Source organism: Lithobates pipiens, unplaced genomic scaffold (genome assembly GCF_037356315.1).
Source record: "Lithobates pipiens isolate NorthernLeopardFrog02 unplaced genomic scaffold, aLitPip1_a1.2 Scaffold_16, whole genome shotgun sequence".
NCBI classification, from domain to species: domain Eukaryota; kingdom Metazoa; phylum Chordata; class Amphibia; order Anura; family Ranidae; genus Lithobates; species Lithobates pipiens.
Window position 1 is genome coordinate 84,365,109 of NW_027507748.1, and position 109,269 is coordinate 84,474,377.

The following is a 109,269-nucleotide window of genomic DNA, read 5'->3' on the forward strand; positions in this document are numbered from 1 at the left end:
ATATATATATATATGTCTTCATCAGTTTAGGCCAATATTTATTCTTCTACCTATTTCTGCCAATAAGTGTATATTGATTGCTAACGTTTTATAGCGTCTACAAAATAGGGGATAGATTTTGATATTTACATCTAGCACACTAGAGGGCGCTGCACCTGATTACAGGAACTTAGGTTCAGTAGGGGTTAAGCCAAGTGTTTCAGAGTCCAGAAAAGGAAGTCAGCTGCTGGCAGTGAGAGAGTGGGCTGAACAGCTGTGTGAATTTAGGATTTATCAGCAATGGCTGAGCTGTGAAAACGCCATCATTGGACCCCTGGAACCAGCGGGGGACCCCAAAACCATGGCCTGGAACTGGTATGGTGATGGTTTAACTTTAACTAGTTGCAAATTTGGCCCAGAGTAGGAACCAGTTTTTGTGTTATTTGCCTGTTTTTTTTTTCTCTCCTGTTTACTTTTGCCAACACGGCTGGCTGGGCTACCTCCATATCACACACTATAACTAATAACATTCAATCTGGAGTGCACATAGCTTACTAAATTTTGCTTTTTGCCTCCGTTCACACATAACAAGTGTATGTGCAGTTCTTCTGCATGAATAGCTCTTAAATAGTTTTTTTATATACAGCCCTAAGCCCCCCGTTCACATGTGGGTGTTTGTGGGCAGAATCGCTGTGATTCTGCCCGCAAAGCCAAAACGCTCTGCAAAACTGACAACTCACACCATGCTTGCATAAGTACCATTCATTTTCAATAGCACCTAAATGTGGGTGCAGTTCTGCCATGATTGTCGTGTGATAAATTGTGCTGCAAACCACATCGCGCCAAGCTTGTCGCGCAAAAAAGGAGCAGGGGCTTTTTGGATGACAAGCTTAGTGCAATGTGCTTTGCCGCATTTGCATTGTGATTTATCGTTTGACAATCCTGGCAGAACCAAACTAGTATTTAGGTACTAGTGAAAATGGATGTCATCTGAATAAGTGTATTGTGATTTGTCGGTTTTGCTGAACGTAATGGGATCGCGGACAGAATCGCAGCAAATGCTCAGGTGTGAACAGGCCTTAGAGATTTACGTGGTTTCTCTTTGGGGGGGGGGGGAAGCCACACACACACACAAACTCCCTTCTCATCACCCACTGTACTTGCTCAGAGCTGAGACAACTCTACCTGTCCTGGCACACTCCTCCTGACGCACATCCAGCCCATGTGCTTCTATGGGATGAATGTGATGTCGCATACAAGCATCTGGAATGGATGTGCAATGATGTCAGGGGTATTTTCTGAAAGCAGTGGACCTGTGTGCAGGATCATAAGTCAGGTCCCCCCCCCCCCCACAGCTGAGAAGACATTTCTGCGCTGCAGCAAAGGTTGGGTGTGATTTTTTTTTTTTTTTTTCTTCCTCCTTGTGCTGACTACTGGCTGTGGCTTAAAGGGCCACAGCGTGCCGGGGTTCAGCAGTAAGTGACGGACGGGTTCAGGAATAATTTCTACAAAGTTCCCAGCAGCTCACAATAATTCCACAAACTTTCACCTAATTGTGGTTTTCTCAATCACAGTGAAATCTCTTCTTTCTGAGATTGGTAGTGGCAACCAAGTGAGTCCTGATGGTGGATGAGGCTAGCAGGACTGTGATTGGCTTTAGCAATGGCCAATGACAGTTGTCCTCCTCCTGGAAGCGGGGTCCACCCCCCCCCCACCCTAGCAGAACTGCACCCAATCTCTTCCCCCATCACAAAAGCTGACAATCGCAGCTACAGAAAAGTTAGAGAACCAAACAATGTTTCCCATCTTCTACAATGTGTGGGGGCGCAGTGCCCCCCTCAGTGCAGGTGGGGCATGAGGAATTGTGAAATTGGAATGCGTTCGTGTCTCACTGACACTTCCCTGCACTGCGCTGCTGATGGGGAGGGAGTCGAGTGCCGGCAAGAGGCTGTGAGTGCCACTTTCAGCACCCATGCCGGGGGCTGCCTACCCCAGCTTTACACTGTCATGGTTTAGCACTCGGATGTCTGTATGTACTCTGATAACTGTTATGCAGCAGATGGATAATGTAGAGGAGAAGGCTACATGTGGCCTCAATCGTTATGTAAAAAGTGTGAAACACTGGTTTACATCTCTCATATACTGTACCTTAGCTGTTGTTTCAATATAAACCATATGTTACATTATTTCATACTATTTTGTGAGTTTATATTGGCAGTCATGTCATCAATTGGCATCTATCAGGTGGTAAAATTGGTAACCCAATTCTTAATACGCTCATTCTCCCATAATGGAATGATCTTGCAGTCATTAAATAGTAATGACAGTGACTTATATTACCAAAGCTGTAAGTGGCATGAATATGATATCTTAGTTACAGGGTGTTGTTTGTTTACCTAGGTACAGTACTCTCAAAGTATATAAGTTCTCTGGTGGACCTCCATACCTTGCTCTTTGTCATGTCCACACCCAATCGCATGTGTTGCATGCTGACTGACAAGTCCTTACTTCATCAATTTTGTCCGCATGAGTAATGAACCAGGACATCACAGCCTGATCTGTATGCAGACAAATAAAGTGCAGCCAGAAATGGAGACTAACTACAATCAGGAGAAGCCGGGGGGATCTCAGGATGCTCCGAATTCAGAGCTTGTAGCGCCTGGTATAGTATCTCATTCTAATGTTATTACTATATTATACTGTATATTGCATACAAAGCTGTTTATTGGTTTACAGACAAGTGTTATTACATGTACTACAGGCCTAGAAATGTACAGTATAGAAATGTGGTTTAGATTTTCTAATTGCGTACTAGCACATTATGAAATGCATGCCTTGGAAGGAAGCGCTCCAGCAGAGCTTTGTCACCGCTGATAGAGCTTCTATCTTCCCCCGGTCTTGTTTGCGGATTTCCGGCTGTGTGAGTGGCTGGAGCTGCAATGACGTCACTCCCGCGCATGCACTCGGGAGCCCTCAGTTATGGAATGGTGCTCCAAAGGTCCAGCATGGTATACTGGACCTTCAGAGGGCATGCATCGGTGACGTCACCAGCTGCATCCTTATATAATAAATGTAATGTGTATCTGTCACAGGGTGGTTCTGTGGATACACTATAAAACAAAAAACAAAATGTCACGTCCTTTGAATAGATTGAAACAAAAAAAGGGGGGGAGGGGAATGGGGAAAGGGAAAACACAAAAAAACCTCAACAAAAAAATGTTAGTTGTGTTGGACTTTTTAGGCATAATAATAAATTTAAATATAACAAGAGGGGAAAAGAAAAAAATATTTTACATAAAAAAAATATTTATTTATAAAAAAGGAAAAAAGAGAAAGTGTATACAAAACATATCAAGTATTGTTTCATATCCTGTCTAAACTAGTACATTTTAACAAAGTCCACATATGTTCCCATTAGGCATATGAGCCCAAAGACGAAAAAAAAAAAAACGCACACGTTAATACTCAATATAAAAACTGTTTACAATAGACAGGATATTAGTTACAGAACCAATTGGATATATTCTGGTGCTCTACATGTTTCGTGTTTTGATTAACGCTTCCTCAGGAGCTTTACCAATTTTATTTTTTCCATGGGAGTACCCCAAGAAAAATATGCAGGAAAAGGAGAGGAGATATTTCTATATGCAAATAGAGCGATTTTCACATCGACATCACACTGGTGTGTATATATATAGGAGCCTGCGATTAGCATAGAGGCTTCAAATATTTATGGTGTAAGACAGCAACGGAAAATGGTGTTGCACCATAATCTTAGTGTTGAATTAGCAGGTTTCTATATCCTCTCCACCGAGACGAGATATAGGCACACTTGTTGCGATGGTTCAGAGGTATAAGGGGGACCATTCAACCCTTTAGGTGCCTTCCTCTACCGGGAAAAATTTGACCGCTGTGCACCTGCAGCTTATATGTGCTCCTCCACAGGTGGATTTGTTGGCATGAAAAGAAAATGCTCAGCTCCCTTAGTTCTTCTCTCTGCACTGAGACAGTGAATCAATGGGCATAGATGCCCTTGCACATCCCTGGAACTTTCACCTGGGCTATGCCTTCCACACCCCCCCCCCCCTTTTTGGTGAATTCCTCTGGTATTGAGGAAAATACTAAAGGAAAAAGTGTCGGTAATCTTGGTCACTCTGTTCTGGCCAAAGAGGGGCCTGGTTTTCCTCCATCCTACAAATGTTGATCAAACCATTCTGGCAGCTTCCCCTCAGACAGGATTTACTACTTCAAGGCCCAGTGTATCATTCAGATGTAGCCAAACTAAGTCTCACCGCTTGGTATCTGAGGAGCAGCTGTTAAAAAAAACAAAGGTTTGTCAGAGCCTCTAGTGTCTATTTTAGTCGTCAGTAGAAAGTGACTAGAGATATCGACGCTAAAGTTTGGAGCGTTTACGACTTTTGGTGTCGTTCGGCAAACCGAACCTTAGACATTGTGTCGATTCTGTAATTTCTACAAAATGGGGTGCACAAAGGTCTGGCAATTAGCATTCTTAAAGTGCAAGTGGCTGCTGTGGGAGTATACGTGGAACAACCTATTTCCTCAGTTCCCTTGGTTACAAGATTCTTTAGGTCACTTACTAGGTCCAGACCAGTTCCTACTAAACCTTTTCCAAAATGGGACCTGTCAGTAGTTTTACAAGCACTCACAAAAGATCCTTTTGAACCATTACAGACAATCTCATTAAGGTATAAAACTATTACATTTTCTTAGTTGCAGTTACGACTTCGAGAAGAATTGGTGAACTACATGCTCTTTCAGTTAAATAGCCCTTTATGTTGATTTACCCTGACAGGATTGTGCTTAAAACAGATCCTGGGTTTTTTCCAAAGGTGGCGTCGGTTTATAATGGATCGCAGGAAATCGTCCTGCCAACTTTTTGGTCAAATCCTTCAAGAAGTAAGGCAGCATTATTACATAATTTTAGATGCAAGTAGAACTTTATTACATGACTTGGAAATAACAAAGGACTTTAGGTCTTCGGACTCTTTATTCGTTGTTTTTTCTGGCAGCAGACAGGGATGCCAAGCATCAAAGGGATCAATTGCCAGATGGCTAAGATTGGATATTTCAGAAGCTTAATTTCAGATGGGTTTCAGATGGGTTTGTCTTCTCCTCAGGGAATACGAGCACACTAGTAGAGCTCTAGCCACTATATGGGCAGAAAAAGCTGGTGCCACCCTAAATCAAATTTGTAAGGCGGCTACGTGGTCAAGCTATCTAAGGTTTGTCCGTCATTAGACTGGATCTTCTGTAAGCTGGTGATCAGGCATTTGGCAGAAAGGTCTTGCAGGCTGTTGTCCCTCCCTTGCTGTGCAGTTAGTCTGTTTGCCAGCCTAGATGCTATGATTTTAATTACATTTTTGAAATAAAGTTGAATAATTTGGAGTGCGGCTATCCAGCTACATCTTTTCTACTTCAGTCCCTCCCTTGCTGGTAAGTCTCACTTAGTCTCTCATGTGCTGTCCTGAAAGACTCCTGGAAAATAAGTTACCGGTAAGTCTAACTTGAATTTTCAGGGAGGTCATGCTCCGTGCCGACACTTGCCATCAATGCAGCCTCACTGTGCCCATCTGCAGCCTCGCCAGTACCTTGATTACACACAATGGGTGTCTGCAGCTGCATGACACAGCGGGAGTCTTAACTGTTCGGTGGCCATCCACTGTAACAAAGCCCCGCCTCCTCATCCATGATAGACAGTCAACTGAACACTGATACTGTGCTGGGAAATTAATCGGTGTTCTGTCTATCATGGATGAGGAGGCGGGGCTTACAGTGGACGGCTTCTGAATAGTTAAGACTGCAGCTGCATGAGACAGCGGGAGACACCCCCTGTTATTACTCCAGGCTGAGTGGCAGTCCAGGCTCAGCTAGGAGATCATGCCACACTCGTGGGTGTCTGTGAGCCTGCCGTTAAATGCAGGAGTATTCCACGAGTCGCAGGAGACTTGAAATGTTTGTCACTAGCAACCCAAGGGCCAGATAAGGGCACACAAAGGGCCACAGTTTGGAGACCACTGCTCTAAGGGCTCAATCATTTCTCTAATTATATAATATGCTTTGTTTTTCAGGTAGTGAAGGTATCGGCTGTTGTGGTTACGTCCTGATCTTCTTTTCCTTCCTGATGGTTCTTGTGACGTTTCCTATTTCATTATGGGCCTGTATCAAGGTGTGTGTGTGTGTGTGTGCCTTGACATTCTGAATGTGTTTGTACAAGAGAATTTTCAATATTTCAACAATAAACCTTTTTTCTTTAGATTGTGCAAGAATATGAAAGGGCAGTCATCTTTCGCCTGGGAAGAGTCCGGTCCGGAGCTAAAGGACCAGGTATGTATTATCATGTGTATTAGATTAAATGCCATACACAAGCTCAGGGAGACCTTTTCAGTCATCTGGTCCCATGACCCAACTAGTGATCGACAAAAAATTAAAGCAGAGGGCTCTTGTGCTGGATGTTTGAGCCCATGCATAGACTTCTAGATTTTTAATATGCAGCCAAATAAGAACCTCTAGCACAGGGGTCTCTAAACTAAACTATGTAAAGTCTATTGTCCTTAAGACTTTAGGGGGCAAGACTGTGGCCAATGGGAGTAAACCATGACCTATCTTTGGTTTTGGTGACAGGTATAGTGTAAACTGTGTTAGTATCAGTGGAAGGAATAGTGCCCCATTGTTGATATTCAAGGGAGGAATCACTGGCATTAGTGGGAGGAATAGTGGCCCCATCGTTGGTGTCAATGGGAAGCATATTGCCCATCATTGGTGTCATCAGAAGAAATGGTGCCCCATTGTTGGCGTCATTTGGAGTGGTGCCCCACCATTGGTATCGATGTGGGAGCAATGGTTCCCCATCATTCATCCTTGGCATTAGTGGGAGGAATGGTGCCCCATCATTGGTATCAGTTAATGGAATTGTTCCTAAATGGCCAGATAAAGGCAAACAAAGAGCCACATCTGGCATGTGGGCCAATTTGGAGACCACTTCTCTAGCAATACCAGATAAATATTTACTAAAGTGAAACCAGTGCAGCGCTAAGAATCAAATGTTGAGTACTGACATATCAACATACTGTGATATATAAAATAACTTGTGATTAGCATATACAAAAAACTGGTTGTGGCTGCATCAAGTAAAAAAATCCCCTCTGTGATCGCAAAAGCATATAATTGAAAAGGGTGCAATGGCATGGAAAGGACTCATGTGCCCTTTCCATGCTATTGCGCCTTTTTGAATATTATACTTTTGTGATCGGAGGATATTTTTTACTTGCTGCAATACATCTTGGAACCTATCTAAAGCTATTCCAAAAAAACATAACCATATAGTTTTTCACGATGTGGAGGCTTTGTTTTTTATGGATGCTGTTAACCATAAACCTTCCAAACGGTTCTGTGGTGGAAGAAGTTTTTTACTGTCTGGGCCACCCTGATCCATATTCCCACATGCTGGGTTGAGGTTGCCTGAGGTGGCTCAGCGGAGGATGAGGAATTGCACCACTCACTTTTTTCATCTCACTTGCTGTTGTCTCCTTCCGTTTGCAAGTAGGAGATGTTTGTAAATTGGATGTTTGAAAGTAGGGGCCTGCCCTATATACTCTGCAGAAATGGCGGAACAAGGTGTTGGTTTTGCCACAACATTGTAAGCCCTCAAAGTGACTCTTGGTGGGCGCTGGAGCGCCCTGCTGTGAACGATTATATCAAGAATTGGAATTGCATGCCATTGTTGACCAGTGGTAGAAAAATTGACCTTTGGTGGTTGTGGTGCTGGTGCCACAACACTAGAAGTCCTCACCGTTACTCTGGGTGGGCACAGGAAGGGGCCCTCCTGTGAAATATTATATCAAGAATTGTAATTGCATGTCCCTGTTAAACAGGGGCAGAAAAATTTGGCCTTAGGCACTTGTGCTGGTGCCACCACACTGCAACCTCTGCCATATACTCTAGTTTTATTGCAGGAATTAGCCCTGCTGCAAAGCATTGCATCAAAAATTGTACTTAAATGCCCCTGTTAAACAGGGGCAGAAAAATTGGGCTGATGGCATCAACCAGAACCAGAAATGTTCTTCCAAAATATCAGCGGAGGAGGAAGAGGATAGACAATCAACATAACAGGACAGTCACTCAGCATCAGCATAGGCAGTCTTGAAGGGATGTGATATTTCAAAAAAAATTATTCTGTTACATCAGCTTCAGTTGCTTGGTAGCTGTGGGTGATCCAAGACTGATTCATCTTGATGAAGGTCAGTCGATCAACTGATTCGGTGGACAGGCGCACCCTGTGATCGGTAACAAAGCCACCAGCAGCACTGAAGGTGCGTTCCGAAAGAACGCTGGATGCAGGACAGGCCAGTAGCTCAATTGCATACTGTGCAAGCTCTGGCCAGTGATCCATCCTCAAGACCCAGTAAGCCAGAGGATTTTCGGTGGGAAAGGTGTCCAAGTCTGACCTTGCCCCTAGGTATTCCTGCACCATGTAAATCAGACGCTGGCGATGGGTGCTGGAACCGATCATACCTTGGGGCTGCGGACTAAAAAATTGTCTGAAAGCATCAGTCAGACGGCCACCTTCTCCACCGCTCCTTCTGACCGATGCCTCAGCAACACGTTGTCCAGGACCAGGAGTTTGTAACCTCCCAGTCTCTGGGAACGCGTTGCACAGACCTTTCTGCAAGGCCTCCCGGAGATGTCTCATCCTCTGCTCCCTCTGCGATGGCAACATAAGGTCGGCAACCTTACCCTTGTACCGTGGATCAAGGAGAGTGGCCAGCCAGTAATGGTCCCTCTCCTTGATCCGAAGAATACGAGGATCCTTCCGCAGGCTTTGCAGGATCAGGGAGGCCATGCAGCGTAGGTTAGCTGAGGCATTCGGTCCGGAGTCCTCTGGGTCACTAAGAACAACATGATCCGCAGCTACCTCCTCCCAGCCACGTACAAGTCCACGTGTTTCTTGGGACTGTAAATCATCCCTACAAGACTGCTGATGCTGCTGCTGAGTGCCAGCCTCCACCTCCATGCTGACACAATCATCCTCCTCCTCCTCCTCTTCCTCCTCCTCATCCTCTTCCTGTGTGATGGGTGGCACAGCAGGAACACTGTCTGGATAAAGGGGGCCTTGAGAGGCAAGGAAGTCCTCCTCTTCCTGCCTCTGTTCTGCCTCAAGTGCCCTGTCCATTATTCCACGCAGCGTATGCTCCAAGAGGTGGACAAGAGGTACAGTGTCACTGATGCATGCACTGTCACTGCTCACCATCCTTGTGGCCTCCTCAAACGGTGACAGGACAGTGCATGCATCCCTGATCATGCCCCACTGGCGTGGTGAGAAAAAACCAAGCTCCCCTGACCCTGTCCTGGTGCCGTAGTCGCACAGGTACTCATTGATGGCCCTCTGCTGCGTGTGCAGCCGCTGCAGCATGGCCAATGTTGAGTTCCATCTGGTGGGCATGTCACATATAAGGCGGTTCTTGGGCAGGTTCAACTCCTTTTGGAGCTCAGCCAGCCGAGCACAGGCATTAAATGATCGGCGGAAATGCACACGGACTTTCCTGGCCTGCTTCAGGACATCCTGTAAGCCGGGGTACCTGCCCAAGAACCGCTGCACCACCAGGTTAAGGACGTGAGCTACACAGGGCACATGGGTCAGTTGTCCCTGTCGGAGGGCAGAGAGGAGGTTGGTGCCATTGTCACAAACCACCATTCCTGGCTTAAGCTGGCGTGGTGTCAACCACCTCTCGGCCTGCCCCTGCAGAGCTGACAAAACATCCGCCCCAGTGTGGCTCCTGTCCCCCAAACAAACCAGCGCAAGCACGGCATGGCATAGTTTTGCCTGCGTACTTGCGTAGCCCCTGGAACGCCTACGAAGCACCGCTGGTTCTGAGGACAGAGCACTGGAAGAGGCCATGGAGGAGGAAGAAGAGGAGGGGGTGGAGGAGAGAGGTGTGTCACAACCAATAGTAGCATTTTGGAGGCGTGGTGGCGGAACAACCTCCAACACTACTGCACCTTGTCCTGCATCCTTCCCAGCTGCCAGAAAAGTGACCCAATGGGCCGTGAAAGACAGGTAACGTCCCTGTCCATGCCTGCTGGACCATGAGTCAGCGGTAATGTGCACCTTACCGCTGACCGCCCTGTCCAGCGAGGCAAGGACATTGCCTTCCACATGCCGGTAGAGAGCCGGAATCGCCTTCCGTGAGAAAGTGGCATTTGGGGACCTGCCACTGAGGAACCGCACATTGTACAAACTCACGGAAGGGGGCCGAGTATACCAACTGAAAAGGCAGCAGTTGAAGTGCTAGCAATTTAGCAAAGCTAGCATTCAACCGCTGGGCATGTGGATGGCTGGGAGTGAACTTCTTCCGCCGGTCCAGCAGCTGGGGCAGGGACATTTGCCTGCTATAATCGGACGTGGGTGTACCACTAGCAGAGTTCCCGGAAGCACTTGGCTGTGACACACCTAATTCTACACCTTCATTCCTCTCAGAGCAGGTTTCAGAGAGGACTGAAGGTCTAGTGGGGTTGGAGATGCCAGCTGATGAGGAGCAAGGAGAGGTCCGCTTTGTTCTTTGGTGTGGGTCTTTGAGGTACGCTTGCCAACGAGCTGCATGGCAGGTCAACATATGTCTGGTCAAGCATGTGGTGCCCAAGCGGCTGATGTTTTGGCCACGTGAGATACGCTTGAGACATATGTTGCAAATAGCAGCGGTGCGATCTGATGCACTCGTCTCAAAAAAGGCCCACACCAAAGAACTTTTAGAATAACGCGCAGAGGCAGCGCTCCTCCTCCTCCTCCCTCCTTCCAGGCACCCACGTGGAGTCAGTGCCCTCATCATCATCCTCCTCCTCCTCCTCCCTCCTTCCAGGCACCCACGTGGAGTCAGTGCCCTCATCATCATCCTCCTCCTCCTCCTCCCTCCTTCCAGGCACCCACGTGGAGTCAGTGCCCTCATCATCCTCCTCCTCCCTCCTTCCAGGCACCCACGTGGAGTCAGTGCCCTCATCCTCCTCCTCCTCCTCCCTCCTTCCAGGCACCCACGTGGAGTCAGTGCCCTCATCATCCCCTCCCTCCTCCCTCCTTCCAGGCACCCACGTGGAGTCAGTGCCCTCATCATCCCCTCCCTCCTCCCTCCTTCCAGGCACCCACGTGGAGTCAGGGCCCTCATCATCCCCTCCCTCTTCATCGCTGTAGCAAACCTGGCAGTATGCTGCAGCTTGTGGAACATGACTGCCAGATTGCTGTCCTTCTTGAGCATCCCCTCTCTCTGCGCTCACGCTACTGCCTTCCTCTAGCTGAGTGTCATCATCAGAGCCCACAAAACACTGGGCATCCTCCTGGAGCATGTACCCAACACTGTGCTCAAAGAGTTCAGGAGACTCCTCAGGAGGACGTGGTGGGTCTAGGGAAGGAGTCACTGATGACATTGAGAGGAGGGAAGACGATGCGTTGGCAGCTGCTTTGCTAGTACCCTGAGACTGGGTGAGAGAGGATGAGGAGGATGAAGAGGGCTTGGTCATCCACTCTACCAAGTCGTTGGCATGTTGCGGTTCAACATGTCCAGCTGCCGAAAAGGACAAGCGTGTCCCATGGCCACGTGCTGATGACAATGCACCGCGTCCACGACCAGCACTGTTGTCTCTAGACACAGAGCCTGCTTTCCCTCTTTTATCGGCTCGCGCCTGTCTGCCTCTCCTTGCTGGCCTTCCAGACATGGTAATGGCCTGAAGGGAGTTGGGTAAAAAAGCAGTTGGGTAGTGTATATTGTGCTAGAGGCACACAACACCCACTAACTCCTGCAGATGCCTTTATTATAGAACACCAGATATAAAGGGGTATATACAGATGTATACTGTGCTGTGCTGGAGGCACACACAACTTCCAATAACTCCTGCAGATGGCAAGTGGGCTCAAATAGAGAACAGCTATGTAGGTGGATATAGCGGTATGTACTGGGTACAGAGCACGCAGACAGCACGCACTATCTCCTAACACTACTGACTGCAAGCTCTATTATAAAAGATAGATCACTAGCTATATAGGTGAGGTGAATATAGCGGTGTATACTGCGGTCAGGGCACGCAGACAATAACCACTACACAACAGCAAGATCGAAAATCGGCCGAAAACGATCGGTGTGTACTGTGTTGAAGGTACACAGAACACCCACTGCTTCAGACGCCAACACACTACACAAGGCCGCCGCGCTGGCGGCCTTATATAGTGTGGGGCGTGCGCTACACAGCCTGAGCTATGATTGGCCACAGGCATCCTGCCTGTGGCCAATCATGGTTCTCCTCGCTGCTGGCGCTGCGATTGGCCAAGCATGCGGGGTCACAGTGCATGCTTGGCCAATCGTGAGCCAGCAATGCACTGCGCCATCGCAGTGCATTGTGGGCCGTGAGCGCCACACGAATTTGTCGCGAACGGACCAAAATGTTCGGACTTCGCCGAACGGACGAACAGCCAATGTTCGAGTCGAACGTACGTTCGACTCGAACACGAAGCTCATCCCTAGTGTCCAAGCACCGCTCTGTGCTGACACCCTACTTATCCAGAAGGTCCACTGGTATAGGTACTCCGATTGTATCATAAAACACAAGGATAGATGTACATGGCGTAATCCTGTTTATTATAATGCAACATACCCATACAGCAGAAACCCCCCTTAATCCTAGCTGCTTACATTTAAAATATAATCAACAAGCATAAAGAAATACAATAGAGGGCGCTATCACCATCTCCAGCCATCTGCTGGAAGTGTGCTGTTCCTTGCAGACACTGTATTACACTTCCGGGTAGAAGGCAGAGCGTGGTGGAGCGCACAACGTCACTTCCGGCTTCCCTGCTGGTCAGGCCCTGGCCGATGTCGTCGTTCGACTTCAACAGAGGGCAGAAACATATATATATTATATTATATTATATTATATTATATTATATTATATTATATTTAATGTTTTAAACGCCAATGGGACTATACTAGCAATGTTGCTTTACGATTTGCATAGTGCACTTTATTTAGAGACACTGTCTGTGATGATGGTGTTGGAGTTTTTTTGTATATGTTAATCACAATTTATTTTGTACATCACAGTATGTTGGTATGTCAATACTCAACATTTGAGTCTTAGTGCTGCACTGTTCATTTTATTCACACAATTTGTAGTGATGGCTGCTATTGTTTGTGTATGGCACAGTATTTTTATATTAATTCCTTTGTACTTTAACAATATTTACTGACAAAAGACTAATTCAAGTCTCATTAATATGTGGACCTCCTTATAACACAAAGCAGTAGAGCATTCATAGGCAAGAATAACAGACCAACCAAGCAAGAACCAAGAATTTGGATTATTTTTAGGATTCTGTCCTAGCACATACAAAAGGTAAAGGGTCAAAGGAACTCAACGCTCCTACTTTTGGCTTAAGTCTGTTCTAATGAATACATTCTGCTTTGATAAAAATGGACTAAAAGATTAACCACTTGCCGACCACTGCACGCCGATGTACGTCGGCACAATGCCAGTGGTGGGCAAATTGCCGTACCTGTATGTCCCCTTTAATTAGCGGGTGCCCGCTGCGTACAGCGTGACCGCCAGACCCGCGGACTCTGTCTGCCGGTCTCCCAGCGATCGTGTCACGGAGCTGCAGAACGGAGCGATTCCTATATAAATAGGGCATTTGCCCGTTCTGCCTTGTAAAGTGAGATCACTGCTCCCTGTCACCAGAAGCAGTGATCGCTGTCATGTCAGTGGTAGCTCATCTCACTAGGACACACTTAACCCCTTGATTGGTCCCTAGTCTTTAACCCCTTCCCTACTGGTGTCATTTACACAGAAATCTGTGGATTTTTATAGCACTGATCACTGTATAAATGACAATGGTTCCAAAATAGTGTCAAAAGTGTCTGATGCGTCTGCCATAATGTCAGTCACAATAAAAATTGCAGATTGCCGTCTTAACTAATAGAAAAAATGAATACTAAAATGCCATAAAACTATCCCCCATTTTGTAGATGCTATAACTTTTGCACAAACCAATCAATCTATGCTTTTACCAAAAATATGTAGAATACATATTGGCCTAAACTGACCAATTTATTATCTATTTTTGGGAAATATTGGTTACTATAATTATAGCTATTGGCTCACCATAAAATCCTTTGCACCTTTCTATCACCATTTGAGATGACCTTTTTTAAAGGTGTTTTTTTTTATTTTTTTATTTTTTTGTACATTTGTTTTAAGTTTGCCTTCTTGGTCAGCTACTAATTACATTCCTGGTTTCTGCCTGTCGCATCCACCCGGTCATTTTTGGTACCCCAATGAACCCTGGTCTCCCTTATATCAGACCACAGATGAAATACCCATGAGCCCTTTAGTTCTTCCATGCCACACACTGAAGAGTCCCACACTCTAGAGGTAGCCCACTCTTTGTCCATATCTCACTAATCATTCCCTAGAGCAGGCTTTCTCAATTAGGTTCTCAGTTCCTTGGTTCCGAATGACACCATTAATATTTTTAGCTATCTGTAAGGGGGTAATTCTTCCCAATGACCACAAATGTTCTCCCCATAATATAATGTATTACGAGTTGTAGCTATAGTAGTTTTTAGCAGGTGTTCTGAGCCCGGAAAGTTATTGCAAGGGTTCCTCTGTGTTGAAAAAAAAGCTAAGAAAGGTTGCTCTAGACCAGTGATGGCGAACCTTGGCACCCCAGATGTTTTGGAACTACATTTCCCATGATGCTCATGCACTCTGCAGTGTAGTTGAGCATCATGGGAAATGTAGTTCCAAAACATCTGGAGTGCCAAGGTTCGCCATCACTGCTCTAGACTGTTCACACAGCCTCAATGGAGAACCATTAAGATGGCATGTCCATCATAATTATGTTCTAATACCATACCCATGACCAACCAACAATAAAGAGCTACACCATGGCTTATGCGCCAATGTTTTTTTGATGCCCCCAGGTTGTTCTGCAGAGAGGTTTGCCCAGCCATGCCCCTATGTTTACCCCTGAATAAACCAATATTATTGCCTTTTACTTGTTTTAGAAATGACCAATCAAGCCACACTCCAGGCAGACAAAAAACACAAAATAATGCAATTATGTATGCATGGAAAAATAACTTTTTATTTTTTTTTAAGTAACCAAGGTGTCCTTAATATCAGCTTCCTATAATCCACTGACTGAATAGCATAACTGGAAGAAAAACATCCAGCACTATTGACCAATTTGCTTTTGCTAAAGTTGATTAGTATAATGAGCATGGATTATTTATTCGGTGTGCTGCTGCCCTTTCATTGTCCACTTGGAAGGTTGGGGAATATTCTTTACCAACCTTCTTTACTGCTAGTGACAGGATCAATGTTTTGATTGTGCTGTCTGGCAGGGTCTCTACATTACCAAAGGGGCTGCAAAGAATTACAAATACTTTGGCCATCAAAACAGATCATACAGCTGATCAGTTGGGGTTCAATGTGTGTCTCTGTGTTTCTCAAACTTTTGTGTCTTGTGGCGCACCAAAAAGATTAAAAAATTTTTGCGGCGCACCTGAAAAGATTGCATTTTTTTTTTTTGTTTTTTCAGGTAGCGCAAGTTTAATACCTGTTTGGCTAGACTGCCAGGCACAGGTGCCCAATTGGACACCTAGCAGAACGGAAAAACAGGAGGGGAAAGCATAGAGGACACAGGAGCTGTACCACAGTTTGCAGCCATGGGTGTGGTCAGGTCACAGTGGTGGCATATGATGGTTTTGTTTTGTTTGAGCACCAGCTGCCACTGATATATAATATTGGGGATCACACAAGACTGCTGTTTATTGTATATATTATATTTTCCCAAGTTCGTCTTTCAGGACAGCCACCTTAGAGAGACCCTGGCTCCTCCCCTCTCAGGAAACACCGCCTTCAATTTCAAGATTTAAGCCTCGTCCTCCCTCTGTTCCTTAGTTATGGTGTTTCCTCCGGCGGGGAGACACCGCTAAGGAACCTTAGCTAAATCAGTTGGCGAAACTGAGGCTACGTATCTGAAATGGAGCTCTGACTCCGTTCGGCAGTCCGACTCTGTCGTACTGACCGTCTTACATGTACTCTATCTTCGCTTGGTGAAAGCAGGAAGTTTTAGAGGTTCATCCGTTCGTTCACCCAGGCGGGTGTTACGACGGGTTCGGCAGTCTGGGCGGCCAGAGAGCTGGTTTTTGACTGACCGTCTTTTACATGTACCCTAATCTTCGCTTGGGGAAAGCAGGAAGTTTTAGAGGTTCTCCTGTTCGTTCGCCCAGGAGGGTGCTGCAACAGGGTAGGCAGTCCGGTCGGCTGGGGAGCTGGACCCTCGCACTGACCTTTTTTACACGCACTCTAAACTTCGCTTGGGGAAAGCAGGAAGTTTGGGGCGGTCCATCCCTTCGTTCGCCCAGGGGGGCGCTGCAACGAGACGTCCAAGGTCCCCCTGTGTTAGCAGTCGGCTTGGAGCTGGAGGCCGGACTGGATGACGGGCGACGTCAGTTCCGGTGGGGGCGGACCTCTTTGTTGTATCCGCGTCTTCCGGTTCCGGACGCGGCACGTGAAAGGGGACCAAGCGTTCGGCTGGTGCAGCCTCTCTTTCTAAAGTTGTACAGGCAGCTGTAGGAGGCACGTTCGCACCACTCTTCCTCAACAGGAGAATGTCTGAAGCAGAGGCTCCAAGAGCTCCTGGAGATAACAGCACCAGCCACTCAAAGGTAAGGGGAACCCTGGGGAGGTGTTCCCTTACATTATATCCAGTAGCTCCACTGGTGTTTTTTTCCCCCTTGGTGGTCGGGGGGAAGGGCAGTGCGTCTGGGATCCTGGTGGTGGTTGATCCTGGGGGGGGCACTCCCGGTGGTCCTCTATGTAGCGCTGGTGTTTCTTTTTCTCTTTTAATTTTATGCTGCTCTCTCTTTTATTTCTGTCTTTCAGAAAGCCACAAGCAAGTCCCCCCATGGTTCTAGGAAGAAGTGTCCTTCATGTAGAGCCTCTATGGGGGATTCCTGGTCCAAAGCACTTTGCAGAGAGTGTATTGAGGGATTGGTTAGATAGCAGGCAGCAGAACAGGGGGCAGATCTGGCGGCTTCTGTGAAGGAACTCTCTAATACTTTCCAGTCCTTCAAGACACTTTTTTCTAGTTTACAGTGGCCTCAGCCCCAGAGCACTCCTACACCAGCGCAGCAGAGTGTACCATCTAGCCCTGTGGATGTTCCTCCTGCAGGTGGAGAGAATCCAGGGGGTCCCAGAGAGGAAGCTGAGGAAGAGGTTGACAGTGTCGGCTCAGACTCCCAAGGGGAATCTGATGATGAGGGGTTGGATGGGGAATCCAGTAGAACCTCACGGTATAAGCTTTCCCTGGAAGAAGTGGGTGAGCTCTTAGGAGCTATTCATACCACTTTAGGCATACAAGAGGAAAAGAAGGCATTGTCACTCCATGATCAGATGTACAAAGGCATGGGGGAACAGAAAAAACGGGTGTTCCCGGTGCATGACATCTTGATCGATGCCATCAAGAAGGAATGGCAGGATCCTGAGAGGAAACCTTTTCTTTTCTGGGGCATTAAAACGAAGGTTTCCTTTTTCGGAAGAGGAGGCTCTCGTCTGGAATAAATCTCCCAGATTAGATGCTGCTTTTTCCCAGGTGTCCAGACACACTGATCTGGCCTTCGAGGACATGGGGGTGCTTTCAAACCCTATGGATCGAAGGATGGATTCACTCCTAAAGAAAGCCTGGGACTCATCACAGGGGAATCTTAAACCGGCCATGGCAGGCACAGTGGTGGCTCGTAATATGGAGTATTGGCTTACCCAAATTAACGCGCACATTGAAGCAGGGACGGCAAAGGAGACCATTCTATCCTCCTTTCCCATGCTGCTTAAGGGGATAGCATACATTGCGGATGCTTCAGCTGAATCCGTGCGAATGTCTGCAAGGTCCTCGGCTCTGACCAACTCAGCTAGGAGGGCTTTATGGCTGAAGACCTGGCAGGGGGACAATGTGTCAAAAGCAAAGCTTTGTGGGATCCCCTTTACAGGAGACTTGCTGTTTGGGCCAGGTCTTGAAGCAGTGCTTGATCGCACGGCGGATAAGAAAAAGGCCTTTCCTGTTAAGAGGAAAATTGGGGAGCAGTCAAAGAAAAAGACTCTAACTCAGAAGAAGTTTGAAGCCCCTAGAACTAGTCGGCAGAGGAAAAGTTGGGGGCTCAAGGGCAAAGGGCGCGGGGGAGCAATTTTTCGCCCTCCTGAACAGCCCAAAAAGTCTCAGTGACAGGGTCACAGTGGGAGGAAGGTTGGGGGCCTTCCTCCCATAGTGGGAGATGATCACCTCCAATCAGTTCGTGTTGGGGGTCATCAGAAGAGGTTACCGTTTGGAGTTTTCAGAATTCCCCCCTCTGAGACTCCTTGTCACCGAGCTGCCAAAATGTACAGAAAAATCGTCTGCCCTTCTTTCCTCTCTGCAGGAGTTAGAGGAACAAGAAGTGGTAGTACGGGTCCCAGCAGGAGAGACAGGCAGGGGCTTCTATTCCCACGTGTTTGTGGTTCGCAAGCCTTCGGGAAAGTTCAGGCTTATCCTGAACCTGAAGCCTCTGAATGTCTGTCACCTACAAAAGGTTTCGGATGGATTCAGTTTACTCGGTGAAAGCACTTCTTCCACCAAACTGTTTCATGGCATCGATAGATTTAAAAGATGCATACCTGCATATTCCCATCGCAGAGACCCACCAGCGTTTCCTCAGACTGGCAGTAAGAACCTCGGTAGGGGTGCTACACCTACAGTTCAAGGCTCTTCCCTTCGGGCTATCCTCTTCCCCCCGGATCTTCACCAAAGTAATGGCAGAAGTTCTGGCTTATCTGCGTCTCAGGGGAATCTCGGTGATCGCGTATCTCGACGATCTTCTCCTGTTTGCCCCTTCTCCGACACAGTTGACTCGAGATTTACAGACAACAAGAGACCTGTTAGTAAACTTGGGTTGGCTTCTGAACCTGGAGAAGTCCAACTTAGATCCTTCCCAGAGGGTCACCTTCCTGGGATATGTGTTGGACTCAACAGTACAGAAAGTCTTCCTCCCTTCAGAAAAAATTCAAAAGGTAGACAAGGCACTGTTTCTCCAGGGCAGCCACCAGATCTCAGTAAGGAAGGTCATGTCGGCATTGGGTTTGCTGACGTCCACGCTCCCGGCGGTCCAGTGGGCGGGATTACATTACCGTCCCCTGCAATTATTTATACTGAAGGTTTGGGATCACAGCCAGGGGTCCCTGGATTCTTTGGTGTCGGTTCCGGACCAAGTAAAGAGGTCCCTCTGGTGGTGGAGAAAGGGAGCAACTTTGTCCCAGGGCCTAGAGTGGGTTTTACCAATATCCAGGGTGGTCACAACCGATGCAAGCAGCTCAGGTTGGGGTGCACACCTAGACTCCCGCCTGATACAGGGTACCTGGGAGAGGAGGGAGCTGAGGGCAGTAGATCTGGCTCTCAGGACCTTTCAGAGAGAACTCAGGGGGCATCACGTAAAAGTCAGGTCGGACAATTCCTCAGTGGTAGCCTACATCAACAGACAGGGGGGCACCAGGAGCGAATCCTTATGGGCCCTAACAAAAGCCATCCTCGGGTGGGCCGAAGCAAATGTCCTGTCCCTGTCAGCAGTTCACTTGAAGGGGGAGCAAAATCAGGTGGCAGATTTCCTCAGCAGGAGAACATTGAGAGAAGGCAACTGGGTTCTCAAACAGGAGGTTTTCGAAATGATCACCCAGAGGTGGGGGATTCCTTCGATAGACCTCTTTGCCTCGAGGGAAAACGCAAAGGTAGCCAGCTTCTTTTCTATAAACAAGGGGGACGGGGCGTTGGCGGTGGACGCAGTAGCACAGAATTGGGGTTTCTCCAGGTGCTATGCTTTCCCCCCTCCCGTACTGATTCCGGCAGTGTTAAGGAAGTTTCAGGTGGAGAACACTACCCTTATCCTAATCGCACCTCACTGGCCCAGGAGGCCGTGGTTCTCCATTCTGAAGGGCCTGTCTGTAGAACCCCCCTGGATTCTCCCAGTCCAGGAGGATCTCCTTTCTCAGGGTCCAATCTGCTGTCCTCAGGTAGAGCGGTGGAACCTTGCAGCTTGGCTTCTGAGGAAGAACTGTTGAAGGGCAAGGGCTTCTCAGATCGCTTAGTAGCCACGCTCCTAAACTGCAGGAAAAAGGAAACCAGGACCATTTACTTAAAGGTATGGAGGCGGTTCAATAGCTGGTGCTCAGAGAGCTCCTTCAATGTGCACAGCTCTGTAGCCGTTCTAGAGTTCCTACAGGCTGGGGCAGATAAAGGTTTAGCCCTTGGAACTCTGAAGGGTCAGGTATCCGCTTTAAGCGTGTTTTTAGAAAGGCAACTAGCTTCAGACCCTTGGATAATGAGATTCTTCAAAGCCCTAAGTAGGCAGAGACCTGTTTCAAATTCCCCCTTCCCAGTTTGGGATCTTTCTTTAGTTTTACAAGTTCTCACAGGAGAACCTTTTGAGCCATTGGAATGTTGCTCATTAAAACTGATCACTCTCAAAACGGTGTTTTTGGTGGCGATCACTACAGCAAGGAGAGTGAGTGAACTCGAAGCCCTTTCTGTTAGGGCACCTTTTTTTTCAGGCTTTTCCGGACCGTTTGGTTTTTAAGACGGATCCGGCCTTTTTGCCTAAGGTAGCCTCTAGTTTTCATAGAGCCCAGGAGATTGTACTACCTACTTTCTGTTCAAATCCAGTAAGAGAACAGGAACACATCTCTCATAGATTGGATGTTAGAAGATGTGTCCTTCATTATTTAGATTGCACAAGTCAGTTCAGGAAGTCTGATTCACTTTTTGTGCTATTTTCAGGGGCTAGGAAGGGTTCCAGAGCCTCTAGACGTACGATAGCCAGATGGTTAAGGTTAGCCATTGGGCAGGCTTATGTGGCAGGGGGGTTAGAACCCCCAGTTGGGATTAGAGCACACTCAACCAGGGCAGTGGCAACTTCTCAGGCAGAGTGGGCTGGTGCATCTCCTGAACAGATCTGTAGAGCTGCAACGTGGTCCAGTTTTGCTACGTTCGTGAAACACTATAGACTGGATCTTCTGTCAGCCAAAGACCAGGCCTTTGGTTGTAAAGTGCTGCAAGCAGTGGTCCCACCCTAAGGTAATGTGCTCGCTTATCCTCTCTAAGGTGGCTGTCCTGAAAGACGAACTTGGGGAAAAACTGAGTTACGTACCGGTAACATCCTTTTCCGGGAGTCTTTCAGGACAGCCCCGGTTCCCACCCAGGTTTTTGGAGATCGTCGGGAACTCGTCACACGAGACCGTCAGGTAAGATTGAAAGTTTGTTTGACGTGTTCTTGTGTCTCCCCAGTTGGCCGGAGGTACTCTGGAAGAACTGAGGAACAGAGGGAGGACGAGGCTTAAATCTTGAAATTGAAGGCGGTGTTTCCTGAGAGGGGAGGAGCCAGGGTCTCTCTAAGGTGGCTGTCCTGAAAGACTCCCGGAAAAGGATGTTACCGGTACGTAACTCCGTTTTACCTGCTGATAGAATATTGGGAAATGGGGATCACACAAGACTGCTGCTGATATAATCGCACACTGGTCTGTCCGTACCCATCTCTTTCATCTTGACTTCTCAGCTCCACATCATGTGGGACAGGCAAGGACTGCGGGATCCTCTGCTCTGGGTGGGACTGGAGGAGGGAATGACATCACTTTGAGGCGTGCCATGCTCAGCACCTCATTGGCTGGAAGTGCCTGGCACAGCACCTGTCCTGGCATACTGCTGGTAGCCAGGCAGCAGGCTAATGCATTTGCGATCTGGACTGGCAGAGTCCAGTGGCGGCGAACGTCAATCCAATTTATGGCCAGGCTACACAGATGACTCTGTCCATGTGAGGCCTGCACACTTGTTCAGTGAGTGACAGTCATCACTATGCTAACAGGGCTGCGGTGTGGCCACCACCGGTGTTCTGGCAGATGGTGTCCTGCCATCACATAGTGTCCGCCCCGTACTGCGCAGTACAGAGCAGACGAAGCTTCGGAAAATCTCCGAAGATGAACAGCGCTTGCGCCGTGAGTCGAGGTGGTAGCCCCACCATCCAAGCGGACATAGGGTTGGGAAAATTAGAGGGCCCCTCGCGGGCTCGCTTCGCTCACCACGCTTCGGGCTCGGCCTCGCTGCACTCGGCTCTTTTATATTCCAACTCTATGTCCACTTGGATGGTGGGGATAGAACCTGGACTCGCGGCGCAGGCGCCGTTCATCCTCGGCTATTTTCAGAATCTGTGTGTGCTGTGTACTGCGCATGCGCAGTACACAGCGGACACTATCCAATGGGGGACAGTATATGATAGGACGCCGGCTTGGCGAACATGAATTCTAGTGTGCCGCGGAACACAGTTTGAGAAACGCTGATCTATTTCATAATTGCAGAACAGCATATTAGTCTGTGCTCTGGTTGGAACTATTTTATAATATGACAATAAAATATAATCTATTTATTCTGGTCTAGGTCAACCATGACACATCATAAATATAGCTATAGGGCTGAAAGGAATATTTAAAGTTGCTAATTTTGATAGTTACTTCTCTATGGCTGACTTGTAGGTGGATGTGTAATATGAGATTGATGGGATGTTTAAATAGGACCTGCGGTGTCTTTAATTTAAATGTGATACTCTCCTAGGAATCAATTGTTTGTTTACTTGTAACATCATACATTTGCTGTTCAGTTACACTATGCACAGTTTAAAAGGAAACGGTTTTAAAAAGTTTTGGGTATTCTTGTAACAGATACTGCTATTGCAAGTTAATTAACAATAAAAAAAAAAGCATGAATCATTGGGTAATATGAATGTCATGTATCATTGAATTTAATGTGCCTTTTTAGATTCAAAACTAGTTATTGAACTGTCCTTTGTTAATGGGGGGTTTTCTGTGAAACTATAAATGTATCCAATTGTGTGTGTGTGTGTGTGTGTGTACAGAGTATTTCAGAGGTATGTACTGGTCTGTATGTTTGACTCCTTTATGTATGTTGGATTTTATTTTTACAGTTTATGTAATTAGTTCTTTAACAAAATAATCAGTATAGTTTCCTCTTCTTCCTTGTTTTTATTTTTTAAGGGATTTTCTGGATTATGCCTTGCACAGATGACTTTTGCCGACTTGACTTGAGAACTGTGTCATTTGCAGTTCCTCCTCAAGAAGTGAGTAATTCCTAATTATGGCCCAATTAAAGTTTCAGTTTAAAATGGTTGTAAAGGCTAAAGGTTTTTCACCTTCATGCATTCTATGAGCCTTAGCTCTCCAGGGACTCTTCCCTCTTCTTTTGGCTGAGACAGCAGCAGGAGCCATTGGGTCCCACTGCTTTTAATCACGGCCAGCGAGCCAAAGAGGAGAGAAGGGGCGGGGCAGAGCTGCAGCTCTTCCTGCTTGGGTGCCCCCACGGCAAGCTGTTTGCGCTGGATGCACTTGGCCGGAGGGAGGGGCCATTAAACGGAGCTGGTAAGTACAACATGCTTATTCTTTAAAAAAAAAATTGTGCAAACTGCACTGCATGAAGCTTGTCACTCAAATAGGAGCAGTAGCTTCTTTCAGGTGACAAGCTTCGTACGATGCAGTTTGCTGTGATTTATTGCATGATAGAACCCATGTTAGGTACTATTTAAAAATGACTGGCACCTAAAAAAACATGGTGCAATTCCTTAGTTTTGCAGAGCGTCTTGGGAGTGCTGGCAAAATTGCGGCAATTTTGCCTACGATCGTAAACTTCTAGGTGTGAGCTGAGGGTTGTACAGTTCAGCATATTTTTGCATATGACCAAGTCTTCTCAATCAGTCACAGATGGGAAGTCAATAGAAACCAATGGCTAATGGTGCTGCTACTCTTTGCAACTGTTTCCTTGTAATTGTTTATGGCATTATTAAAATAATGTAACCAGCACTAGTGCTCCACAAACTAAGCCGTTAAATTTAACAGCAGCAGTCACTGGTGTCTAAACACATTAAATACAATGTGTTGCCTGTCACTTTAAATGTAAACCCAATCCTAGTGACAAACCATTCCAGATAAATACGTGAAATTAAGCCCTTTTTTTTTCCCTCCCCATCTTTCAGGACGGAGAGAGACCTTGGCGCCTCCTCTTTCAGGACGGAGAGAGACCTTGGCTCCTCCTCTTCCTTGGAAACACTGCGTCAGCCCCCATAAATTTCCACCTCCCCCTGCCAGCCTCAGTTATTTGTTTCCCCCGGTGGGGAGACACTGCACTAGGACCCAGGCCTACACAGTCGGTGAGACTGGGGGCTGTATTTTTTTTTTTTTTTTGTCCCAACTTAAGAGATGGGTTCTCTGGGCAGCAGCAGGTTTCTTACCAGCCACATCTTTGCCCCCTCCCTCCCTTCATTGAGCACTGGTGGAAGTCCAAGGGGCCCTCTATCACAGCCACAGGGCTGTCTGCAGGAGGCATCTCTGTTCCCCCTGTACATCGTACAGGCTGCAGATGGAACCGGGTGGGCCGAACGGCATGTGACATCATTTTTGGAGGGGGGGGGGGCCCGGCTGTGTTTCCTTTGACCCACCACTTCTGGTTCCGGGTCGTGCGGCGCTGATAGGCCAGGCACAAGCTGGAGAGGAGTCGATACGCAGCATAGGCGGTGAGAAGACTCCACAGGCTGCTCCACCAACATGTCGGATGCTAGCACCAGCCATCCTAAGGTAAGGGCACCCTGGGGAAGGGTCCCCCTCTACCTAAGATTTCCCTCCCCCACCATGGTTCCTGTAGTGGGGGGGGGGATCCCCTCTAGGTGGTGGTGGGGGGGGGGGGGAGACCAAGTCCCATATTCTATAGGATTTTGTCATCCTTTCTGACTATTCTGCGAGTGGTAGCATATATAGCGGATGCTTTGGCTCGCTTGTCAGCCAGGACCACTGCACTAGCCAACTCAGCCAGAAGAGCTCTCTGGCTCAAAACATGACCAGACGACAATGCCTCAAAAATCAAACTGGCATTCTGCTGACCGGGGATCTTCTCTCTGGCCCAGGTCTAGACAGTATTAGACCGTACTGCCAATAAAAAGAAGGCGTTCCCAGTGAAGAGTAATCCCCCGACTCATCCCAAGAGGGGGTTTCGCCCACAAAAAAGGGGAAATGAGGACTTGGAGCCAAAGGGGTAAGGGCAAAGGAGGAGCAATTTTTGCCCTCCTGTGCAGCCCCATAAGACCCGTGACTCACGGTCACAGTGGGAGGAAGACTGGGGGCCTTCCTTCCTCAGTGGGAAGTAATTTCCCCCAACCAATTGATCCTGGGGATCATACAAAGGGGGTACTGTCTAGAATTTACAGAGCCCCCTCCACGTTGAAGCTTGGTCATGCTTCTCCCCAGATGTACGGCAGAAGCCCTCTTGGTGGCATTGAAGGAACTAGAGCAGCAAAATGTGGTTTGCAGAGTTCCAAAAGAGGAAGGTACAGGATTTTATTCACACGTCTTTGTGGTGAGAGAGCCCTCAGGAAATTAGAGGTTAATTCAAAATCTGAAACCCCTAAACAGAGTGATTGTCTACAAAAGGTTCTGGATGGAATCTATGTTCAGTCAGGGCTTTACTGCCCCAGAACTGTTACATGGTGTCATTGGATTTGAAAGACGCTTACCTCCACATTCCTATTGCGGAAGCCTTTCAATTGTTCCTGCGCCTGGCGATAAAGGTAGAGGAGGAAACCATTCACCTGCAGTTTCAGGAACTGCCGTTCGGCCTATCTTATTCATCCCGAGTATTTACAAAGGTCATGGCAGAAGCCATGTCTTTTCTGTGAATCGGGGGGTGTTATCAATTATTGCATACCTTTACAATCTGCTCCTTTTTGCAGCATCCTCAGAACAACTAATCGGGGAACTGGAACTAACAAACAACCCTGATAGGGCTAGGATGGCTACTGAACCTGAGAAAATCCAGCCTAATTCCAGCTCAGCAAATTTCCTATCTAGGATACCTGCTGGACTCTACTCAGCTGAGTTTTTTTCCCAGCAGAGAAGATTCTGAAGGTGGACTGAGCAGTAGTGTCCCTTCAAAACAACCAGCAGGTATCAGTACGGTGGGCAGCCATGTCAACCCTCGGCTTACTAACCTCTGCCATCCCGGTGGTCCAGTGGGCAGGCCTACGCTTCCGTCCCCTGCAGGCTTTGGCTATAAAGTTATAGGACCAGTCAGGAGTCTTTAGATGCTCTGATTTCAGTTGCTCCTTGGGTCAAAAGATCCCTCTGGTGGTGGAGGAAGCAGATAAATCTGTCACAAGGGCGTCTGTGGATTATTCCAGTGTCCAGAATGATTAACACAGACGCAAGCGGTAGAGGCTGGGGAGCACACCTGGGAGTTGGAGCAGGGGACGGGAGGGGGGAAGAGGTCCTGTTAAATCTAGCCACAAAGATTCCAAGCTGGATAGAAGCCAATGCTCTTTCAGCAGTGTTCCTAAAAGGAGAAGAGAATGTAGTGGCTGACTTCCTCAGCCGAAGACGGCTCCGAGAGGCCTACTGGGTCCTTAATCGGGAGGTTTTTGACCTCATAGTCAGGAGCTGGGGCCCCCCAGAAGTGGATCTTTTTGCCTCAAGAAGCAATGCAAAGACCCCATGTTTCTGCTCTCAGCAGATGGAAAAATGCGCTAGGCATAGATGCCCTGACACAGGAACCCCGCTGGCTCCTTCCGCCCCGAAAGGATCTCCTATCACAGGGCCCAGTTCTCTGTCCCCAGGTAGGCCGCTGAAACTTGGTGGCCTGGCTTTTGAAGAAATGCTAAAAAGCAAAAGCTTCTCTGAACAACTAGTAGCCACCCTCAACAGTAAGGAGGAAACGTGCCAAATCTACCAAAAGGTTTGGGGGAGCTTTATAGAATGGTGCTTAGAGAACTATTTTGAGGTGCAGAGCCCTATAGCACTCCTGGAGTTTCTGCAATGAGGGGCAGATAAGGGGCTAGCCATCAGTACCCTTAAGAGCCAAGTCTCAGTGCCTCTCTTGAGAAACCCCTGGCCACAAACCCCTGGATGGTCAGATTTTTCAGAGCCCTTTCAAGACAGAGACCAGTGCATGGTCCTTCCTTCCCTAAGTGGGATCTTTTCCTGGTCTTGCGGGTTTTGACAGAACCTCCCTGTGAGCCTTTAGAAGATTGTGCTCTAAGGGACCTAACATATAAGGCTGTGTGTGTATTTTTTTTATTTGTTGGTGCCAGTAACCACTGCCAGGAGGGTCAGTGAAATAGAGGCCCTTTCAGTTAGATCCCCTTTTTGTTTTGTTTTTTTCAGATCAAGTCGTTTTTAAGACTGATACGGCTTTTACCAAAGGTGGCTTCGAAATACCATAGAAGCCAGGAGGTAATTTTGCCAACTTTTTGCCCTAATCCCTCAAACTAAAGGGAATTTAGGTACCATACTTTGGACATTAGGAGATTTATCCTACAACTCCTATTTGAAGCGGTTCTGCCCCCTAGGATTCTATTGTGGATCAGGCATAATGGTGCTAGTCCCGGGGTGTCTAACCAGGGATCCCATGGTTTTTAAAAATTTTGTGGGCTACCCCGGTGCTGGTACGCAAGTTCTTCTCTGATAATAGTCATTCACGGATGCTATCCATTCCGTCTGTGTGGGTGCCGTTGTGGATAGCCATTTCCTAGCAATAAGCTTCCTAGTCAAAAATGGTGCCCTTATAATGGCCATGTGTATAAAAGGCGTGTACTCTTCTTCGTCTAATAATCCCAGTAAGCATAATTTGGGGTCAGTGCTAAATTTGAGATTCCATATGCTGTTAATAGTATTCATCGCCATTTCCCACTATCTTTGTAATTTCGGGCATTTCCACAGCATATGGATCAATGTACCGTTGTCGACAAGGCATCGGGGGAATAGTTGTATAGCTTCTCAGGTGTGTGTGGTATGTACGGTGAATAATGAATAGTTGGGTGAGTTTTTGGGGGGCGGACAGTGACATCTTAAGTACATTATCTAGTATGGTATTCCATTCCTTGTCTGTAATGTGCCCTATGTCCTCTCCCCAACCAGCTCTACAACTCAAAGTCATCACCCTGGAGACATGACCCAGAAGTGAGCTGTATATAGAGGATATTTGTCCCTTCCGGGATGATGTGATCAATTGCGTAAGCACTGCAGGCCTAGTTGGCTCCCTATGTGATATTGTAGCTTGTGCTGCTATCGCGTGCCTGAGCTGAAGGTATTGAAAAAAATAGGTATTTGATAGATTAAATTCTATACGTAGTGATTGGAAATCTTGGAGTACACCTCCACAGTATAATTGTGGAATATAGTTTACTCCGTTCCTTGACCAATTAGAGACGTTTTTCAATTTTGTTCAACTCTAGGTAATTGCGATTTATTCCATATGCGTGCCCAATTCGCGTACCCTGTGTATTGCATGTGGTGTTTGGTATTATTCCATATCTTATCTATGAGAGTTATTGTGGGGTATTGAGTTAGCACTCCAAAATCACCTGCCTCTATGCATTCCACCAGTCCATCACTAGACATCTGCGTACGGACAATGTTCCTAATAGGGTCAGAGGGCTCGGGTTGGAGCCAGCCCATTAAATGCTGTAGCTGAGCAGCTATAAAGTAATAGAATGGGTTTGGTACTGCTTGTCCACCCGAGTCCTTTGCTTCCTGCAAGGTTTCCAATTTGATTCTTGGAACCTGCTTCCTCCATATCAATGCCCGGTAAAGGGTGTTGCATCGCCTAAACACATGTACAGGGATCCACAGAGGGGCATTGTGGAGTGCATATAATACTTGTGGGTTCCAGACCATTTTTATCACGTTGCAGCGACCAATTACAGAAAGTGGTAACTTAATTCAACTGGCCGTTTTTGTTCTGGAGCTTTTTAAACAGTGGGACTATATTTAGCTTTATATATTGAGCTAAGTTGGGGTGTATAATAATTCCCAGGTATTTGAACTTATCTACTATTTTGATCTGTCTAGCTGTTTGAGAGAGAGGCTCTGTCAATGTTTCTAAGGGTAGGATAGTTGACTTGTCCCAGTTTATGGTGAATCCGGAGAAAGCTCCGAATGTCCGTATTAAGTTTAATCAGGGAGGTGGATGTGTCACCCAGGAACAATACTGCGTCGGCATACAATGCCAGTTTATCTTCTGTTTCCCCCCGCATAAAGCCGACTATATCTGGGTTCCCCCTTATGCCTGCTGCCAGGGGCTCAATGGCCAGGGCAAAAAGTAGGGGGGGATAGGGGGCAGCCTTGCCTGGTCCCCCTGAATAAGTCAAAGGAGGGAGATGAGGTATTCTTTATTCTGATGCATGCTTTTGTATATAGTAGTTTAATCCAGGAGATATTTTCTCCCAAATGAAGTCTTTCCAGTACTTTCCATAAGTATTCCCACTCAACACTATCAAACGCCTTAGCAGCATCTAGCGAAAGGATAGCTTTGTCCCTGATTTATCAGTGGGTATTTATTTGGATATTAAGATATAGGCGGCGTAGATTGTTTGCCATAGACCTGTTTGGTATGAAGACGGTTTGGTCGGGTGCACCAATTTGGTTACCACTTTTGAGAGTCTCATAGCTATGGTCTTAGTAAGAAGTTTCAGATCTGTGTTTAGCAATGAAATCTATAGGATTCTGGTTTATCAGAATCTTTCCAATTTTATCATTTAATATTCCGAAAGTGGGCAGTGCATAAAAGATTTACCAAAAAATACAGAAAGTAACACAATTGGCAGTTTTGCTATGAAAATTTAAAAAGGGATAAAAACAGAAATAAACTTTACCAAAGTCTATCCTCTTGTAGAAGCATACTGGAACATGTGGGAACTCCCCAGTTGCGATCTGGCTTCATGGAAGAATGATGTCCATATCTCAGGCTACCCAATTTATTGAAATATGGATGTGGGGGAACTTTAGCCCTTGGCCAATCAACCCTGGGGGTGTTCCTGAGGGCTGAGACAGGATGTTTTGTGTTCTGAAATTACCAGAGTCTGCCCCAGAACAGCACTGATTGCTGGGTCACGATAGTATTTCCGATACCAGCACATCAGTCCGATCCCGACAGTACCGATCACATGCTTGTGCAATGAAGCCAAACTACGTTACTTAAAAAATCTCCATAGGCGACACATTTATAATAAAGGGAATAACATTAGTTGTATCACGCGCAGTGAAAATATCTATATGTAATGTCCAGATGTCTCCAATGCAGTGAAAGTTCATGAAATCTTAAATCATTCACACACTTGAATGTGAAAAATATGTGCCGCCTTCCACCAGGCAAACATCCTACTCTCCAAACGTACATGACACCCATCACAGGTAGTCATAATGGGCATATAGAGCAGAAGTAATCCTCAAAGGGAAAGTTCCCATAGACATGCACACCCACCTGGCAAATATGATATGCCACATATATCAGGAAGAAGATTGTGCAGTTTGACAATTTTATTTCCATTGCACACTATAGAAGGACACTGACAATGTTGAGATCAATGGGGTACCATAAAAACAAGCATGGATGCCGTCCGTGTTCCAAAAGATGGCGGAAGGGATGTGCCATTCACTACCTACCCAATGCGTTTCATCGGCAATGTCTGATGTCATCAGGGGACACCTTTTAATAATGTTAACAGGTTACCAGTTGAGTTAGAGGAAGTCTAGCACTAGAATTATTATTCTTGCTATAACGGTCAAGGCGATACCCAACATGTGGTGTGAACACCATTTACATATGCAGGCGCGACCTATGTTTGCTTCCATGAGGGGACGGGGCACATTAAAAAGTTTTATTTTTACACTTCCGTCTTTTTATTTTCACTTTTATTCCAATCACAAGAAATGTAAACATCCCTTGTGAAAGAAATGAGGCATGACAGGCCTCTTTATGGAGACATCTGGGCAGAGGCAGGTCTAGGCTTTGTGAGGCCTTAGTCAAAACCTAGACATGAGGCCCCACTCACAATGGGAAAAATAATTCAAGCAATAAAAAAATAACTGTATAAATTACATATATTAAGAGCTTTTAAAGTGCTGGTGCCAGCAAAGGCGATGGCAGCTGAGAAGCCAATCGGCAGGCAGTGCCAGTGCATGCAGGACCCCCCCCCCCTCCCCGCAGTGAAGCCTTGCATAGGCGGGGGTAAGGGTAGGGTGGAGGTAGGCGTCAGGGGCTGCCAATCACAGGTGAGCACACTGGGACACTGGCACAGGACTGAGCTGTCCTTACTGTTAGTGACATAATCAGGAGGTAGGGAGTGAAGGGGATGGGACAGGGAAGGGAGTAGATATAAAGACCAGTCTCTGGCTGGTGCTCTCATGCTGGTAGTCGCTGGCTGCAGAAGGGGGTCCCAGCACTGACAGCCCCAGAGAGGGGCGGACCGGACACCCCTTCTCTCCTACCTCCCCTTCTGTTGGCTCCATACAGTGCTCGTGAGGTCTGCTCTGTAGTACCTATCCTCTTCCACTCCTTGCCACTGCATGCCAGATGCCTCCTTCCGGGTGTGCGTGGACCGCTCTGCTGAGCACTCCAGTGGTGGGGGGTGACTGCTGGTGGGGGTGCAATCTGTGTCTCTGGAGCAGCAGGAATTGTGCTCTGGCTGCTGGAATCTCCTTCCCTTCTCCCCGGGCCAAGACACAGCCACATTCCCCTCTCCACTGCCTGCCCATGGTGGAGCTCACAGGCAATGTTAACCTGCTGCTGGCTGAAGCTTAACGATGCAGCTGCATTGTTGTGTCAGCAGAGGCCGACTCTTCAATTACGCTGTCGGGAGGCCACTGAGTGCGAGGCCTTAGACGACCGCTTTATTTCTCTGATTAGAGAGCCACCTCAGCATCTGGAGTCTAGAAGATGCAATCTCTCCTACCCTGAAAAGCATGAGTACAAAACATCCACCTCTGCTTTCCAGGAAAAGGCAGCATTTGCATCTGCCAAAGCCAAACGTCATGATGTAGCTTCCGGCCTCCCAGGATCAGAGATGGCTGGAGACATTCCAGTCTTTGGCCAGCTCTGCGATAACCCAGTGCCACCACTGGATCTCTGGGTCTCTGATTTCATGGGAAAGGTGGTGGGAGGGAGGCAACATCCCCCTCCTGCTGCCTGTGAAAGCCGCCCACTGGCTAGTATGGCTTTTATGTTGGAGGGAATCGCAGGCTGAAAAATATCTGGATGATGCCTGTACCTGCAGGCATCATCCAGATCTCTTCACTTCAAGTCCAGGATGTCAAATAACATCCTACAGGCTGGAAGTGTTTTTTTAGAAACACCCAGGCCATATCTGACACAGTAATATGCTGATACGAGTGATGTACACCCCTAATCGAAGTCTTGGGCTGTAGCTGCTTCAGAGATGAAACAAACTAATTGGAAAGTCCTGCATCCTGACTGCATTTTGCTGAGTAGGAGCCTTACTCTGTTGGAAACGGAGATCTCTCTGCAAAGCCAGAGCTCTCCAATTAGCAGAAAGCAAGAGTTGGAAAGGAAACAAATGGAAATCTATAGTTTTGACTTGGCAAGGAGCATGCTGGGCCTCTACAGAGTCCATTGTATCTGTAGCTACAATGTGTATCCGGTTGGGTAGTAACTGAAGATGAGCAGAGAGGACAACAACTTGGTTGACCTGTTTATGCTTTTACCCGGAGGATTTAGAAGCATCAGTCCACTTAAAGCTATAGGAGAAATGTGGTGGGCTGAGTTGACCCTTACGGCCTACATTCCAATAACAAGATTTATCCTATGTGTCTGTCCATTGGGGAGTTTTGAGTCTACCTATCCACCTCTAAGTGTAGCGCCGGTACTTCTGAAGAGCACATGCTATGTTTTGTAAATTTAGTTGTTCATAAGACCATAGTTGGGTCTTAAATTATGTTAATTGTGATTCTGACATCAGTTTGGCTGGACTGTATTGTGTTCTGCCTGGTCATAGGTGTATGTATCTTCTGACAGGCATTTAGAGCGCAGTCTGGTTGGACGCATTGGGTACTAGTGATGGACGAATTTCCGATGAGACGTAACGTGAATGCGGCCAAAAGTTTGCGAACCGCAAGGTTTGTGGTGAACCCCATTGACTTTAATGGCAGACGAACCTTAAAAACCTCCAGGTCGTATTTTCAGCCACAAAATACTTACTAGCTGTGCGCACACAGTCCCACAACATGGACACTGACATAACAAAAGTATTAAGTGAATCTGGGATCGACAATGACAAGCATTCTTCTTCTTTTTTTTTTTTTTTTTTTTTTATCTGTGAAATTGACAATTCAGGAGTGCATGAAGGCCATGGAGGAGAGGCAAGGTCAGGCCAGGCTATGAAGGGGGTGCAGGAGATGATCAGTGCCAGTCAGGGCAGCACAGTCCTGTCCCAGTGTGCCAACCTGTGCTTGAGCCCCTCCCTCTGCCCCGCCCTTACCCCACCTATGCAGGGCTCCACTGTGGTGGTCCGGAGGTGCCAGTCCAGTACTGATCCTCAGCCATGGTGCTGGCACTGCCTGCTGATTGGCTTCTCCGATGCCATCTCCCTCACTGACACCAGCACCGCGATAGAGAGCACTGAGACCACACCAGCACCGTGATGGCGCTCTCCATCTCGGTGCTGGTGTCGGTGCTCTCTGACACCAGCAGTACCTACACTGATAAGACAGCTGCAGAATCGGTCAGCACTCAGCAGCACAGCAGTCAGCAGTGCACCATAATATACTTTCTATATTTGAGAAAGTATATTATACGTGTACAACCCTATATACAGTACACCTATACCAGTCCTTAAAAGGACCTTTGTGGACCTAATAGTAATAGCTAGTAATTACACTGGCTGTCCCTGCTCCACACGGCGTCCTGTCCCTACACTGACAAAAGACAATGTAAAATGGCCACCAGATCAGGTCTATTTATAAGGTAGGGGGTATGTCCAATTGTCAATGTGCTGAAATGTCTCAATTGGCTGTCCTGTACCCCATGATGGATGTGTCATCATGGGTCAAAGTTCTTCACAATGCAAACGCATATGTCTGCCGTGTGAACAGCGCCAGAAGTCCACCGGTTTGAGCACAATTTGGCGCAAACCGGCCGCCGGGCGAAACGCAAGGCCATCCCTATTGGGTACCAATCTCTCTCTCAGCCAATCGGTGGGTGTGTTGTCTCGCTGTGTTTTTTCCGGGAGAGGGTACTTAAGGTGCTGAAGTCACGTGGTTCTGGGTTCCAGTCCAGAAGTATGTTCTGACTCCATGGTCCTGGTCCTCTTGACCAGGTCCCAGAGACCCTCATGGCCTGGGGTACGGATCCATCTGTTTCCAAGTCTCAGGTCTGGCTAGTCCAAGGCACAGTAACTGGAAAGAGGATTTCAAGGTGGTCCGGTGCCGTCTCGGGTTTGCAGAGGCCCAGCAACTCAAAACGCAGCCAGGAGAGGACTCTTCAGAAGACTGTCACGCATGAGGCTGGCTGCTCGGTAAGAGCCTGGAAGCTGAGCTGAAAGGTCACCAAGTAAATCCACATTCTTATGGTATCGCTGGACCGGCTGCAAGATATCCTTCAGTTACACTTAAGTATTGAGCTAATTTAAAGTGCTACAATCAAGTCTGTGGCAGAGACTTTGTTAAGCTTAGATTACCTGTCGGCTGCTAAATCCACAAACAGGGATTCATCCGGTAGTTTAAATATCCAGTTGCGAATGGCTATTCCCTGGATCATCTAGAGAGACATTTCAAGTGTCAGCAGTTTTCCAAAAAGTACCTGAGCTTTACTACCCATACCCTCTATTCCCAACTGAGACTGTTATGGTCAACGTTTTATGCAAATAAAAATTCCGAAAAGGATTCAAGTGTCGGTCTCTGCAGTTATTGGGCCATCAACCTTGGGAACCCCTAGAAAAGAATGAGTTGCAGAGGTTAAATGGTAAGCCCAGCAAAACCAGCTGCTCCTACGGGGGTCAGTGCTACATACGTTTCAGGCTTCCCTGTTAAATTCCCCATTATTTAAAACAAATATCCAACAAGAGCAGAATCTGTCAGAATGACCACAGTTAGCCCTTGTACACACGGTCGGAGATTCCGACAACCAAATCCGTCGGATTTTGTCCATCAGATCTTGTCCGAAACTGTTGCATACACACGGTCGGACAAAGTTGTTGAAAAATCTGATCTTTCAGAACGTGATGACGTAATTTTGTTACGATGGGACTACGTTCAGGCTAGTAGCCAATAGCTTTGATGTAGGAATTTGATCTGAGCATGCGTGGCACTTTGTCCGATCGGAATTCTCTACACATTATCGGAGTATGTCCTATCGGACCAGTTTGTCAGAAAATATTTACAGCAAGTTGGAAAATTTGGTCCGACGGATATTCCGACGGAAACAGTCCGATGCAGACCACACACAGTCGGATTATCCGACAACGCGGTCCGATAGGACACATTCCGACTGATTCTCCAACCGTGTGTACAAGGGCTAAGTGTACAGAACCAATGACCCATGGTCTGATATCTCACTAAATGGGTCCTCAGGCATCTAGGGACACCTGATCTATAAGTGCTGGGTGGATTTACCCTTTAAGAAATTGCTTTTGTGAACCTATTGCTTTTATATGGCAGAGATGAATATTCCGGTAATGGCAAAAGGCATTAGAGATTTTAAATGAACGTTTTCTTCTTTTGAAGCAAACATTTTAATCATGCTAAGTGTAATTGCAGTGCCAACAGAAAATATAGGAAATTTAAATTATACCACAATGTGTCATTTATAACAATACATTTTGCTTGGCTGTCCAGGCAGATAATACATATCCTTTCTATGTGAATTTGTGAAGCATTGCATGCTGGCATTGTAATCCTTGCCTGCCATCTAGTGGTCATATTGCTTAGTACAACTCTGCAAATACAACTTGTTTTAAAATCTCCAGGAGAGTCTTTATTTTTATTGCAAAAAAAAATGTTGAGTCATACTACTGTTTGCAAAACAATGCATGCACTACTTCATGTCCCCTAGTAATCTTTTATTTAACTGTACAAAGGTGTGTTTTATAAAAAAAAAAAAAAAAAAACCTCAAGCCTGCAAACAGCTTGATAACAGTTGGTGAGGATTCTGAGTGTGAGCATTGTTTGCAGTTACTGGCCCATTTTAGGTATGCTGGAGGATGATGAGCATCTCGGACAGAAGTTCTCAATATCATATGAGGAAAATTAACATTGCTGAAGTGGTAAATGCAAGTACTTCAAGTCGGTTATACATCTGCAAGGAAGTTCAGGATCCTGGGCCAATGCTAAAAATTGCAGTGTTGAGATTGAGCTCCACTCCCCTCCCATACTATGCTCTGCCCATTCATTTATCTGCCAATGCTTGCAAGATGTGACCCAAGCTTAAAGTTGTACTGCAGTTATGATCTAAATTCCACACATGTAATAACCTGCCTTTGACCAATGTAAGTATGCATAGCTCATACCCGAGGGGCCTCTGGAGGAAGCCGACAACCACTGTAGTAGTTGGTGATATTATAGTGTTTGCAGTAATCTTCTAGGTGCTGTGTAGAGTGGCTGACTCCCTGCTCACTGGCTTGGAGGGGGGGGGGGGGGGGGGTTCACTGGCTTGGCACTGCTGCAATTCATAGAATGCCTTCTATTTTCATCAATGAAGGAGAGATGGGGCAGTGACTTTACACTCTCAATCTCATTCAATCCGAAAACACTTGTCAATTATTCAGGGGATGCAACATATTCTCAGATAGTGCCTAGTGTCCGACCGCCGGTGTTCAGAATGCAACAGAGTAGCTGCTGGATTTCCGTGTGTGTGTGTGTGTGTGTGTATGTATATATTTTATCTTGTGCTCATACATTTACATGCCCTGGCAGAATTTTAGGCTTTCTTTCCCGTTTTTCAGAGAATATGAATAACACAAACTTTTTTTTTTTTTTTTCTTTCACTCATGGTTAATGCTTGGCTGAAGCCATTTATTATCAGTCAACTGTGTTTACCCTTTTTAAATCATAATTGCAACAGAAAGTACCCAAATGACCCTGATCAAAAGTTTACATACCCTTGTCATTTTGGCCTGATAACATGCATACAAGTTGAAACTGTGTTTTGAATGGCTATTAAAGGCAACCATCCTCACCTGTGATTGTTTGCTTGTAATTAGTGTGTGTGTGTGTGTGTGTGTGTGTGTGTGTGTGTATAAAAGGTCAATGAGTTTCTGGACTCCTGACAGACCTTTGCATCTGTTCATCCAGTGCTGCACTGATGTTTCTGGATTCTGAGTATAGCACCCTCTACCTGGTAGGTGCTAGAGGTGTTGTAGGTTCTGTCAGTACATGTAAATTGAAGCAGGTCTATGCTGTGAGCTAGCCTGGTTTGTTTTTGATCTGGGGGCAGGGAGTGGTTAGTGTAGCAGTGGATGTGACTGACATTTACTTCAGCTTTTGGGTTCCTCCGCTGCTTTCAGTGAGAATGTTCTGAAAGAGGGGCAGGGCTGAGTTGGCGTGGCATGGAGTACATCTGAGGAGCCCTGACCAATCCCCAACTAGAAGTGGCAGGTCTCCCAGATACTCATGGTCAGCCTACTGGGGGAGGAGTTGTTGGCCAGATGAACTGAAGAATGGCGTGCTAGGCTGTGTGCAGGAGGAGCACCCCGGGGGGGGGGGGTGCAACTCTGGCGGAGGAGCTCGGGAGCCTCTCCTTTCATGGTCATGGGGAGGTGTCCTGGAACAGGAGCTGGAGGAGCATGGTCAAGGAAAATCCTGCAGGAGTCGGCGAGTGAGGCACAGAGATCTGGAAGAGGCATGCCAGGGGATCTGGGTGCAGAGGAGAGACTTGGGGTTTTGTGCCAAATTTTTGCAGCCGGATGCAGGATTTGCCAGTTGGACTTGCTGGGATCAGTAGTCCAACATAAAGTATCTTTTTCAATTAAATGTTCAGGGCTGCCAAGAAGGGGTATTGCAGGCTCCTGGCCTATTAAGGATCATTAAGTGAAACTGATCCTAAGACTTATTCAGAGGGAGGCCAAGTCATTAAACGTTATATCATTTTAAATACCAATTTGTTCCTTTGGGCATCCCACATGCCTTTACCCCCAACCAAGTTCAATTCCCTAAATAAAACAAAACAAAAGACTATTCATTGTCTACATGGATGTCTGGCAGCAGGGTGAATATGCATGGATGTTAGTAACTAGTGGCAACACTACATGAGTCATGGGGAAAGCGAAAGAATTGTCAAAGGAACTGCGGGAAAAGGTACTTGAACTGTATAAAACAGGAAAGGGATATAAAAGGATATCCAAGGAAGTGAGACTGGCAATCGGCAGTGTTCAAACTAATCAAGAAAATGAGGGGTTCTGTTGAAACCAAACCACGTTCTGGTAGACCAACTAAAATGTCAGCCACAACTGTCAGGAAAACTTTTTTTCGGATGCAAAGAAAAACCCACAAATAACTTCAGGTGAAATACAGGACTCTCTGAAAACATGTGGCGTGGCTGTTTCAAGATGCGCAATAAGGAGGTACTTAAGAAAGATGGGCTGCATGGTCAAGTCACCAGAAGAAAGCCATTACTACACAAATGCCACAAAGTATCCCGCTTACATAATGCCAAACAGCACCGAAACAAGCCTCAAACCTTGTGGCACAAAGTCCTTTGGAGTGATGAGACCAAAATTGAGCTTTTTGGCCAAAACCATAAACGCTACGTTAGGAGGAGTCAACAAGGCCTTTGACAGGTACACCATTCCTACTGTGAAACAGCGGTGGATCGCTGATGTTTTGGGGATGTGTGAGCTACAATGGCACAAGAGATTTGGTCAAAATTGATGGCAAGATAATTGCATGTTATCAAAAAAATACCAGAGGAGCATTCATCAGCCAGGAAGCTGCGCATGGGACGTACTTGGATATTCCAACTAGGGTGCCCACGTGTCCCGGATTTTCCCTTCATTCAGATTTTTGTCCCGTGTCCTAGGCACCTTCATTCCGGGACAATACAGTGTCCCGGAATGAAAAAAACAAAACACCGCCAGTCCGCCACCCTGATATAATTTGCCAAACTGGTTGCTAGGCTAGGGCTGCCCCATGTCTAGCAACCAGTGACATCGGTTGACACGTGGGCAATGCACCCTATGGCTGAGCAGCGCACATCCGAGATGAGTCCACCCACCTCCTCCCTCCTTCTCCTCCTCCAGCCGCAGCAGCAGAGAGAGAGCAGCCAGCTGCACCAGAGCAACAAGTGTCTTCATTGAACATTTTCAGCCCTGACTGGTAGTGGCCTTGCTGGTAAGCCAGGATCCAGCCTGTGCCCACTGCCCAGTCAGTGTCAGTCCCAGGGCTGCCACCGCCTACTCCCGCAGCTGCTGCAGGGCAGCACATTGCCAGCAGCCGAACTTCTCCAGTTCTCCTCCTGAGCCTCTTCCTGCCCACAAAGGCCGCGAGTTTTGATCCGCCACTGTGCCAAACTTCCAGGACCAGGTTAGCATTTGTTGTGGCAGCAAATATCATTCATGATGTGATACAGCAACTTGCTGGAAAATACGACCCGAGTCTTTACACTTCCCTTCATTCTTGTTTAGTCACTATTCAATTATTAACCATTTAAGCCCCGGGAACATTTTGCTGGCCAAAGACCAGAGCACATTTTGCGATTTGGCACTGCATCGCTTTAACTGACAATTGTGCGGTCGTGCGACGTGGCTCACAAACAAAATAGATTTCCCCCCCCCCCCCCCACAAATAGAGCTTTCTTTTGGTGGTATTTGATCACCTCTGCGGTTTTTATTTTTTGCGCTATAAACAAAAATAGTGAAAATTTTGAGAAAAAAAGCATTTTTTTTTGCTATAATACCCCCCAAAAAATGTATAAAAACTATTTTTTTTTTTTTTTCCTCAGTTTAGGCCGATATGTATTCTACATATTTTTGGTAAAAAAATCGTAATAAGCGTATATGGATTGGTTTGAGCAGAAGTTATAGCGTCTACAAAATAGGGGATAGTTTTATGGCATTTTTATTAGTAATGGTGGCGATCTGCGATTTTTTTTTTTTTTTTTTTTTTTTTTATCGGGACTGCGACATTATGGCGGACATGTCAGACAATTTTGATACCTTTTTGGGACCACTGTAATCTTTACAGCAATCGGTGCTATAAAATTACACTGTTTACTGTAAAAATTACTGGCAGGAAAGGGGTTAAATGTGTCCTAGGGAGTGATTTTAACTGTTAGGGGGAGGGGCTGTGTGTGACACGTCACTGATCTCTGCTCCCGGTCACAGGGAGCTATGATCAGTGACACTGTCACTAGGCAGAACGGGGAGCTCCTTGAGGTGATCACAGGTATCCCTCACTTGCCAGAGTAAGTGATGTACAAAGTACGCCATTGTCACTAAGTGACTTAGTTAAAGCAGGTGCACGTTGCATACCACCTGTCTAAACTGGTTCCCACTGTTTTTCTCTCCCCAAAAATTACCAAATGTATTTATTTTTATTTTTTTGGGGGCGGCGGGGGGAGATTTGGGGGGATTGTCCCTAAATGGCAGTTTGGAAATGTGGTCACCCTAATTCCAACATGACAATGATTCAAAACACAAGGCCAAGTCAACCTGTCATGGAATATGGCAGCTTTACCATCTGAGAAGATAAAGGGCCTCATCCACAAATACCACAAAAGACTTCAAACTGTCGTTGATGTTAAAGGGGGCAATACATGGTAATAAGAACTGGGGTATGTAAACCTTCTTCTTTTTTTTTTTTTTCTTTTTTATCAGGGTCCTTTGGGTAGTTTTTTTTCATTATGATTTAAAGGGTAAACTCAGTTGATTAGTGTTTGGCTGAAGCCATTTCTCATCAGTGAAAAAAGTTTATTTATATTCTCCGAAAAATGTCCAAGAAATCATAAATTCTGCCAGGGTGTATAAACTCATGAGCACAATTGTATGTATGTGTGCATGTATATATTATATCTTTAAATATTTGTGTGTGTGTGTGTGTGTGTGTGTGTATACACACCTGGAATTCCTCTCTAACCACATGCCAACCGGGCCATACCCGAAGGATGGCTACAGCGTGGTTGGCTTATTTTGGGAGGGCATCCATGGACGACCTCACAGAATTGCACTCCTACGCGCCCCCTGAAAGATCCGTGAACGTCTGGTCTTTGCCACAGAATGGGGAAAAGGGCCAATGTCGGCGCCCCTTTACCACTTGATTGCTCCGTCATAGTCAACAAACCGAAGCTTGTCCGGTGCAGTTCCTTCCCTCTCCTCACCCCGATCAGTATAGTGTGCAAGGAGGGAGCCGGGTGCAGCAGCTCTGTGGGTTGTCTCAGGAGTGCCCACAGTGCTGATCTCTGCCCATTTATGCTCCATATGCGTCCATCTATACGTCATCCATTCCTGGCTTATCCGTGCTCCATCCGTTGCTCATTCATGCCACAGCAGTGCTTATCTGTGCCACATCCTTGCCACTACATTGCCCATCAGTGTCTCAATTGTAATGGGTAGTCAAATTAGATCTGAAATGTACTGTATGTCCCTGATGGTGCTCCCTGCATGTTGGGCCTCTGTATGTGGGAAGGCTGTGGAAAAGTCTCCCACGTGTGATTTCGCCATGCTCAGGAGGAATAGCCGAATATATTTTGGGGTGCCATAATATATTGATATAGCATGTACATCACAAAAATAAGTGGACAACGTTCTGCAAAAAAAAAGCGTTTTTAATTTTTTCTTTCCACTATTTCCAAAAACTTGTGGAAAAAATGACATGTTCAAAAGACTCATTATGCCTTATAGAATATACGTTAGGGTGTTTACTTTCCAAAATGGGGTCATTTTTGTGGACGTTTCCATTGTCCAGGTGCTCCAGGGCCTTTAAAAGTGTAAGAGGTAGTGAAAAAATGAAATGTGTAATTTATGTCTTTAGAATGCCTGATGTTACCCTTCTGGATTTTGGGCCTCTATGTGGCCAGGCTGTGTAAAAGTCTCACGTGTGGTATTGTCATACTCAGGAGTAGTAGAATGTGTTATGGGCTGAACTACCCTTCCCCAATATTCTCAGTAGAAAAGGAAATAGAAAGGAGAAACAGAATGATTGAGCTATATATGCCTCTATTAGATATACACTTAACTTAAGGAATCGAATCCCAGTGCGATGGTACCCCTCCCCCCCCCCCCCTTGACTTCCATCCCCCTTTACCTTGTACCCTCTTTCACCCTCCTTCTAATACACGATCTATCCAGTGGTATCTTTAGTTTTCACTTTAGCTATTGGATCTTACTTTATCTTTTGTTCTAATTGAGATACTTGGTTACAACACAAATGCTACCTATCTGTATCAATGTGTGTATACATACCACTGTTGACGACATTTATAATCTTATGTTAATTGTAAACCCGACTATACTCTCAATAAAACCTTTGATTGTGAAAAAAAAAAAAAAAGAATGTGGGGGTATGATTTGTGGTGTGAGAGAAATAACCTGTTAATATAATTCATGTTGCAAAGAATTGTGGGAAAAAATTACAACTTTAAAAAACTCAGAATGCCTCCTAACTACCTTTTTTGAAATGTCTACCTTCCAAAAAGTGCTAATTTGGGGGCTATTTGTACTTTCCTGGCTTGTGAGTTTCAAGAAATGAGAGGCCATCAGTACACAAAGTGTGATCAGGTGAGATCAATTTTCAGTGATTGGCATCATAGCTTGTAGACTCTAACTGTCACACAGACCAAATAATATACACGGATTTGGGTTATTTTTACTAAGGCCCCTTTCACACTGGGGCGTTTTTTCAGGTGCTAAAAATAGCACCTGTGTAGCGCCTGAAAAAAATCTGGCCCCTTTCACTCCAGTGTGAAAGCCGGAGGGCTTTCACACTGGAGCAGTGCGCTAGCAGGACAGTGAAAAAAGTCCTGCTAGCCGCATCTTAGGAGCGGTGTATTCACCGCTCCTAAACTGCTCCTACCCATTGAAATCAATGGGGCAGCGCAGCTATACTGCAGCACTTTTCGGGCAGTTTTAACCCTTTTTCAGTCGCTAGCGGGGGTTACAACCTCCCCGCTAGCGGCTGCATACCGCTGGTAAAACGGCGCTAAAAATATCGCCACTTTACCTCCGACGCCGCTCCCGCCCCAGTGTGAAAGGGGCCTAAAGATATGTGGCAGTATAAATTTTGGCCAAAATTTATGAAGAAAAATTACCTAATTTGCTAAAGTTTATAACTGAAACAAAGAAGAATGCTTGTGTTTTTTTTTTTTTTTTTTTATAGCACAAAAAAAAAAACAGTGGTGATCAAATACCACCAAAATAAAGCTCTATTTGTGTGGGGAAAAAAAAGACACAGCTCATATGGGTAGCATGTGGCCTGACTAATTGTCATTTAAAATGTAAGAGCACTGAAAACGGAAAATTGCTCTGGTTAGGAAGGAGATTTAAGTGCCCAGTGGTCAAGTGGTTAAGCCGCTATGATTCTACAGTAAGACATTATTATTATCATTATTATTAATTATTATTATTTTTTTAAGTGTAAATTTTATTCATATTTAATCCCCCCCCCCCCCCCCCCCCCTTTTCAGGTTCTCACTAAAGATTCAGTGACCATCATGGTTGATGCCGTTGTCTTTTATCGTATATTCAATCCAATTATTACAGTAGTCAAAGTGGACAATGCCAATCAAGCAACTCAATTGCTGGCCCAGACCACCCTAAGAAACATGCTGGGCACTAAGAGTCTCACAGAAATTCTCATTGACCGCGAGGAGATGGCTGACCACATGGGTGTAAGTATAATGGCTTTTAATATGTTAAAGTGTTTTATTCAAATTTGCTTATTTTTTCTGTTTGGTCAAAGGTAATAGCATTAGTCGGCCAAATGAATCCAGGTGGATCAAAACAGAAATGTGCAAAGCTTTACAGTTCATTTTCTTTAGAGAAGAGCCACAGCAGAGTAGATGAGCCAGTCCCCTGCCAGCATGCTGCAGAGAATAACTGTTGCTCACTGTGTGGAAGCAATAGTTTCTCTGCCAGAACCCAGTGCTGTCCTGCATCTTCTGCAGTCTTTAAACAATATCAACCTGTTGCTCTTCCACGGGCTACCTTATTCCTTGGTAAAGTTGTTCCTTGATGGGTTGTCGTCTTATGCCTTGGGTTATACTACCTTTATCTCCCGGGACTGATGATCACCCCAGCTGGCCCTCGTCGCATACCCAGATTCCGACTTGGTCATTACAGGGTGAGTTTCTTTCCATTACTTTTTTTTTTTTTTTGTACCCCCTCTCCCATGCTGATACCCATTGATGGTTAGGATTATCTTTTACCAATTTTAGAGTTTTAAAATGCATCTGCTCCTGATGAGTGGAGCTATTCCATGAAACGCGTTGAGAAATTGAATGCTGCCCACGTGTTTTTTATCTCGTAACCTATATTGTATTATGTTATATATGGCTCTACAATTTATGCCCATGGATGACATGTGTGTTATTTTATGTATTACCATTTTTATTATGCTTGTATGTATTACATGTTATGGAATAAACCTATTTATTTTATACACCAATCATTCCTTGTTTACACTGATGTATAGCAGTTATAATATTATAAAATACAGCCATGCTTGATGTCCATGTTTACCACATTCTTGATATAAAGTCCTACATGTTTCCTTCTTAGTCTTGTCAATTCAGGGATGGAGGTTATGGACTGTCCTGTTCTATGCCTCATACAAAGTCCCAAATGTTTTTAATCCTTTTCAATCAACCTGTTCCTATTCTTTGTGGACTACAGAACATCCCCTCCCTATGTTATTAAATCAGAAGTCAAGTACCAGATTATGTGATGTACATCGGGTAGGGAACCAAACCTGGTTATAAATGTATGGGTTTGTAGGTTATTAGATGTGCGCTTCATACTAGGACTACTTATTAGGAAATGGCGGTAAAGCAAAAGGAATCATCGATCAAATATCATTCCAGAATAGAGCCGTAAATGCAACTTCTCTGAATGGGTTATTTAAGGATTTTTTTTTTTCATTGGGAGCTTTTAAAGGAAACCTGTACTAAGACTAGCATGGAGAATGCCATTGCTGGCTTCTCATTCTGAAAATGTTAGTTGCCTTGTGGTCATGCTGATCCATTGGCTTCAATACTTTGAGTTGCTGACCTGGAGCAGCATGCAAATTTTTTTATTTATTTTTTGTTCTGGCCTCTGTTCTTAGCACAGTATATGTGAACTCGAGCATTAAAATCTCGTAAAGCTTTTCAAGTCATTTTTTGAATTTGCAGCTTCAATAAATACCTGATGATCCTACCATGAAAGTACTTGTTCAGCATTCTGTTTTTATAGAGTGACCACTCTGTCTCTTCCATCTGTGTTTCTGTGTTGTCGCCCTGTCACATGGGCTTCTGGTACAAGTGACCATTTAGACATGCGTTGCACAGGCATCGTCTGCTGTTGTCACGATTAGGAAACCTTGTGTGAAATGGCAATGCAACCATTGTTGCGGTGCATAGGAAGTGTCTGCAAAAGAGGCTGCAAGAGATCACTAAAACTGCAATACAACAAAGGTGAAAATCTTAAAATATAATATCCAGCATGGTTGAACAGTGAGTCTAATACAGATCAGACTGGGGTTCTCGGTCCCCCTGTGCCCCTATTAGAGACACAGGGTAACTTAGACATAGGCAGTGCATGGGGAGCTGAAACAAGGGTTTACCAACCTCCCCAAGGGATTCTGGGTCCCACAAGCCCCCCCACCCAAAGTGACTCCCATCACAGTATGACTTACCTTTGAAACAGAGTCCTCCACTGGCACGCTGTTACCACTTCTGGTGTTTGTTTCCATCTTCACCTGGTCTTCTGAGTTTGTGCTCTTTGGCCTGTTTGAATGGCCAAGCCACCATGATGTCACTTCCACACACGTGTACTAAGTCATGATCACAGGGCTGCACTCTCTGCATTCACAGCACATTGGGGTTGATTTCTTAAAACTGGAGAGCGCAAAATCTGTTGCAGTTCTGCATAGAAACCAATCAACATCCAGGTTTTTTTTTGTTTTTTTTTTGTCAAAGCTTACTTGAACAGGCTGGAGTTAAATGATTATATTTGTTATATATTATACAATTCCACCCCCCCCCCCCCCACCCCATAACTACCCTTTGCAGCACAGAGCACATGGAAGGGCAACACCTACAAAACCGGAGAAATTCCCAGCCCAACTCACTGACTAGGCTGCTAACCAACTGAGTATACTGGGGTGCCATGATGGGCACTGTAGCTTAAGCATATATTTGCAAATATGTGTAAACTAGACCCCTGTTTTTAACCACTTGCTTACTGGGCACTTAAACCCCCCTCAGTCCCAGACCAATTTTCAGCTTTCAGCGCTGATGCACTTTGAATGACAATTGCGCGGGCATACAACACTGTACCCAAATGAAATTTCTATCATTTTTTTCCCACAAATAGAGCTTTCTTTTGGTGGTATTTAGTTACAGCTCGGTAAACAAACAAAAAAAGATGCAAAAAAAAAAAATCATGTTTTAATAGTTTGTTATAAAATTTTGCAAACGGGTCATTTTTCTCCTTCATTGAAGTGCGCTGATAAGGCGGCACTGATAGGCTGCATTGGTGGGCACTGATGGGCTGCATTGGTGGGCACTGATGGGCTGCATTGGTGGGCACTGATGGGCTGCATTGGTGGGCACTGATGGGCTGCATTGGTGGGCACTGATGGGCTGCATTGGTGGGCACTGATGGGCTGCATTGGTGGGCACTGATGGGCTGCATTGGTGGGCACTGATGGGCTGCATTGGTGGGCACTGATGGGCTGCATTGGTGGGCACTGATGGGCTGCATTGGTGGGCACTGATGGGCTGCATTGGTGGGCACTGATAGGCATAGTTAAGGCGGCACCGATGGGCACAGATAAGGCGGCACTGATGGGCAAAGATGGGCACAGATAAGATGGCACGGATGGGTGGCACGGATAAGTGGCACGGATGGGTGGCACGGATGGGCACTGATAGGTGGCACTGATAGGTGGCACTGATGGGCGGCACTGCTGGGCACTGATGGGCGGCACTGGGGTGCAGCACCTTTGAGGCAGATTGGGTGGCACTGTGGGTGGCACTGTGGGTGGCACTGTGGGTGGCACTGTGGGTGGCACTGTGGGGTGGCACTGTGGGCATTATGGGCACAGACGGGGGGCACTTACTTTTACTTTGTTATTTTTCAGGATGGCACTGCGGGAGGCAGGTGGGCACTGGCAGGTGGCATGTGGTGCCTTTCATTGATGTCCCGATCACGGCCGCCGGTGATCGGCTTTTTTTTTTTCTCCTCGCGCTGTCAGCGCGAGGAGGAATAATAGCCGATTACCGGCTCCGTTCTATCACATGATCAGCTGTCATTGGCTGACAGCTGATCACGTGATAAGGGGTCGGGATCGACCCCTTACACGGATCGGTGATCAGGCGAGTCTCACGGACTCGCCGATCACAGAGCGCGCCGCGCGCGCCCCTCAGGGGGCGCGCAGGCCGCTCGTAACCAGGACGACGTCAATAGACGTAGTCCTGGAAATCTAGGTCCGCGCTAATGCCGTCATTCGGCAATAGCGTGGTACCCAAGTGGTTAATGTATAATTTTAGACAGGACAATTTGGTTGCAGGATGGTCAGTAAGTAAATAAGCCAGGAATTTCTTTGGTTTGTTTTGCAAGCATTGCATAGTTACACAGGAAGTGAGGTAAAAAAAAAGACACAAGCCCATTAAGTCCAACCTATATGTGTGATTATGTCAGTATTTACATTGTAGATCCCTCTGTTGTGGGCGTTCAGGTGCTCATCTAATAGTTTCTTGAAACTATCGATGCTCCCCCTGCTGAGACCAACGCCTGTGAAAGGGAATTCCACATCCTTGCTGCTAGTTTAAGGTTAAACCTCTTTTCTTCTAACTTTTAATGAGTGGCCACAAGTCTTGTTAAACTCCCTTCCACAAAAAAAGTTTTATCCCTGTTGTGGGGTCACCAGTACGGTATTTGTATATTAAAATTCAAATCCCCTCTCAAGCGTCTCTTCTTTTAGAGAGAACAAGTTCAGTGCTCGCAATCTTTTCTCATAACTAATATCCTCCAGACCCTTTTATTAGCTTTGTTGCCCTTCTTTGTACTCGCTCCATTTCCAGTATATCCTTCCTAAGGACTGGTACCCAGAATTGGACAGCATACTCCAGGTGCGGTCAGACCAAAGTCTTGTAGAGCGGGAGAATTATCGTTTCTATCTCTGGAATTCAACCCCTTTTTAATGCATGTCATTATTCTATTTGCTTTGTTAGACTCAGCAATGGCATGCAATGCCAAGCTGCTGCTATCATCTACTAGGACCCCCAGGTCCCTTTCCATCCTAGATTATTGTTAAAGTGGAGGTCCACCCAAAAATGGAACTTCCGCTTCAAGAGAAGGTGAGCCCCTGACATGTCACATTTGGCATGTCATAATTTTTTTTATTTTTTTCCAGCTCCCACTCCCTTCTGGCGCACACTCGGTGCTGGAAGGAAGATCACCTCCCCCCCCCCCCCCGCTCTAGGCAATCATCTGGGACATGTCACAGGTCCTAGATTGTGCAGCCACGGCGCATGCACAGTGGGCGCCCAGCTGTGGAGCCACAGCCGGGCGCCCACAGTTGCGATGCTGATGAGCAGAGGTTGAGACAAGTGGGGCTTTCAATCCCCTGCATCGCTGGACCCTGGGACAGGAAAGTGTCCAATTTTTATTAAGTCAGCAGCTGCAGTGTTTGTAGGTGCTGCCTTCTCTTTTTTTTTTTTTTTTTCTTTTCTGCTAAAAAAAACTGCTTTGTTTCCCAAGTCTAATTTTACTTCTGTCCTCTGTTAGCAATGAGGATGCTTCCTGTGATGTGTCGTGAGGATAAACACTGCAGTTTTGGTTACTGAAGTCCCTCATGAAGACTGAGGAGAAGAATAAATTCAATACCTTCGCCATCTCCCCATCCTTTGTACCCAGATGTCCTTCCTCCTTGTTTATGGGGCCAATATGGTCTGTCCTTTTTTTTTTTTTTTTTTAATACTATTTACATAAAGAATTTCTTGGGATATTTTTTTTCCTCTCCTCCACTGTGTCTTTCATGTTCTATCTTAGCCGACCTTATTGCACCCTTACAATTCTTGTTGCATTCTTTATAAAGTCTGAATGCTGATGATGATCCCTCAACATCAAGCCATTTGTTGTTCGCTTTTATTAGACATGTGCAAAAGGAAAAAATTTGTTTAGTTTCGTTTTAATTCGTTAATTCATTAATTTCGTTTAGTTATATTCGTTAACTTCCTTAAATTCGTTTTCAACCGAATTCGAAAAATCGCCCACATTCGAAAATATTTCAACCAAATTCGAAAATATTTCTACTGGATTCGAAATGATTTCAACATGATTCGACATTATTTTAACCGCATTTGAAAATATTTTGTGACCCGACTTTAGGGTCATGTATCTCGGGGTCACTTGGTGCTAGAAACTCCAAATTTAGATATGTTGTAGTACTATTTTGTTTGCATATCACATTTGGGGTTTCTAGCTATAAGTGACCCCAAGATTTGTGGCCCCAAATATTGGGTCGCAAAATGTCATTCTCTGCTCTAATAACATTTTGCGACCCGAATTTGGGGCCACATATCTCGGGGTCTTATAGCTAGAAACCCCAAATTTGATATACAAACACAATAGTACTAGCACTACAACATATCCAAATTTGGAGTTTCTAGCACTAAGTGACCCCGAGATACATGACCCTAAAGTCGGATCACAAAATATTTTCCAATGCGGTTGAAATAATGTCGAATCATGTTGAAATCATTTAGTACGTCGGCTCAAATACAATACAACACCCTTCTAACTCAGTTTTCAGGAATGCACTTTGCCAGTAATCCATCCTCCAGCAAAAAATTAATTAGCTGATTGGACTATAAGATTTACTTTGAGCTCACCTTTTGTTTCATTAGATCTTTAAAAATTACCGAATCATGTCGAATTCATTCGTTATATTTCTTTCGTATTCGTTGTAATTCGTTATTTATTTATTCGGACATTCGGATGCATCCGAATGACCGAAAGATGCAAAATTCGGACGAATTTCGATTCGTTACGAAACGAATTGCACAAGCCTAGCTTTTATTACTCAATGTGATGCATTGGCTAATGCCCTTATTTAATATGCTCTTAAAGCAAACCCATCTCTCCTCCTGTTGTTTGTTCCTAAGAATTTATCTCTATTTATGCCTTCTAGCGTGGGTCGTAGTTTAGGGACGTTTGGCTCTTTTGAAATTCGGTGTCTTTGTATTCCCCTTATATTTCCTATTTGTGTGATTTTTATACTGAAGCCAATTGACCTGTGATCATGGCTACCTAAATTGCCCCATATTTCCACATCCTTGATCAGGTCTGCATTGTTGGTAATCAGTAGATCAAGTAACGCTTTATTTCTAGTTGGTGCATCTACCATCTGATCCATAAAATTCTCCTGCAAGACATTTAGGAACTGACGAGCCCTAGATGAATGTGTGGTTCCCTCCGCCCAGTCTGTCTGGATAATTAAAATCCCCCATTATGAAAACACTCCCCATCCTTGCTAATCCAAATTGTGATAGGAGGTCCACCTCTCCCTCCTCCCTCAGGTTGGGGGGGCCTATAGAATACTCCCAGTATTACTTTACCCTTAGCGTCATCCCTTTGGAGCTCTACCCAAAAGTATTTCACCTCCTCCCTAGCTCCCTTATTGATGTCATCTCACATTCACTTGTATATTCTTGATATATAGGCATACCCCTCACCCTTTTTTTTTTCCCCTCTATCCTTGCGATAAAGGGTATACCCTTGAATGGTTGCCAGCCAATCATGAGCTGTTGAACCAGGTGAAATTCCTCCAAAATCCAAATCCTCCTCGCAGTGGCGTAACTAGAACCTTCAGGGCCCCGGTGCAGGAAACCATGGCGGGGCCCCCCCCCCCCCCAACCTCCGGACAGGGCTCTTTTCTCCGAGCCCGATGGTGGAACACCAGGGCCCAGTCCCAAGTGGGTGGCTGCATATAAAGGAGCCGATTTAAAAAAACATCAATTACAGCCACTGTGCCCATCAAATGCTGCCACTGTGCCCATCAAATGCTGCCACTGTGCCCATCAAATGCTGCCACTGTGCCCATCAAATGCTGCCACTGTGCCCATCAAATGCTGCCGGTGTGCCCATCAAATGCTGCCGGTGTGCCCATCAAATGCTGCCGGTGTGCCCATCAAATGCTGTTGGTGTGCCCATCAAATACTGTTGGTGTGCCCATCAAATGCTGCCACTGTGAATCCCCACCACCCGCTCACTGTCTGCCCGCCACTTACCCTGTCTTGGTGGGGCAGCGGGTAACGGCCATGAGCGGGGTCCTCCATGCAGCTACTGCCATCCTCATCTCCCGTCCTCTCCTCCTGATGGGCGTCCAATAGCTGTGTCTATCGTTTCAGCCAATCGGGTGATGGGTAAAAGACCCGCACACCTGATTGGTGGAGAGGCCATTCAGTGTTGGGAAAGTGAATATTAATTGGTCATAGAGGGGGTGGAACCTGTGCACCCTTTTGGATGCACCGCCACTGATAAACACATGCATGCATACACATACATATATGAACACACACACACACACATACATGCATGCTCTCACACACACAAACATACATTAATGCTCACACACATGCATGCTCACACACACACACACACACACACACACACACACACACATATACAAGCATGCTCACACACACACATACAAGCATGCTCACACACACACATACAAGCATGCTCACACACACACATACAAGCATGCTCACACACACACATACAAGCATGCTCACACACACACATACAAGCATGCTCACACACACACATACAAGCATGCTCACACACACACATACAAGCATGCTCACACACACACATACAAGCATGCTCACACACACACACACAAGCATGCTCACACACACACACACACACACACACACAAGCATGCTCACACACACACACACACACACACACACAAGCATGCTCACACACACACACAAGCATGCTCACACACACACATACATACATACATACATGCATGCTCACACACACATACATACATGCATGCTCACACACACATACATACATGCATGCTCACACACACATACATACATGCATGCTCACACACACATACATACATGCATGCTCACACACACATACATACATGCATGCTCACACACACATACATACATGCTCACACACACACACATACATGCTCACACACACACACACACACACACACACACACAAGCATGCTCACACACACACAAGCATGCTCACACACACACAAGCATGCTCACACACACACACAAGCATGCTCACACACACACACAAGCATGCTCACACACACACACAAGCATGCTCACACACACACACAAGCATGCTCACACACACACACAAGCATGCTCACACACACACACAAGCATGCTCACACACACACACAAGCATGCTCACACACACACACAAGCATGCTCACACACACACACAAGCATGCTCACACACACACATGCATGCTCACATACATACATGCATGCTCACACACACACGCACGCACATACAAGCATGCTCACACACACATGCACATACAAGCATGCTCACATGCACATACAAGCATGTTCACTCATACAAACATGCTCACACACAGAAATACAGTAGATAGTCTTATTAAAAAAAACCGGCAGACATTTACCTTCCTGGCTTTTCCTGCTGGGTACTGCACTCTAGGGGGAGACAAAGAGCACACACTGTGCTTTCACTACTAAGCCTAATGTGAGGAGCTCCCGCACAGTGCCGATTTCAGTTCGGCTGATGATCGGGGAGCTCCTCTCAGCCTTCCCTCCTATCGAAGAGTGCAGGGGGCCCTTGGGCCCCCCCGCAGCAAGGGGCCCGGTCGCCATGGCGATCTTGGCGACCCCTATAATTCCGCCACTGCCTCCTCGTACAACAGTATCTGGGTGTTCTGAGATTGTGACTAGGACTTAATATACATGCTTTGGTCAACCTACCACTAATTCCACCAATGCTACCCTCTAGAATATGTTCTGTGCTGACCATATATTCCTCTGGACCCCCCCCCCCCCCCTTTATCACCTAGTTTAGAAACCCCTCTAACTTTTTGGCCATTTTCATTCCCAGCTGATCTGGACCCTTCTCATTTAGGTGCAGTCCATCCCTTCTATAGTACTGGTTATCCACTGAGAAGTCGGCCCAGTCCTCCAGGAACCCAAACCCATCTTTCCATTCCTCCTTCCCAAACACCAGCTCTTCCATGTGTCCTTGCTGCAGAGGCCAGTTATAGATGAGGGCAGTGATGGCCTGCCAATAGGGGGTGCATGGGCGCTGCCCCCCCCCCAAGCTTTTCACAAAAAAGTGGTCACTTTAACCGCTTCTGGACCAGCCGCAGCAGTTTTATTGTGGCAGTCTGTCTCCCCTGTGCAAAATCGCATTATTGTATGTGATCTTGAAGGGTCCGGATAGTAGGTGTGCCCGCTGCACAGCTGGGATGCCGATGCTTGTGGCCGATTGGTCGTGATTAGGGTTGAGCGAACCCGAACTGTAAAGTTCGGGTTCGTACTGGACTTTTGGGTCCCGGACCAGAACAATTTACTGTATGTTCGGTAATGTAATGGCACTTTTTTAACAGCTGCAGGGCAGCCAATTAACATTAACTCGTGTCCCCTTAGAAGCCAACACAGCCATGCCTACTAATGGCATGGCTGTGATTGGCCATTGCAGCATGTGACCCAGCCTCTATATAAGCTAGAGGCACACAGAACAGCACGTCACTCTGCTTTAGATAGTGTAGGGAAAGGTTGCTGCTGCTGCTTTGAGGGAGAGAATTGGATAGGAGAACTGCTTCAGAAATCTTAATTACTGAGCGATCTACCTCGATTTAGTTGTGTGAGTGCAGTGCACATTATTTTTACACTGCCCTGAGCCCTGTGCCAGAGAAAATATAACTTTTATCCGTCTGTTAGGTTGGCATCGGGAGGCATTTTATGCAAGCTCAGTGCACCAGCACTGCATATGTTACTGTGAGATACACCTTTTAGATACTGTTGCTATATTCTGATATTCTAAAAAAACATTTAGGGCAAAAAAATTTACAGTGTTTTCTGCATATCTGTACGTGTGAGATACACACTTTAGATACTGTTCTTCTATTGTGCTATTCAAAAATTTTTTTAGGGAAAAACATTTTTTAAATAGCATTTTCTGCATATCTGTTTGTGTGAGAGATACTGTTGCTCTATTCTGCTATTATAAAAACACCCATATAGGGCAAAAACAGATATTTTGCAGTGTTTCCTGCATATCTGTATGTGTGAGACACTTTAGATACTGTTCTATTCTGCTATTCCAAAAAATTTGGGGCAAATTTTTTTCGGAATAGCATTTACTTCATATCTGTACGTGTGAGGTACTCTTTACATACGGTTCTTCTATTCTGCCATTTAGGGCAAGATCCTAAATTTGAGAAATATGAGGAGCACATCAAATAAGGGACGTGGCCCGGTCGTGGTGCTGCTGGTGGAGCTCCTGTTTCAGGGAGAAGACGTGGTTGATCTGTGCCAGCTACACGCACAAGTGAAACGCCTTCCTCAGGTGCGAGTAGGTGACAGAGCCTGCAGCAGTATTTGGTCGGACCTAATGCGGCTCTACGAATGTTGAGGCCAGGATAAGTACAGGCAATAGTAGATTGGGTTGCTGACGGTGCCTCCAGTTCCTCCACATTGTCTCCCACCCAGTCTACTTCTGAAAGATCAGAGTTGGCACCTGTAGCCGATGTCCATCAGTCTTTCACCTCACCCCCTTGCAAATCAGCCAAGCAGTCTGAGCCCCAAATCATGCAGCAGTCTCTTCTGCTTTTTGATGACTGTTAGCAGGGTTTCCCAGGGCCATCCACCTAGCCCTGCCCCAGAAGTGGAAGAGATTGAGTGCACTGATACCCAACCACTTATGTTTGAAGATGAGTACATGGGAGGACCATCGCAGCACGTCTCAGATGATGAAGAAACACAGGTGCCAACTGCTGCTGCTTTTGCAATTGTGAGGGCAGGGGTGAAGACTGGATGGAAAGTGATGTGGAGGACGATGAGGTCCTCGACCCCACATGGAATCAATGTGATGCAGGTGACCTGTGTGGTTCGGAGGAAGAGGCAGTGGTCGCACAGATCCACCAGCACAGCAGAAGAGGGAGCAGGGTGCAAAAGCGGAGCGTCCGTCCCCTAGACAGTATGCCTGCTACTGTCCAATGCAGCAAGGGAATGAGCACTCCAAAGCCAGGTCCAAGGAGTTCCCTAGCGTGGTAGTTCTTCAGACAATGTGCTGATGACAAGACATGAGTAGTTTGCACTCTGTGAAATCAGAGCCTGAAGTGAGGCATAAACATTCTCAACCTGAGCACAACCTGCATGACCAGACATCTAAGTGCAAAGCACGAGCTGCAGTGGAGTAGACTCCTCAAAAACCAAGAAAGGTCTCTGGCTCTTCCTGCTTCCTCTTCTGCTGCAGTCTCAGCCTCTTCATCCACCTCTGTAGTGACAGTGGCACCTGCCAACCTGCAAAACAGAGGATCTGCCAGCAACACTACCACCTGGGTCACCAACCATCTCCACATGGTCCCATGGAAGCGTTCAGCTCTCTATTTCCCAAACACTGGTGCGGAAGAGGAAATACCCCCCTACCCACCTGCGATCCCTGGTCCTGAATGCCAGCATGCCAAAATTCCTGGCTTTTGAAATGCTGTCATTCCGTCTGGTGAAGATGCAGAGTTTTAAAAGCCTGATGGCATTGGCTGTCCCACAGTACGTCATGCCCAGCCGCCACTACTTTTCCAAGTGAGCCATCCCTTCCCTTGCACAACCAAGTGGGGGACAAAATCAGGTGTGCACTGCGCAACACCATCTGTGGCAAGGTCCACCTAACTAATACGTGGACCAGTAAGCATGGTCAGGGACGTTATATCTCCCTAACAGCACACTGGGTAAATGCAATGGAGGCTGGGCCTGAGGCAGATAGCAGTTTGGCGCATATCCTTCCACCACCGAGGATTGCAGGGAGCTTCAGTTTGCCTCCTGTTGCTAACTCTGCCTCCTCCTCCTCCGCTTCCTCATTCCCTTCTTCTGCCTCCTCATCCGGTCAGTAACACCTTCACCACCAACTTCAGCACAGCCAGGGCTAAACGACAGCAGGCAGTTTTAAAACTTTCCTGTTTGGGGGGGAAAAACCCCACACCACGCAGGAGTTGTGGAGGGACATGGAACAACAGACCGATGAGTGGTTGGTGGCAGTGAGCCTCAAGCCCGGCCTGGTGGTGTGCGATAATGGGCAAAATCTCTAAGCCTATCCGGTTTGATGCACATCCCTTGCCTGGTGCATGTGCTGAACTTGGTGGTCCGGAGGTTCCTTAAATTACCCCCATATGCCAGAGCTGCTGCAGAAAGTGCCATCTGTGTGCACTTTTGGTGTTCTCACCCTGTTGCTGCTCGCCTGTCAGCTCTGCAGCATAACTTCGGCCTTCCTGCTCACTGCCTCATATGTGACGTGCCCACAAGGTGGAACTCCACCTTGCACATGCTGGCCAGACTGTGCGAGCAGCAGCAGGCGATAGTGGAGTTTCAGCTGCAGCATGGATGCGTGAGTCGCTCTGCAGAACAGCACCACTTCACCACCAATAACTGGGCCTCCATGTGAGACCTGTGTGCCTTGTACTCCACCAACATGGCCAGTGCCAATGACGCCGTTCTCAGCGTTACTATCCCAGTTCTATGCCTTCTTGAAAAAAACGCTTTGGGTGATGATGGAAGAGGATGTGGCACCGGAGGAGGAGGAAGAAGAGGGATAATTTCAAAGGCTTGCAGGGCAGTCATTCACAAGTGGCTCCGAGGGTGGGTTCCTGCACCAACAAACATCAGGTACACAATTGTCCAACGGCACAGTTCTGGAGGATGAGGAGGAAGAGGAACCATGTTCACAGCAGGGTGGCACCCAGACCAGCACATGGCCATCACTGGTGCGTGGCTGGGGGGATACAGAGGACACAGACGATACACCTACCACAGAGGATAGCTTTTCGTTTCCTCTGGGCAGCCTGGCACACATGAGCTGCAGCACGCATGCTGCAGTGTCTCAAAGAACCGCGAGTTGCCCACATTCTAACTGGTGCTGATTACTGGGTGGCCACGCTGCTGGATCCCCATTAGGACAACGTACCATCCTTAATTCCCTCACTGGAGCGTGATCGTAATATGCGTGAGTACAAGCGCACGCTGGTAGACACTCTGCTGGTGGCATTCCCGCCTGACAGCGGGGGCACAGTGGAAGCAGAAGGAAAAGGAGGAGGAAGAGAGCCGGGGCACCGCCAGCACCTCAGAAGGCAGGGTTAGCATGGCCGAAATGTGGAAAAGCGTGGTCAGCACGCCACAAGAACCATCACCACCAGCTGATATGGAATTTGTTAGCAGGAGGCAGCATTTCACCAACTTGGTGGCGCAATATGTGTACACACGCCTACACGTACTGAATGATTGCCCCCTTCAACTTCTGGGTGTTCAAATTGGGCACATGGTCTGAGCTTGCCCTTTATGGCTTGGAGGTGCTGGCCTGCCCTGCAGCCAGTGTATTATCTGAATGTGTATTTAGCACAGCAGGGGGCGTTATCACAGACAAGCGCAGCCGCCTGTCCAGAGCCAATGTGGACAAGCTCACGTTCATTAAAATGAACCAGGCATGGATCCCACAGGACTTGTCCATACCTTGTGCAGAATAGACATGTACAGTGCCTTGCGAAAGTATTCGGCCCCCTTGAACTTTTCAACCTTTTGCCACATTTCAGGCTTCAAACATAAAGATATAAAATTTTATTTTTTTGTGAAGAATCACCAACAAGTGGAACACAATTGTGAAGTGGAACGAAATCTATTGGATATTTTAAACTTTTTTAGCAAATAAAAAACTGAAAAGTGGTGCGTGCCAAATTATTCGGCCCCTTTACTTTCAGTGCAGCAAACTCACTCCAGAAGTTCAGCGAGGATCTCTGAATGATCCAATGTTGTCCTAAATGACTGATGATGATAAATAGAATCCACCTGTGTGTAATCAAGTCTCTGTATAAATGCACCTGCTCTGTGATAGTCTCAGGGTTCTGTTGAAAGCGCAGAGAGCATCATGAAGACCAAGGAACACACCAGGTAGGTCCGTAATACTGTTGTGGAGAAGTCTAAAGCTGGATTTGGATACAAAAGATTTCCCAAGCTTTAAACATCCCAAGGAGCACTGTGCAAACGATCGTTTTGAAATGGAAGGCGTATCAGACCACTGCAAATCTACCAAGACCTGGCCGTCCCTCTAAACTTTCAGCTCAGATAAGAAGACTGATCAGAGATGCAGCCAAGAGGCCCATGATCACTCTGGATGAACTGCAGAGAACTACAGCTGAGGTGGGAGAGTCTGTCCATAGGACAACAATCAGTCGTACACTGCACAAATCTGGCCTTTATGGAAGAGTGGCAAGAAGAAAGCCATTTCTCAAAGATATCCATAAAAAGTCTCGTCTAAAGTTTGCCACAAGCCACCTGGGAGACACATCAAACATGTGGAAGAAGGTGCTCTGCTCAGATGAAACCAAAATCGAACTTTTTGCCCACAATGCAAAACTGTTTGGCGTAAAAGCAACACAGCTCATCACCCTCAACACACCATCCCCACTGTCAAACATGGTGGTGGCAGCATCATGGTTTGGGCCTGCTTTTCTTCAGCAGGGACAGGGAAGATGATTAAAATTGAGGGGAAGATGGATGCAGCCAAATACAGGACCATTCTGGATGAAAACCTGTTGGAGTCTGCAAAAGACCTGAAACTGGGACGGAGATTTATCTTCCAACAAGACAATGATCCCAAACATACAGCAAAATCTACAAAGGAATGGTTCACAAATAAACGTATCCAGGTGTTAGAATGGCCAAGTCAAAGTCCAGACCTGAATCCAATCGAGAATCTGTGGAAAGAGCTGAAAACTGCTGTTCACAAATGCTCTCCATCCAACCTCACTGAGCTCGAGCTGTTTTGCAAGGAAGAATGGGCAAGAATTTCAGTCTCTCGATGTGCAAAACTGATAGAGACATACCCCAAGCGACTTGCAGCTGTAATCGCAGCAAAAGGTGGCTCTACAAAGTATTAACGCAAGGGGGCCGAATAATTTTGCACACCCCACTTTTCATATTTTTATTAGTTAAAAAAGTTTCAAAAATCCAATAGATTTCGTTCCACTTCACAATTGTGTCCCACTTGTTGGTGATTCTTCACAAAAAATAAAAATGTTATATCTTTGTGTTTGAAGCCTGAAATGTGGCAAAAGGTTGAAAAGTTCAAGGGGGCCGAATACTTTCGCAAGGCACTGTATACCGGCCTTACCCAGCCATTGTTGTATTTTTAATCTTTCTCACACTTTTTTTTTTTTTTTTTTTTTTTTTTGGGGGATGTACCCTAACTAAAAAAAAAAATTAAATTAGAAACAAACCAGTGTTAGCTACCTCGTCCACCTACACCGCTGCTTCCACCTACACTGCTATATCCACTGCCATCTCAACCTCCTACTCCATATGGACCTTGTCCTCCTAGGTCAAGAATAATAATAATAATAAAAAAATATATATATATATATATATATATATATATATATATATATATATATATATATATATATATATAATATTTAAAAAAAAAAATTTGTTTTCAAATTATTTATTATGTATCACAACAAGAATACATTTGAAAGTGACATTCAGAATATCGATTCAGTCAAAACATAGAAAGGTTACAGGCAGCACAACAAGATGAATCGAGTGTAACATGTCAGGTATAAAATGTAAAATCATTTTAGACAGACATGGTAGTGTTAGAGTGAAGGGTTGGTATTCCTGTTGATGGTCGGAGGTGTACCTCCTCCCTGGACACCCCCAATGGGAGCTAGCTGTGCCCGAGAGGAGGAACTTAACCACTGACCCCTAGGTATGAATGTAAAGAAGGGGATGGAAATGACCATGTGTCTTTTTCCCTAAGATAGGAATCCATGACCAGGCATCAGTGTTTGTCCTCTGCAAAGAGGCCACATTTGTGAACCTGAGAGCCACATTGAATGCCTTGTATGTTGGGGTCCCAGCGAATGGAGATGGCAGGTGTCTCAATTGCTATTGCAAAGATTAGCGGAGATGGACAGCCTTGTCTGGTGCCTTTTGGCTATATGTATTGGTTTGTAGTAGTGGCCTTGAAGCCTAGTATAGGCTTTAGGATTTGAATAAGGAGCTTGGATCAGGCCCATAAACTTGTTGCCAAAGCCCCAACTTTCAAGGATTGTAAAGATTTATTTCCAGGAGACCGCATCAAAGGCCTTTTGAAGGTCCAGTGATAAAAGCATGCCTGATTGTTTTGGACCTTCTGGCCAGTTTTTCTGGAGGATGGAGACTGTCTATGGCTCTTCGGATCTGATCAGGGCCCTGTCTGCCTGGGATGAACCCCACTTGATCGTTATGAACATATCAGTTAATGAAGGAAGCTAGACTATTTGCAAGGAGTTTGGTAAGGATTTTTAAGTTGCTATTGATGAGGGAGATGGGTTTATAATTACTGACTACTTCTGGGTTTTTATCTGGTTTCGGTATTACTGCAATGTTGGCTGTGTTTAGGTGAGGATCAAGTGAAGTTCCCTGTGTCTTTGCGTTAAATTGTCAAATGTGGAGTCAGGTGGTGGTAAATGTCTTGTAATAGGGGTTAGGGAGACCATCGGGGCCTGGAGCAGAACCTGATTTGAGGTTCTTAATGACTTCCTGTACCTCTTCTTCTGAGAAGGGGGGCCTCCAGCATATTTTTTATTTTTATGTATTTTATGTTATTTTAAGTTCTTTCCCGATCCACATTTGTTTGCAAACCACCTGCCATGCCCTCTAGCCCTTCCCATTACTTTAGAGCTGTTTTAGGCCTCAAAAGTTCGGGTCTCCATTTGACTTCAATGGGGTTCAGGTACCAACTTTTTTGCGAAGTTCGGTCGAACCCGAACATCCAGGTGTCCGCTCAACCCTAGTCGTGGTGATCGCCGGCCACGAGCGATCGTGACCAGGCAACACAGAACAGGGATGAGTGTGTGTAAACACACACTTCCCTGTTCTTTTGTGACAGTGTGTTCCTATCTGCTTCCTGTAGTTGGTACCTCCCCCTTCAGTTAGAATCTCCTCTCAGGGAACATACTGTAGTTAACCCCTTCACGGCCCCCTAGTGTCAACTCCATCACTGCCAGTGACATTTTTTACAGTAATGCATTTTTAATCGCACTGATCGCTGTATTAATGCCAATGGTGTCAAAATTGTCCGATGTGTCCGTCCGCCATAATGTCGCAGTCATGATAAAAAAAATCGCAGATCACTGCCATTACTAGTGTAAAAAAAATAATAATAAAAAAAATGCTATAAATGTATCCCCTAATTTGTAGACTCTACAAGTTTTGCGAAAAACAGTCAAAATATGTAGAAGAATACATATCTGCCTAAACTGAGGAAAAGTTTTTATATATTTTTGGGGGCGATGGTAGCAAAAAGTAAAAATACCGCAGAGGCGATTAAATACCACCAAAAAGCTCTATTTGTGGGAAAAAAAGACGTTGATTTTGTTTTGGTACAATGTTAGCTGACGCTGATTTGCCTGTGGTTTAGGGAGTGTTCGGGGTGCAAGCGATGCGCCCGCAAACACTCCCACGCTACAATGATTTGTCTCTGGCTCCTGTCCTCTTCCTTCCCTTTTTTTTGGCAGCGTTGGGTGGTGCATTTTGCAGCACTGTGATGTCACTTCCGGTTTCTTGGCTGGCTCGCTGTGCTGGGGAGTGGACTCTGACTGTGTGACTGACGCGCGGTGGAAGCTGGCCTGAGCTAAGCGGTAATGGTAAAGTTAATGGTGCCGCGGGCCTCATGCTCAGTCTCTCTCTCCTCTACTTTGAGTCCTAGCTGAGTAAGCTGACAGTCGTGAGCCAGCCCTTCAGTCTGCACACACTTTCCTGAGTCAGTTCTCTGCTCAATAAGATCTTCCCACTCAGCGAGTGCAGACTGGGCCCAGGGCAGATGTCCTGGTAGTGGTCACTGGATCAGCATAGTGATGATGATGATCTCCTCCTCTGGGGCCTTGTACTCCTGACACTACAGTTCAAAGCAAGTAGAATACAGGGGATGGAGTGGGTGGCTTCTTTAAGGGGTGGGGCTTATAATGGGAGGGGTCAATAACGAAGGGCAGGGTCTGGCGCCAGCCCCCTCCATCCTTGCACTCCACCAGTCACCACTGGGCGAGGACAGTGGGCATTGGTTTGTACTGTTGAAATAATGGTGAAGGGACATACTAGACACCTTTGCTGCCATGGTGCTATATGCTAGGTGTCCAGTGCGCCCCTGTGCCTCTAGGGAGGGGTGGGCTACCTCAAGGCTCGCCTGCCCCCTGCCTATCCATTATAATGCATGTGCTTCCACTGTGGAGGCTTTCAAAATCTGAGTTAGGACTGCAGATAATACTGGGGTGCCTTGACGGGGCTCGGTAGCTAGTGCATGTATTTTCAAATGTGTGCAAACTAGACCCTTGTTTTTAACAGACTTTTGGACTGGACAATTTGGTTGGTTAGCAGGCTGGTGAGTAAGTTGAGCCAGGAATTTCTTTTTGGTTTGGTTTTGCTTTACTTGCTTTCAGCATTATTCCCTGCTCACTCCTGGCTGCTGGTTCTCTTCTGGATTAAAACCATATAGTCCTCTGTACAGCACTATATGGTCATAAAGGGACACTTTAGGTCCCCCCCTTTTTTTTTTTTTTTTTTTTCCCCCATGATTACATGAAACGGAGTGCAATGTATCCCTTATGGAGGCTGGATGTAAATGGACATGCAGCCCCTTATATGTAACCACATCTGGGTTCATTAAGGTACATCGGACTGTACAGAAATGGTTTTGAATCCAGTTCTGGTGTAGTGGATGTGGGCAGATAATAAGCAAATGCACATCTGTTTTATATCAGGCACCCCTAGGGGATTACATGAATTGGTGCTGTTTCCATAACAAGAGGAAAACGTTTGAATATGGGTGTGCATTTGCTTTGGAATGGCTATAATTCTCTGCAAAATCTGTGTCGCAGGTATACACTATATGAATTGCTTATTTGTAAATGTAAGAAAAGGCCTAAAACATCAGTTTAAAAACTTTGTTTAGAATATAGATCTAAAAAATGTATATTTAAAATTGTCTCCTTTTTTTTTTTTTTTTTTTTTTTTTTTATTTCAGAGAGTTTTATATGCAGCTACAAAGGAATGGGGGATTAAGGTAGAACGCGTAGAGATAAGGGACGTGAAATTACCATCATCGCTGCAGAGAGCTATGGCTACGGAAGCAGAAGCTGCAAGAGAAGCAAGGGCAAAGGTATCCTTTATTTACCTAATAATAAATGTAATAGACAGGAATTTTTGGGACCTCTGCCATGTAGTTACCACAAGAGAATGATTAGTTAAGAGGTCCATGCAAAAAAATAGTGTATGTGTGTGTGTGTATATATGTGTATATATGTGTGTGTGTGTGTATATATATGTGTGTGTGTGTGTGTGTGTGTGTGTGTGTGTGTGTGTGTATGTATATGTATATGTATATATATATATATATATATATATATATATATATATATATATATATATATATATATATATATATATATATATATATATATATATATTTATATTATTATTATTATTATTATTATTTTCCAGCAAGCAAGTGGAGCTACTGCCTTTTTTATCTTTATTTTTTCACACGCTTCCCAGGCTATACATATTTGCTTTCCTGAAGAAAGTTTGTTTACAGAGCTCAATAGCTCAAGCTGAAAATCACACCCACACAATCAAATTAGTCAGCATTCTCTTAGTGGACCGTGCACCTAAATAGTAAGGTGTGCTGATTTAGTATGCCACATTAACCAGTTGCTGTCCACCCACTGCCTTTCTACTGTGGCAGGGCGACTGCTCTGCGCTAAATCCGGTACATGTACCTGATTTACATTTCCGGGTAGCTGGCGTGCAGACCCGACCTGTGCTGTGATTCGATACAGCACAAGTCGGTCTGCAGGTGCTGGCCAATTATTTTTGCAGCTTCCACAGAGATTGCTCAGGTATGAGTAGTTTGAAAATGTGTAGGCAACTAAACCTCAGAAAAGATGGTGTATACAAACTAAAATAAATGAGTCACAAAAAGCTGCAATTTAACTTGGCAATAGTGCATGGCATTTAAAATACAGAATGAGACAAACTGAGTACGTTTGAAACAAAACACGTGACCTACTGTATAGTTTCAGCAATATTGATCTGCACATCTGCAGCAGTAATCTGTTCAAAGTTTTTATTTTATGTATGTATCCGTAAAAGGAGTATGCACCGTTTACAACGCTATGTATTTTGGCGCATGCTGAGTACTTGGTGGTGTTCTTTAACACAGAATATCGCTGGATTGATTAGTCTGAGGGGGACAGGTCTGTAGATAGGGGGGGAGTACTGCAGCCAGAGCTGCTTTTTAATAGGTTCTGGGAAATTTATTACCCAAGCTGTAAGGTACAATCCCTCTCTGGCGCTTTTTGTTTACAAGTAAAACAATTTTTTGCTAGGAAATTACTCAGAACCCAAATGTATGTATATGTGATTGTATAATATTATAATTTTTTTTTTGTTAAGCGGGGACCCTAGAAATTAAAATGGCAGGCGTTACAATTTGTCACACAGTATTTGCTTGCAGTTTATTTTTTTAACGCAATTTTTGGGGGAAAAATGCACTGAATTTTAATGCAAAAAACACAATATTTAACCAAATTTTTTGATAAAATATATAAAAGATGGTTACGCCAAGTAAATTGATACCTAACATGTCGCACTTTAAAATTGTGCACGTTCATGGAATGGCAAAAAACGAAACTGGTGCTTAAATTTTTTTTTTTTTTTTTTTACAGGTTACCTGTTTAGCGTTTAAAGGAGGCCTAGGGCTAGAATTATTGTCCCTGCTCTGACATTTGGCAATACCTCGTGTGTGTGTGTGTTGCAAACACCGTTTACATATGAATGCGCAACTGTGAACGAGCACGGAGGGATGGGGTGCTTTTAAAAAAATATATATATATTTTTCCACTTCCTTTTTTTATTTAGATTTTTTTAAACACTTTTTTTTTTCTTATTACAATGAATATAAACAGCCCTTGTAATAGAAATACAGGATGCCTGGTCCTCTTTATGGTGATCTGGGGTCTATAAGAACCCAAAATCTCTCCTACATTTTTTGAAAGCATAAATATATATATTTGTTTTTATTTTTGCCCTAGACCAGAGAAGATGTCATGACGTCACTCTGGTCCTCCTAGATCATAGAGGTGATCAGAGATAATCTGGTCTCCTCACCTCTATGGCCGGCCATGCGAACAGTCGGCTTGTTTTCCAGCGGCTAATCAGCCTTTCGGATTACATTTTGATAGAGAATTACTGGCTGAAAAATGTAAGTAAATACCGGGGTTATAGCTTCAGCCATAACCCCAGTAAACCACTTCAAAGCCTCAATGTGTGTATATATGTATTGCGGTCTTGAAGTCATAAGCTGTACTAGATTATTGGGGAAAAATAAAAAGCAGAATATTATTGCATACAGAATGTTATCTGTCACACAGGAGTGGTGCTGGCAGGGGTTGAGGGTGTCCCCTAAAGAATTTGCACCCTTGCATGAAAAGGCTCAGCACTGCTACAATAGTGGAGAAAGTGTACAGATGGGCACCAGGCACTTTAAGATCCAAACAAAAAAGTTTATTTGCTCAAACTCTAGTGAGAGGGTGGTGGGAATACACACACATTGACCGTCATTCGCTAGCAAAACCATACAGAAAAAGGGCCTTTAAAGCGGAGGTCCACCCTAAAATGGACCTTCCGCTCATCGGAATCCTCCCCCCCCCCCCCCTCCGGCGCCACAATTGGCACCTTTCAGGGGGAGGGGGGTGCAGTTACCTGGATAATCCAGGTAAATGCACCCACTTCCGGGATAGCTCTCTGCGGAAAGGGGCGTAGATTACGCCCCTTTCCGCAAGTGCCCACCCCTTTCCGCAAGTGCCCCGCTGCCTGCTGGGAAAACACACAGATCCCAGAGGCAGCGGGGACCGTCCTTATTGCGCAGCGGGGCTCGCGCATGCGCAGTAGGGAACCGGGAAATGAAGCCGCAAGGCTCCATTTCCTGATTCCCATACCCAAGATGGCGGCGGCAGCACCCGAGAAACGATCTACAGATCGGCTTCGGGTGCCGACATCGCGGGCGCGCTGGACAGGTAAGTGTCACTATTTTAAAAGTCAGCAGCTGCAGTATTTGTAGCTGCTGGCTTTTAAAAAAAAAAAACGCGGAGTCCCGGCGGACTCCCGCTTTAAGCAACAACCGGTACCTTCAGTGTAGCAGCATTGTCCAGTAGCAACCATATCTTTGTTGGATCCCTCCCAATGCTTTCCTAGCCTCTGAGTTCCACCTCCGCAGGACTTCAAGTGGCAGTCACCTATGACTTTGTATGAGAATTTGTATCACTTCCTGTTGTATCTATGGAAAGGAAAATAAATCCAAAAAACAAATGGATGATATAGGTTTTAACTAGTACCTACTCTATCCAAAATAAAATGTTGATTTTTAGATATACCGTTCATTTTTATACATCATGGGACAGAGTTAGGCTAATATTCATTACCTGCTGGGTTATAATTCATCTCCAGGTGAATGGACACTGATAGACCAAAGGTCTTAAGACAGGAAGTGATCCCCTATATAACCCCTCCCATACAGGAAGTACTTAGTTTTTTTACCAGTGTCTGCAAGGTTTGTTCTGCCTTTTTTATCTGCCTCCTTACACCCCCTGCTGGAACAGGTGGTGTATGCTGATTAGGAACATCCTGACAGGATTTTATTCCTTTTAAGAGGTTTTCCTTTTTATTTTTTTTTTATTTTTTTTATATATATCACATGGATGGAAGTTCATTAAAGGGAGCATGCCAGCCATAGATGCAGCAGTCTCTTCCTTAAACAAGAGCTTAACTTGTCCGATAGATAACGCACAGGGCTTGAAAGACCCTGTTAAGAAATTGGAGTCATTAAGGGCTTCCTTTTCTGTTGCCAGTTCAGCTATTCAGCCAGCTGTTGCAGAAATTGGTATCTGCCAGTTTGTAAAGTATCAGGTCAAATGGCCTGATAGGAATAACCAGGAGGATGATCTGCCTGAAAATAAGACAGATATTCCTGAGCGCTGTTTTGCTATTGACACCTTAAAAGGAATCAATAGAGCAGGTTTCTCGTTTTTGGTTCTTGCCTGTACATATGCTCAGACTTTTTGTGGTGTAAGAACTGGTCAGCCAAGCTTCCTTGTGAAAAGTTATTGGCAGGTTTCCCCTTTCATGGAGAACGTTTTTTATTTGGTGATCATTTGGACAATAATATCCAAAAGGTTTCTAACTGGAAGAGTTCTCTACTTCCTATGAAGAAAAGCACCAGGCTTCCCTCGTTAAAAACTTCAGGGACTGCTTCCTCAAATCTGTCAGTACCAAGGCAGTTCCGCTGCCAAAAGGGCGCTAGGGCCAGGGACAAGCTGAAAGGCCAGGGCCAGAAAAATCCCTGGGTCCAAAATTCTTCTAAACCCAGCACCAAGCCCTCCTCTTGAGGGGATGCCCCACTCCATCAGGTGGGGGAAGGCTGCTGCACTTTGCAGACATTTGGAGAACAAAAATTCTGGACGTGTGGGTCACTTCAGTTATATCCCACGGGTACAAGCTGGAGTTGCGGGGGGTTCCCCCTCAGAGGTTTGTAAGTATCAGCATTCTCTTGGATCCACCAAAAATACTTATTGCTACTACTACTTCATTTAGCGCATCAAGGAGTGATTGTACAGGTTCCTGTATCTGAAAGAGCGAACCTGTTTTATGGTTTAAAAACCAAACTGGGTCACAAGGCCCATTTTTGGACCAAAGATCCCTGAACCAGTATCTACTAATCCAGTCCTTTCGGATGGAGTCTGTCTGCTCTGTTGTAGCCTCGCTGCAGTTGGAAGACTTTTTTTGTTAGCTTCCATTGATCTAAAGGACATTTACATGTACCTATCTTTCAGCCTCATCAGGTTCCTGCGATTTGCAGTAGAGGAATGTAATTTGTCTGTTTGTGGCTCTACCCTTCTGGCTTGCTACACCTCCCCATGTGTTCACAAAAGGTCCCAGCACCAATACTGGATCTTTTAAGGGCCCAAGGGATCCTCGTGCTTGGGTATCTGGACAACCTCCTGCTCAAAGATCACTCTTTACAGATTCTAGAACAGAGCATAACAGAGCAGCCCAAAGCTTGGGCTGGATCAGAGATACTGAAAAGTCAGCCTTGAAACCAGCTCAAGGTCTAAAGTATTTAGGTCTGATCCTAGATGTGGTCCAAGCAAGAGTATTCTTGCCACCTGCAGGGATCTATGCCCTGAATAATCAGGTGCATCAGAAAAGGGGCACCAGACAACCTTCCATTCAGCTCTGTCTTTTGGGAGGATGGTATCCTCCAAGGTGGTGCCCTGTGCCCAGTTCCATTCCAGGCCTCGACAAGAAAACATCTTGTTGGCTTGGAACATGATAGGACAAGCACCAGATTATCCAATGTTCTTTTCTTGGGCATGCTTAAGCCTAAAATGGTCAAGGACAGAACCGATTCTGCCCATCAACTTCCTAGAATTACTGGCAGGAAGACTGGCCCTGCGGTCCTGGACGGTGGAGCTTCAGGACTACCCTATTGGGGTTCATTCCAACAATGCCACTGCAGTGGCCTATATAAACCACTGTGGCAGAACCAGGAGTTGTTCAGCTTTGAAGGAGGTGAACCACATACTAGCCTGGGCAGAGAGACATGTGCCGATTCTATCGGCAGTCCATATCCTGGGAGTAGAGAACTGGCAAGCAGATCATTTCAGCTGCCAGCAGATCTGCCTGGGGGAAGGGTCCCTACACCCAGTGGTGTTCCAGGAAATTTTCCAACGTTGGGGATGGCCAGAGGTCAACCTACTGGCATGCAGGTTTCAACAAGTCACAGCAGTTTGTTTCCTGAACAAGAGATCCTCTGGCAATCAGAGCAGATGCTTTGGTAGTTCCATGGAGCCAGTACTCCCTGGTTTATGCTTTGCCTCCAATCCTCTCCTTCCACATTTTGTTGTGCAGGATTCAGAGGGAGTGTCAGTCATCCTGGTGGCACCAGCCTGGCCCAGAAGGCAATGGTTCCCAGAGATTGTGAGACTGACAATACAGGCCATGGATGATTCCAAGGCACCCAAATTTACTGTGTCAAGGTCCTATATTCCACCCCAATTTACAGTCTCTAAATTTGATGGCATGGCTATTGAAGCCAGGGTGTTTAAGGACAGTGGCCTCTCAGGACCAGGTGTCTACTCTAGTGAATGCTAAAAAGGCTGTCACTAGGAAGATCTAACCTAAGGTCTGGAAAACTTATATTGCTTGGTGTGAAGCCAAAAAATTGCATCCTTGGAAAGGTGTGATTGGGAGAATTCTTTTTCTATAGTCAGCTGTGGAAATTGGCTTTGAGTACAATTTGGAGGTCAAGTTTCGGCCCTATCGGTATTCGTCAAAAGGCCTTTAGCCTCCCATTCGCTGGTCCGAACCTTTATGCAGGGGCAACTCACTTGCTTCCCCCATTGGGTCACCTATGTGTCCTTGGGACTTTAACTTGGTGCTGTCTGTGTTACAGAAACAACCATTTGAACCTATCAAAGAAGTTCCATTAGACTTGCTGTCATGCAAGCTAGCCTTCCTGATCACCTTGGCTGGAAGGGTGTCAGAGTTGGCAGCCCTTTCTTGCAGGGAAGGTACATTGTAGAAAGTAGTGTAGGCCTGATCTACTAGTGTTTGTGGGTATCCTTTTTTCTTTTTAGAAATTTCTGCTTGAGATGTGTGCTCTGGGAAATGTAGTCGCAGTCTCTAGTACAATTCTGTCTTAATTTACATAACTGTCCTTTGGGTATATTTTTTATACCACTGTGGGTGGTGACATCTGTCAAAATGAAGATAAGAGTTCCCCGCAGTGGGTTTTGTATAATTGCGAGCAAAACCCTGGTTATGCTCGCGGTTGCGTTCAAGGAAGGCTAAACTGTCCTTGTTTAGCTATGTAAAGGAGAGCCCAAGGTCATTGGCATTACAATGTGTGACAATGATCTATCGGGGACAGGGGGCCATCCTAGATGACAATGTCATCAATGCATAGAATACCAGATGTTTGGTGAATGTGTTTTTTTTTTTTTTTTTTTTTTTTTTTTCCATATTAACTGATTGTCCAAAAAACCCATTGTCAGTTTGGCATATGATGGGGCAAAATTGGCACCTATGTTGTGCCATGGGTTTGTAGGTAGAAATCACCCTTGAAATGAAAATTGTGGGTTAGGCAGAAAAGCGTGGCATCTAGCATAAAGACTGCCTGTTTGGTATTAAGCATGGGATCTAATAGGCATGCTAGCCATACATCATTTCCTATGTGATGGGGAATAGAAGTGTACAGAGTTTACATCCATGGACAGCCAAGAATGGCTATCAAGCTATGTGTAAGGAGTCAGAAATTTAATTGGATATATAGTGTCTTGTATGGGGTTGCAGAAAGGAGTCTATGTACAAGCCACCTGTGACACTATTTATGGAAGCCACGATAGGTCTACCAGGGGGTGCAATACATCTTTATGCACCTTGGGCAAATGCTAAAAATAAGGTGTGCTATAAAAGTCTTTACATAGAAAAGAGGCCTCTTTTTTTTATGAATAACTGAATCCGAAGTGGCTCTATGGATGAGTGTCTCCGCCTCTATTCTGAAGAATGGCAAGGGATCTGAGGGAAGTTTTTTTTTTTTTTTTTTTTTTTTGTATGTCTTATCTGAAAGTAATCTCATAGCCTCAACATAAGTTTCTGTCTTGAACAATCCCCCCCATGCTGACTGGTTTGATGATTAAATCGAGATTGTTGAAAAGTTTCAAGGTGGCCATCTCCCCAGGGTTGAGATTATGGTATCGAAGTTTACTGTTAGTGTCAGACTGCTGGCATATTTTTTGGGGAATACGCAGACTATTATGTAAAAGGCTTCCAGATATGATCCCTTAGATTTGGTGGGATAGACTGATTTTGGGTTGTAATTGGGTATGTACTATAGTATAGATGTTTGGAGATGTTGTGTGAATAGTTCAATGTCTTGATCAAAATCTGTCCTGCCAGAATTTAAACAAGAACCATATATAATAAGGTTTTCTGCAATGGCTTCTGAACAGAGTGCTAGAGGAACAGTGGCTGACGAAATGATATCCAAATCCACGGGTGTATCTTTTTTTAGATTGGATATTAACAAACCTTACAATAAAAAGGGGTTATCAATCGATTTTTGAGATCCTTAAAAAGGAGAAATGAGTCGGTTGTGTGGTAGGAGAAAAGGTAAGATCTTTACTCAGTAAAGATGTCTTGGACAGTATATATGAGAAGATCAGTAAACAAAACTTTACAGTTTCCGTGGTTTCAGCCCCCCTGACACTCCTGGTTGAGTGACAGTTCTTGCAAGCACTTACAGTATAGGAATACAAGTGTAGATACCATTTTTTAACATGGTTGTGAATTATCACCAGGAAATGGACTGAAGACTGTTTTGTAGTAAATTAACGCAATGTGTTGGTAGGTTGGATTAAATGCTGGTTTCAGCATAAATTAACATGCAGAATGTAGGTTTAGTCACAGTGCACTGGACTATATAATCGCTATGCCAAGATAACTTGGAGTAGAGTTCTGTATATCTAGACTGGAATTAACTCCTGAATCGGCAATAAACAATGCATCCAAACATTAACTGCAATGTGACTAATACTATAACTAGTTTAGAGTGCACTCTAGGAGGATGGCTGATATGGTGCAATATTTCTAGCGCGTAATCTCTTAGCATAAGCAATAGGTGAAGACAGCCATGTAGAAGCTATAAAATGACAGCCATTCTTCCTACCTTTTCAGCCAGCTGGTGTTGGGGCCCAGTTGTACCATTGGTGCACATGAGAATAGTCCCAGTGAAGTCTGCAGGCATCAATAAGGCTCCTAGGTGGCTGTATGGTCAGTTTCCTAGAGGTCTCAGGCGTCAAATCATCAGCAGAGATGCCCAGATCTACATGGTTGCACTCATGAAACTGGGACCTAGGTCTGTGTATGCTTTAAGTGAGATTTTGTTTACAGTAAAACAAAATTCTTCCAAACACCAGCGCACATGAAAAAAAGTGAACCAAAAAACCCAGTTACACAATATCTAAATAACAGAAGCCTAAGGAACTACATAGAATATATACAAAATGGGGAACACTGAAAAGCAGGGGAAAATTTTGGAGGTGCAGGCAAAAGATGGAAAAGGGGGAAAAAAAAACTGGGATTGGCAACAAAGAGGAGCAGGTACAAGGGAGCAGGATACAGCAAATTGGACAGGAACACTCTCCATTCTTAGCCAATGACCTGGCTGCATAAGGTTATATAATGGACAGGGGTTGGTTTGGTATTTCTTTGCTTTTGCTATGCTATCTTTACCATTCATGTACTTTTTTTTTTATTCATCAGTGGTCATAAAATGTAGCCAACACGACCATTTTTTGGTGAACCTAGCGGGTGTATCCTTTGGTGTATTAGGTCTTCCATTGTTGTCATTTTTAGTATATGGTTAAACCATTCTGTTGTGGATGGCGGATCAGGGGAGTGCCATTTAAGTGGAATGCACATTTTAGTAGCCGCATTGACCATGTTGGAGTGGTTATAAAAATATAGATAGATATATAGATATTCACTCAGAGGAACACACACAAGGCTACCAACCCTGTTGTGTGTTTTTTTTTTTTTGTTTTTTTTTTCCATAGTCTTTTAAAACCCAGGAGATAATATACCTCTATAGAAAATAGTAATAATTTGTTTTTAATAGATTTAAGTGTGTGTGTGTGCTTTATATATTCCACCCTTTTGAATATTAGTGTATGTTTCCTACAGTCTTTTATTTTTTATTTTTTTTTATTTATTTTTTTTTGCTCTATACTATATTTTCAATCAAAGACTCTATAATATATCATAGCCCAAAACACCCCGCCTCTCATCTCTGAATAAGCCCACCCCGTGACCTACTGATAAGGCGGTGCTATGATCTGATTGGCTCAACTGTCCTGCCCCTTTTCCCCTCTTATACCACATCCAAAATGGAGGATCGCCATGCCTGACAAGGAACACGTATGTTCCGAACGCGTGCACGCCATTAGCATTATCCGATCGTGACAGCATGCCACTAGCATCATCCTATCCGATCGTGACCGAACGCCATTAGTATCATCCGTTCCGATCGTGACCCAGGACTCTGCAGACTGATGATTCTCATTGTGCTTTGACTATTCTGATCTGTGACACTGGAAGCCACCGGTGCCAACAGACAAGAGCATACAGCCTGAGAGGATCATCTCCTGCGAAGCCCCGCTGTCCATCCTGCTGTCCATTTGGATTTCTTTTGATATGCCTGCTTACATCTTACACAGTGAGTGCATTTTAAACTATAATTAAAAGCATGTTTTAAACTACTACACTCAGGTTGGCGCTGCTTGTTCTCGGTTTTTATATTTCTCCTAAAGGTTTTTCTACCCTTCAGCGTGCTGCCTCCTGCTCGTGTCAGTTATATCTCCCTGCGGTCATTCACCCAGGTTACAGACTTTAATCTTCCCAATACTTGAACTCACATCAGTTACCAGTCCTTTTTTGAATGCCCTTTCATTGACTCTTTACATTGTTTTATTTGTGTCCCACCCCAGGACAATTTTTAACCCCCTTTCCCCCCTTATCCCACATACAATACAGCCTTGCTTATGTTTGATATCTCTAGCGCAACAAAAAACCCCATCCTCCCTTCTTTTTTATTTATTAATTTTTTTGTTTTTGTTTCTGATATTGGCTTTGGGCTGTATTGTCTCAGAAAGTGGGTCCATTGGGGGGGAGATTGTATAATTTAGTGTAGTACTTGACAAAGTGATTATGTCTGGGATCCGATAGTGTATGTCCCGATGTGTCAGTGATGGAGTGTATATTGTTGTGGTGGCTTTCTTCGCTTGTAAGGCCCTTGCTAGCGTTCTACTAGCTTTATTGCCATATTTTTTGGATCCATTCGATGAGTTCAGTATACCGTTTTCGTCTGTCTCGGTTTCATGTGGCAGCTGCCGCAATGAGGATACCGCGAATAACGCATTTGTGGGCTTCCCGGTTGGTGAGCGGGGATGTATCGGTGGGTTTGTTTTCGGAGAAGAAATGTTTGAGATGAGTTTTAACCTCTGCCGCTATAGAGGGGTCAGTGAGTAAAGAGGGATCTAGCCTCCATGTTTGCGGGCAAAGGAGCGTTTATGGGAACGACACTGTCATAGAAATAGGATGGTGATCGGAAAGGAGCATGGGGTCAACGGATGTATGTTGGCGCATAGACATATCTGTTTGTGTTAAGAATAGTCTATTCTTGCGTGTTGGTTGTGTGGTGCCGAGAAGGTGTAAGCTTTACCATTGGGCTTAAGGGTACTCCAGGTATTGTGAAGTAGTAGGTTTTTGAGGTAGGTCTTCATTTTCCGTAGGGCCATGTATGGAAGGGAGGAGGTGCCGTTAGATGTTTTGTATTGGATTAAGTGGGGCGTTTAAATCTCCCCCTAAAATTGGGGTGCCCTCATAAAAGGAAGTCAGTTTGTCGGTAATGTCACAAAAGAATGGTACCTGGCGGACGTTGGGGGCATATATGTTTGCAAAAAGTAGTTCACCTGCATATGAACCTTTTAAGAAGAGGTATTTACCCTCGTCTGAGAGTTCATCTGTAAGCTGAAAGGGGCAATTCTTTGTTAGTAATATTGAAACTCCTTTCGATTTTGGCTGAGGAGTTAGTTGCGTGGTTGTGCATTTTCGAAAATGGGTTTCCTGTAGGAATACGATGTCCGCTTTGCTCCATTGCAATGTAAGAAGCAGAGAGTGCTTCTCTGGTATGTTAAGGCATCTAACGTTAAGCGAGATGATTTTGAGTTTGATTGCAGGAGTGCATGGGGAACCCATCTTCATGATTTTGGCTGTGCAATGCTTAAGTTGTCTGGGGTGGAGGGTTTTAGGGGTTGTGGTGGGGAGGACGGTAGTGGGAATGAGTGGGTTCTGAGCGTATGGTGAGGAGGAGTTGTTCATGTGTGATGTACTGTATGGGAAGATGGTGAGGGGGGGAGAGAATGAGTAGGTGTTCCGGCTGTGGATGAGGTCCCGTTCACCTGTCCAGGTGTTGGAGCCACAGTATTAGGTGTGCCGGTGTAGGTCAGTGGCGCCTGTGGTAGTTGACAAAGTTGTGGCTGTCTGTGCCCACTGTGCAGGAGTTGGTTTGACTATCACGAAGACTAAAGTAGTATATGTGATTTCTATTGTCGGGTCTATCTCACCAGTAGCCTGTCTGTGCTAAATTATTGGCTGAGTGGGGGGATTGCTGTTTTAAGCTGAGGTGAAAGGTTCAAGAAGTGGGGACACATGAGTTTCATATGTTACGCCAATCCCCATGGGTTGGCCTTATTGGAATATATCGTTTCGTGTAGATCATGTCTTTCAGGGGAGCTGCAGCTGTCTGGAGGGAGGACATAGTGTGTATGGTTAGCCATTGTAAATACAGGTAAAACTGAGCAACATAACTGAGGGAAGCTCATATCTGAGCTATGAACATTTATGGTATGCCCACTGGGTGGTCACACCCTATAGAAGGTGCTACGGTACGAGTTTAATTTGCGTCAATGGGACTGTTTAAAAAAACAAAACAAAAAAAGTTGATGAAACCTAAGCAGAATAAACTTCAACTTTAATTGACTTGGATTGAATCCCAAATGCTTTTTAAAGGTTTTTATTGTAAAAAATCTACATAGACTAGCACGTTCTCGCAATTAAATATATTAGAACAATGCACAAAAAAATACTTGTTTCAGTTTTCTGTATTAGTTCTTTCCCCTAAGACTTTAGTGTGGTCAGGATTTGATTGGAGGACAGTCATACAGTACCCTAGCTCTCTGAATTCTAAATCCAGATGAATTACTTTGTGTAAATAGGGAAAATGCTTGCTTAGGACTCCTGCCAGGGACTGTCAAGATCCTCAGTATAAATATACCGCTCAGTGCTTTGACACTGACAAAAGCTATTGTTCTAATTTTGTAATGTCCTAGTAAAATATGTCTTTCAGACATCTAAGTAAATATTGTCTAATTATATACTTGGGACAAGACGCATGTAAAATTTATGTCCTAAATTTTAGAACTGGTGCTTTAAAGCAAAGGCCTGGACAGAAATTGTGGAAGAAAATGTCTACTGTACTTGAGCTGTTACTTTAGTAATAACGAGTTAGTCCAACAGGGCTCTGTTAAAATCCCAGGGGTCAAAATGGACCCCTGATGTCTTATGTCCCAAGTCCCTTTCTTGGTCTTAAAAATAAGTCTCCCTCTGCAGCCTCAGCTGCACTGTACATAAATGATTAGGAAGCACTCTGAGGATTCCTGGTTGTTCCTGGTTGTTCACAAAGTGAAGCATAGTGAATACAATTTACTGTACTTCAGTTATGAATGAACACAGGAGCAAACGGCACCAATCGTTGTGTTCACTCAAAGGAAGGGGTTGGTAAATGTGACCTATTTAGAGGCCCCCTTGCTCTCCATTCTGATCAATCCTCCTGTTCCCCACAGCAGCTTCTGGCGGGAATAGGAGGAGAAGCTGGCAGCCCTTTGGGGAGGGGTGCATGGAGAGTGGCCTGGACAGTAGAGGGAAGGGGGATGGGGGGTGTAGATGCTGGAACTGATCCTCCCTGCAGCATAGCTAGTTGAAGGAAGAGGAGGAGGGCACAGGGGAGCCTCAGATGAATCCTTTCCACTGATATGGCAGTATAGCTGGTCCTCCTGCTTGACAGGAACCCAGGTCCCCCTGTTGATGGAGCCAGGGCCCGGTACGGGAGGGCCAGCTGTACCCCTTTATTGGCAGCCCTGACTGTGCTGTCCCATCATAAGGAAGAGATGGGAAATCTGTCTGTAGCACCCTCTACCAGAAGGTAGGTGCTAGAATAGGATTTTTCTGGGTTTAAAGAGGAAGTAAACCCTGATGGGTTTACTTCCTCTTTTTTTCCCTGCAAAGGTAAAGCATAATGGACTACTATGCATCGCATAGTAGCTCATTATGTGTCACTTACCTGACACAGGAGCCAGCGAAGTCGCCGCTGATCCCTGTAGTCCACCGCATCCATGTTGCTGTTGGCGTCTCGCAGCTCCGACGAATCACAGCGGCGAAGCCGCGATGACGTCACTCCCGCGCATGCGCACGGGAGTCGCGTCTCGCAGCTCCACCGCTGCCACTTGGCGAAGCCGCGATGACGTCACTCCCGCGCATGCGCACGGGAGTCGACAAATTTGGCAAATCCATTCATGGATTTGCCGCATTTAGTGCGCCTGCGCGCCGCTGTCTACGGCGCATGCGCCGTAGACAGCGGTGCCCATTTTCGGGCAAATATCTCCTAAACCATATAGGTTTAGGAGATATTGCTTGGACCTACAGGTAAGCCTTAATCTAGGCTTACCTGTAGGTCCAAGTTGTTTGGAAGGGTTTACTTCCTCTTTAAGATACCTGTGTAGGCAAATTTAGGCAGGCCTGTGCTGTAAGTTAGGCCTGTTTGTTTTGATTTGAGATTGGGAGTGTTTAGTGTAGTGGTGGGTGTGGCCACCTGTGCTCTGACTTGGAAGCGCCTCCCCTGCATTCAGGAAGATTGGTTCTGGAACAGAGGTTGGACCTGAGGTTTGAGTGGCAGCACTGGCAGGCAGCTCATGTGAGGAGCTCTGACCAATTACTATTCGGTATTGGCAGGGGGCAGGCCTCCCATATAGGCTGGGGCCACATGCTGCCCAGGAGGTTCTGACTGCAGGAAAAGAGAGAATGGAGTTTTAGGTAGCTGCCGTGGGGCATCCCCACATGGAGGAGGGATGGAGGAGCTTATTGGATGTTATTCCTGGATACAGATCTTCACCAAGGAGTTTGTGTCTGACTGCTGTGACCAGGGAACACAGGACTTGCATACAGGAGAAGATCGGTTAAGGAGAATAGAACAATGTTCTGTGACCAGGGAACACAGAACTTACACACAGGAGAAGGTCAGTGTGAAAGAAGCAAAAGAATTGTTGAGAGTAGTGCAGAATGCTGTGGCCGGGGAACGCAGCATTTGCAGTTATGGACTGGCTGGGAACAGTAGTCTGCCTATTATCGTATGCTAGGCCGTCGGGCAGAGGTACCGAGTATCTCTGGCCTAGTAAAGCACTCCGGTAATACCTTCCAGGAGACTGTGTAGCTAACAATTCACTGAGCCACTGGGGAGAGGTATTGCATGCCTCTGGCTTAATGATTTGCTGAGGCAACACCATTCGAGTACAGCCAGCAAACTGGGGTTATTCAGAGTGATCCCTTTTTGTATTACTGGAAGTGAAGCAACAGGAATCTAATAGTTTTTCAGTAGAGGATTTGTATAAGAGGAATCTAGAGGACTGATGATCTGCAGGAGTGAGAGCAGATGAAGAGGAGCAATAGTCTGCATTGGAGATATGCAGGGTAAACATTGTGAATGTTAGAAGTGCATCATTTTCAGGGCTAAAATCATTGTTAATGTTCTACAAATGTGAAGACAATTCAATAAGTGCTATGGGCATCCCATATCTTCCTTTACCCCAATCAAGTTGTATCCTGCAATAAACTACGCAAATGACTGCTCATTGTTTCAGAGGTGATAGATGGGAGTCTGGCAGCAGGGTGATTTGGTGGATGTTAGTAACTAGTGGTAACCAACTGCTACGTGTCCAATGGGAACCGAGATAACAAACGCATATTTCAGCATAGTGGGGAAGGGTTACAACTCTGAACAGTATTTTTATGGCTATTTGCATCTTCCTGTGTCAGTGTCAACCAGACAAATTGTTTGGTAGGTAGTCGCAGGGACAGGAAATTAAGAAAATCTCCTTAACAGGTTAACAAATATATGAAGGTGACTGAATTTCTCTTGAAAACATATCCTCTTCCTCATCCACACCCCCTTGGGTTAGGATCTTAGCACTTCAATTGCTGACCATGCCTTTTTGTGTCTATATGGACGTTGGCCACTAGGGATGGGCGAACGGTTCGCCCGGCGGTCGTTTTGCGGCGAATTTCGGCTGTTCGCCATCCGCCCGATCGGCGGACTATTGGCGCCGTTCGCCCAGCGGACTTCCGTGTTTACTGTGTAAAAGAACTTTGACCTATGATGACACATCCATCATGGGGTACAGGACAGCCAATTGAGACATTACAGCACATGGACACTTGGACATTCCCCCTAACTTATAAATAGACCCGATCCGGCGGCCATTTTACATTATTTCTTCTGTCACTATAGGGAGAGGTTGCTGTGTGGAGCAGGGAGAGACTTCAGTGACCCAAATCGCTATCGATTAGGTCCACAAAAGTTCTTTTAAGGACTAGTATCATGGTATGGGTGTTAGGTGTAGTTCAGGATATAGGTTTGAGGCAGTGCTGTGCTAGTGATTGTTGCAGCAGCCTGAGTGTCTTTTGTCAGTGTAGAGAAAGGGACAGGACGCTGTGTGCTGCAGGGACAGTCAGTTTAATCATTAGCTGTTACTATTAGGTCCACAAAGGTTCTTTTCAGGACTGGTATGGTAATAGGCTTGTACACGTATAATATTCTTTCTTCCAAATATAGAAAGAATATTATACTTGACTGCTGCCCTTCTGCTGCAGTCTGCTAATCATTCACAACCTACTTGTTCCACAAAAGTCCTTTATAAGGACTGGTAACCTGGTCTAGGGTGCTATAGTACATAGAGTTGAGTGAGGTACAGTCTGCTATTCCTTAAGGACTGATATAGATCCACAATACATAGGGTTGAGGTGCACTACTGCTGACCGCTGCCCTATACTGCAGCAGTCCTTCATCAGTATAGGGACTGACGTACAGTCTGCTAATCATTCACAACCTACTTGTTCCACAAAAGTCCTTTATAAGGACTGGTAAGGTCTAGGGTGCTACAGTACATAGGGTTGAGTGATGTACAGTCTGCTATTCCTTAAGGACTGATATAGATCCACAATACATAGGGTTGAGGTGCACTACTGCTGACCGCTGCCCTATACTGCAGCAGTCCTTCATCAGTATAGGGACTGACGTACAGTCTGCTAATCATTCACAACCTACTTGTTCCACAAAAGTCCTTTATAAGGACTGGTAAGGTCTAGGGTGCTACAGTACATAGGGTTGAGTGATGTACAGTCTGCTATTCCTTAAGGACTGGTATAGGTCCACAATACATAGGGTTGAGGTGCACTACTGCTGACTGCTGCCCTATACTGCAGCAGTCCTTTATCAGTATAGGGACTGAGAGTTTTGTCACAGGGTCATTTAAAAAATGACAGGCAGAGGAAGAGGCAGGCCCTTCCGCAGGGGTGGTAGGGGTAGGGCAGGAGCAACAGGCTTGAGCCAAAGTGGGAAGTTGCAGAAGGTGCGTTCAATTACTTTAAAGGACGCACCAGACTTGGTTGAGTGGCTCACTCAGCCTTACTCTTCTGCACCCTCCTCATCCTCTCAATCTGCACCCTCTTCTTCACTCTCTGCTATGTGCACCCCCAAAGACACTACTACCACCACCACCACATACCTTCCGCTTGAGTCACAGGAATTATTTTCCGATCCCTATCGAGACATTTCTGATGCGCAGCCACTCTTGGTATTGGATCAGGAAGAGGAGGTAGCAACAACCGCTACTCAGCAGTCTGACGACAGTACCCAGATCAGCCCAAGGAGGAGGTTGGTCCCCGGTGTTGCTGCCTACTCCGAGATCTCTACTTACAAGGTGACGTCGATGACGTGTCTAGTGATGTCACGTGGGTGCCCACAAGAGAGGAAGAGGAGGGGAGTTCAGAGGGAGATATGGACCAGCAGATAGGGAGGAGAAGCAGGAATAACTTGCATTGCACAGGAGGGACAAAGCAGACTGCAAATGTATCAGGAGCGAGTCATCGACCATGTACGGTCACATCTGGCGCTCCCAGGATACGGGCACATGGCTCCGCAGTGTGGGCTTTTTTTAACGTGTCCGCTGCTGACAATAGCGTTGCCATCTGCAATCTTTGCAGTCAACGCATTAGTCGCGGTAAGCCCAACACTCACCTAGGGACGACCACCTTAAAGTGGTTGTATACTCACATTTTTAACTTTTACCTACAGGAAAGCCTATAATAAAGCTTACCTGTAGGTAAAAAAATATTCCCCTCGGTATGCGCCGCTGACTGCGGCGCATGCGCACAAGGGGATTCTTGGCCTGAAAATCCGGCAGTCGCCGACCGGCCGGAATGAAATCTCCCGCGCGCATGCGCGGGAGTGACGATATCGCGGCTCCGGCCACTCACAGCGCCGGAGCCGCGATACCCGGAAGAATGTCGGCTCCCTCGGCGTGGATCGGGCCAGATGTCGGGGCTTCGTTCTAAGGTAAGTATTTCATAATGAGCTAGTATGCGGTGCATACTAGCTCATTATGCCTTTTGGGTTTACTACCGCTTTAAGAAGGCACATGAGCAGCCATCACCGAGCCCAGTGGGAGCAACAGAACACACAAAGCCACACTCCAGGCTCTCACTGTCCAGCCTCGTCTTCTACTTCTCCTTCTCCTCTCTCCTCACAATTGTCCTCCACTCCACTTTCCATCACGCCAAGCTCACGGTTTTCTGCAAAAAGGCAGGCTTCCGTGGGCCTAATGTTCGAGCGTAAAAAAATGATGACGCCGGATAACCCTCTTGCCCAACGGTTGACGGCTGGCTTGTCAGAACTCATAGCCCGCCAACTACTGCCATATAAACTGGTGGACGCGGAGGCCTTTCGCAAATTTGTGGCCATTGGAACACCACAATGGAAGGTCCCAGGAAGGCAGTATTTCTCACAGAAGGGCATCCCAGAGCTATATGGCCATGTTCAGCAGCAAGTGAATGTATCTCTGGCACACAGTGTCGGTGCCAAGATACATCTGACCACAGACACGTGGTCTAGCAAACACGGGCAGGGAAGGTATATCACTTTTACTGCCCACTGGGTGAACCTTCTGACGGCCGTCAAGCATGTAACCCGTGGCACCCGTGTAGATTTGGTTTCACCGCCACGGATTGCATGCAGGCCTGGCTCTTCTTCTCCTCCTCCTCCTCCTCCTCCTCCTCCTACTCCATCCTCCTCCCTCTCCTCCTTGGCTTACTCCTCCTTTTCCGCTGCTAGCGTCTCTTCCGCTGCGCAGCCCAAGCTCCCCAGAACCTATTCGACATGCCAGGTGAGACGTTGCCATGCCGTGCTGCGTCTGTTGTGCCTGGAAGCCAAGAGCCACACTGGCCCGGCACTCCTTTCAGCTTTGCGTTCACAGGCAGATCAGTGGCTAACACCGCTCAATTTGACAGTTGGTAAAGTGGTGTGTGACAACGGTGCCAATCTGCTTAGCGCATTGAAACAGGGCAAAATTACGCACGTGCCATGCATGGCACACGTCTTAAACTTGGTCGTGCAGCGATTCATTGTCAAATACCCTGGGGTCCAGGACATCTTGCGGCAGGCAAGGAAAATCTCGGCCCATTTCAGAAGATCTTGCACATCCATGGCTCGCCTTGCTGACATTCAGCGGCGACACAATCTGCCGGTCAGACGTCTTATTTGCGACTGCCTGACGCGATGGAACTCAATCTTCTATATGCTTGATAGGCTGCTCCAGCAGAAACGTGCAGTTAATGTCTACCTGTATGAACTCTGCGGCAGAACAGGTTCTGGGGAGCTGTTTTTTTTTTTTTTTTTCACCGCGCCAGTGGCTGCTCATGCGCAATGCATGCAGACTTCTGCGGCCATTTGAGGAGATCACCAAACTGGTCAGTCGCAGCCATGGCGCCATCAGTGACATGGTACCTTATGCCTTCTTTATGGAGCATGCATTGCGTCGTGTCATTGATCAAGCTGTGGAGGAGCGGGAAGATGAGGAAGTCGCAATGCTGGATGAATTCCCAGGGGGGGCTACTCTATCTGAGACAAGTCAACAACAGGAGTCTGAAGAGGAGTCAGAGGAGGATGGTGCCGGGGCGGATGAGGAGGAGCAAGAAGAGCATTCTTTAAACCTTTCTGGGATCCCTGTTGTGCGTGGATGGGGAGAGGAGAATGAAGAGGACGACATTATCCTGGATGATGAGCAGGAGCCAGGCCACCACACCGCTTCCAGTTTAGTCCAAATGGGGGGCCTTCATGCTCCAGTGTTTTTAATAGGGACCCCCGTATAAAAAGCATAAGGGTCAAGGACCAGTACTGGGTGGCAACGTACTTAGACCCCCGGTACAAACACAAAATGGCGGAAATGTTACCGCCGTCAGAGGGCTGTCAGAATGCAGCACTTCCAGGCCTTGCTTCGAGAAATGCTGCCTTCTGCTTTTGCGTGCGCTGGCAGAGGAGCAATTCCCACTCCCAGAGAAGGAGTTGCGAGTACCAATCCAACAGCGCCTGCAAGAAGAGGCCGGTTTGAAGATGTGTTGGTGACTTCGGATATGAGGTCATTCTTTCAGCCGACCCATCGACAGGTGTCGTCCGGATCCAGCATCAGGGAACGCCTAGACCGTCAGGTGTCCGACTACATCGGGTTAACAACCGATGTGGACGCTCTGAGGAGTGATGAACCCCTGGACTACTGGGTGGGCAGGCTTGACCTCTGGCCAGAGCTTGCCCAATTTGCAATCGAACTGTTGGCTTGCCCCTCTTCCAGTGTCCTGTCCGAAAGGACGTTCAGCGCAGCAGGGGGGATCGTGACCGATAAGACCGATACTCGCCTAGCTCACGACAGTGTTAACTACCTCACATTTCTAAAAATGAATGAGGCATGGATCTCGGAGGAATTCAACACATGTGACCAGTAGACCATGTATATGTCTATAAACAATTTTTTTAAATCGAGCACACAGACAGACCTTCTTTCTTCATTTGGCTCACTTCCTTGTCCAAAAAAAGCACACCGTACTATATGCCCGTACCCTCCTCTTTGAAGAGGTTGAGCGGTGTCATATTTCTACTGGGGCTGCTTATTATGAGGGGTTCCCACCATCCCTGTGCTGTGCTGACTTCCTCCTGGGGCTGCTTATTATGAGGGGCTCCCACCATCCCTGTGCTGTGCTTACTTCCTCCTGGGGCTGCTTATTATGAGGGGCTCCCACCATCCCTGTGCTATGCTGACATCCTCCTGGGGCTGCTTATTATGAGGGGCTCCCACCATCCCTGTGCTATGCTGACATCCTCCTGGGGCTGCTTATTATGAGGGGCTCCCACCATCCCTGTGCTATGCTGACATCCTCCTGGGGCTGCTTATTATGAGGGGCTCCCACCATCCCTGTGCTATGCTGACTTCCTCCTGGGGATGCTTACGGTGCACGTGTCAGTGCTGTATATCAGGGTGCTGATGTCCGTACTCTCTATCACGATGCTGCTGTCAGTGCTGTATATCACGCTGCTGATGTCAGTGCTCTCTATCACGGTGCTGTTGTCAGATCACTCTATCTCAGTGCAGGTGTCATTGCTGTATGTCACGCTGCTGGTGTCAGTGCTCTCTATCACAGTGCAGGTGTCATTGCTGTATGTCACGCTGCTGGTGATCATCTCCTGCACCCTCTTCTTTGCCTACCCTGACCGTCCCTCTCCTCCTTTGCCTTAATGCGCTCCACAGTCCTGAATTGTCACAACAATTTCACATATAAAAAAAGAATGCTTGTAGTTGTCGATCCCAGATTCACCTCATACATGTTATGTCATTGACCATGTGGTGGGACTATGTTTGCACAGCTATTAATTATTTTGTGGCTGCAAATTTGACCTGTAGGTTTGCAAAGTTCGCTTCCCATTGAAGTCAATGGGGCCCGCCACGAACGTTACGGTTCGTGAACTATCGGCCGCGTTCGCGAAACGTCCCGTCGGAAGTTCGTCCATCACTATTGGCCACATTAACCTTTTTACAGTACAGCTGTGGCCAAAAGTTTTGAGAATGACACAAATATTAACTTTCACAAAGTCTGCTGCCTCAGTTTTTATGATGTAAATTTACATATACTCCAGAATGTTATGACGAGTAATACGATGCATTTCAATTAATTGCAAGGTACCTCTTTTCCATGAAAATGAACTTGATCCCATGAAACATTTCCACTGCATTTGCAAAGAGGCCTTCAGGATGCTAAGAAAGCCCAAGTGCCAGGACCGTCTCCTTCAGTTGATTCAGCTGCGAGATCGGGACACCACCAGTGCAGAGCTTGCTCAGTAATGGCAGCAGGCAGGTGTGAGTACATCTGCACACACAGTGAGGGGAAGACTTGAAGGATGGCCTGGTGTTAAAGGCAGAAAAGCAGCCATTTCTCTTCAGGAAAAACATCAGGGACAGACTGAACTGATATTCTGCAAAAGGTTCAGGGATTGGACTTTTGTGGACTGGGGTAAAGTAATTTTCTCTGACTCCCGATTGGGGAATTAAGAAAAAGCCTTGCCCAGAGAAGAAAAGGTAAGCGTTATCAGTCCTGTGTCATGCCAACAGTAAAGCATCCTGAGACCAATTTTGTGTGTGGGGTGGTTTCTCAGGCAAAATTGGTGAGCCTACTCCCTTGGCTAAGAACACCTACAACATCCCTCCGAAAGGAACTTTATCAGCATGATGGAGCACTTTGCCATAAGGCAAAAGTGATTACTACAGTAAGTGGCTTGGGGAACAAAACAGCAAAATTTTGGGCCTATGGCCAGGAAATTCCCCAGACCTTAATCCCATTGAGAACTTTTGGTCAAGCCTCGATTGGCAGGTGAATAAAAAACCAACTAACTCCAAGAATTATGCAAGTTTGGGCTGCCATCAGTCAGGATGTGGCCCAGAAGTTGACAGCATGCCAGGGCGCATTGCAGAGGTCCTGTAAAAGATCAACACTGCAAATATTGACTCTTTTGCATAAATTTGATGTAATTGTCAATAAAAGCCTTTGACACTCATAAAATGCTTATATTTATACTACAGTACACCGTAGTAACCTCTGCCAAAAATATCTAAATACACTGATGCAGCAGACTTTGTGAAAATTTTAATATTTGTGTCATTCTCAAAACTTTTTACCACGGCTGTAGGATGGATAAGACTTGTAAGGCAGGTGAGAGAATGACTGGACTTTCGTTTTCTCCCTCATCACATCTAAGGATTGGTAAAAATCAATGGAGGCCCGTCCATTAGGGGCGCCATCCCCTCTCTCTGCGCCATCCCCTATATACAGTGGAGAGGGCACCGGAGCAGCTTTCCCAAAGTCTGCCATGCCTAAGCAGATGGGGCTGGAAGATGGCCGCATCAGTCCCGACCGCTTCTCTCACCACCGCATCACCGTGGCCCCGGGGGGGGGGGGGGTTGGTATGGGAGGATGTTTGCCCCACCCGCCGGCTTTTTTTTTTTTTTTGTTCTTGGGTTAGATAGCTTTAATGAATGTAAAATATCATGTATGAAAAGTTTTAACAATGTTCAAAAAATTCATATGGCCACTTTATAAAAATGTTAACAATTTTCCAATAGTCTCCTAAAGTTAAACTTCAGGAAAAAATAATTTTCACTCCATAAGATGTTCTGTGATTGGAGGGGGGTGGATGAATGTCATGATTTCCCCTCTACCAATCGCAGAACACCATGTACTGTTGAATGCCAAATGTTTTGATGCATCTGGCATTGGCAACCAACAGTTATAGCAAACGCAGCAGCAGCCACACACAGGATACACATTAGTGGTATTTTATTCTTAAACTGCCCATACAACAGTAGATTTTCTAGAAAATGTTTGTATGAACATTTGTCTGAAAATTCTCAGTACATTTAATGACTCTGTGAATGCGGTTCAAAAGTATTTAAAAATTGTTCTGTATTTAACATGCAATTTTGGAATGATTAGACTTTTTCCGCACGCAAGCCATGTACACTGTTAGAAATTCATTCATTTGAGAACATTTTTTCATCCTCATCTTTTGAATCTTTTTTTCACCACTGTGATCAAATGTGAACATCAATTTTACCACACCAACAATTAGAAAATCAAATGAATACTCTCTAAAATCTAAATTTTTGCTTGAAATTCTATTCGTGTATGGCCAGTTTATAGTCCAAAATTTTTTTATTTTTTATTTTTTTTTTTTTTTATATTTAGTTTGAAACCGTTTGTATTCACAATGTAGCCGACTGGACACATATATATTAGACAGGTTCTAACCTAAATTCAAAGTGAAACCTGTAGAAAGTAAAAATGCTTTTAGATAAAAGGATCCTCCATTTATCCTGCTTGTTGTTTGATGCAGGTTGTTGCAGCAGAAGGGGAGATGAATGCTTCTAGGGCTCTTAAAGAAGCAGCAGTGATCATGTCAGAATCTCCAGCCGCCCTCCAGCTCCGATATCTTCAGACCTTGTCACAGATTGCGACAGAGCGGAATTCCACTATTGTATTTCCCATCCCCGTGGAACTCTTTTCACGCTATCTCGAGCCTAGAAAGGACCAGTAACAAGTCTCAGCAGGAGCATGGATATGATCAAGGTGCTACAAACATTCCTCAGCCTAAACCCTACCAACAAGTAAAAAAAAACTTTATAATCAGTTTCTACTTTGAAAACAGAAGTCTGTTTCCTGCATCTACAATCGGCGATAGCACCAGTAATGGGAACAAATCTTGACTTTTTTTCTTTAAAAACTTCTTACAGATATGGAACTCGCCCAGGCTTGATGTTCTTTCTTCACCCATATCATATTTCTCTTCACAGCACATAAATACACTACTTGTACCCACAATGGAATGCAGAGTAAGAAATCCAAATATGGAGGACATGGTAACCGCAACACTCGCACGAAAAAGGCAAAAATACTCCTCAAAAGACTACATTGGCCACATAATAGAATATTGGGAGGGTTTGGGACTTTGAGTGAGACACATGGAAAACGTGTCTCCATCCCTAATTCAATGCTTAAAAACAGGGAATAGAATACCTACTGTTGTTTCTTGGTTACACAGAGGTGTAAATGTGGTGGTGGGATCACTAATTCTCGAGGTGGAGATGGTGTGGTAAGAGATGAACCCAGGGAAAAGTTGGCTGCAGTTAAGACAGACTTGGCTATGTTGGCAAGGGGCCATACATTCCCCCCCCCCCCCTTCATTATCGAGTTTGCCCCATGTTAGGGAAGAAAATTGGGAATCTGGAGTCCTATTGAATCAAGAAAGCCTAAAGAATAAAACTGTAGATTCATTTATCCTCCTATGTATTGACTCCAGATAAAGAAAGCAATTTACATTTGAGATTGAGCTTTTTGTCTGTATACGGAACTAGAACAATTTGAGACAGCCAAGGATATTTTTTGTTTTGTCAATTGTCATGAATAACATGTAAGGTTAGCTTTCTAGCAAAGAGCATACATTCCCAAATCCTATCCGGCCGACATGGAAATGTGGAAGGGATTCACAATAAAATGATTTCTGTGCATTACAGGACCTAATGCTCCCTTTTGTGAGGGAAAATAACATAGAAGTAAGAAATTCCATCAGTGAACCTGGTCAAGCTGACCCAATATCAACCACATGTAATATTTGTTATAAAATCACAAACCTTTACAGCTTCATATTCCTATCTAGGCCTTTGTACAAAAAGTTATGCATGATATCAACAATTTAAACTCGGGTCTGGATAACTTTGAACCTGGATTATAGCAAGAATTTCTCATACTATAAAGCCATCTGATAAAGGTGGTAATGTGGTTATTTCAATTGGCAAAACCATGTTCAGATGTGTCAAAATATTTAAAGAAACATGATTGGTACAAACCCAAACCCGAAAGTAAACTTAACTTTCAAATTAGAAATATTAACCGAGCATGGATCGGTGTGATTGAGATGTTTTTGAAAGTGAATCAAAAATCCGCAGGGTCCTATGATTATTTTGGAACTTTTTGAAGTACATGCTATCCAGGAATGTGCATTTTCAGTGGCTCCCACTTCCTGCAGATGCGGGGAGTAGCGATGGGGAAACGTTGTGCTCCATAATATTCTTGTACCTGTGGGTGGGAGAGGCAGTTATTTTATCAGAATATGTCGATGTACCTGTTCCACAAATGTGACACCAGTACATTGATGATGTGTTTATGATCTGGATGGGTTCTTGATTAGAACTCAATGGATTTATGTCATGGATTTCATTGTAAAATTTAACAAAGATTGTGACCAGAGGAACATCATGTTCTTTGATATCCAAATTATGGTGCAGGATGATGGCCACTTGGTGTCAGACTTTTAAAGAAAACCTTCATAGGTCAATACCATTTTACATGCATCTAGCACCCATCCCAGATATCTTTAACAGTATTCTGTATGGGCAGTATTTAAGGTTAAAAAATTGGCAATATTTTTTTTTATTTAGCCCAATGAAGGGATTTGCAGGATCAACTGTTAGAGCAAAAATCGCCTAAAAGGGTCTTTCAAAAAACTATAAGTAGAACTAGAGAATCTGAGTCATGGACAGACTTCAACTAGCCACAACTAATACAAAAATTATGTTCTCTGTTTTTTATTTATTTTTATTTTTTGCATCACTTGGAAATTTAGAACATTCTGACTGGACATTGGTATTTGCTGACTGAGGACCATATAGTGGCAACATACATAGGAAGCAGACCTGAAACTACTTTTAGATGAGGAAAATCTTTGCGTGATCAACTGACAGTCATCTTTTCACTATCTACACAATTATTCCATCAAAACATTTGGAGAGGTACATTTACATGTTGTACCTTTATAACTTTTGTGATTTAGATTCTTGAAGGGCATAGTATCATTTCCTATGCCTAATGGGGAGTGTTGAACTCCATTATTACATTATCAATTGTCAGACAATTGGGGTTATGTATTTTATGCTTTGTTCCTGTAATCCTTTTTATGTAGGTAAGACTAAGAGGCCCTTCTGGAAAAGTATACAGAACCACATTGATCTTATTCAAAATGCCAAGATGACTACATCTGTCAACACACATTGGCCTGTATCACAGGTTTGATACATTTGCACATGTCAAAATCTCCATTGGGGTGACAATGACAAATGGATCTTGCGTTTTGGAGACAGAATGGATTTTCAAAATGAAAGTCGCTAAAAATAATGGTTTTAAACTGTTCTTATAAACAGAGCTGTTAAACTACAAATATGTTGATTTGTTCACATTATGTGAGTCTAGAATTTGACTGTCTGAACTGTGACAAACTGAATGCTTAGCAACCTAAAACTTACCCATGGAACCTGCCATTGGCTTTTTGGTGTGATTTGATACTTTGTTTTAAAATGTAAAATTTTATACTGACATTTGATACCCATTAACAGTGGTGCTGTCAGGAGGGTCATGTGGGGGGTGGTTGCCTGGATGGCCTCAGTTCCCCTGGGGGTTGTAATAGGCTTTTGTGGGCCTACCAGCAGTCCCCACAGCCTTTGTGAAGTGGATGGTAGATTTTTTTTTATTTATTTAAAAATTTTTTCCTTTTGCTTGGTGAAGCGATATGTGGGGGGTTGAGTTGGGATCTATTGTCTGCAGTGTGGTGGTGATTTGGTGGATTTGTGTGGAAATTCAGCGATGGTTTGGCTGTGGGTGGTTTTGTTCTATTTGGAGTGTGTATGTGTGCGTGAGCTGGGGGTTTGCAGTTTGGTCCTTGGTGGAATGGCGCAATCTCACCCACTTCTCTTCCCTTTTTGACTGTACTAGATGGTTTGGTGGTGGGAGAATCATTGCATATGTTCAGGCAGTGTGTGGGGTCATCCCACAGGCTTCTCACTATTGCTGGTGGTGGATGGAGATACTGGACATTGTCTGACTGCTTTGTGCTCTCTGCCACCACTTTGTATGCACAGCACTAGGTTGTGTTGTGCATGCCCGGTGGCACGCCCATCAGTGGTGGGCATGGAGGAAGGCCCCGGATATCAGGCAGCCATGTTTCTTTTAAAGTATGGCTATTTGGCAGTTGGTATGGTGTCAGATGGGGGGATGCAAGTTTTACTGATGATTCTAAATTAAGTACAGTAATACCTCGGCTTGCGAGTAACACGGTTTCTAAGCGTTTCACAATACATGCTATTTTAAAAAATTAAAATCCTGACTCTATTTGCGAGCATTGTTTTACAGGACTAGCAGGGTTCAAGCCTCGGTGTGCAGTACTGCATGTGGCCAGAGGTGCGGTGGCACCAGTGACACTCGACCCCCGCACCTCTGGCCACATATGGCACTGCATACACCAGCAGTGGCACGCGAACCCATTATTGGAGTTTCCATTGATTCCTATAGGGAAACTCTTTGATATAAGAGTTCTTTGGATTACAAGCCTGCTTCTGGAACAAATTATGCATGTAATTCAAGGTACTACTGTACTTATGGCTTTTTTTTTTTTTTTTCCCTTTTTCCTCTTTGTAGATGTCAATCAAACTTTACCTATCTCCTGGGGTGAAATGGCTAATGAGATTTTGAATACGGTCTTATTTCTGCTTACTTTTATAATGCTGTTACATTACATCTTTCTGCCAGTGATGTGGGTCTTTTTTAGAAAAAAATGCTTTCTGCCCCTATGCTTGGCATATAGTTGCACATATATCATTGTAAGTATAGTTCTAAAATTTTGTATACAATAATGTGCCCCTATTGAGTGACATGAACCTTATTCTGCAGATAGGGCATGGAGAAGTGACAGCCTAGTGACCTGTGCCCTTAGATGCCTGTTTTGCTTCATGGGTTTAATGCTGTTTTGGGACCATTTTCTTCCTCCCCTAATCCTTCCTGTACAGCGCCACTTTTAAATTGCATGACAAATGGTTTTTATTTTGTAAAAATCATATCAATATTTGTATTCACTACAATGTTTGTAATAATGTTTGCAATATGTTCTATTGTCTGCACCTTGATATCTCCTGACAAACCTTATTACTGCAAAATGCATTGAGCATTATAGCAAATTTGTGTTAAAGCGGAGGTCCACCCTAAAGTGGACCTTCCGCTCATCGGAACCCTCCCCCCCTCCGGCGCCACAATTGGCACCTTTCAGGGGGGAGGGGGGTGCAGATACCTGTACAGTACAGGTATCTGCACCCACTTCAGGGATAGCTCTCTGCGGAAAGGGGTGTAGATTACGCCCCTTTCCGCAAGTGCCCCGCTGCCTGCTGGGAAACGCACAGATCCCAGAGGCAGCGGGGACCGTCCTTATTGCGCAGCGCGACTCGCGCATGCACAGTAGGGAACCGGGAAATGAAGCCGAAAGGCTCCATTTCCTGATTCCCATACCCAAGATGGCGGCGGCAGCACCCGAGAGACGATCTAGAGATCAGCTTCGGGTGCCGACATCGCGGGCGCGCTGGACAGGTAAGTGTGCTTATTTTAAAAGTCAGCAGCTGCAGTATTTGTAGCTGCTGGCTTTTAAAAAAAAAAACGCGGAGTCCCGGCGGACTCCCGCTTTAAGTTCATTACCTCCATTATAGGAGAGGGCAATATATACTTTTAATGTGTTGGTTATTTTGCCCATAATATTCCATTCAAAGGAGGGTGAAGGCTCTACAGAGGGTGTGCAAAATTTAATTGTTTCATGTGGCTTTATACACTTATTCATAGTACTCTTTTAGTACACTTTTTTTTTTTTTTTGTTTTAGTAAAAACTCATAATAAAATGTTGTGATTTTATGTGTATTGAGTTGTCTTTTTTTCCATTTATACCTGGTAGCCAAAGCACCTTAAAAGTCCTACATTTTTCCTGTTTGCTTTTTTCACTTTTTTTATTTTTTTTATGTTTAAAGCACCAATAATTGAACATACAGCAATACAGTGTATTTTAAGCCAAGCAAATTTTTTTTTATGTAGTAGAGAAGGGTTAAAATCCCTGCCAGGGGAGACCTGGGCAGCAGGGGGAAAAATATGGTGCACATGGAGAGTGATTGGTGGGGGGGAGGGGTCAATTACTGGAACCAATCCCCTGTATGGCTCCCACCTAAAAGACACGGAGGGAGAGGAATTCGGCTGCTGCAGAGAGCTAAACAGGGGATTGGCTCCAGTAATTGCCCTTCTGCTACGCTGATCACCAGGCCCGAACTGGGAAAAAAAATAGGCCCGGGCATTTTAGACTGGGCAGCCAACTTTTACAGGGACCGGGGGGGGGGGGGGGGAGAATTTGGTAGACATTCGCGGGGGTGGCTGGTGTCGGTTCTCCACACTGTAATGTGCAGGGATACGGTGATATAAAGAGAACTGCACTGTAAAGGGGCACTGCAATGATTACAGTGCAGTCCCCTTTATATTACAGTGTCCCAGTCCTATTGTGGCCATTCAACGCTAGTACTGTCTGTCTTCTATTGTGCCCACACTGCCCAGTGACACTGACCTGCTCTTTTTGGTGGTGCGGTGCAGCGTTGTTCTCTCTGGTGGTGCAGGAACAGCATGGCTCTCTCTGGTGATGCGGTGCAGTGCGGCGCTCCCTCTCTGGTGGTGCAGTGCGGCGTGGCTCCCTCTCTGGTGGTGCTGGGGCTATTAGTTCCCCAGCACAGTCCTCTTTCGTTTTTATGTCTCCTGTAGTAGCTGCTACAGGCACTTCTGCTTGTTTCCAGGTTTTTCTCTCCCCTCCCCAGCAGTGTGCATGCTGGGGAGTGTAATCGGCTCCCTGCTGAAAACAATTGGGCTACCTTTCTCTGGGACTACATTTCCCATGATGCCCCTCTAGGTCTCTGATTGGCCCTCTGTTGTGGTCAATGGTGAGGGAAGCTTTCTCCTCACATGTGCTGCCGACAAGAGAAGGGGGGGGCGCGAGCGGGGGAAACGTCTCGACAGCAGCCCTGCCCCTTGCCTCACCGTGCGGACACCTTGGCTGGAGGAGGAGGAGGAGCAGCCCCCTGTGGGCAGAGAGCGAAACTGTCAGCACGGCGCTGAGGCTGAGCTGTGTGTGAGAGAGACACACAGCTCAGCCCATACGGCCTGTGTTAACCCTGTTTAGGCCACGGTCGCTGCTTACCTCCCGCTGTGTGGCCTAAAAAGCAACATTCTATGGAGCGGGCGGCCCCGGCCCTCCGGGCAAATGCCCGATCTGCCCTATGGCCAGTCCGGGCCTGCTGATCACCCTCCCTGCTCAGATCCGATTCGCCCAGCTGCCTGGGGCCCCATACAGGAGGACCAGTGGTACCCCCTTATCTACGGCCTGGTTCTGGGCGTGTCTTGCAGGAAAGGAGAGCATAGGCATGTCTGACAGTCGCAGTATGGAGGTGGGAATAGGCTGCCTGGTAGGAGGAGCTGCAAGCTTTCCCTCTTCAGCTGCTGACGAAGACCCTGCTCATCCTTGAGTCAGCTGCTAGCAAAGTAAGGATGTGTGTGGCCAGTTGCATTAGTGCAAGGCATGATGGGATATGTAGTCCCAAAAGCTGCATCACATGGACCCAGGCGTGGACACCACCAGAAGCTTATGTGCTGCAAACCAAAGGAGGAATAAGAATGCACCCGATAACAATTGGTGGATCATTCTAAGCATATTTTGTTTTTTGCTTTTAAAAAGGAATGCTGGATGATTGATAAATGTAGCTAATAGATGCATATCATGGTTTAAAAAAAAAAAAAAAAAAGCGCCTCTATAACCACTATTAATGTAACTTGGCATTGCAGTCTGTATTATCTGTGCAGCAGAGGTCAGAGGGAGAAGCAGCACAAGTAGCCAATCGGGTGTGCTCACAAGGTGGTGAGTCGCAAGGGGTATGTTGATGGTAGGTGAGTGCAGAATAAGAACTCATCAGGGTGGTGCTTCTATTTTCATTGTCCAATCACATGGGGAGGAGGGACCTGTAAGTAAAAGTTAAACTGCAGCAGCGAAGAAAGAAAATTGGGTTCCCTCTTCTATATTGTGGGACAGGGCTGGATGAACAGAATTCTAAATCCTTTGGCAGGTAAGACCGCTCTCATACATGTGTTTCAGAGTTCCGCTTTAAGGCTAGGTTTGCCATTGTGCATCTGCATTCACTTTTGTTTTTTTTCATGCCCTCCTATTAACGTCTATGGAGCCAAAAGCACACATTGTCACATCAAAAAAAAAAACAACAATCCGCTCCATCATGCCTAGGTGTGAATGATTCCTATGAAAATAATAGTACCCCACTCGTGCACTAGCCAACAAGTGTAAAATTGCACAAATAGAAACTGGGACTAAAGTGTTTTTCCAGTTTGAGTGGGAAACTATTAGAACCCCAGCCACGATTTAATGGTTATCCAGAGCGCTGACATTTTCCTTCAATTTAAAGCGATTTGTAAAGGTAACTTCATAAGGGGGCTGCTGATGTGTAGACCTTTTGTTTACCATAATGCAACGATTCAAGTGTTTCTAAACCCAGGACCCGGCATTCACTATATCTGATCTCCCACAGAACATGGAAAAGCAATCATTTTAGTAAATATGGGGCATTGTAGTGGGTAGCACTTTCACCTAACAGCAAGAAGGGTTGCTGGTTTGAATTCTGACCACAACGCTAGCTGTCTGAAGTTTGCATGTTCTCTCTGTGCCTGGACAGCGCCGATTGCGCCCTCCCAAGAAAAAAAACAACTTCTGTAGCAATGCACACCAAACAGAACATGTGCAGAGTGCCGCCAAGGCTCTGTACTGTTAGATTGGGGACAGTAAAAGAAGGGGAGGATAAGAGAAGACAGGATCAAACAGCCTTTTTACACAATGTGGAGGATTAACCCCTTAGGTTCCACAGTGAGTATAACAAGCATGCTTTACTGCATATACAGACTGATTTTACTGTTGTGGATTTAGGATTTATAACCACTTTAATGTCCCACTGACAACGGTTTAACCAGATAGGAAGTGAGGAAAAATGTCCAACAGCAACCTGGTCAAAGAATACCCCAATTTTTTTTTTTTTTTCTGCACTCTCATTTGGGCTTTAGGGGCCCATTCAGATTACAAATGCACATGGTAAAATGTGTTTCACCGTGCGTTAAATGGCAATGTGTTATTTTAACGGTGCTCCAACACTCTGTTTCAGTAACCAGCTGTGAACTCGCACGGCGATTAAAAAATAGGCTATGTTCAATAGTTAGGCCAACCTATTTATAATGGCACTGCAATCGTGAATGGGCCTTTAAAGTGAGTTTTCAATGCATATCAACAGTATGAAAATAATGTTCACCTACATGATCCATGAGAGCGCCGTCCCTGGGATTGCTGTCATTCAATATATAATACATTACTGAGGTGTGCCTGCCTGCTGGTATTTACCCATCAACTGTAGCACTGCTTTGTAGATTGCTGTATACAAAACTATTCTAATTTGGGTTTCTCTTTTCCAGGGGCCCCGGGGCAAACCCTCTGTACTTAACACCTCTGAACGATCTCCTACTAATCTTTGTTTAGACATGCAACAAACCTGAATTTCTTAGCCTGCGTGTCTCCATTGTTTGTCTCGTCCTGTTTCTGGCATGCAGAATCTTGCAATTCCCCCGACAGCAGGGAGGCACAAAGGTCATCCATTTATTTTCAGATCAAAATCTTAAAGAAAACACAACACTAAGAACCTTGGCGCCATTGCTGACCGTATTCTCAAAATGCTAGTTGCCTGGCTGTAATGGTAAGCCTCTTGGTTTCTTTGGGTCGCTGTCCAAGATAAAGTATAGGGATCAGTAGTCCTGACTTTACAGGGCTGTATACTTTTCCTGGGTCAGAGACACAACGATTGAAGCCTAAGGTTCAGAATAACAACCAGGAAGCTAGCATTTTCAGAAGAGTTTGCAGTGGCCGTGTTTGTATTTCTCACATCAATGATATAATTATTTACTCCAGTGCATGACGTGGAGCTGTAAACTATTAAGAGATAAAGCTGGATTAAGGGGACTATTAATTAAGCAAACTTGCTGAACTAGATGTTTGACGTAAAAGCTGGCTTAAAGAATTAAAACTTGCATCCTCTAGTCATTGGTGTGCACAGCCTATTGCATTGGGGTGTACATTCCAGAGCACAAACACCCATGCCTGTATATTGGCAGAGCAGTGAACAGTGTCAGTGTTGTGTGTGGTTTTTTTTTTTTGTTTGTTTTTTTACAATTTTATTTTTAACCACTTCCAGTCCAATCTAATTCTGGTTCTCCTCTCTTGCATGTAAAAATCATAATTTTGTTTGCTAGAAAATTACTTGGAACCCCCAACATTATATATGTTTTATAGCAGAGACCCTAGGGCAGTGATGGCGAACCTTGGCACCCCAGATGTTTTGGAACTACATTTCCCATGATGCTCAACTACACTGAAGAGTGCATGAGCATCATGGGAAATGTAGTTCCAAAACATCTGGAGTGCCAAGGTTCGCCATCACTGCCCTAGGGAATAAAATGGTGGTCATTGCAACTTTTTATGTCACACGATATTTGTGCAGCAATTTTTCACGCCTTTTTTTGGGGAAAAAAAATGAATTTATTAATCATGAATTTAAAAACAAAGAAAACAAAACCCTAAACTTAGTCAGATTTCTTTATAAAAAAAAAAAAAAAAAAAAAAAAAAGTTACGCAGAGTAAATGGATACCTAACATGTGCCACTAAAACTGCACACACCCGTTGAACGGCGACACATTTCGGTACTTAAAAAATCTTCCTAGACAACACTTTACTTTTTTTATTTTTTTATAAGTTACCTGTTTAGAGTTGGAGGTCTTTGGCTAGAATTATTGCTCTCGCACTAACATTTGTGGCAATGCCTCACATGTGTGGTTTTAACGCCGTTTACATATGTGGCCACAACATATGTATGAGTTAGCTTCTGCTTTGGGTGATGGGGGCGCTTTCTATTATAATTATTATTCTTTTGTTTTATGACAGATGTCATTTTTGAGAGGCATACATGCACTCTGCTAGAAAAGGTATTTCTCAACCCCCCCCCCCCCCCCCAAAAAAAAAAAAAATTGTGATTTCCTGAAAGAGGCAGTAATATTAAGCAAGTGAAGTGTGCGTGATTATACTAATTGTAGCACTAACCCCCGAAGGAGCTGCTGGTTTGATTGGGCTTACCATTACCTTCTTCTGCTCGATTTGTGTCTAGGGGTTTCCCGTGGTACATGGCCCAGTAACTTTAGAGACTGAGGACAGATCCGCATAAAGGGATTTTTATTTGCAAAAATGTAGACAACGAACAGTCTCTCTTAAAATAGGATCAGAGGGTTAGGAACGAAGTTCAGGTACTCTTGGTGTCAAAGTCAATGATGAAGGACTTTCTTTCTTTGACCAAATCCAGAGAATAGCCATTCACAACTGGATGTTCACTCAAGTTGGATGGTCCCTCTCTCACAAGTCCTAGCAGCCAACAAGGTGCTTTAGTCAGGAACAAGTCTCTGCCACAGAGTGTGTTGTAGAACATTCAGGAAACTAAACTTGTGGAACCTGGATACCTGGATCTTTTAGCCAGCTAGGCGATACCCACGAGCCTGGATTCACTTAGGTACTTCAGCCCCTCCAGGCTCTTGCTAACAAACCAACCCGTACATGGTCTTCTTCTGAAGAGTCCTCCCCTGGATAGCTACGAAGTTACTGGGCCTCTCCAACTATCGGAGACGCACTGGATAACCTCGGAATCCTTCTTTCGTTTCCTTGCCTTGGGCTAGCCATCACTGAGACAATAAGTCGGGTGGATCTGCACCCCAGGCCATAGCCTTCCTGGGGGCTGGTCAGGAGGACCAGGACCATGGAGTCAGAACGTACTTCTGGACCGGAACCCCGAACCATGTGACATCTGCATCTTAAGTACCCTCTCCCAGCTCCGAGAGAGAGTAAACTTAAAGTGCCCAACCAGACTGTAGTTCCTTGCCCACCAGAAGAGAGAATGCCCCTTGTGGCCAGGCTGAACATCCTATAGTCCAGTCAGACTGATGCTGAGGTCCAAATTTAGAACAATTGTACCCAAACCAAACTGCAGTTCAGGTGTAACCTTAACTTTCAAAAACATATCTCATGCTTTTCAAGAGCCGGCGCTACATAACGATTTGTCATGAAGGGTTTTTAGTGTCTTTCACACTTTTAAAACATACATTTTACATGAATGAGCATCTCACATTTGTGGACAAAGGACATGCTCCTCCTGTGCCCCCAGCTCCTCAGTCCATGAAGAATTCAATAATACACTACTAATGACTGGGAGACCTACAGTTGCTCCTTAGGGTTGCTTTAATGTTAAATTGCATTGTCTGTGCATGATTCTACCAGTGTTTTTTCTGGAAGGTTTTAGCATCTTTCAGTCTCTCAACTTAAAATTCTGGGAAATTACACACTTGTGACTGTGCCCAACACAAGAGCAGGACAATTTGCATCATGTCCTATGCATTTATGTGTAGTCCTTATAACACAAGGTAACGCATCACAACACTTCACTTCAGTGCATTTGTAAAAAGGAAGCTCTGTAATGTGTTTTGAGAATGCATTTCAACATTAGACATGTGCAGAGTAAAATATTTCGTTTCGGAATTTCGTTTTCGTCTGAAAACTTAATTTATTTAGTTACTCCCGAAATTCGTTTTTATTTATTTCGTTTTTCGTTCAAAAATTGCATTCGTCCGAAAATCCACATGAATTACGGTCGAATCTGTCTTGGAAGGCTTATGGTGTCTGTCGAATGTATAAAGAAGATTCGACGGAGCTAACTATATAGCATACTTTAGAACCCTATTAAAGTCTATGGGACTCCAACGTTCAAAATCTAAAGTGCTAATTTTAAAGGCTAATTTGCAAGTTACTGTCCTAAAAAGTGTTTGGGGACCCGGGTCCTGCCCCAGGGGACATGTATCAATGCAAAAAAAAGTTTTAAAAACGGCCGTTTTTTCGGGAGCAGTGATTTTAATAATGATTAAAGTGAAACAATAAAAGTGTAATATTCCTTTAAATTTCGTAGGGGGGGGTTGTCTATAGTATGCCTGTGAAGGGGCGCATGTTTCCCGTGCTTATAATTGTCCCTGCACAAAGTGTCATTTATGCAGGAAAAAAAGTCCTTTAAAATCACTCGTGGCTATAATGAATTGTCGGCTCCCGTAATACAGAGAACACTCATTGAAAGTCATTGATAAAAAAATAAATAAATAAATAAATTAAAAAAAAAGCGTGGGGGTCCCCCAAATTCAATTACCAGGCCCTTCAGGTCTGGTATGGATATTAAGGAGAACCCTGCCTCAAATTTAAGAAAAAATTTGACGTGGGGTTCCCCCTAAATATCCATAACCAGACCCTTCAGGTCTGGTATGGATATTAAGGGGAACCCCGCGTCAAATTAAAAAAAAAATTGACGTGGGGTTCCCCCTAAAAATCCATACCAGACCCTTTATCCGAGCACGCAACCTGGCAGGCCGCAGGAAAAGAGGGGGGGACGAGAGAGCGGCCCCCCCTCCCTCCTGAACCGTACCAGGCCACATGCCCTCAACATTGGGAGGATGCTTTGGGGGTCTGTGACCCCTCAAAGCACCTTGTCCCCATGTTGATGAGGACAAGGGCCTCATCCCCACAACCCTGGCCGGTGGTTGTGGAGGTCTGCGGACGGGGGGCTTATCAGAATCTGGAAGCCCCCTTTAACAAGGGGACCCCCAGATCCCGGCCCCCCCCCGTTTGAAATGGTAAGGGGGTACAAAAGTACCCCTACCATTTCACAAAGAAAGTGTAAAAAATGGTTAAATAAAACAAACACACTTTTGAAAAATTCCTTTATTAAAAATAAAAAAAAGATTCCAGCGGCGGTAATCCACTCTTGCTATCCAGCGACGGACGGTCAGCTCTCCATCGATGTCTAATGTCATCCAGCGCAGCGCAGCATCCTTCTTCTGTCTCCTCCACGGAGACACTGGAGGCATTCCGGCGCTGACGTTTCTTATATACGGAGGGCGGGGCCACCCGTCACCTGACCCCGCCCCCCTCTGACGCAAGGGGAAACCCGGGGTTCCCCGTGACGTATGGGTGACCCCGCCCCCCTCTGATGTAACGGAAACCTGCCTGTGTTACATCAGAGGGGTGCGGGTCACCCCTACGTCACAGGGAACCCCGGGTTTCCCCTTGCGTCAGAGGGGGGCGGGGTCAGGTGACGGGTGGCCCCGCCCGGGTGGCCCCGCCCACCCTATATAAGAAACGTCAAGCCGTCGGAATGTCTGTAGTGTCTCCTCCACGGAGACAGAAGAAGGATGCTGCGCTGCGCTGGATGACATTAGACATCGATGGAGAGCTGACCGTCCGTCGCTGGATAGCAAGAGTGGATTACCGCTGCTGGAATCTTTTTTTTATTTTTAATAAAGGAATTTTTCAAAAGTGTGTTTGTTTTATTTAACCATTTTTTACACTTTCTTTGTGAAATGGTAGGGGTACTTTTGTACCCCCTTACCATTTCAAACAGGGGGGGGCCGGGATCTGGGGGTCCCCTTGTTAAAGGGGGCTTCCAGATTCTGATAAGCCCCCCGCCCGCAGACCTCCACAACCACCGGCCAGGGTTGTGGGGATGAGGCCCTTGTCCTCATCAACATGGGGACAAGGTGCTTTGAGGGGTCACGGACCCCCAAAGCATCCTCCCAATGTTGAGGGCATGTGGCCTGGTACGGTTCAGGAGGGAGGGGGGGCCGCTCTCTCGTCCCCCCCTCTTTTCCTGCGGCCTGCCAGGTTGCGTGCTCGGATAAAGGGTCTGGTATGGATTTTTAGGGGGAACCCCATGTCAAATTTTTTTTAAATTTGATGCGGGGTTCCCCTTAATATCCATACCAGACCTGAAGGGTCTGGTTATGGATATTTAGGGGGAACCCCACGTCAAATTTTTTCTTAAATTTGAGGCAGGGTTCCCCTTAATATCCATACCAGACCTGAAGGGCCTGGAAATTGAATTTGGGGGACCCCCACGCTTTTTTATTTATTTATTTATTTTTTTTTTTATCAATGACTTTCAATGAGTGTTCTCTGTATTACGGGAGCCGACAATTCATAATAGCTGCGAGTGATTTTAAAGGACTTTTTTTCCTGCATAAATGACACTTTGTGCAGGGACAATTCTAAGCACGGGAAACATGCGCCCCTTCACAGGCATACTATAGACAACCCCCCCCTACGAAATTTAAAGGAATATTACACTTTTATTGTTTCACTTTAATCATTATTAAAATCACTGCTCCCGAAAAAACGGCCGTTTTTAAAACTTTTTTTTGCATTGATACATGTCCCCTGGGGCAGGACCCGGGTCCCCAAACACTTTTTAGGACAGTAACTTGCAGAATCTTTTCTCTCTGTCAAATCTTTTTTCTCTGTCGAATATTTTCTCTATATAATCTTGGACTAATAGAGGTAAGGTTAAGCACATTCGACCACAGGTTCTATAGACAGATTGTTATCGTCAGAGTCATGTCGAATCTCCTATTCTATATCCAACTGTTGTAACAATGAAAACGAAAATAAAGCATTTATTTATGTCGGATCTTTCGTTTTTCGGATTTTGTGCTTTCGTTATCGTTTGTCAAAACGAAAACGAAAATAGCTGAAATTCGGACGAAAATGCATTCGGACGAAAACGAATGCACATGTCTATTCAACATACAGTAGTGTGCTTCCACACCACACACCAGCATACATATGTTATGCACACGATAACATATGCTGTGTTGTGTGAATGAACCCCTAATTGGTTAAAATACAAATGGTAATTGATCTATAAGCATGACTTTTTTGTCTACAAGTGCAGGATTGTACAGATGAATGGGATATTGTGTATTTCAGAAACCACAGCATTTGTATTTAAACACCATTGTGACATATCGTCTACTTTTTTCCTTTTATTGATTTGAAATTAATGTCTTGCACTGCTCTGCATGGTGCACAATAAGTATTGCATCAAAGACAATACTTGTCAGTTTGTATAATTGTGAATTAATAACTTTTTAAACAATGAATAACTTGTACATGGGCTGATGTGTGTTCAAATGCATAGGTGTTATGGGTGCTAAGTTAAGTTTAAAAAAAAAAAAAAAAAAAAAAAAAAAAAGAGCTTGGGTGTGTAGCACTGACCCCCGAAGGAGCTGCTGGTTTTATTGGGCTTACCATTACCTTCTTGACCTCTTCTACGTCTAGGGCAGGGATCTGCAATTAGTGGACCTCCAGCTGTTACGAAACTACAAGTCCCATCATGCCTCTGCCTCTGGGTGTCATGCTTGTGGCTGTCAGAGTCTTGCTATGTCTCATGGGACTTGCAGTTCTGCAAAAGCTGGAGGTCCGCTAATTGTAGATCCCTGGTCTAGGAGTTCCCATGGCAGATGGCCCAAAGAAATGTGGAAACTGACACTGAATCATTTTTTGGGTTATTTATTTGAACCAGAAACAGTCTTTAGACAAAGGTACAGGGTTAGGATTAAGCTCGGGTACTTTAGACTGCAAAAATGGAAAGTCTCTTATAAGAAAAATCCAGAGAATGGCAACTGTTTCACAGCTGGCTTTTACAACCCCCGGATAGACCTCCTCTCACTAGGCCTAGCAGCCGGTAGGGTGTTAAGCAAAGTGTCATCCTACACTCAAGTCTGTGGCAATTTGACAAAAGTCTCTGCCACATACTTGAGCATTACTGAGGGACATAGACAAATTTAAAGAGCTATCATACGATACCAGTATCTCTCAGCTGCTCCGGCGATACCTTATATACGTGTAGATCCATGTAGTGTCCTTCAACTAAGCCTCCAGGCTCCTTCAGAGAAGCCAGCCTTGTGCATGGCCTTCTCCTGAAGAGTCCTCCCCTGGGGTTTCTCCAGTTGCTGGGCCTCTCCCTTGGATGAGATGGCACCGGCCCACCTTTTGGAGCAATAGGCCCCTGAAATCCATTCAGGCCTGTCCCTGCAGTTGCGTTGCCTCGGGCTAGCCAGCCCCGAGACTCAATGCATCGCTCCGCACCCCAGGCCAGGAAGGCCATGGGGGCTGGTCAGGAGGACCAGAACCAAACAGACAGCAAATATTCTCTCCAACAGCAGAACAGAACCCAAGAAGGTGATGTCAGTACCTTAAATACCACCTCCCAGAATGCACAGCAGGAAAACGCTGCCACTGGTCTGGTTCCGAAAGAACAGTGGCATTCAATACACCCAGCTAGACTGCATTCTCAACCTTTCCGGCGGTGACAGCGCACATTTCGAAAATTAGCCCCAAAACCCAACTGTGGCTTCAGGAAAGTTAACTTTGAAAAAAACCATAGCGCCTGCTTGTCAGGAGCCAGCGCTACAGCTGTCTCCTACCCTCTAACTCACATGAGCTGCTGGGTGGGGAACGAATTGGCTCTTAGTTCATTGGAGTACAAAAAAAGCTGTGCTTACAATAAAGCTCTGTGATTGGCCAACCTGATCACATGACGGCCGTCATGGGATGTAAGCAAACAGTCGGTTGCTAGGCACTCGGCTCGCCTCTCCTCACATGGAAGTTGCCGCTGAGGAGAGGAGAGCGGATCTCTGCAGCCATCTGGTGATCAGCATGAGCTTTTTTTTTTTTTTTTTTTTTTTTTACAGCATTTTACTCACTGATCACCAGTCTAGTGTCATCACAGTAAAACACACAAAGTAAACACACATGTCCCGCACATATATAACAGTAAAATCGCATGTCACAATGATCATTTGCACACATCCATGATCCCCTGCGCACATCTGTACATGATCATTTGCGTACATATGTCCGTGATCATGCGAACCAATTATTATTTACCAAAAATATGTAGCAGAATACATTTTGTCTTAAATTTATGACAAAATTTGATTTTATTGGATTTCTTTTAAAATAGAATAAAGAAAATATATCGTCCCCCCCCCCCCCCCCCCCAAAGTTCTGCTCTTTTTTCGCTTGTATCGCAAAAAGTAAAAAATGGAGTCATGAATAAATGCCACCAAAAGAGAGCTTCTATTTGTGTGAACAAAAATGATAAAAATTTTATTTGGGTACAGCATTGCAGGACCACTCAATTCTAAGCCCCTGTACACACGGCCGGACATTCTGCCAACCAAATCCGTTGGATTTTGTCCGACGGATTTTGCCTGACGGATTGTGTCCGAAACTGTTGCATACACACGGTCGGACCAAGTTGTCGGAAAATCCGATCATTCAGAACGTGATGACATTATTTCGTTACGACGGGACTACGTTCAGGCTAGTAGCCAATAGCTTTGGTGTAGGAATTTGATCTGAGCATGAGTGGCACTTTGTCCGATCGGAATTCTCTACACATGATCGGAGTATGTCCGATTGGAGTATGTCCGATCGGACCAGTTTGTCGGAAAATATTTCCAACAAGTTGGAAAATTGGGTCCGACGGATATTCCGACGGAATCCGTCCGATGCATACCACACACAGTCGGATTATCCGACAACACAGTCCGATAGGACACATTCCGACGGATTCTCCGACCGTGTGTACAAGGGCTTATTGAAAGTGCAAGACCCCTGAAAGCTGAAAATTGGTCTGGGAAGGAAGTGGCCAGTATTGAAGTGGTTAAGCCCCTGAGTAGAGCCATATGCTCTAAAAGGCTTCAAAATAGGGTGAGCTCAGGTCGCAGAGAATGCGTTTGGAGCCCACCCAGGTGCATTACAAAAGTTAATGAATATTTGCTGTTTCATAGTTAGTAAGGTTGAATAAAGACACCAGTCCATTCAGTTCAACCTCCATGAGTGTCTACATTTGTCCCTATCCCTGTACATTGCACACTCACATCTGTACCTACCATCAGGGAGCACACAATCCAAGGTCATATACTAGGGCCAATTTTGGACAGAAGCCAATTAACCTACCAGCATGTCTTTGGATTGTGGGAGGAAACCAGAGTACCCGGAGGAAACCCACGCAGGCCCAGGGAGAACATTAAAAATTCCAGGCAGGTAGTGTCGTGGTTGGGATTTGAACCAGCGAGAATGCTAGGCGAGAGTGCTAACCACTACACCACTGTGCCGCCGACCAGTATTAAAGTGGTTAAGCCCCTGATTAGAGCCATACGCTCTAAAAGGCTTCAAAATAGGGTGAGCTCAGGTCGCAGAGAATGTGTTTTGGAGCCCACCCAGGTGCATTACAAAAGCGAATGAATATTCGCTGTTGAAACACTGATTCTCAATCTGACCAATCGGAAGCAGGTGTGAGACCTGTTTTGCAATTGGCCAAAAAGAGAAAACTCCTGATTGGCCTCCGAGGAGGGAGGAAACTGAAGCTGTGATGACCAGGAGAACGGGAGGCTACTGCTGCCAAGCAGGGGAAGCTGTTAGTGATGGGATAAGTGCTACCTACTGACCGACTGATTGGGGGGGTTTGGCATACTGTTTGCCGCCCGCCAAACTTTTGTTTCCCACCAGTCGCCACTGCTGGGGCTATTTGTCAAGTTGTTGTGTGGGGTCTCTGGTTCCCATGCGCCAACTGTACTAGGGCTCCTCTTAACGTGGCTTATATATGGGCACCGACTCGCCCATTACATCACTAGAGGAGGGCTCTAACTAAAAGGGGCCTAGCACCTGATGACACTCCTTTTTGTAACCAGACACTACTCTGGAACAAAGCCATTGAGTGGCGGATTAGCTAGCTGCACCTGCTTACAAGTGGAGTTTCACTTTCTCAATCAATATTGACTATTTTCTATACTTGTACTGCTAGCAAATAGTTTAAAAACAAGTAAATAGGTTTCCCTCTTCTTTTTTTTTTTTTTTTTTTTTTTTTTCAATTTCTTTAGTTACTTCCTTGTTTCTGGTCTAGAAAGTTTGTAATTTATTATTAATAAAATACAGGATTTTTTTTTTAGCACCAACAGTTTACACTTTTCATCATTAAGACAAACAGTACAGTTGCAACACAATTCAATCCAGGAGGAATCAGAGGACTCTATTCGTTAGAGCTTACATTCTAAAGCCCCATACACACTATCAGTTTTTCTAATGAGTTTTTCCTTCAGAGTTACCAAAACCATATAATAGGAGGTCAAACCTTAGGTGTTTCAATTTGCATGCAATCAGGCAGACCCTTGCACTACATGGTTTTGGTAAACCTGAAGGAAAAACTCAGCAGAAAATCTGATAGTGTGTATGGGGCATTACCCAGGAACCTTCAGGAGGGGAGGACGTATTTTGTCAGCTAAGCACACCTTCCTGCTTGCATGTCTGGCTAAGGGCAGATGGATTCCAGGATGTAATTGCAATATAGGTTTGTATTTCAGAGCAGTGTTCAGGGGCAAACCTCCGTTCAGAGAGGAGTGTAGTGATATTTATTTACTAATTTACAAGTATACACACCATGTATGCACATAGATAGTTTCTCACAAAAGTGAGTACACTCACATTTTTGCAAATATTTTATTCTATCTTTTCATGTGATAACACTGAAGAAATGACACTTGGCTGCAATGTAAAGTAGTGAGTGTATAGCTTGTATAACAGTGTAGCCATTAATGTCTAAACCGCTGGCAACAAATGTGAGTACATAATATATATTAGGGGATTGCGCCTCCTATTTAATAATCCCCCCAACCTATAAAAATCCTTTAACTCAATATGTGCCAAAACTCACTAGTGACCACTATGCTACCTTAATACAATGTGGACCCCCAAAAGTGGCCCCCAAATATGCAAAAAAAACTGTTTATATCAAATATATATGCAAATTAGTGTCTGAATGAATCATAGTCCTTCATAAGCAATGGTTCTGTTAATCATATCCAACTGTGTCACCTCAATCCCCGCTCATCTTCTAATGGATAATCCACATGTGTCACCAAAGGAAAACCAAGATCGTGCCACCACCTTGTAGAATGGCCACTCACCAGACTTCACCAAACAGTAAGCCTTCGGTTCATTCAACGGATAACCAATCCTCAATGTACTTTTTTGTTTTACCAAAAGGACCCAAGAAGGGGCAGGCAGCTTGCAATGCTTCCGTTGCCAACTGGGTCCGTCAATTTGATCATTTGAAACATAAAGCTCCTCCCTTTTTAGGGTGAGAGCTCATTCTACCAGGGGTGTAGGAACCTCCCTGGGCTTTTCGCCATCAGGTATCTGTGGCTCAGATTTGTAAGGCTGCTACCTGGTCTTCAGTGCATAAGTTCACAAAATTTCAGAAAGTGGATGTTCGAGCAGCCGAGGATTTGACTTTCAGCCGCAGTGTACTGTGGGCTGCTGTAAAAGTTCTGATGGCTATAGTTTGGCAGGGTGTCTCCCTCCCCTCAAGGCTATTGCTCTGGGACCTCCCAGCAGGTAATGAGTATTGCCGTAACTCTGTGTCCCATTATGTATGAACAAGAAAATAGGATTTTTTTCATCATACCTGTAAAATCCTTTTCTTTGAGTATATCATGGGACACAGAGTTAGGCTAATATTCATTCCCCTTTTTTAAGGTTGAATATAGTTTTTATTAAGATTTTTAAAGATACAAAAATAACACAAATGAAGCATTAATAGAAAAAGAGGGAGGGTACAGAATACCGATCAATATATATAACATCATAACTTACAAATATATGAATCTTTGAACCTTCCCCCCCCCCCCCCCCCCTTTTTTTTTTTTAAAGGATTCAGTGCTTGCTACAAAACTGAAGTACTTCCTGTGTGGGAGGGGTTATATAGGGGATCACTTCCTGTCTAAAGACCTTTGGTCTACCAGTGCCCATTCACATGTAAATGGAGTATAACCCAGCAGGTAATGAATATTAGCCTGATTCTGTGTCCCATGATGTACTCAAAGAAAAGGATTTTACGGGTAAGTATGACGAAAAAATCCTATTTTTAAATTTTTCTACATTTAAACCTAATTTGCCATGTAGTTCCCCACCCCAGCAATTTGTTCAGATCTTTTTTGCAAGGTTTCCACATCCCGCGGAGAAGTTATTGCAATGCTTAGCTTAGTATCGCCCGCAAATACAAATATTGAGCTGTTTATCCCATCCTCCCAGGTCGTTTAAGAATACATTAAATACGATTGGTCCCAGGACAGAACCTCCAATGAGATTTGAAAATGACAGTCGCATGGGTTAAAAAAAAAGTGCGTTCTGTGCCTTTGTGAATTGAATCTTTGTATTCAAAGT

General features: G+C 45.3%; 1 protein-coding gene across 1 annotated transcript; it reads left to right on the forward strand.

The window, feature by feature from the left end:
- Window positions 1–2,407: 2,407 nt before the first annotated feature.
- On the forward strand, window positions 2,408–92,908 carry LOC143981892 (stomatin-like). The gene is made up of 7 exons (XM_077480074.1): window positions 2,408–2,641; window positions 6,069–6,166; window positions 6,255–6,324; window positions 23,104–23,186; window positions 43,508–43,711; window positions 63,333–63,467; window positions 87,525–92,908. Exons 1-7 carry the CDS (start codon window positions 2,506–2,508, stop codon window positions 87,723–87,725), a joined length of 927 nt encoding a protein of 308 aa, XP_077336200.1. The 5' UTR covers window positions 2,408–2,505; the 3' UTR covers window positions 87,726–92,908.
- Window positions 92,909–109,269: the final 16,361 nt, after the last annotated feature.

Bases quoted from the DNA above. Each gene is read 5' to 3' on its own strand.
- LOC143981892 (XM_077480074.1), top strand. From the start codon at position 2,506: ATGAGTAATGAACCAGGACATCACAGCCTGATCTGTATGCAGACAAAT. The intron at 6,167-6,254 runs GTGTGTGTGTGT...TTTTTTCTTTAG, and splicing joins CATTATGGGCCTGTATCAAG to ATTGTGCAAGAATATGAAAG. The intron at 6,325-23,103 runs GTATGTATTATC...TTATTTTTTAAG, and splicing joins GTCCGGAGCTAAAGGACCAG to GGATTTTCTGGATTATGCCT.